This window comes from Vanellus vanellus (assembly GCF_965231255.1).
Source record: "Vanellus vanellus genome assembly, chromosome: 12".
Classification (NCBI taxonomy): Eukaryota; Metazoa; Chordata; class Aves; order Charadriiformes; family Charadriidae; genus Vanellus; species Vanellus vanellus.
The window spans coordinates 3,259,955-3,404,133 of NC_138917.1; positions in this window are offsets into that span (position 1 = coordinate 3,259,955).

A 144,179-nucleotide genomic window follows, 5' to 3' on the forward strand; every position below is an offset into this window, starting at 1 on the left:
TATTAGTACTTTACATTAAGGGTGAAAAAGCTGGAAGACTAGGAGAGAAAAATCATGAATTCAAGCTGGCAAGTGATGCTGATTCTTCGCTGTATTGTCAGCAGTGAGACGCATAGAAAGCTACCAGCTATTTACATAGCAATTTAGCTAAGCAGAACATGTTGCATGACCGTGATCTGGTCTGAATATAATTGTCTCATTAACCAAAACCATTTCAACTTGTTCACATTATCAAAGTCAAGACCAAGCACAAATATGAGCTTTGATGAATACATACATATTTATTTTTTACAAGGAGGGTTGATTCAACCAACCACTCTTATTGTTACTGTTATTGTTATACTGAGTTATTTTAAAGGAAACTTTTTTATGTCTTGAACAAAAGAGATGCTTTATCAAACTGACTGGCATTCCCTGCCCCTCTTTACCTAGCCTCCTAGCAAGTCAGAGGGACTGTATTGTACCTCGCTAACTCAATCTGTGCTTTTGTTTGTCATCTGGCTTTCAAAAGACTGTCTGCTGACACACTGGTCTCACCCACTGTGTTTTCTGTGAAAATCAATTTATTACTTGGCATGTTTGTCTGACAATCAGGTAATAAAGTAATATTTGGAGCAAAGTCTGTAGTGGGATAAGAATATCTCTCTTCTAGCTGAGAGCTGCATAATTGATTAGGAGGAGTGAATGAAACACAGAGATGCCCTTCTATTCAGCTCTGGCATTTGAGTTACAGTTTGTCACCTGGGCATCAGCAGGGGAAATTGATTCCATATTCAGTAATCTATACTTTTATTTGCTAGGAATGGATGCAGCAATCTGTCTTCCCTTCCTCCGCCCTCCCCTGGCAAATCAGGCACACATACCTACAGGTGTTAACTACAATGACTGCAGTTGGTGTATTTCCAAAACATGGCAGATTATGTATATGTGATGCCCAAAGCAGCCACAAGAGACTGAAAATTAGGTTAGGATGCAAACTCCCTAAATGGGATTTTAGGCAGATAGAATTGACCAAAGTCACAGTCTCTGATCCAGTTAGCCTTGTTTATAGCACCACTGAAGCTTGATAGGGGCCTAAATTTGCTAGTACTTCCATAATGAGCTTTAAATTTACCTCAGCTTCTCAGACATCTAACTGCAGATGCACCTATTCCCCTTCTAAACTCCAGAGTAATCAATGTTTCCCTAAGAAAGACACCTAAACATTGCTTAAAATCTGCCCGAATGGCCCAAAAGACAGTGCTCTCGCACTTCTAAGACTGGTGAGTGACAAATCGAGGAAGAAAGACTGAAAATACCAGTGGCAGAGGGGTGGATGGGCAGCAGGTAAGAACTTAACTGTGATGCACAGAGTCTAGAGCAAGTGGATGATACAATGCTTGCATCAGATAGAAGAGCTGGTGGAATGTGTGGGTGTAGGAAAATTATGAGAGAGTAGAAACAACGGAAGAAATTGGGCTACAGCAGGGCTACATGTACCAGACCTGAAGCAGATACAAAGTCAAGTGGAAAAAGCTGTGGTCAGAGCCTCAGTGTTAACTACTCCTTAGCAAAATTTCACTGCATCTGTAACTGTGAAGGTACCCACAAAAACTGCTCATAACTAATAGAATAGACAATCGTTGCATTTTGTTTGCATCAAAAGCACTAGTTGTGTTGGCACCGCAGTTCTGAACAGGGGAGGCAGAACTGATCACTGTGGTATCCAACACACATGCAAGCATTTTGTTATTACTGAAGGGAAACACACTTCTACTGCTTGTGTTTGATCTTTCATTTTGTTGTTAATTCTAGGGCTTGTGTTTGGGTTAACACGTTATTGTTTCTGTTTGGCCCAATACACGCTGGCCTTGAGGCTTGCTTACAATTTGGTAGCAAAACAGTGTCTGTTCTGCAAGAACCACTGCTCTGCCAGACGCCCCAGCCTGTCTAGACGACCGGTTCCCTCGCTTAGCAGTGTAGCCCCTCTGCAAAGTTTCAACAGCATCCTCACAGATTTATTCTGCTTGCCGATGAAGCCCCAGAAGTCATGGATCAAACACAGAACGCAGCCCAAAAGCAAATTGTTTGAAGGGATACCTACAGCCACTGCAGAGCAGACAGCCTGGCTCCAAGCACATACTATGTCAGCTACAGTAAATATGCTTGGGATATACTGGCGAGATGAGAATGATCTCTCAACTAAATTGGTACATAAATGAAGAAACAGGATTTAAAGCGAGGTAGGTCAATGGCTTCAGTTAGCATTTCCAAAGATGAGCTTATGTCTATACTTAATCATAAAAAAGCACAATAAAATGCTCTTTCCTATCCTAGTATTTGGGAAGAGTGAACTCATGTCTGCAACTGAGTGGTACGTTTTCCGGGCATGGAAGACCACCTGAATATGTCACTCACCATGACTGGCCGGCGCTCTGACTGGCTGGCTACCTGGAGCCTGCTCCTGCGAACCCCTCACTGTCACGTCTGAACGCCTCTGGGATCATTTTCACCACATCAGAACGTTATTTAAATCACTTTCACAGTAAACATAAAAACACAGTTACAGATACAATACAGATAATAACCCCTCTTTCTGTCCCGGAGGGCCAACATTTCAGTAAAGCACTGCTTAAACTAGGCTATGTGCCAGACTGGAACCCAGAATGGTAGGGTATATGTGTATATTTTTCAACAGAATTGAAAAAAAAAAAAAAGAAAGAAAGACGTTTTTGAGTCCTTTGATACAAATCTACAATACTTGTACATAGACCTTAAGGTCAACACTTCAAAAAAAGCCTCTGCAGTCTAGAGGTAAATCCCAAACTCAGTTAACTGGCTTTCAGAGATAACTAGCCCCCACTGAATTCAGTCAGGATGTTGATGGGAAAACTCACCCAATTAAGCACTTGAATACAAAGCCAGAGTTCCAGCTTTAGGCTCCTATTAACGCTTTTTTTTAAACCTTAGCCTAAAATATGTTGCATGTAGTTCTGCTCTTGTGGGGTTGCGTATTCTACATGACATTTTCTCCAGTCTTTTGAAGTTGTTTTTCACTGCCTGTTTTCCCATACAAGACAGCTGTTCTGATAAGCAAATGCAGCATTATTACATTTGTATTTTTAATTCCAGAAATCAGTTAATAAAACAATTATTTGAAAGTGGTATTAAGCACACCACCTTTTCCCCAGTGAATTGTTTTCAATCAGCTGTAGTAAGGCATCGCTTATCCACTGACTTACCTACTTCCAGTATTTGGCAGCAGTGGCTTCAGCTTCTCACAGTACAAGCTGCCGTGTGGTATTCATACAATGCATTTGAATGCAGAACTGTCTCTCCTTTCCTGTTTGGAGTTGGAATTGGTGCCCATCTGTACCAGAGGTATCTGAAGTGAAAGTCTTCTCTCAGAGTCGTTTAAATATAGACAATGTCTGCTAGTGCTCTCCCCTTCCCCCACAGATACAAAGGAAAAAAAAAAAAAAAAACACAAACAAAACAAACAACCCAGAAAATTTTCAGAAAACTATTATAAGAAAACTATTACACAAGACTACAGAGAGAGCCTGGGCCTCGTCTTCACCAAACTTTGTGCAGCTCTGATCTGCTCCTTCTACCACAAAGGAAAGGAAAACCTGACTTATTCTGAGAAGCCAGAAGGACATTAGAGTAACTCAGTGTGAAATATTGCTACAGAAAACTAAGAAATCATATTTCAGACAAACAAATATCAAACATTCAGGAAAAAATTCTGCACTGACTTCTGTGGAAAACTTTTTGCACTGGCAGTGTTTGAAAACTAATTTATTTTGATTCCTACTACAGATAAGCTGTCCTGGGAATATGTACCAACTCTCAAAATAAACAGAGTAGTACAGTATGTTTTAAATCCCACCCCAGTCACGATGTACATCCTGTATATCTATTCTAACTGCTGTCCAAAAAATACCCCACAAAATCCTCCCATTGAAACTACACAGCATTATTAAAATGCAAAATTTGCCTCCCCACAGATAAATAGAAGGAGCAGAGATGATCTCCTAATATGACAATTAGCGTACATATGCAGCAGCTTTCACTGGTTTTCTCAATGTTGTTCCATTGAAGCTTTATTTATAAAGCAACTCTTCATTTGTTTTTCATGAAATAATGAGTTACAAGAAAGAAATGCTCAAGTCTCCCTCAATCTTTTTACACAAACCCTCTCAAAAAGAGATTTTTAAAGTCTTCCCTTCTTTATAAACCCTCTATGAAGTATTAGAATGTGTTACTCAACCTGTTCTGAGCAGGGTGTCAGATCAAATCACCTTCAGAGGTCCCTTTCAACCTAAACTATAATTATACTAGCAGGTGATTCATTTCACCCTGGTAGGGCAGCACAATGGAATGAGGCTCCTTCTGCCCTGTTTACACAAAGCTTTGATCAACTACGGTAGCATACCTGGACTCTGTGCTATTTAAATTTGACTATTGCTATTGATCCTATAGCTAGGGCAAAACGAAATAGGAGAAATAACACAGAACTGGATATTGGATATAGGATGTCAATTATCCATAAATGTCAAACTGCCTCACACAGAACCAAGAAGCTTCAATTTAATGCTTGCGTCTCTGTACAAGAGTATAAATTTTCCTCCCTTGATATAAGGGCATAGAACAGAGATTATGAGAATGCTCATTCATCTATTTATAATTTTCACTTTGATGTTTGTTTGGTTGGTTTTTTAACACACACATAGCAGGCCATAGGAGGTGGGGTGCAAATGCCCTTGGGACTCTGGGAAAAAAGTTAGCATTTTTATATATGACTACTCCACTATTAAAGTAACAGCACTGCTCATAAACGGCTAAGTCATTATTTTCAGATTTTTCTTGTATTTACCACTAGTGAAAACCAGCAGGGATTATAGTCAATGTGTTAGATTAGAAAATTATTCCAGTAACAGCTTCAGTAATTACAGGAACTGCACCCCACCTCCATATTAAAGAATATGTGAAAAAAATTAATTCTCAAAGGAATTCAGTTTAAAGCCACATATTATTGAATTCACTTCTTTTATTCCTTTCAAGTCAATATGAAAGCTTAGTGAGCTTATCTGATTTTAATATATAATCATTAGATAGAGAGGAGGTGAATCAGGCTTTCAGATGTTAGCAGTAGGGAAGAGAAGGAAAAAAGGAACACCTTTCTTTAATCTATGCACACATATGCTATTAATATCAAGGGCACTAAGAGTTAAAAGGTAGTCCATAACCATAAATACAGGACAAAAATAGCTGTTTTGAAAACTCAGATATATTTGGATGGCCATTCAGAATGATACTCAATACCCAGGAGAAATGTGCACCAGTTAAAGAACTTGTACAGGCCATTCTTCTGATTGTAAAGGTTAGGGACACTCATCAGAAATGCCAACAACTGATACAGGTCTACAAGGTGAAATCATATGCCGAGCTTCCTGCATTTCTAGATTACTACTGTCCATTTTTACCTCCCCTGTACATTTTTCATGATCCCTATTCATGACTGCTAATCTATCTGAATGTGGGTGGTGGTGACACTGTGGGAATCAAATTACATCTCTCTGCTGAAAAAAGAAAATGGTGTGAGGGCACGAGAAGAGCAGAAAACTGGGTTTATACCTGCATCAGCAGTCATCGCTGTATCAGGTAAAACAGCTCTCCTGGCAAGAAATATGCAAATCTTCAGTAGTATTTAGATGATGGCACTTAAGATACTTTCAAAATCTAGGGCCTGTAGACAAGTCTAAAAATGATGGTCTTTGACAGCAATGCAGCCTCATTCTCTGATTTAGCAATGCTTGCTCCTACCTGGACTGGTATTCTGATATTAAAAATGGAACTTTATAAGAAAGGCCGTAATAAAAGCTTCCATGCGTCGATTGTTATAGAACATAGTATTTGAGCAATTACCCATACAAACTTTCCTGTCCAATCTGTCTGCACAACTTTTCAGAGATTGTCAGTCCTTGCACTGACTGTTTAGGATTAAAAGAAGTTGTTAGTCTTCCCCATTTGCATGCGCAAAACAAAATTTCTTCCATGTCTTTCTTTGCCTCCTAGCATTAATTCATTCAAATACACGGTCTCCCACAGCATCCTCATGGCTAAACTGAGGAAGTGTGGACTGGATGACCGGATAATTAGGTGGACTGCGAACTGGCTGAAGGAGAGAAGCCAGAGAGTCGTAGTCAATGGGGCAGAGTCCAGTTGGAGGCCGGTAACCAGTGGAGTGCCTCAAGGGTCGGTACTGGGGCCCATATTATTCAATATATTCATCAATGATTTAGATGAGGGAATTGAGTGTACTATCAGCAAGTTTGCTGATGACACTAAGCTAGGAGGAGTGGCTGACACGCCAGAGGGCTGTGCTGCCATCCAGAGAGACTTGGACAGGCTGGAGATTTGGGCAGGGAATAACTTAATGAAATACAACAAGGGAAAGTGTAGGGTCCTACATCTGGGCAGAAACAACCCCAGGTTCCAGTATAGGATGGGGAGCTACCTGTTAGAGAGCAGTGTAGAGGAAAGGGACCTGGGGGTCCTGGTGGACAGCAGGATGACCATGAGCCAGCACTGTGCCCTTGTGGCCAAGAAGGCCAATGGCATCCTGGGCTGTATTAGAAGGGGGGTGGTTAGCAGATCGAGAGAGGTCCTCCTTCCCCTCTACTCTGCCCTGGTGAGACCGCATCTGGAATATTGTGTCCAGTTCTGGGCCCCTCAGTTCAAGAAGGACAGAGAGCTGCTGGAGAGAGTCCAGCGTAGGGCAACTAAGATGATTAAGGGAGTGGAGCATCTCCCTTATGAGGAAAGACTGAGGGAGCTGGGTCTCTTTAGTTTGGAGAAGAGGAGACTGAGGGGTGATCTTATTAGCGTTTATAAATATATAAAGGGGGAATGTCATGAGGATGGAGCCAGGCTCTTCTCAGTAGCAACCAATGATAGGACAAGGGGTAATGGATTCAAGCTGGAACACAAGAGGTTCCACTTAAATTTGAGAAGAAACTTCTTCTCAGTGAGGGTGACAGAGCACTGGCACAGGCTGCCCAGGGAGGTTGTGGAGTCTCCTTCTCTGGAGACATTCAAAACTCGCCTGGACGCCTTCCTGTGCAACCTCATCTAGGTGTTCCTGCTCCGACAGGGGGATTGGACTAGATGATCTTTTGAGGTCCCTTCCAAGCCCTAGCATACTGCGATACTGTGATACTTATGAGCAGAAAGAATCTGAAGAGGGATCATTTACCTTTGACATCCACACATCTGCTAAAATCTACATAGAGACAATCAATCAGTTTAAGATAAAATTTAAACTGTCTGTAGACACCACCATTCTATGACTATGCTTCAAAACATTTTCCTAGAAGTCATCCTGAATGCTGAAAATTTGCAATAGCAATATATACAAGTATTCTAGATGATAAACTTTATGTATTTAACAATAATGAATGTTGACAAACTTTACCTACAAGCTTCTACTGGTTTTAAATTCAACGGAAGTTTTCTAGATAAAGACAACGTTCAGACTTAGAAACTCTCATCGATTCCAACAAGTTGAGTTCAAAAGTTAAGCCTTTTCAGGGGTGTCTGTTTACATTTCAGAATAAGTCCCAAACTAATGTCTTCTAAATTCAGATTGATTACTACCCAGCTGCTAAAGCTGTTCTAAAAGTGAAGGTTTTATGACACTGCAAAACTTACGACATCTTCTGTTTTTTACTGTCTCTGCTGACTATGTAGTTCTTTCTAAATTTTATGGAAACTCTTACCCTGTTTCAGTGTAGGTGAAAAGTAAAACAGACATGGAAACAGGTTCAAAGGTTTCCTCACACTACTTGAGAACAGTGACTTTAAAAAACGATGCCTTTTTTAGGGTACAAGAATAAAACGCATACATAATCTGCAACATATATTACTAATATGTATTGCATATATCTAACTATATACTATACTCATGCATCTTCTAAGAAAAGAAGATATTAATTTAAAAACAGTGCAGCTGAAAAAAATTCATAGAATTGCTTTGAAACATGCAAAATCAAATTTCAGTGGGCAAGAACAATGCCTCACTCTTTTCCCTTTTCATCCTCCAGAGAACCCAGAGATTTCATTTCCTTCTCTCTCTTCAGGATCTTTTAACTGACAAGCAAAAGCATTCAGCATCTTTGCAGAAGAAAACCAGTCTTTTTAACACAATGGTGTTTAATTGGAGCAAGAGACCTGTGACTGTGTTTGCATGTACGTCACATACTCTCTAACACCCAGTAAATCCAAAAGAAGCATTTTCTGAAGTGAGTGGTGTTAGTGAGTTCCTTAAATTGTGAACATCAACTGTGACCAACAATGTACCCAGTTTCAGAAGTACTTATAATCTCTAACAGCACCAAAAGTCCTGAATTAGTTTCTTGGGTTATCTATCTGTAAACATGAAAGTAATTATGCTTAATTACGTTGTAAAGGAAGTTCTTGGGGAACCTCATATCTCACTTGAGTAAACTGAGTTCAAAACATAGCATACTTCTAAAGAGATGGGTACATGGAAATACAATGTTCCATATTGTGTGACAATAACATATGAAGTAGAGGCGCTTTTAAATTCTAAGCCAAATGAAAAGTTACCAGCATCACAGGCTCTTTAAAGCTGTTGTTTGTATTAGTATTAGGCCATAGCGAAACTTTTCCATTAACCTGTGCTCCTTAGACTCTAATCCTGCTGCTGAATCAGTTGCAGATCTAACGTTACAAGAAGTGATGATTTCATGCTAGGTCTTTACAGGAACAAACAAGCAGTACATGCTCAAGGCCAAATTAAATATTTATTAATGAATTATAACAAAGTAATTAGTGTCAAATTAGAATATACTGGAGATTTGATTAATAGTTAATTGTCTTTACTCACCTGGGAGTCTGTTGTTTCTATATTCTCTGCCAAGTTAAAAAAACAAGAGGAAAAAAAATTGTACATTGCACTGCAACGATACATAATTTTTGAAGGTTTCCATCAATTAAAGATGACAGCAGATCTAAGAATAAATACTCATATATAAATGAAAATATAAGCATTTTACTAGCAATCCTGAAAGTTGCATCCTGATTTAAAGACTCAGTCTTTTAAATCATAATGTACATTATTGGTTCTTTAGTAAATGTGATAGCAGGATCATACCTAGGATTTATCTCATCCAGCTTTTAGATTGCTAAAGCTAAATATCTACACTAGTTCAATGGGAATGGGAATTGAAATAACTAGTTTAGACTAGGTTTCTGAACTGACATGAGGTTAAATAAAAACCTAAAACCCAAAACGATTCATGTCAACAGCTTATGGGGAAAGGTAGTATGAATTTAGAAGATAGGGGTAAGATAACACAAAGTCAGAAGATGAGAAATCACACAAACTCAGTAAATGTGAGCCACAAATTGTAAAACTCAGCAAGGATAACAACGAAAATATGAGTCTGGCTTTAACAAACATCTGTAATCAAAAGGTCTAATTCTCTGACAATGTCCTAGACTTGAATTGAGCTCTTAATTATAGAAAACCAGAATTTGAGACTTAGTCTGATAAGATCACATTTTAACTCCTGCTCCCTCCTCTTTGAATTCACCTAATGAAAATCAAGAGAAAGAAAACAGTTAACCAGTGCTAATGAGCTATAGAAAACCAGTAAGAAGAAAGCAAGCAAAGCAGGCTAATCACTGTCACTCATTCTATTTTTTTCAGGCAAAATGATGGATCATTTCTACTGTCACGTGGCACCAAAAAGCATTATAGATTCAAAACATCTGCACAGTCAATGGACATGGCTTGTCTTGCTCTTGAGACGAAATAGTAAAAAAATACAATATGTAAGTGGTGCCTATGTTCCCACATCATCTCCTATTATGAACAAGAAGTCCAACGGAAGAGTGGACTGAACAGGAAGTGGCAAGACAGTGCACATGATTTGGAAATTACTACTTTCAAAAACTTCACAAAAGACTGAAGATTTAAATAGAGGAAGTTATGGGTAACCCGTTTTTAGTTCTTTCCTTTGGCCTCTCTCAGTCTCAGGGAAAAGTCCATGAAAATACATACAAATACAAATTTTGTTAAATGGAGACTGTGCAGGGATTGCTGAGCGTTAAGATGCAGAAATCCATTGCTTGGTCTAAAGAACACACAGGGTGATTTAGCTCCACATTAGGCATGATGGGCACCTAAACCTTGGGAACATGAATCTACCAGCCCCATCCATGTCAAGAAAGGAAGGACTACCATCGATTCATTTACTTAGTTACTAAATTTGACAAAGAATTTTAACTAGAGAGCATTTCTAAGAAAACAAATGTGAAAAGAAAGTTTGGTTTCCCCTCTTCTTGTTTTGTTTTGTTTTGTTTCATTTGGTTTTGTTTTGCTTTTGAGACAATTGAAATGCCTCACAACGTAGCAGCATATAGGAATAAGCTCTCACAAACATATTTTACAGGTGAGAGGTATTAAACACCTTTTCAAATTCAGAACTTAAATCTTTGGAGAAACTCGTATTTGCAGTCAGATCTCATTGAAGTGTACAGGTACTGGGAGATGTTTAGCATCACTGAAAACCAGGACGTATATCCAAGTGCTTAATTCCAAACATTCTTTTAGACCTTTGACAAATACAAATGCTCAAAATATTTGAGTTTGGTCCCTTCATGGACAGTAGAATTGAGAGACAAAATAAATGTTAACTACAGCACTTTGTGCAGCAGAAATCCTGCTGTATCAATGACCAGCTTATAAAAAAAAAAAAGTTTTAAATGAGGTCAGTGAGGTTTGAATGCAAATTTATGCTCTAAATTTTATAATCGTATTATATTTCTGGGAACAAGAAGACAACAAAGCAACCAAATTCTGTCTCAGCTTCTCTCTGATCCAAATTAAATTTCCAAGTAGGTATCAGAAGTAAAGAGGACAGTTTCATAAAGGCTTGAACTTTTAAGAAATTATCCTGCTATTGCCATCTTGTGGATGACCCGCAGCACGATACTGCTTATTTTGCATCTCTCTTTCCTCCTGCCTTCTGGAGAAATGTTTTCTGAGACTCCAGATTGCCGTGGCAATCCATTACCTGAAAGTTATAAAAGAAAGTTCTTTTAAGTCAAAAGGATTGTATTTATTAATTTCAATAAATCAATTAAAGAAAAATAAACTTGTGAGGTACCTTTTCCAAGTAAGATCCTGAACACTATCAGTATGTGAACTGAATTGTAAAAAATAGCAACTGTGCCATAAAAGTGGCTTTAATTACATTTGTATAGTTCCCTTTTTTATTAGAGGATTGAATTTTTCTGAAGAAGAATGGTCTATTGTTTAAGGCATAAGGCTTATGTAAATCACATAACTATTCAATGTCACAAAGCCTTGAAGATAATAGTTTTAAATATAAATGTATAACAGATTGTGTAAAACTCAGATACCATGGCATCTGATCATAGGAGCATAGGAGCCACATAATACAGAAAAAATCTTTTCAGCAATATCATGTACTTATTATTTTTTGTTCTCACATATAATATTCCTATGAAAATGAAATATAGCTAGACCTCCCCCCCCCCCCCCCCAAATAAGAGTCCCAAAGGCAAGGGAATACATGAAAAAATTACGGCATTCCCAAGTTTAAAAAGATTTGTATGCCTAAGATGTCAAAGACTTTGCTTTCAGGTTTCATTTCTCAAGTCTAGAACTAAAAAGAAGAATTTAGAACACAGCATTTCACTCTCCCACTGTGACAAGAACTGCAATCGAAATATCACAGATACCATTGCAGTGTCTTTTATGAGCAGATACCAATGCATTCTGCCTGCTTCATTCCAACTGCTTTGCAAGTTACTTCAAACTCACAGCGGAAGCTGTGACTACTTTGGCACCGTGTTCAGTTATTTAGGTATGCTTAAACATACTGTAACGCTGTTGCAGCTACATGTTTTTCAGATAAGAATGATTATAGGTCTACCAGTGAAAACCTCACATCCACATCCCAATGGCCGCTTCATACATATATGGCATCTATATAGAGTGTATTAAAAATATTTTTTTTTCCTTAAAATGTATTTTCAGTATCCCTTCAATGTGTGTAAAGATTTTTGAAGAGAGTTTCTAGCTGGATTCAGTATATTTTGCCTGCTTGTTTAGAAAGAAAGTCCCAGGTTTTATAACTGGAAAAAAAAAAATCACAGTCCATTGAAAAAATATTCCTTCAGTCAGTTTTCCCTAGGTTTTGGGTTTCTCATAAACAATATAGTTGCACAAAATGATAGTTACGATAACAAGACTTTCATTTTCACACCACAGCAGAATTTTGACTTCAGAGCAAAACGTGTCCTTTGTCAAGATGGACCCAACTGGTACAAAATGAAAGATGACATTACAATAGAGCAGCTTTTATAAATGCTTAACCCGCAGCCTGGCAGAAATAAGCCAATGAAAAGATTCAATGGACAAAAAATATGACTTTAGAAAAACTTCAAGGAAAAAAAATCAACCAACCAACCTCTTTTTAAGAAGTCAGATTATATACTTTGTCAACCCTTTTCTGATTATACTGAAAAGTTTCCATCATTAAAAAGAAATGACAAATGTCATTTTTTCCATACGGTTTTCCCTACACAACCATTTCTAAATTTCAAACTGTGAGTACCTGGTTGGTCAGTGCCAATCTACACAAACTCTGTAAGCTTACAAAACACTGTTCATGGAAAGAAGGGCTGATATAAAATCCTTTTGGAATCCCTTTGGAAAGCATACCACAGCACTGCTGTCAGAATGAGAGTATTTGAAATTTTGCTAAGTGTTCGGAGCCTCTCAAACGTGCTTCCACATTTGGACAGAGGGAGATACAAAGAAGGTGGGCAAGTGATGTGGCAACTAACTGGATCACTTCTGTAATTGTCACATAAAGCTCTCCAGTAATTATTCACACTATACGGAATAGTTCATACTTCTGTCCTAGTCTAGCTTTATTCCTTGCACTCATGGGTTTGAAAGTTTCCTGATAGGGAGGGTACCTGAAAATGCACAACAGATACAAAGCTGGACACTGAGTTAAAAAAAGAAAAAAGGTATGAAAATTTACAAAGAAAATGCAAAATGCATAAAGAAATCATGCTCACAAACTTCTGGTCTCCTAAAGCTCACATAATAAAGTTCCTGAAGCTCAAGGTTTAGGAATACACTTGTAAACCATGCTGTAAACTGCCAGATTCAATGGTCAATTAATGTGGCCATCTATAAGGTCACCACATTTTGTCACCTGGCTCTATATAACATTATCCCTGGGGGTCTGGAGCTCTTGCTAGCCCATTGACATTGTAATTAATATTCACAAAGCTTCACTTGCCCTTCAGACCTGCTGCTACATTTCACTGACTCAGGGTGTAAGCAACATGCACAGACACAAGTTAGTGAATGTAAAACAGCCCTGTGATAGGAGTTTAATTTTTTAACTGATACTCTTGGTTAAAATAAATATTTAAATTTTGTCTGAAAATGCTAATACAATTGGACTTTGCATAAAGATATTTAGAGACTTCTGAGATAACATGCAAGCTGTCTGATGCTTAAAAGTGATATGAAAGTTCAAGTTCACAATATTTTGCATGATGTGTTTTATTTCATGTCAAAATTATTTTATCTTCTGAAAAGAAATTATGAAAGGGGGAGCTGGTAGCAACTTTTAAAGTTGTTTTACACTTCCTTCTATAAAAAGTTATCACAATTCATTAGGATTAAGACTTACTAGATGAAAGCAACAAAAATCTCTCTTCACAATAGATCTTTGAAATATGGCAAGCAGCAGCATTTTGCTTCAGAAAGGTGCCCTTCTGTTGTCTTTTGTAATTACACTCTGGTTAAACTGAGTTTTATGCTCTTTGTTGGTTTCTCTCTTTGGGGTAACAGCTTTTCTGTTTGGTGCCACATAACACAATAAAACCTGTGTAGCAAAATGGGCAGAGGCAACTGACAGAAGACAAACCGGCTGTACTTACGGGAACTGGCTAACTCCCATGGGGGTCAAGAGAAAAAAATTCTTAGGATATATATGTACATAAATTGTACATATGTACAATTTATATTGCCAAGCCAAACACTCCACAGTTGTGAAGTAAGAAATATAAATGCATATTTATTATCTTTACTGTATTTCCTTGTCTGCATGCTTTATTGCCTAGACATTAATTACTTGATTGAATCCTATTCCTGACCCCCTACCCCATGCCCCCCAGTATCTCTACCACACTATTTTTTTATTCCTCTGAGGGTTTAAATCCCATCACAGAATCACAGAATCACGGAGTTTCAGAGTTGGAAGGGACCTCTAGAGATCATCTAGTCCCACTCCCCTGCCAAAGCAGGATTGCCCAGAGCACATTACTCAGGACTGCATCCAGGCGGGGCTTGAAAATCTCCAGGGAAGGGGACTCCACAACCTCCCTGGGCAGCCTGGGCCAGTGCTCTGTCACCTGAACCGTAAAGAAGTTTTTCCGTGTATTTGAACGGAACTTCCTATGTTCCAGCTTGTGCCCACTGCCCCTCGTCCTGTCACTGGGAACCACTGAAAAGAGCCTGGCTCCTTCCTCCTTCAACCCACCCTTGAGATACTTGTAAGCATTAATAAGGTCTCCCCTCAGCCTTCTCTTCCCCAGGCTAAAGAGTCCCAGCTCTTTCAGCGTCAGTAGAGGGGGAGAATGACCTCCTTTGACCTACTGGCCACCCTACTGGCCACCCTCTTCCCTGTGCAGCCCAGGATTCCACTGGCCTTTTTGGCAACAAGGGCACATTGCTGGCTCATGGATAATTTACTATCTACCAGGACCCCCAGATCCTTCTCCTCACAACTACTTCCCAGCAGGTCCGCCCCTAACCTATACTGGTGCTTTACGTTCTTCCTCCCCAGGTGCAGGACTTTGCACTTGCTCTTGTTGAACCTCCTTAGGTTCTTCTCTGCCCAGCTCTCCAGCCTGTCCAGGTCACGCTGGTTGGCAGCCCGGCCCTCTGGGGTGTCAGCCACCCCACCCAGTTTGGTATCATCAGCAAACTTGCTGAGGATACACTCTGTCCCCTCATCCAGGTCATTAATGAATATATTAAACAAAATTGGACCAAGTATTGACCCCTGGGGGACACCACTGGTTACAGGCCTCCAACTAGACTCTGTGCCGCTGATCACAACCCTCTGAGTTCTGTCCCGCAGCCAACTCTCAAATGATCATCTCAAATTGCTATCATCAAATGATAACAACATGTATTTAACATGAACACTGATGATTTCAGTTGCAGGACTCTTCTGGCATGAACGAACTACAAAACTGAGTTTTAGAACCCTGAACAAGATATCTAAAGTAATTTAAAATAACTCCCACTTACATTGTTTAAAAGATCTGAGGAGCTGTTTATTTTCTGAGGGGATTAAGTTCTGATATTTCAAGAATTTAGAATACAACCAGTTTTCATGGAAATACCAAATTTCATTAGAGATCATTAGAACAGTTGAAAGGTCTTCCAATACAGAAGTAACTGACCTGTTCTATTCAAATGAAGAACACTTGTGTACAGTTTAATAAAAAGCATCTCTCATAAAGATTATGTCCTACATATTGTGGGAATTCTGTCACCGTAGACAACCCAGATTAATTGTAATAAACAGAAATTGTCACTAAAGCTCTCAGCTTATGCCATCTAATATTGTGTGAATAAATTTAATTTTCTAATATTATGAAACAGCCAAGAGTATAATAAATCATCTACCTAAGTCCTTTGAGAATTTTTGCATAATTTACCCAAACAAATTGATTTTAGCAGAAAAGCTACTAATTTACATGGGGAGGAATGGTTTTCTTAGTGTGATGAATTTAATTTCAGTTTCCCTGTTTGCATGTATTCACTCCAGCAATTCATCACTGCTAGAATTAAACTACAACCATGTTTTAGTTGAGCAGGCACATAACTTACACCTGAATGACAATAAACCGCCTTTAAAAGGTAAGATAGGAAATTTGCAGAAGATATCTAGGGAAAATCATTGGAAAGGCCACATTACCTATCAAAAATATAAACAATAAGATGCTGCATAACAATATTAAACATTTAGAGAATTTTATCCATAGACTGGTTGTCAACTTTACATTTCTGAAGTCTAATCTTTCTAATAATTCTTAAGTTTTTCTTCTATAACAGGATACTTCCCCATGAAAGAACAGGGGTGTAAAAAAGAATTCATGAAATGTGTAGGTTTAAATTAGAACAGAATGAACTCTCTTCAGATTTTTAAAATGAGTCATACATCCAAATGCTTAGAAGATAGATGGTATGGGAATAAATTATCTTTTGCAGTCAGTTCAAGCTGGTTCAACTTGGACTGAAAAGTAAAATGTTATTACTGGCAACCCAAATGTACAGGGAATGAATTTGTAGGCTTATGTCTATAGTCCAGAATAAGATAAACCAGCGGCTACTGGGAATCCAACGTGAGTGAAATTAAAGATCTGGAAATCGGTGCAAGAATGTATTTTCTCTAACTGTTCTCTTTAGGGACTGCTGCTATCAAGTAGGTGGCTCAGCCCCTGAGGTTACTTTGGAGTTAGGCTTCAGTCAGCATTGTTCAAAGATGCTATCCTTCCAACAGGACAGAACAGGAGAAAAACTATTCAAAGCTGGGTTTTGGTTGGTTCATTCCATTTTTCAATCATATATTAGATCTGTGTTCTCTGCCTCAAGCCACAGCTCACACATTATAATAATTTTTAAATGTGATTTTCTAAGATACTGAGGTTTTCATGATCTGTGAATATGCCTTTCTCCAAAGTTCTTGAAGCTTTACTCAATTTCAGAAAAATCTGACTGAAGAAACAGACAACTTGAACTTTTCGCGATAAAACTTGTGAAAATAGGAAAGAAGAAAGAGTACCATCAGTGCTCTTACTGATGAAAAAAGTCAATGCAAGTACATGACACAAAATGTAGTTAAGCACTTAAATGTTTGGTCAAAAAAACCTTGAGAGACTCACTTGCCTTTTCAGATATCAAAATGAAATTAAAATTTTCAGAATATGTAGGAATCCAGGGTAGAAAGCACAGTAGCTAAAAACGGACTGTTCTTTCCTACCGCTCGGACGAATGATAGTATCAGATCCATTGTTCTCTAGCAAAAACATCTGTAGGAAACTAAACAGTAAAGGAAGCTGCCTTATTTTCCCGCTGAGCTGAAGACGGTTATATTTTAAGCCACATGATTTCTTGGGACTTGTGTCCATGGATATTCCAGGAATATCATTCTGCAAAAGAGGAAGACAGATCCAAAAATTCACAGGAATGGAAGCTGGGTCAACCCTACAGACTGGCTACTTTTCAGGTTCTCACCTCCCTTGATTCTATGTTGTCCATTAGGATAAGAAGCAGAATGCATCATTATCATGATCAAGAACTGATATATCAGGAGGCCACTGACCTCACTATTTAGAAATTTATACCCATGTTAAATTACAATAATGCAAAACTGTTAGCTAGATGACAACAAGGTTTACAATGCAAGTATCTCTCCATCATACACCACGTATTTGAAAGAACTGTCACTCACTCTGTTTAGCACAGACAATATGGAAATGAATTTCACAGAAAGTAACTTGCTTCTCAGAGGGAAAAGGACACTGAAGATATTTATAGATTATTTGATTAGTTCCTTGCAGCAGCATCAAATAGGATGACGCTGTAGCAGTCTGTATTTACTAAATACTGAACTGGTAAAGAATCCATCATTTGCATATTCTTCTCAAAAGCACCAGATGCACATTCTTAAATAAAGTTATAAATGGCGCTGACAAGACTTCATTCTTTTAATGAAAAAAGAAACACATTATATGGTACAGACCGTGCCTGTACTTCACTTTCCGGACTTTTATATGTTTTATATGCTCAAAACTCTATAAATGTTCTCAATTAGAGTAAGAAGGGAAGTTGACACCTCACTTGAAAATGTGCATGTTTGCTTGTGGAGTCTATGTACATTCAACAACATTTGATTTACGTATGTTATCTGTAATTACCCTAAAAAAAGCGTTCTAAGTAGAAGTAAATACTAAAGACAGAAGAGTAGTTTTTACCTCCAATCACCTGCTCTACCTCACCCTTGCACGATTCATATCCGTGCAGTGCATGCATTGCTTGAAATCCACTACTTCACAGGAAATCTTCCTTTTTATAGGTTGTAATAGCGCCAACAGCAAACTTGAGTGGTTCCTTTCATTTTGTTGAACCAGTTCAGGGGAAGTTTTCTGGCCATCTAACTAGATGGCGAGCTCTACTGGGGTCAGACTTTTGTTCTTTGCTTACGGCATGTAGTACAAGAGAGTCCTGGAACACCTAGATGCTTCTATAATAGATCAAAATAAATCTTAATTAGAGACACACTGTTAAGTCTCCTGAGAATATGCACCAAACTTCCCGAAGAAATCATTCTGACTCCTTTCTTTCTATTTTTATTTCTCTTGGTATTCCTAACAACTTGTTAAGGAACTTTTACTATTTTATTGTATCACTATCAGCTTTCTTGCTCCGCCCCCCCCCCCCCCTTTTTTTTTCATTCTCTTAAGATCACATCTTGCTTCCTATACAGAAGCTTCTAAAATACATGAGGTTTCTGTTGCACTTTCAAATATCATAAGCCCTAGTATAATTGTCATGGTTTGGGTCAGACTGGCCACTGAGGTGAACAACAGATGCTCTCCCTCACCTCTCTCTTCAAGGAAAGGAGGCAGAGAGAGGAAGAGACTTATGAGTTTAGAAGCAACTAAACTACTTTAATTAAATATTAATAATAAAATAATAAAAAGAAAATAATGAAATTATACAGAACCATATCAAGCTCCCAGGATGACGATCACATCACCGGCTGGCACTGGGGAAGTCCCAGACTGGACTCAGTGACGGACGGGAACTGGATGCCGGATCTGGATTCAGGATGGGGATCAGAGGCAGACGAACAGACAGAGTCCTCCTTGGATGTCGGCCATTGAAGAAAGAGAGAGCTGACCCTGTGATCCCTCAGCTTTTATACTGAGCATGAGGCAGATGGGACGGAATACCCTGCTGGCCAGGTTTGGGTCACCTGTCCTGTCCGCTCCTCCCCGCAGGTGGGACCCCTCTACGCTTTTCTGCTTCCGACCCTCCAATGGGGCAAATAACAGAGTGAGCTGCCCTTGGGGGTTAGAGCAGTAAGTGTAAGCAAGAGCCTCTCTGCATACCGTGCCTGGGCATAAATTACAGCTAATCAGGTCTTATCATTCTGAGAACGAACAGTGTCTCCACAACACGCTGTTAATTTCAAAGAGTTTTAGTTAGTTAGAAGAGGCTTAGCTGCAAAGTAAAATTACTGAACAGAAAATTGGTTCTGTTTTACCTCAAACCAGGACAATACTAGAAGGCATGAATGTCATGAACCTAGTGTAATGCTTTCACTGAACATTAGACTATTTCCTGTATTTTCTTCCAAGAATAAATATTTCAAAAATGAGAGGCAGAGAGAAGAGAAAGGACGGAGAAATTATTTTGTTAAGGAAGCTCAACACAGCCTCAAGATCCTTCTAGAAAGCAGCTGCAGGCTGCATCTTCCCTTTGCTACTTTGCTCCCACAGAGTGATTTGGAACTATATGGTCTGTGGCATGGAAATATCAAGGAAGCATGACAGCCAAAAGTAGTACTCCCTTATCAAGAAGTCGAGCTTTCCTTTAATTAGAAAAGCAACTCTCTAAGCATTAGAGGTGCTTCATACCTCAAGTCTTAGCAAGCAGAGGCAAAACTCAGTACAACAGGGCCAAATGGCAACAAACTATGAACTTTATGTACGCTGTCTCATTTTGACAATTCCATAAACTTCTAACAAAGTTAGAGAAATACCACAATGGAGATTTTTTTCATTCATGCAGAAAAAAGATGGACCTGTGAGAACATATGATTTCCTCCCTTCTGCATAGTAGTTTACACCCCTTCATGATATATTACGCACACATCAATAAAGACTGCTTGCAGTTTCAACAGCAACATACACAAAACATCACTTGAAATCTGTTTGGTTTATGGGAAAATGCTTAAGACAAGTAAAATTTTCTAAATCATGAACTGTTAACTTTAACAGTCATGTTCTTTGCTACATCTTGAATGCCTGCTAAATGGATGTATTATTGCTACAGCTTTCATCACCAGCTCCTGCAGTAATCCTTCTGTTTAATGATCCTGATTTAAAAATCGTTACAGTTAACAACTACTGATATTTTACTTTCAGCATTTTGGCATTCAGAACAGCTTAAATGAAACAGTTCAATCTTCTAAGTGACAATAATAGTTCTCATTATACCAACCTGCAGGACTTCCATTCTCCTACATTTTGATATATTATAGCCTACTCTGCTATAATCATTAGCATAGTATTAAAAAAATACTTAATCTCTGTCAGAAAGCTCATCAAATATTGAATTTTTTGTTTGGAAATGTAACTGTTTCTTCCTGGGAATCGCTCTTCATCTTCCCATGCTGGACACGGGCTACAGTCTAGCTTACAGTCTAACGGTCTGACTTGATCATGTCGTTTGCAAGTACGTACAACATCATATTAAAACTGCCAATTGCTAGACTAATTCTTGAATATTACAGTCCACCCTGTCTTTTTGGAAGCTCTAGGCAGCCTTTCTAATTAGTTCTTTAAATAATGCTGATAGCACTGTAACATTCAAAAGTCTCAGCCTAAGTGATTTCTACATTTCTCAGAAGTGACTAATTTTACTTCTGTTTCCTGCATATTGATACAAAAGGTGATGCCCCTATCATTACTAAGAGACTAAAAACTATCGGGGGGGGGGAAGGAATAGTAGGCATTTCTGCTTATATTTTCATTACAGTAACAGATCTGCTTTCTAGAAGAGAACTGTCAAAACAGTAATAATATGGGAAAATATTCAGAATTTTCATTCCTATGTACTTATATAAGATAGTTTAATATTGCTAAGGAGGCAGAACATTTCCAGTAGACACCGCTTTTGCATATCTGCACTGGGTGAAAGAATTCACAGTCACGAACATTAAACCGGCAATCATCCTAGGAGTTGGGAGGAGAAGTCACTTCTTTTCACCCTTACAGGTAAATATTGTAATAGTTCTCTACCTATATAACAAAAGTCTGGAAGCAGCTCTTCAATTGCTCTCTTACACCTTAAGACCTTAAGGTCAGATCATAACTCTTGCTTTCCAAAATGTACTTTACCTTTTGCATAGATGTCAATACCAGATGTCAATATATGCTCATTTCTAGCCACTGAAGCTTTAGCGTGCTTTCTGACTGATGGTTCAAATCATCTAGAAGACAGCTCACATCCTCCTGCGGGCATGAACCTTGTTTTCATATGCAATCACTGCTTTTGCACTGTTTCAATCCTAATATCAATGATCAGAATGGGATTTTAAAAGTCTGTAGCACTGCTCAAAAGCCCCTTATAAGAAAAACCTAAAAGCAATTTTTGACACAAGCAGGCTGGTATCAGATACACGTGTAAAGCTACACAACTAATTGTGCCATGGTCTTTCTCCACTGGTGCTATCAACAGCGGCTGATGACCTTACAACACCCATCGTAAGAGAATAAAAAGATTGATTAGCATCTGATGTAGCAAAATACCGGAAATCACAAGCTTCACCTTAGCTGTCAGCAACTGTTTACAGAAAATAGTGTTACACATATGAGAAACCATCGAGTGGTTCAGCACACTTCATGAAGCATAGATGGCTTGTAAGTATCGGTCAGTTTGTGCAAAGCCTGTCATTCCTTTCTGGAGTAATTCTGGAGTAATTCACAGTTGAAGCACTGAAGGATCAGTCAAATACAGGACCTGTGATTGAGTGAAGAAAGATAAGGGACATCTTTCCTTTTCAACATGTCTGTGAGGCATAGTGCCAACTTGACCAAAAATTAACACAGAGAAAATAGAAATAACAGAAAACAGATTTGCACTTAGAGATCTCGTAAGCATACCAACAAGTTTAGTACTTGTACTTTAGTACAGAGTAGAAAGCATAAAAGAAGCTGTTAAAGCTTTGCAATTTCAAACTTCTGTCTTGAGAATCAGATAGGATCCAGAGAGCAAGAGTAGGAAACAGGATTTAGGCTATCTTGGCTTAAAAGATCAGCAAGGTAATGGGAGGAAAATCAAGCTTAAACCTTTAACTGAAAAAAATAAAATCTCGTAAACATAATCCTTTAACAAAGTCAGCAGAGTTGTGAAAGAGAACTGGCTGTGTTGCAGTAATTGCAACAACACAGATTCCTGGCTGTTGAATTTCGGACTGTGTCTATTTATTTGTGACTTTCTGAAGCTTAGTTCACTGAGCACTTCAATAGCCCATTTCTTGGGTTTAATTAAAATCGTAACATTCAAAAGAGCAATGCCATAGAAAGGGGTGATATCAAACAGCCTTCAGTAACACAAGGGAAATATGCAACAAAATGCTGTCTGCTAAATAATCCTGTCACGGAACTGAGATAACTATCTTGACAAGGAAGCTCACAGTTTTAAAAGCTCATCAAACTCAAAAGTCAAATGAAACTTCTATTAATATTATTAGAGAAAAACATAATTAAAATAGCAAGGAGTTGGGGAAAGTGGTATTCTTGAAACCTGCCAAAGGATCTACACTTTTCTCCTTTTCTGATTTTATAGTGAAAAGAGGTAGATCGCAAAAAAAGTCAACACAATTTGCTACACAGCCACTAGCAAAGGGGGAGATCACATCCTGTTTTCTATGTAATTGCATCATCTATTTGTCCATCCAGCAGTTCAGCTGAATTTGAGGAAGGGGCAACTGTCTCTCAGAAAATAAATTACTAGGAATGTTATGAAAACTGGGAGCTACACAGCTCCAAACAGATACAGCTCCATTTATTCTGTTCTGCTTCTTTCTGGATAATAGTTACGGAACACAAATGAACTGAGAGTACTAAGAAACAGGGGTTATGTGTGGCACAGAGGAAAAGAATAAGAATCTTGCAGAGGATGAAAATTACAAGGGGGCCCAAATATGCAGGAAGAAAGAATTAGCAGCTTTGACTTTTTCTTTTAATTGCAAAGTATTAAAATCAAATCTTGGTAAGGCAATTTTCCAAGCAGAAGAACAGAACAACTAATAACAAAACAGAGGTTCAGAATGTCTTTAATGTAAAATGTTTCTTTTTACAGTGAAGGCTACAGTGACCATGCAAAACTGAAAAGACCATGGAAATTCCATGTCCTTCTGAGGCTAGGCCACTCTACTTTCAAACCTACTGGATAGACACCATGCTAGGAAGGTAAGGAGACAACAGTGGACCTCCAACTTAATTTAGATGCCTAGCTCTTTTGTCAATTTAAAGCATGGGCCTTATTTAGAAGGTGGCTCCAATATCCAGATGCCATACACAGAAGGTCTCACGCAGGAAGCCCAGTCGCCCCACAGCTGGTGTAGATGTAGAAAGGACTCTCTGGGCACACGATAGATTTTCTGCGTGTGCAATCTACAGTCCTCTGCACTGTGGTAAACAGGATGTCTCAGGCTCTTATGGTCTCTCCTAATTTTCACGTATCTCATTTATGTGCTTAAAAGGATCTCAGCAAAGGACCATCAACTTTTGTGTTGGCAATTAACCTCAACTGGCTGCACAGACAAGAATATACTGAAGCCCTTACAGCATAATTTTTCTCAAGAGCTCTGTACCCACTTCTTAGAACTCTGTCTAGACAATACTATGTTTAGAAGCTGTGTGTGAAATCCTACTACACATTAGTATTTTATGCGATATAATATAGGAATTAGATTAGAGGCAAGTTACTTTTGCTGACACCTTACTCTTGGAGGTATTCCAAGGAATAAAGCTCACTCATGGTAAGGCTATCAGAAAGTGCCAACTGTTTCATAACCACCAGCTAGAAGCAATTTCAGTCTCATCCAAAAGATGGAACTCACACTGATAAAAAATAATAACAGTTGTCAATTCCAATTATTCATCTCAAAGTGAATCTTGGCTTCATATTAATTTTCTTTTCATCAATGAATCACTCCAACTAAATCCTCCTAATTATCATTTACTTCCAAAAATAAAATGTTCTTTATGTAACAGATCTTTTCATGCTGAAGTAACAGTTTATATATATATTAATTTAAATTTTAGTATATGAACCTGTATGTATATATCTATCTCACTAGGATTGTGTTTTAGGGCATACCATCCATTTTTATGTTACGGAAATTGATTTGCATTTTAATAAAGAAATTAACTCATTACAGAGACTGTATCATTGGAGGTTGGCTGCAAGGTTAAAACTCCTGCTGAAAGCCTGAAGGAAGACAAAATGGCTTTCAATGGATTCTCCTTTAGATTCTTCATATTACATATCATGTGCCTATAATCCACCAAATAACATTGGAACAATCTCAGCTAATTTGGTGGCTGAAATCCAGCTTCTTGTGGATAAATCATGAAACCAAATTATCAGTGTGCCCCAGTCAGTCCAAAGCCAATATTTGAATGTCACAGGATTTTAAACTGACCTCATAAATTGAAGCAGTACTGAAGGACACTTTCACGTCAGTAAGGAAAACATGGTACTTCCATAATACTGCATTGAATGCAGTATCAACTAATTGGCTAAAACCAACACTAAAATAGACAGGCAGAAGGACAATGAAAGACTGAGATGTTGCTTTGGGTTGCTTGTCTTCAACCTGCCTGACAAAGACATGTCACAATGCAAGAGGGATCAACCAGAGGAGAACAGACCCAGATTAAATTTTTATCTCATCTTCCTACTTAGATAATGTGAATAATGAGGTTTATGTGATCCTTGATCTCCAGACCTGCAAGGGGTGACCTTGTCTGGTCTGGAAAAAGTTCTGAAGCAGTACTGGTCAGAAATAACTTGGGGAAACTCAGAAAACGAGTTCAGAGATCAGCAAGATTCTTTCATGTTAAGTTCTTAAATCACTTCTATCAATTTCTTTCACAAGCCAAACTGCAGCAACTGCATTGCGAACTAAAATGACCAACCTTGTCTGCTTCTCCTAAATAAAGAATATTATTTTGATCCACTATATAGAGAATCAAAACCGATTCCCACTTCTGAAGACTTGATTGTTCAGGATAGAGTTCATTCTCTATAGCTTTGAAGGTGATTTTTTCTTCTCTCCTGTAGCTAAAAAGGGCTCTTCCTACAGTGATAGCAGCTTTGCCGTTTCACCTTTCTATAGCCACAAAACACACACTTGACCAGCAGATACACCTGCTGCAGCAAAGGCTGGAAAGCTTATTAGTAGGCTTATGTAGTCAGCCGATCAATAACTAAGTGTATCTTTAGGGAAGGAGAATGGATGAGGCTGAAACAGCTACAGAGTATTGATGGAGAAATCCCACCTGACCAAAGATTTCCTCAGATTTCAGTACTTGTTGCACTTCTTGGTTCATAACTCACCTATAAAGGTTGTACCCTAGGGACAGGACTTGCCCTACAGAGGTTTAATCAGCAAAGGATTCTCAAATTAAAACTGCTGAGTATTATAGTTTGAACGGGTTAAGAAGAAAACCCCCACAACTCCCCAGTTTTGCATTATTTACAATATTTGCATATCAGAGAATGAATTGCCCGAGGCAAAAATACGAGATCCTGTATAGAGGTTTCTCAGTAAGAGAAAAATGCAACATTACAGATAAGAGTACAACAGGAAATATTTATGTGTATTTCACAGAGAAAGACTGATAGGAATGCCTTGAGAAAACTGGTCTTATGAAGAAGTTACAGGAAGAAACATTGCTTCAGCAGAACTAAAAGCAATGACTCAAGATAAAATTATCTATCTTTGGCAGAAGATCTTGCAATCAGATTAACAACTTCTTAGTGTTTTCTGAATGTTTTTTGAGAGCCTGCCTGAGAAGGTATGCCCTGAATCAACATTTTACTAGTTTTTTGAAGCTAATCTTAGCCTCTACTACTTCTCATCCTCCATTGTGCTTTGCAGATCTAGGAGTAGGAGGAATACTGCTTCTTCCATAAAATATCCTATTGCCTTCTGTTTCTGCAGGCATTACTTCATTCAATCTCCTTGCTAAGAGAAGCGGTTAAGAGGTGGGCTACCTTTGTAATTGTTACGACCATCTGGAAACATATATATAAGCCACCACTAACAGAAATAGTAAGCTACACAAAGAGCAGCGGAGTGGTGAATAACTATGACAGTTTTTTTTACAGGTTAATCCCAATGTCTGACAAAATGGGCCAATTAATGCAAGATGTATTTTAATACAGCTAAGCGTCCATGGCAGTAAATACCTGCCATACAAACAGAACAGGAAACTATCCTGGAAAAGACAGGCTCTGAATAGGATGTTCATGTCACACTGATTAGGCAATTTACAGTGAAAACCCAAAGGAAATGAATGGCAGTAAATAATTTTACTCCTCTACCTAGGAATACTTCATGCAAATTCCTATGTTTAAAATCACGCTTTAAGAGTGGAGTAGGCTTAAAGACATAATAATATACAAATGCTGCAGAAAAATACTTGTAGTGAAAGAATTAAAGAGTTCAGTCTATTTAGCTTATCAAAAAGAAGAGTGAAAGCAATTAAAAATTAAAAATTATGAATTCTGTATTAGCACGTTCATAAGGAGAAAATATCAGTTACAAAAGGGCTCTATAACTGAGTAAAGAACAGCATAACATGAAAGTGAAGGCAGGCAAATAAAAATTGTTAAAAACAACTATTTACAACAGTAACTGTGATAGAATCGCTGGTGCAAACTATTGAGGGAAACAGATAATTTCCCACCTCTTCAGGAATAAAGAGTATGCCATATAGAAATTCAGCCTTACAGAAATGTATACGATTCAGACAGAGTCATTAGGATAAGCATACGATAAATTAAAAAAGGTAATTTCAGGGAAGAAAGGTCTGCTAATCCATAAAATATACATCTGAACAGTCTGTCCATGTCTGAATGTGAGTAGTTGCTTTAATGAGTCAATGAACGCAAAATATAAATCCAACAGTTACCAGATAATTAAGACTTGTGAGTAGCCAAAGGGTAGAAATGATTTTGATATCCAGAACCAAAATAGCGTATTTCCAGTAAAATAACTGAAAAATTCCCACTAATTAAACATGAAAATGCTATTATGCTCTATTTTGGGAAATCCATCTTTTTTGTGTTTTGTTGTGGGTTTTGTTTTTTTTTTTACCAATAAACACCAACTTTAAAACAACTGGTTACTATATTCACATTTACAGTTACATACATCACCTATTCCAAAGGCAGACTAGCACATGTTGGTTTGGGATTTCAGTCAAAAAGCGAAGATTTACTTAATGCTTCCTATTCATATACTTGTTTGGTTGTTGTATTGTGGGATATAATTATATAAGTAAGTAAGTATTATAAGTAAGTATTATAAGTAAGTATTTGGGGATATCATTATATGATATGATGGCACATGCCATTTTTAAAAACAGAATTCTATTAGGTCACACACAGGTTGTCTATGCAGACTACGTTACACTTGCTAATGAAGACATAAAGCATGCAAATGCACAGGGTAATTGCATAAGCGAGCATCATAAGGCTTTACACTCAATCCCAAAGCGTACTGAATGCCTCAGTAAATAAAAAAACATTTCTTTTTCTACTAACAGGACTTTTCTGAACTACTCCTCATGTTTCACATTCATTCACTGAATAAGTACATACACTGGTATTTGGCAAATCAGTTTCTAAGAATACTGTTAGTCTCCTTTTCTGACCTCTCAGGACCATAGTCCAACTTGGACACAAAGGCTTCACAGCTCAGACTGGTTCCAGAAAGATAAAGGAAATTTCTCAGAGTACCTTGACCTGCATAGTCACAAAGTCATCCTCTGGTGCCTTTATGTGCTAAAATTTTGCTATACCTTTAGCAAACAGAAGAAAGCTTATGGTGTATATGCTTTTCCTACAAATAGCACAGGAAAAAATTAACATCTGAAAACAGTTAAATATGCATATTTGTCCTTCATTCACAGAGCAAATAACAGACTGCTTAGCTTTAAACATATACCCATAAATTCTACTAACTTCAGGGGAATGTAAGCCTTAAATCCGATTCGCATTGATGACAGTATCTGAATACAGAGATGAATACAAGATCAACATTATGCATTGCAGCCACACTTCCCAGAGTATGTCTTATGCATTTGTTGACCAAATAAGAGATTAATTATTTCATTTGTAGGAATTTTTCTAATGCCTGAATTTCAGAAAGGCAAATATTTAAGAAAGAAAAAAAATCACTGGCAATAAAAACTGGATAGTTATAGAAGCCACTAATAGAACCTGCATCTATATTCAGAAAAAAATATTATAGTACTTTCTTAAAAAACAAACAAATCCCCCATATATCAGTCACATTTTGACAAGGAAAAGCAGTTCTTAATTCAGAAATTGCCTTAATCTGAAATGGAAATGTTTCCAAAAATAAAGAAAATTAGAAAATGGAGCAAGAAATCCCTACCGATTGGGCATGACAGAAAAATACTGATAGGCAATATATCACGTTTGACCTCTACAAACTGGGATTGAAATTTAAATTGTCCTCTGTAGAAATCATTTTATTGTAATTATTTTCTCAAAAGGTTCATGATTATTAAAATGGCATAGGATTCATCACTAAGTGATATTCCCAGAATGACAATGATTGCATCAGAATAATAATAATAATCTTGCTAGAAACATCAGTACAAGAGACTTTGTACCAAATCTCCAAAAATTTAAAATGTCTGTTGGCTCCTGAAAAGTTTTACCTGCATAGCATGGAAGAACGCTGAGCTACGTAAATTGCTACATCTAAGAATTTTAATGAGAAAAAATGTCTCTCATTAGTATTCCTCACTTTAATATGATCAAGAACATCTTGACGACTCTTTTTTTTTTCGGACACAGCTTCTTTTAGCTACAAGCCGAAGAGCAGAATTTGGCCACTTTCATCATTTGGCTTAATGGAGAACAGGTGAATAACCTTTCTGCAACAGGCATCAGCAAAAAAACCCCTTATAATCGAAGAGCTATTAACAGTCCCAATAAATAACTGCACATTATCAACATAGATTCAATGAAAGACAAACATGCACTTCAGATTCTGAACAAATGTGTCTTCCATTTTTTGACACACTTGAAAACTTAACAGGAAATTCTTGTTGATATTAGCTGGGTAGTTTGATTTTATGGACTTGGTCTGTTTTACTATTTTTGTGACTACACTTCACTCACTAAGAAGACAACAATTTTTTACTATCACAAAGATTTCATGTGCAGAAGTATATAGTTGTAGAAATGAAAACAAAACAATTTAAGAAAAACATAGGACAACAGTAAGAAAAAAAAAAGCTAAGTAATTTTAATCAGTCCTTGTACAAACTGAAGCATGTATGTCATGCCTTCAATCACATAAGAAGTTTTTAGAAACAGTGTAAATTTCAACGATCACTCAAGAAATTCTAAGTATACAATCTGAAACTTCTGCCTTACTGTATCGCATCCTGGGGCTGCAGCTATACTTTCTTTTTGCTGTCTGCTTTTACCCCAGTTCTTTTTTGACCACGTATTCTACTGCTTAACCTGCTTTTATATCTCTTTATTTCTTCTTCTCTCCCCCCGACCCTCTTATCTCCTGTAAGCAGAGTATGAATCCAACAATATTCTAGTCAGAAGTCAAATATTTCCAGTTTGTAACTTTTGAATGCAGAGAAGGAGGGGCAAATATATTTTGCTGTTCTTGCATTCATTGGTCCTGCTTTTGATGGTCATAAAAAAAGTAACTGAAGATGAAATTATTTTTTTTTTTTTAGTTAAGTATTGAGCATGGCACCCAGTACCTAAGAAAAATACCAAATCCCAAAGATTGAGTGGGAGGAGGTGACATCCATGTAAGACAAAGATACGTTGCTACGAAGATGTGCAAGACTAAGAGTGCAACATGTTTTACAAGATGGTTTAACCACTCCAAATGAGAGCTACATGTTGTGTTTTGGAGTTTGAACACCTGCTTCAGCCTCAAAAACCTTGCATAGACATGAGAACATTCCACACTGAAGGAAACTTTCCTTTTTAGAACATCATTGCTTTATTCTGCCCGTGTGTAGTTATAATTGCCTAGGTTTGAAAATAGGTACCAATTATGAATTTTTATTAATGTGAATGTTTTTGCTACTTGGAAGCCTGTGCAATGAAACTGCTCAGAATACAGACATCAATCACAGAATATAAGCATGAATCATACTGAGTGTTGATTTGTTCTTTGCCTTACAAGCAAGTTGGATTCTGCAGTAAATTCATTCACTCCCTCACCTCTTCAAGGTCCCCCTACACAGCTGTCATCACTACAACATCTGGAATGGCAGATAAGGAGCTCTATATGGAACAGTGCAGTCAGCAACTTTCTCCAGGAAACTGAATTTGTCACTACTGCCAAGCATCCATCTTCTTGCCAGTTCCTGACTTAATATCCCCAGGCAATGCTCAAAACAGGGGTTTGGAACCTGTCGGTGTGCCACAGGCTAGCTTAGCTAAAAACTGAGTATCTCAAGGAAATGACCAACCATGATCCTGATGACCTCAAGGTAACAAGCAGGGTATACACACACAAACAAATTTAGTATTTGTTCATTGTGCATTATAGAAAATATTATTTTGAAATGTGCCAAATGATATGATGCAACTTGAGGAAGACGCAGATATCAGCCATTGCTGCTAAAAGGTAATATTCCCTGAGGACAAGGAATGCTGCTGAGGACCTTTCTGCACCATTTTAAGAGCACCTGATACTGGCTATCATCAGAACCTGGTCTAGACAGAGCACAACACTAGTTCAAATTTGCCACATCTGTGAGCGGTGCTTAACTGAATGATGCCTGCCAGTCCCAAAATACCAGGAATCTTCCTGATTTAAAGGCTTGTTAGAGAAAAGCTTCCTGAGAAAACTCTTCATATTTCCTGTGCCTTTGAAGACATGGAGAAATGTATCGAGAACTTCATCCAGAAAGATTTTTTTTTTCCTTATTGAGGCTACTGGCTAATTGATATTTTAAAGTTTCTATCCATATAACGCAAGATGAAGGGGTTTAACCTTTTTTTGGGGAAATTATTATAATTTCAGGTCAATTTCAGAAGCATGCTTGAGGAATACAGAATGAAAATTTTCAACATGTAATATTTCAGATCCAACTTGCATGGGTATCCTAGTACTTTGTAGACCTAAATTTTTAATCTTTTCAAGACTGTTCAAAAAAGGACCTCTTGGATAACCCACAGTTACAGAAATGGCAAGGGCTTTTGGAAATCTATATGTGGCATTCAAAGGAATAAATGACTAGGTTCATTTGTCCAAGTACTGGTCCTGTTATTAGAATAAAAAACTCACAAAGCTAGGACAGCTCTGGACGTGGTTTTACATATCTAATGAAGAAAGTCAACTGGAAGCTTGCAGAACATTTAGATGAGATGTCCAAGCAAATTTCTGGAAATGAAAATAATCAATGTTTATTCACTAAGCTACAGATTTTCCAAGGAGCAAACTAATACCTCAGTTTAAATAAAGGGGCCAACAAGAGTTGTTTGTCACGCTGTTGTCAAGAGAGATTATTTCTGAACTAGATATGGGAGGGACTGCTATTTGTAGTCATTAAAGTACACACAGCATTTTTCATGTAAAGGTATTGACCCTGGTACACTGGTAAAATCACACCACACACAGTCTATGTTACCTTGACGCTTCTTCCCCTGGTTGTCTCAAATTTAAAAGATTCTTTAGAAAGGCATTTTTCTCACTGTTCCGAATACTAAAACTGAAGCACATACAGGAAGTGTCTTGTGCCTTGCCTTGCGGGATCTCTTGGCTCTCAATCCGATTGAGATATCTGCTCTTAAGTGCCATTTCACACCTACAATTTTTTAATGATACTCTTAACATTCCTATCAACAATCATTTTGTAGCTTTGCTGATCTCGGTTCTTGCGACTGCATTTCACCTTTGAGGTGCCTCAATTTCTGTAATGCTGAAAACAGTCTTCCCTTGGTGCACTCACAAAATATAAAAAAACCCTCAAAGTCTCAGAAGGAAAACAGACATAAAATTGGAAGGCAGTTTTTCATCTCTGTAAAATACATACTTAGAGTATTTTCATTCTTGCCATTCTATGAAGGACAAATCCAGCATAATTACAACTGTTTAATGTACAGCAGACCCGGAATAAAGTCTGCTTCAGGAATTTCTTGTGATTCACCTAATTGGGATTTGGAGTGCTTAATCCCATTACTACAACTACGGTATTCCTATCAGCTGTGTTCTCTATTTTAGTTGCTTCAAAGGAATGCAAAGTGTTCTTAGTAGCCACTATATAAAAACTCTTGCTGCTTTACTTCCTCAGAACAAAAAGCATCTCAGCTCTCAGCAAAACTCTGCTGTGTACAAGAAAAGCATTTAACCCCGAATGATCAAACCCACAGGATGACAGTGGGTATTCTCTTTAGTACAGTTGCCTTCCTCTGTTCCAGTCTTTCTGTGTGGTGTTATTTTTGATAATATTCTTAGGTTCAGGCCACACGAACGTATGTACTTTGGCTCATTTCTTAACACATAACAAAAATTGCATGCTAGTGGGCGTGAATTTAAGGGAGTACTATAGGGATCCTTACCCATTCTGATGTGAATGACCATTTGACCTCTGATTTATGCTGTGAGTAGCACGAATATTAATGCCCTTTTCAGATAATACATTAGTCTTATTTTCATATTATGCTTTCATAAATCTTTGGAATAGCTTTTCTAAAGATGAACGACTATGCAGCTTCTGTTGAGAAATTAATAGGAGGTTTGCAAACCATAGCCAATGGAAACATCACCAACCCACATATCAGCTCAGCAATGTTTTTACTAAAATTGTCTGCAGCTGGGTGATTTAAGTGCAATTTATTTTCAAAGGCCATCATTTCAGGCAGTTACAGATGGCTTTTTACGGACATTAGTGGCATTGCCCTACATTAATAGTAGGTATTACATTTACTTCTTTTATTTCTGTGCTGCTATTCATGGGTAGGAAAGTACCTACTGGAAGTGTCAACACAGAATAACAGACTCAATAAGGCCAGAAGGGACCTCTGGAGACAGTCTAATCCACGGCACTCCCCAGCCCAAAGCAGGGTCCACTACAGCAGGTTGCTCACAGCTACATCCAAGTCAGGTTTTCAGTAACTCCAAGGACGGAAAACCCACAATGTCTTTGGACAACCTGTTCCAGGGTTTGACTATCCTCACAGTGAAAAGCTTTTTTATTATGTTTAAACGGAACTTCCTGCATTGCAATTTGTTGAAATTACCTCTTCTCCTTTCACTACATACCATGGAGAAGAGTTTGGCTCCATCTTCTTTACTACCCTCCATCAGGTATTTACATACTCCTGTAATGTTAACAATTACCATCAGCAATGTATAAACTGGAAGGGAAAAAAGTAGCAGGCATTTCAGTTGCCTTAGCCTCTTACTGCTACATTGATTTTTTCTACTTCTTATTCAACAATTTTACATAGTAATACTTTCTGCAGACCTAAAACAGACTGGAGGCTCATCCGGGCTAGCGGTGAATAACAATTCCTCCTCCTCTTTTGGGTGGAATAAACTGAATTGTAGCACGGATTAAATGAACCACTGAGAAGAGAGGCAGAGTTGCTTCCTTGATGTCTGTAAACAGGAATCGTGAGTTCCTATGCTACTTCTCACCAGGCTGACAGTATACACAAGTAGAATGAGGCAGAGGCCTCAATTTCCCCTCTACACAAGGAAGCCTTTAACAACAAAATAATGCCTTGTTTCATAATTTTTAAAATTTTCAATAAGGATAATGTATTTAATTTAGATTGAAAAGAGTGAAAATATCAAAAAGGCTAAAATAGATTTGGTGCCAGTAAAAGAACGGAGAAGGAACTTCGGTCAGCAAGGTATTTTAGCCGCTTGCTCACTGCCCTCCACTGCCGCAGTGGGATGAGGGAGATAAAAGGAAAAACAAGAGCGAGAAAACTCATGGCTCAAAATAAAGACAAGGAAATAGCTTACCAAGTTCTGTTGTGAGCAAACCAAACTCAACTTGAGGAATTTAAATTACCTTATTGCCAATTAGAATAAATAATTACTGATTACAGTATTCGGAAACAAAAAAGACAAACATTTAAAACACCTATTCTCCCCTTTTCCCAGGCCCAACTTAACTCCAGGCACCGCTCCACCCCCCTTGTTCCTGCCCAGGTTACCCTCAGTCCCTTCAGTGAGGAAACGTACGGCACAGTGGGTTGGGGTCAAGTAGCTGTTTCTCTGTGCTGCTCCTTGCTTCTCCATGGTTATGAAGAATATAAAATACTAGTTTCTAAATTCTCAGAGCTGGTGTGAATTACTACAGAACACATCATGGCTGACGGCAATTAAAGCATCTGACCTGGGTCTTGTAAAGCACTTAAGGCACTATAAAACCAAACTGTAGCCAGCATTCTTCTCTAGCAGTAGTAATAATACGATGACAGCTGAGAGAGATACTGGGATTTTAGGTGTTGGAACAGGGGATGGTACCACCAGGTTGAAAATGTTTATCCTTTGGGATTTAAAAATTAAGAAAGTGCATTAGTTTTGTCCTTTCCTCCTTCTCGTTCCAGGAGGCTGACTAACATTGCTAATACCTTAGTTTTTGGAGAAGCAAGGGAGTATTCCAACTCTCTCTTAATGCTTTTTTTTTTCCAAGTTGACACCAAAAGGAGAATCACTTATGTGTTTTAGCTTCATTTTCCATTTTCAGCCTCCCTTCATAAACCCCTTCCTCCTCTTATGCAAGACTAGGTAGGATCTTGTTGGATAATGAAAGGAATACACAGTCCATATTACATAAGCAGCCTGGAAAAGTTGTGTGATTGACAGAATCCAGAGCTACTTAAGAAAATTATTTTCCTTCAATCTTCTGATAGGTCTCTACTTATCATAAGTTTGCTCTGCAGAAGTGCAACAGCATAGGGTTATTAGAAGAACAAGGGCAAGAGCAACAATTACTATCCAGCTATAGTATACAGTCTGCAAAGAAAGTAGAATGTTTGTATCTGAAACCCTGAAAATTTCACATAAGGGATGAAAGTTCAAATGCAAGTAGGAGTTTTAAAAGACTGAAAAAAAATCACTACTCTGGCACATGACACTAAAACTTCGAATTTCAGCATTTCTTCAAAGGCATTCACACATACAACAGGAAATACTTCTGTGCATATTTAGGGAGCATTTATAGCAAGCGTCATCACTTCTGTTCTCTGTATCATCATAATATTCATCACAACGAATTTTAGTCTAGACAATTTCTTCTCATGATAAGAATGTATATTCATAAAATAATTTAGTTTCACATTTGGGAACTTTGAATTTGCATTTTCTTTCACTTGCATTAAATGACACTTTCAGTGACTTTAAAAGGTAAACAACACTACCTATTTTCTGTATACACATCTCTTATAAAAGGACTTGAATATTTAGGTAGCTATCATTTATATCTGCTGCCACATTGGATTTCAGTGTAATTTATCAGGATTTACAAAAGTATCTCTGTAATATCTTGATTAAACAAACATTAAATTGCTAGATTAATCAGAGCTTTCATAATATTTGCACAGAATATTTGTTTGAATTAGGACTGGTTTTAAGTAAGATACCTTCATGTTCAAGAACTGTAGTATTTGAGTGCTTTTTCTCTCTGTTTAGACACTATTGCAACTCCTGCTGACTACATTAGAAGCAGTGTTAAGGAACATTTAGATTAATGTGAAGACATGTAAAGTCATGGGAAAATATATTAATATAAAACCCATGCAGTTATCACACAATCGGTTCTTCTACTTATGCATTAACACAGATTTATTGTGTTTTTACACAAACGAGTGCAAGTGAGATTGATGCTAAAGGCTTGTACCAAAGACTCTTGACATCAACAGAAAACTCAGTGACTTCAAAGAGCTTTGCACCAGACGTTATATCATCTGTAAGACAAACCTACCATAAAGAAGATATTTAGCATCAGATCTGCTAATTTAAACTCCAACTATTATCCTTCAAACCAGCATTTATGATGGAAGCAGATCTGATAATTAAAGTGAATTCTACAACTGACTCTTTACAGAAGTGCTAATGATCTCTATCTATTCCGAACACTAAGGCAAGGCTGAAGTCCGGGAGCGCCAGGGACAGCTGTGAAACACTGAAGGCAGTTAGGCAGCCCATGAATCAAGTTACTGCTTGTTCCCATGTGGAAGAAACACACCTTGATGAACGAGTAAACACTCTCCAGAATTAGGATACTTTTGGTAATTTTAAATGTACAGTGGCAAAGAAAAATCCCTGTTTTGTATCAGTCCATACCTTAATTCTTTGCGCTAGTTTCCATCTAAGAAGGCTTAATGCCCAAATTAAGCTTTTTTATTACACCAAACCCAGTCCTTTTGTAAATCCTATGGTAAAGGGACATATTTATAGCCCTGTTTAAACCAGAATACCACTTAGAGTTGTAATTTTTCTGCTCCTGTCTTACTGATCCCGGGCAATATGAAATGTTGCTGGCAAATAAATTGTGACAGCCACTGCTGTACAGCTATTCTGACTGTCATCCACATATTTCCCACAAGCTTTGAAGCACAGTCAGCACTGGGCACTCACTTCTACTGACCTAAAGCAAAGGACAGGCTTTTCTTACTCTTCCTAATATTTATACAGGTTCAGATTACAGTACAGCCCTAGAAGTGTACAGCTCTGCTGCATTCCTATGCACATTTGGAAATATTTTTTTAGAGAAAACTGCCCTGCCCTCCTCTCCATCTAACTGCACTGCTGCAGTGTGACCGAAGAACTGCATTTGGGCTATGAGAAGAATATAGTCATCTTTAATATTTTACCAGAAAAAAAATCTGTATTAAAATAAACCTGCAATTTCATCCATTACCTATCCTCTTTACAGAAGAGGGGAAATGCAATCAAAACAGAACCCCCCAAATTAGTATTGGCTTCAAGGCATCTTTGTTTTATTTTAACTATGGCATCATCTAAAAACAGTAGACTGTCATCAACATCCTAAGAAAAATTATGGTGTTACTTACCTTAAGTGGTAAGTAACACCATATATTTGGGTCTGAATCTTGCTTCATAATTTTGCTCTGAAGAGCATATTTTCAGCCATTGCATTTCACCTTTGAGTGTCTTAGGTAAAGTGTTTTGAATGTGAAAACATTTACCATTGGCAAGATGGAAATATTCTCTGTCAATTTTCGCTAATCTTAAAGACCACTGGAATTTTTCTTTGCTTTAGTTATTCATCATTTAATATACAAAATTACCTTGCAAAGGACTCACAGTCTTCATGTGGTCACTATATACACCATATTGTTTCCTGAACCTTAATCATGGAACTCTTCTACTTTATTGGTACATTTATTATGAAGACAAAAGATTTCACACATTGCTATAGGCCAGTTTTAGTTTTGGTTCTGGCTGTTAACCTGCTTGCACGGCATCATCACTATAGTATTGAAATGACAGATGATAACTCCATAGTCTTCAATTCACACAGTTCTGGGAGAGAATTTATTTTTGTTTTCAGGAAAAATAGCTAATATTTTGTTCAGGATATGTAATTTAAAAAGTGGTTTTAGCTAAAGAAGCAAGCTACTTTTGTAATGGAAATGCATGGCCAAGGAAGGGGTTATATGTATTTCATCTGGGCAAGACACTGGCTGTCATACCTGCGTGTCACACACAGAAATACCATGTGGTAAGTACTTTCTGAGACAGAAGGCAGTGAACTCTTGCTGATGCGTGCACTCAGTTTCCCACAGAAACACCTCTATGCATTCCTCCAAGCATGGCTTTGCATGGAACACACTCCCAGCGCTGCCTTCTCTATACAAACTCTCCTATCCACTTCCCTTTGGCTTTCTTAGTTAACTTTATCAAGGCTTTTGCTTAGCCTATTTTTTTTTAATTCATAATACATGAAGAATACAGTGGCCTTTCCCAAAAATAAATAGTGCTGGAAATTACTGTGCACTTGATTTTTTTCAGTATACTCATTGTAAATCTACAACTCATTGATCACTTTCCTACATAGCTGCAAATTGTGATATATTTTTCTATTACCTTCAGTCACTTTTACTTCAACATAAATTTCTAAAGAGCTTGAAATTGCTGGTCCTAAAAAATGGATGGGGAACTTTCTGCTTGCGGCAGGGTATTTTGCTCTCACAAACGAATGAGACGTCCGCATTTTGGCAAAAAGCCATCATCTACCCACTAGCTGTGGTCAGTGTTGGCTGATCCTTAAACGTCTGCTCTACTGCCACTTACTCCATCTGACAGCTGCCACTGCCTTTTTCTCTATTCCAGCAGCATAGTAAATGGCACAACCTATACATATTGCTGCCCAGCCAAATACCAGGGGAGCCTAGAACTCAAACTTCATCAGACATGTCTTCCTTTATACAGAAAGTAGTACGAGATACACTTTTTAGCACATATCAGAAACATGAATATTAAAGCATATTCAAGCTGCTTATGCACATTTATATAAAAATCCGGTATTCTGGACACGATTGGCGCAGGTTAGCCAGATTCATTCTGAGTTTGAAGTGAATTTTGAATTAGAGTGAATGTAAACAGATGAAAGTCTCTGAAAGTCCAGCCGAGATCGAATGAAACTACATACTCCTTGTTTTCGCTATCTATCTACAGCATTTAGGTCAGTCAAAGACCTTGGCAATAGCCGACAGTTTCCTCGCCAGTTGTCATATGTAATTCGTATGATCATTTATTTAGGCACAGGTCTACACTCAGGACTGAACTGATGGCAAATGATCTATCCACAATAGTCTGGTGAGAGCTAGCGTATTTGCATCAAATTCCTATTGAAGGAGAAGTCATGCTAGCAAGGAAGAGCAGATTAGCAGGCTGCCAAACTTCAGCAAATGCGGAAGGATTGCACAGACAACAAGCTTTCCCCTCTGCCTCGCTGAAGGTCAAATATAAAGCTTGGTAAGCAAATAGAAGCAGAATCTGCCCTCAGCAAGCCTGAGCACAGGCATCTTAAAACTTTGAAGGAGCACTCCCAACCTGCCTGCATGGAGCTGCTTCAGAACATGGGCATTCTCAGGTGCACAGGAAAAATCAGTCAGGATTTCAGGAAACAACCTGCTTTGCAGTGGACAGTTTGAAAGGTTGGCAAATATTTTTACAAAGACATTTTCATATTGATGCTACAGTTTCTCTCTCACATAATAATTCACATACCACTAGCTTGAGAAATGAGACCTATAGACATACAACTCTAGCTTGGATCATCTTGCCTGGGCTTCCACATGGATAAGAAGTGCTGTGATAGTTCTGTATACTGACTTAATTTCAAAATCACTGAACCCTGAAAACCTCAAATGAGTTTTCTGAAACGGAAAATAAAACTTCAAGATCCAACTGTTGAAAAGCTTACCTAAATCTCCTGGGAATCACAGTGCAGATTTATACAGCTCTAACACCCATCATACCCATAATTCTTCATTAAAATACAGCCTTAGCCATATAAGACAGAAGACGTTTTATGTGCAAACTTGCTTACATTTACTGTACTCTTCAAAAAATTATATTTAAAAATTACCGTATTCCATGCTAATATATACAAGCAAAGTATTAAATGTCCTAAAGCATACAATACATTGATACTAGATGTTGAATTTGAGGGGTGGAGGACAAAAGTTCAAAGACACATTGTAAGTACAAGTTGGAAGGTACCATGCATTATCCAACAGCAAAAAAAGTGATGGGCAAGGTCAGAGTATTTCTCGAAGCAGCATCTAAACCCTGTTTATATGGAAACTGGAAAAAATTGCAAAGTCAAGGGACAACACAGTATTAAGAAAGAAAGAAACAAAAAACAACTTAAGTGTAAAAAGACTTTCCCCACAGGGAGCAGAAAAACAAAAGTTGAAATCGATTTAGGTAAGTAATGAAGTATAACCAATAAAATCCAATATAAGAAAAAAACCCACCCAAAACTAAAAACAGGAGGAAAAAGTCCTAGATGTGCAGTTACTGGAAATAAAAAAAAAAAAACTTCTTTAAAAAACTTAGTGCACTGTAAGAGTGCCGAGCTCCAACAATATATAGCAGAGCCAACCACTATGATGTACTGTGTGGCAAATGAATCTGGTGCAGACATGCACAGGTGCCAAGGAGGGCAGAGCCAGGCTAAGGAGACACCGAGATCCAGCAACTGAAGTTCACAGAACAGAAGTACAGGAAGCAGACAACAATCAATAGCACGGCTTGAAGCACGGGAGCCTGTACTGACAACCATCATTGAAAGCATGTGGCTGTGACATTTAGCTATGGATGGCATTATCTTGGAATGACTTTTCATTTTACGCTAGGGAAAAAAGTACAATATCTGAATGTAATCACTCTAATGCCAGTTCCTTCACTGTGATTCTTTTCTGTTAATTCTGCAATGTTGATTCTGCAATTGACCTGAAATATTTGAATCGACAGAATTAAACCTACTGTGTTCTCAGGAAAATTACGTAGCATAGTTTTCCAATCCCACATGGAGGAACAAACCTACTAATATTTTGTCCAATTATTCTTCTAATAATGCATAAATCACCATATTATCAAAGTGCTTTCCAAAAATCTGGTTACCAACAACACCCCCACATAAATAAAACCACCTGTGCTGGCTCAGGTAAAAGGCCTATTTACTTTAAGTGTTCAACTATCATAGCTCCACATTGTTGTTCAGGAAAGAGTATACAAAAAGTCAAGTACTCCAAAGTTCTCTCTCAGCAATTTACACTGAGGAGTTATCTTGGCTAGATGTGGTCTTTTACTTCACAGTTCTTAATGGATTTCCTCTACACAATTTTGAGTCACATCAAAATCCAAATAAATGATGAGCTTCTGTACGTTCTGTAGCAAGGAGTTTCAGCGATTAACAAGGTAAACATTAAATCCAGTATGATATTTTAAGTTAAAACACGAGCACCGACTACAAATTTTCAGCGCTGTCCCCTAGGTCTGTCTGCATTTAGTCTGTACTTGAAAATTAATCCACTTTTTTCTGAATAGTAAAGCTATGCAACTGTGCATGTATTAGAAAAGCTACTGTTATTGTGCAAGCATTTGTAGGTTCAGTAGTAGGCAGAATAAAGAATCTTTAAAACTGTAACATAGCATGACGACAAAACAAGGTGAAATGAATGCTATTCAGACTCATTTACGATCTGGCCTTTTGTTTAAATAGAAATTCAGCTGTTATACTCTGACTTGCCGCAAGATGGTAGCGGTATCCCACAAACCTTTCTCCCAGTTAAAATACGCAACTGCAGTGTCTGAAGTCAGTCATTTTGTCATCCTCAATACAGAACTGAAACCATTTCCGGCAGCTATTCTGAAATATTTTAATCTTGTTTCTTTTCTAATTTACAGTAATGTAGATATAAAATACTAAGTTGTTCACGGTGCATTATTCTGAAAATAACATTTAATTAACTTATTTTTCTACAGCTCTAACTTAGCTTTCCAGAGTGAACATTACTACAGGTGGGAAAATAATGGATGTTTCAGTTCTGTACCCAAACCCTCAAAAGAGAGTCGTTTGGTTGACTTCTAACAGAACGCGAGGATGGAAAACAGAAAGAGAAAACAGTGGTGAGGAAAAAAACACACCACCTTGGGGAAGCCTGAAATGCATCACTTACCCCCAAATTAAATATTTAATGCAAAAACACTGCACAGAAACACTGAAAAATGCTGTTTCAGGAAGTAGTGAAGAAATACTTGAATGTAAACATTTACTTTTCATGTATTGTTTCACTTTGACGTTCACAATAATGAAACACTAACCACATCCTTATTTCTGGAGACATTTACTAATATTGATATAAAGGCACTGAACATTTGAGTTGTCCTTCCAGTGGGGTCAGACAGACCGTTCTTCTTTAGGAGTAGGAAGAATTGGGAAGAGTGAGGAGGAGTGAGGACTATCACTGGAGTTAGTTTTATATATACATATATTTACATACGTATATTTTACATATATGTAATATACATGTTATATATATGTTATTTACAAAGGTTTTATATAAAAGAGATCATTTACAGTCAGCTGATGTCACTGAGCTAAATGGCTTTGAATTTACATTTTTCAGCTATTTGATCTGTTTTATTTGATTTTTTCTTTCTTTACATAATAGATTGATGTGCCAACAGAATATGAGCTTGTTTTATGGCAGAAGAAATCCACAAAAAAATCTTGAATGTCCTAATCTTCCAATAATAAAATGTAAAAGATTTGAGTATAAGCTGAAAAAAAAAAATCCCATTAGAGCTCTTCATTGAAAAAGCTTTTAATTGCCAGGCACCATCCTGGAGTCTAATGGGAAATCTCTTTTTAAAGCTGCTGGAGATAAATGATACAACGCCTAGAAGAGCAGAGTATGTTCACCATGTGTTGAAAACTGGTAGTATGAGAGAATGTTCTAATATCTACTCAAAAAAGTGGACAGAGTTGTTTGGATCAAGACACTTGTGTGCTGTCCATCTCAAGTAAAAAGACTCATTTTTTTGTATCAAAGATGATTGAATTCATAAACCCATGAAGCTGAATCAAAACAAACAAACAAAACTTTTTGCCATGCCAAGCCATTCAGAAGAAAACTGCTATAAGAGATCAGAAAAAACAGCCAGAAGACAGACCTTGCTCTTTCACCTAAAACAGCTCTCTGCATTAATTTCCATTTCAGCTCTGTTTCCATATCTATTAAAGAAAAGAACTGGATGGTAACTGCATCTGCCTGCCAAACTTGGAGCCAACACAAGTGTGGCTTATTCTCTGAGATTACCCCTTAGCTATTGTATAAACCTTATCATTAATGACTTTCATGAATATAAAAGTACTTCTTTGTATCACATCAAATATCTGAAAGATTTCATGCTTCTATGGTGATATATTTCTGCATTTTTCTCCATGTTCAATAGTCTACATAGATCATGGCTGCTAGGGTTTTCAGGGAGTTCAGTGTTGCTGAAGCAAGCAGGTCTTTTCCATTTGAAGGAAGGAGCGAGAGAACATCACGGCAACCTCACAGTTTCACTTGCAGTTATATTTGTAGAAGTTCTGAGTACCCAAGTAGGATACTGAATGCTAAGGGTTTTTTGAATAAAGTTGTTTTAGATCTATTATTGGTTGCTCTGATTTACACACTTCTTAATGATCTGTTATATGCTATTAGAAGGATCATTTTACCACCAGAATCCTCCATCTTTCCTTCATTGTATGTCGCCTGACATCTGTTGTTTAGCAAAGAACACATTATCTCTATTCCATGACTATTTTCTAATTTTCTATTTTTCTAATTTGTGAACTTACGTCTTTTGGTGAAGTTTTTGTCTGCTTGCATCTCCTTTTGAATTTGAATTCTTACTCACTGAGACTGTTATGCAAGGAGCTTCAGCTCAGCTGCACTTCATTTTTTTCTGAAGGGCAGATAACGGAATATAATGGTCCAGTGAGAAGCACAAAGGTTATTTTCTGTTCTTTGTAACATGTGCCCAAAAATATTCTTAAAATACTTCTTTGTTTAAAAGATGATTTGAGAGTTTTTGTTATTGCTGCACACATTTCCCATAATAGAGATTTCATCTTTTCAGACCATGTATGCTTTAAATGGATTCATTCAGAAAGCATTTTCTGACTTATAGATGTCTCTAAACTAACACTATAATAAGTAGAAATAACTCTGACCTCCCATGCTTTTGTTATTTGTCTGGAAGGCTGTCCACAGAGGATGGCGTGGCCAGGACAGCTATACTCTTCCTTTTGTTACATCACAAGGGTGCACGTTCCTTCCATTTCTTTTCATAATGCAAAAATGGCTGGAGCCAAGCAAAGCACTTCTTTTATTGGGACTCCTTTTGGTGCTACATTGGGAGCTACTCCCTTTGTACCTGTTACACACCACCACCCCACCCCTCCCTGTCCTATTTAGGATTTCTGTGCCGGAATGATATCACAATTTTGTAGGGGAAGAAGATGATGCAAGACTCAGGTGGATGGATAAAGCAGGACACTTGTCATATACTTAATTCTATTACTGAATCAGAGCACTTACGGAGGCGGAGAGCCTGAACAACGTGATTGTTGTTCTAAGGCCTGCTACCAATGAACTACCAGAGAAGAAAAGAAGATTGCAATTATTCTTCCTTACTGATCATATTCAAGGCACCTGATGCTATGACTAAGCTCAGGCTATTACCTTCTCCATGCTTCTCCCCTGAAAGAAGGGGATAAATACCTTTAGCAAGCCACTTGAGACTACAGATTCTGAGCAAGACACTATAGCCTTGTATGAAGCCTCTCACAACTAAGAATGTAAATTTTCCTAGCTTTCTAATTTCTCTAATGGTTAAATCTGTCAGCTTTGTCTTGACTGATTTGAATCCTATTCTGTAACATTAATTTCTAATCAGTGCAATTGAATAGTTGCTTATACAATGCTTCCTAGTTTCTAGTTGCATTCTGGGAATCATGGGATTAAAAGTTTTGTGCGTAGCAGATATATTTTTTGCTGTACTGTAAGGCTAGCACAATTTGCACCTGCTTATACAGTTGACTGAGCTAAGAAATCTACTCTCTGTTCTCTTACCTGGAAACCAAAGCCAACCACTCAGACGTGCAAAATAAAGTGTCCTCTGCAAGACGAACATAAAAAAAAAAAACTGAGTGGAGCTCTGCTTGTGTATGTCCCTAGAAATCCATCCTAGAAATTATTTTGCCCACCGGAAGCCCTAGAGTAAACTTCTTATGGCTGTGTCGTGGTTTAGGCTGAACTGTCTACTGGGGACATGGGGCATCCCAGATGGGACCGACAGATGCTCCCCCCCACCTCTCTTCAAAGAGAGAAGCAGCGGAGGGAAAAAGAGACTTATGAGTTTAGAAGCAACTAAATTACTTTAATTAAATATTAATAATAAAATAATAAAAAGAAAAATAATGAAATATATACAGAACCATATCAAGCTCCCAGGATGACGATCACATCACCGGCTGGCACTGGGGAAGTCCCAGACTGGACTCAGTGACGGACGGGAACTGGATGCCGGATCTGGATTCAGGATGGGGATCAGAGGCAGACGAACAGACAGAGTCCTCCTTGGATGTCGGCCATTGAAGAAAGAGAGAGCTGACCCTGTGATCCCTCAGCTTTTATACTGAGCATGAGGCAGATGGGACGGAATACCCTGCTGGCCAGGTTTGGGTCACCTGTCCTGTCCGCTCCTCCCCGCAGGTGGGACCCCTCTACGCTTTTCTGCTTCCGACCCTCCAATGGGGCAAATAACAGAGTGAGCTGCCCTTGGGGGTTAGAGCAGTAAGTGTAAGCAAGAGCCTCTCTGCATACCGTGCCTGGGCATCAGCTATAAACATTGGTCTTATCGCTGCGAGAGAGAACACTGCACAATATACAGTTAATTTCAGTAGTTAGAAGTGGCCCAGCTAAGAAGTAAAGTTACTGAAGAAAATTAATCCTGTTTTACCTCAAAACAGGACAGGCTGTAATTCCTTATTTCAGCCAAGTTAATAACAGCGTTTCTCAGTAATTTTTACTTTAAACAAGGTGTGTATTTTCTAATGGTCAGTTAATTAGGAGATGGGTTTGTATTTTAGTATATACTGATATATTTAAATTGCTCAAGATTATGGAATTTCTGTGTATGTTTTCTTAAGGCAAGGCAGTTAGCTTTTGTTTATGTATATGTTTTAAATAATGCTGCTGCATCTGGGAATGCATTCTAAAAATTCTTGTGCGATTAAAAAAAATTATTTAAATGAAAGTTATAGCCAAAATGTCTTTTCCCTTATTAATGAAAACTGCAGTATTATTTGCACTTACACAGTGCAGTGTTTTTGCAACTTTAATGTTTAAACTAATCCAGCTCTCACTCTTTACCTTTGTATGTGTTGCATATTAATCATATTATTCTTGGCTCCGTTTATAGCTTCATGAAAACTATACAACCTACTTTAGTATTCTTTAGTCTTTAACAAGTGAGACTGGGAATTGAGGAGTAATCAGTAATGGTTATCTGCCTTTCCTATTTAAAAACAATAATGATGTTCACTCATCCTGAACAAGGCCTTTAATTAATCATTGTAATAATGCAGACTGAAGTCCCAGTGTTACTATCACTGACGCGTAACAGTAATATAAACTCCTGCTTAAATGTTTTTGTTCTGTGAAATAAATTTTTACATCTATTCCCAATAATTTAGTAAAATTAAAATATAGCCTCATTATTCTATTCATTACAAAATTTTCAAGCAGGTGTACTTGTTTTTATCACATGATAGCTGACAACTATACTTTATTTAGAGGACTTTTTTCAGGCAGTGCATAAATAAATATATTTTTATATATTCAAACAAATATTTTTTTCTTCTATACATATATTGAATTCTTATCTTTACAGGCCAGTTCCCCCTCTGTAAAGTTCTTCATTCAATTTTACAACATATGGCTGAATTCCACAAAGCACAGCTTAATCTCAGGGTTTGGTTAGTTTCTTCTTTTGAGGATTACTCTGTTTTAATGGGTATGGGGAGCACTACGAAACCATGGGCATTACCACAAAGACTAGTACCCCTATTGACTGAAATATAACGTTCACCTTCTATTTGGAGATATTAATCTTCTGCTACTAGCTAATAGCCTAATCAGATTAAAACCTACTCAGTGCACTGTCTTTTTCCAAGTGAATAATTCAAGTGAAATGACTAATTAAATTCTTAAGGGAACCACATAGCTATTTATGATGATAACTTGGAGTTCCCATCAAAGTGGCCGTGCACACATCTCTTTCTACTGTCAGATTTAAGTATATCCCCCTAGGTTGGAAACACTGTCGGAGTCAGGACTATGCAGATGAATTCTCCAGAGAGCAAGAATCAGCCGTGCAGAGACTTACCAAACTACAGTTTCTAATGGAGAAAGAAAACAAAAGCAAAAGAAAATATATTTCTCCAGCAGCCTGAAATGTAAAGGGCTACATTTCGTCTTTATATACTACACTATATACAGTGTCATACTCTGAAGGCAAGGAATTACACATAGCCATTGGGGTTTTTTTAACACCTATTTAACTGGACTCCACATAGATTGTCAGGATTTGGTACTTTTTTTCTCAGCCTTACCATGGCTTTATCTGCCACATCTACTGAAAAAGAAGGTTTGGCTAGTATCAACTTTGCTTTCCATCCAAAATTTTATACAGTTTTTACATAACATTCTGGTCCTGCCGATAGCAGGTGAGTCAGCAAGGCACAGAGACTACAGTGTTCAAATTAAAATCTACCAAAAAAAAAAAAAAAAAGCTGAAGGGAAGAATGAAAGAATGTTGGTTCCATGTTTAATGGGCAACATGGAATTCCAGAGACAGGGACTATGCCTTGCATTCCAGGCAACTGTGGACAAATCGCTTCACCTCTGAGCTTTCATTACCAATTTCACAGTTGTGGATGCTGACTTTTCCTTACCAAGATCACCAGGTCACAAACACATGTATCTATCAGTGGTTGTTAGGCACTTTGGTAATACAGAAATCAAAGTATTTGTCTAGATGGGTAGGAACCTGGTATCCAGCTCTCTGCACGAAAATTGAATCTGACTTTTAATGAGGAGATTTGGATAGGTGGTCTGGTTTTGAACTTAAAAACACTGAGAAACACTTTCCAAGTGTATTTTTGTCCTTTTAATTAGAGGCTTTTTTTATTTTTCAATCCCTTTCAACAATCCTCTAATATTTTTACAGCCTTGCCTTTTGAGGGGCAGGCACAAAGTGAGGCAGATACACTGAACAAGGGAATATCAAAGAATGAATTTCCCCTGTCGCTTTAACCACATGAAAGCTCTCCAAATGTATTCCCTTGCTCCTCTTAGTGGTTTGTATAATGAGATCAGTAGAAGTGAACACTAACATCTCCCTGTTCCATTTGCAGCTGCCGAAGGATAACTGTGCTATGGTAATGATTCTATTTGAAAAGGGAATATTTGCTACTGCATTCTTTCTTCTTAGTTTTTTAAAGTTCTGACAGCGTTCTCTGTTTTGGGGAGGAAAGGGAAGGGAAGAGCAGAGCACTAGAGAAAGGGATGATCCCTGCCTCAAGAATTTAAAATCTGAGGAGAGAAAAAGAGGGCAGAACTAACTGGTGGTCTCAGGGGACAGAGAGAATTTTACGATGGGGCAGGGAAGAAGGAAGGCCTTTTTGTTTCTTATCAGTCGAGCTTCATCTGGAGCTGCAATGTCCAAAGTAACTCATGTCAGCCTTCAGAACTGGAAACAGTAAAGCTCTGCAAAAATGCAGTTTTATAGAATACATGGTGGTTTGGTTGGGGTACACTGTAAAATTGCTACCTTTCTTGGATCCTCAGTTACTGCCCACAGTAGTGCCCTGTGCTGAGTGTAGCGCTACGAATTTTCTAAAGCTTTTTTGACTGTGAAAAGTTGCTCAATGTTGTCTAACATAAAGGTCTACAGGAGAAAATTAAAATGGAAAGACTGCATGCTTACACACTGAGAAAGCAAATGATCATCAGTGAGGGAAGCTGAAATCCAAATGTGAGCACATCTACACAGCACTCAAAGGTAGAACCACAGCAACAGGTAAGTATACATTGCTGGCTTAAAAAAAAAATATAGAAATCTATATGGCCTCAAGAACATGGCTTTTGGTACTTACCACATTTACTCAATACAGATAAACTCCGAACCCCAGTATGTAAAAGAGGAGGCAGGTGTACTGGTCTATTTTTAGGAAGACTGATCCTTGAATTGGGACTCTGCATTCATGCTATTGTACGATACCTCTCCTCTCTCTCCAATTAACAAGCCAATTCCACGCTCCCCTACTATTCCATCAACCCCCTATAGCAGTCCTCTTCCTACTAGCCTGCTCTTCCTTAGCCTACTCTTGCATTCTCAGACTGTACAGTCTGGTAATGGTTGAGTACCTACAGGACCAGGAAGATAGTACTTGTCCTTTTCTAAGGCAGTGCTTTTTGTGACAGCAAGAGATGGAAGCTTCTTTGTGTGGAGATCAACAGTATCTTGCTGTTATCCAGGGTAATAGTCACTGCTTTCGCTCAGTTTGGAATACCAGCTTATCTGCAACATTCCCTTACGCTTCAACACTGAAATGTGCTGAGATGAAGTATGAACACACAATACCTTTCACAGTTTTCTCAGGGAAAGGGGTTGGGAACTGCTATATTTGACCACACTTCCCACAATCCACATATTTGTATTTCACTGCTATACTTTAGGCTAGAGTCAGTACAGAGGCCCGGTTATCTCCCATATCTCTGAGAGCATCTGCCTCTCTCTCCCTTTCCTGGAATAGACTGTCTTGTGCTTACAGTCCTGTTCTTCTCACAAATATTCCTGACATGCCTAATACTCCCCCTACAACAATCTATATCAGAACAGCCCTTCACATCATAGTCTTCCATACATATAAAGTGATTTATCTGTTTCAGATATGTTTCAGAGATAAAGCTATCATAACATATCAATAAAATGGTGTAGAAAAAAGGCTCCCAAAACCTGACATAAAATTGGATTTATTTGCTATATTCTGCACACATACTACTATGATGCCACTCCAAGCTATAGCAGCTTCTGCTTATTCACAGGTATGGAATGCTCAAGCAAGAACGAACCAGCCCTCCTAGACAAGATGGAAACAGTTCTTCTGAGAAGAGGTGTTTTATGATACATGAATTTTTATGGAAAAGACTAAATACATAGGCTTTCGCTTGTCCAGGTTCTGCTGGATAAGCAATACAAATACTTTTCTTTTCACACAGATTTTCTTCTTCTCCAGACAAACTAGCCAGGGCGGTGAGTCCCTTTAATGTATTATTTTCTCTAATAACATACACTATATGCCTAATTTTTGCTTATTTGCTGACAGGCTTACGCCCATTCCAGGTCAGTGCAGTTATTAGTACCTCTTCAGGAACAGTATGGCTTAATCTTTGTTCTGAAGGAGAGTGTTATTAGAGCTGTTTGAATAATTTATTTTTTGATTCAGCTACTGAACCAGGCAATAAAAACTAAGAAAAATTATGCAGATCAAATTAAAACTAAAACTTGCCATTTTTTCCTCATCAATTCTCGAACTTAGCAAGTTTCATTTATTTTGATTTGCAACCTGAAAAGAGACATTTTTGTTTCAGGGACCTCTTTGAAAAGCAAAAGAAAAAAACAGAGGCTAAATTCTTGAACTATTGGTGGAAGAAATACTGGTTGCATATTACTGTTGGTTCAACAGTTAGTCACAGGCAGAGTAAGAGAAAAGATTGAATCCAAACCACCTTCTTCGGGGAACTGTCAGTCTTGTTGATTTTGTCTCTGCTTTACCAATTAATTATTTTAACTCTGATTTTGCTGAAGTCTGCATGTTGCTGGGACTGACTGACTTCAGAAAAAATCTAACATAAAACTAAGAAAGGCCTTGTAGGCAAACTGTAAAGAAGATTTACACTTACTTCAGACAAATGCATGAACGTGTAACAGTTACTAAAAACTGAGCTTTGGGAGCTTTACTAATTCTTCTCTAATTACAGCATGAGCTAAGTGACATAGGAGTGCTGTAACATATGAGAACTGCCCAATGGCAAGGAGCTTGAGATGGGGTCTTTGAAGAAATACATTGCTTTGTAGGCTGCCTTTGTTAATAAACCCAAGACCAAGCAACAGAGTTAGAAAACACATACACCTCTCACCCTTGGTCAGGGAAAAATACCAGATCCTGGCAAGAGGGGGTATTCTAGTTCTTTTTAATGTTGTTTGTTGATTAGCTGTTGTTAAATGTGAATGTGTCAGCAGTTGTTAGCTCATTTGAACATAGAATAGAAAAAAAAACTTTTCCCGTTATTTTTTGTAAATGTTTGATGCAGTATGTCATTTTACACAGTCACAATAAAAAATGGATCAAACACTGAAATAGTTGCTTTGTTTGCTAGTCAGAGAACAATGCCAACTGTCAGCATTTGAATTATTATAGACCCATTTGACATGTGTACAAAAAAGACTATGTATTCTTGACTTGCCTTGTATTTCATCAACAAATAGAATTACTTAATAGGATTACTATTGAGCTATATTGTACACTTCTATTTCAGTTACAGCCTTTGTACATTGGCTCTCTTTGTACTTTACACATGTAACTATATTATTAAAAAGAAAAATGAACCATTGCAGAGCAAGCTACTTCGTTAAAGAATTTTATATGGTGTATTTCAGAAATATTGTTAAACTTAACCAATGATGGTAAAACAAAACTCCACTGAATCACACACTAAAAGTTATTTTTAATTACTCGATGATTAACATTATATAAGCTCTAAATGTGGGTCCTGTTATTTATGCTGTCTGGCTGTTAAAAAGGACGGATCAACCAAATTCACGGGAAAGAACATTATCTTGATTGGCCTGACCCAGAGGTAAACAGAGCAAAAGTATGATGTCCCTCACCGGCAGAAATGAAAACTAAAATTGCTCAATAGTAAATGGGCATAATCTGGGGGAGCCTACTCTTACGACATCTGAATATAGTTGTGTTTTTAAGCTGATGCATATCCCGCTCGGAGATGAATCATTCTGAACATGAAAGAATTGAAAGATAGTTCTGACAACTGCTAGAAACAAGTGTTATGCTAGCACCCTGTCATTCTTAAGAAAGCCCTTCTGGACTAGCTCTCCCAACCCAGAGTGAGCACACACGTGTGCTATTACACTTATTTTACAGAAGGCAACCCTTCTTTTTTTTAAACACAAATTGTGCATCTTTATCAACAGTATGGTTCCTCCACACTGCGTTTCCTTAAGATGAACACCACCCTACTCTGAAGGTATATTTCATGGGTTTTTCCCAGTGAGATCTGTAATCTTCTCTAAGCCATAGTCTGATTTTTCTCAAGGCATTCTTGGGATAGGCACTCTGCTATTATCCTTTGCTAGGGACATCCTTTAGGTGTAGAGGTGAAGAAAGAAGGAAAATGGATCAATCCAATAGGACCTGACACTGTCATTTCTAAAAAAGCCTCTTAAGCAGTAAATTACTTCACAACAGATGAATGATACTGACTTCCGCTGCTCGATGCTGCACACCAAGTCGTTCATTGTCGCATTATTCTGAGTTAATCTTCACAGCATCCCTTTCTCTCACACACCACTTCTACTCTAATCTTTACCCAGACACGGCCTTTCTATGGTAAAGTCTAAGTTGAACAGAGACTTGAGGTGACAGAGGCCACTATTTTTCTTATTTTTCCTGTTCTAGAAAGGTGTAATATAAGAAAATCAGTAATATAATATTGTTTGCTTCTTCAATTAGAAGAAGTGGATTGTTTTACCATCTCTTCTGATCTCCATAACATGAAATATTTACTGTATGGCAGTTATACATATATCTCTATTTTCTTGAGATCAATTCCTTCAGGTCAAGTGGAGCAAATTCTGGTCTCAGTTAAACCGATCTGTCCCACTATGTGCTCAGTGACCTGGGGGTCCTCGGATTTACAGACTCACACAATTTATTATGTGAGTATTAGCTGAGGACACTCCAGTGAAACTAACTTTTCAAGAAGGCAGTAAGAAATGAAAACATTTGTTTAGAGCAATTCTGAAATAAAAAATGGGAAAATTGAAGTTTTAGAGGCTGATACAATACATTTTTAGGATATCACAAGCCACTGAAAAGTGCATAGTATTTATGATACAAAATAAAATTTTGGAAAAGCTTGACTGAGTCCATGATGAATCTGACCATATTTACTTTTGCTACAACATGCTAAAGCTCTAAGTAATGGAAAATTAACGCATATTTGGATTCATTCTGTTTCAAAGTGAAACTCTGAAAAACATCTTTTAAAGTACACATTTGATCCCAGTAGGTGCATGTGTACGTGTGCCAAATCACTAAGTGTTTTTATGTATCCAAGTGTTTTTATAATTAATCACATAAATAGGTCAATTCTTTTAGATGACAGAAAAGTACTATACAGCCTATTTCCTTAAAAGAAAGTCAGTTCTGAAGCCTGCTCTTCGATGGTTTTCTGAGAGACAGTAATATACCAAGGAGTTACAACACAAAACGTGTAAACTGAATTGGGCATCACATGTGATGTGAAGTTAAATCTTCATGAAACTCATGTGCAGACATCACAGTGCTTCACAGTTCTTTAAAAAAATGTATTTCTTCAAACAAGTACAAAATAATATCATATTGACACATGAATGACCTCATTTTGTACCATTAATGTCTTATTACATATACAATCCAGCACTATTTGAGCAAAACTTAAAGATTTTTAAACACTTAACAAGGAAAGCCATTTATGCCAAATCTGTCTATTCCTTACACTGCTCGGGTTTGCTCACCAATTTTTTCCTTGATGCTTTATCAAGCTCAAATGTACAAAAATGTCTGAAAACAAAAGGGAGAGGAGCTGGGAGGGTTAGGGGCTGGTATAAAGAACCACCTGTATGCAGAAGCTAAATTACTGTTTTGTACATAAAAGCTTATTTGAACAATACGCTATCATTCTATGCTTCAGATTACTTACTACTTAGGCATAACACCCCAAAATGACAAAGGAGTAAGGGAAGATCCATTTTTTCCTTATAATTTTATTATTTTCTCTTCCTTAGTTCCAGATTCCTATCCTTCTTAAAGATGCAGTGATGATACCTTCAGGACACCCGCAGCATACCTAACACAAATACTTTATTTCCATTGGTTTCAGTGGAACCCAACTGTAAAGAAATACATTGGGTGATTACTGCAATGTATTTTAGCCATCAGACTGTCCAAATCAACACAGGAATCAGGAGTGCAAGGATGCAGAAGATAATTAAAGAGAGAGAGTGTGTGTGTGTGCGCGTGCACGTGCGTATGTGTGTGTGGTCGCCTGTACACGAGAGTAGCAAGGGAGTTCAATGAAAATTTTGGAGTTTGAGTATTAAAATAGTTATATATATTATATAGTACTATATATATTACTTTAACAATATCTATTAGTAAAAGGCCTGCAACTTCATGACGTAAGTGCCCATTCTAAAAATAATTATTGTTAAGAAGTTGTAGTTGGATACATAAAAAAACTTAGTGATTTGTCACACGTACACATGCACCCAGCTGGGATCAAATGTGTACTTTACGAGATGTTTTTCAGAGTTTCACTTTGAAACAGAATGATACAAAATATCATGTATCTCTTGATTTCTGAAAAGCATCTCTTCCTCACCTCTGCTGGACTTCAGCACTACAAAGGATTCCACAATTGCATCATTTGATGTATGGTTACAGTAACTAGGGTTCATGGAACTATCTGCATAGCACAGACTACTACACAGTACCCTTAACCAGTTATTCTTCACTTGCTGTTTGTTAGACTATGCAAAGAAGTCCCAGGACTCTTTCATTCTGTTCTCAAATTGTGTAATCTTGTGTGATTACACCCAAGATCGTAAGCCACTGAAACATCTCGCCTCACATGAAGTTGGGGATGTGTTCTTTGAATCTTCAGGGTAGCCCTAAACAGGTTTCTCAAAAATATATTTGGCCCAACAAGGGGCGCGTTGGAGAGCTTCACAACTTGTAAATGATTCAAAGATTAAGGTTGCACAAAGTTCAATTCTTTGTTTTCCATACTGCTAAATAGGATAGTTTTCTGTCAAAATTTCACTAAGTGTCATAAAGTTTCAAACTAACGCCTGCTGGAATGAGAGGGGGGAAGGTGACTGCTCCAGTAGCAGTGTACTTTTGCATTTAATTTGCACTTAAGTATAGTTTCCACTTGTGTGAATCAGTAACAAGTATAAAATTTGGGAAGGCAAAATGAAACAAGTAATTAATACTGAGAACTTGAAGAAAGCAAAGTGAAAATGTAATTTTTCTTTTTCATCAACAGGATTATGATTGTACTTCATCTGTTTTCTCCTTGGAAATGGAATATCTGTATTTCACTAAAGAGCTAGTTTGTAAACACCTTTGGAAAACTACAACAACAAACATGTCTAGGCATGAAGCAGCAGTCTTTGCAGAGGTCATTTTGGACAATGTTCCTGGTTGTGCTGAGAGAGCACATAGGAAGAGTCAGAGTGAAAACAATGGTGAGAATCTCAGTTCGTAATTCCACTGTTGCAACCAGTACCTTTACAACACGCAGAATTTCTGCCAGTTTTTGCTAGTTACAAAGACAAAGATAGGCTTAGAATCACAGAATCATAGAATCATTATGGCTGGAAAGACTTTTAAGATCATCAAGTCCAACCGTTATTTAACTTTACCAGGCCCACTTCTAAACCATGCCCCTGAGCACCATATCTAGACAGCTTTTAAATACATCCAAGGATGGCAGTTCAACCGCTTCCCTGGACAGCCTGTTCCAGTCTTTGATAACTCTTTCAGTGTAGAAGTTTTTCCTAATGACTAACCTAAACCTCCCCTGGCACAACTTGAAGCAGTTTCCTCTTGTCCTATCCCCTGTTACATGGGAGAAGAGACCAACGCCCACCTCGCTATACCATCCTTTCAGGGAGCTGTAAAGAGCAATAAGGTCCCCCCTCAGCTTCCTTTTCTTCAGACTAAACAACCCCAAGTCCCTCAGATGCTCCTCATAAGACTTATTCTCAAGACCCTTCACCAGCTTCATTTCCCTTCTCTGGACCCTCTCAAGCACCTCGATGTCATTCTTACAGTGTGGCGCAGCTTGTATGCCTTTGTTTTGTACTGCCTAACAGTGCTAAAGTGAACGGAACCCGATAGGTCATGGAAACCAGCGACTGAAATCCATTGTGATATGTTCTGTAGACTGAATTAAATCCACTGATTGCTTCTGAATGAATATTCAGAAAAGTAATCTCACCACTAATGTATTTTCACTTAATTTAGTGCAGTGTCAGTGTTTCTCAAAAACCCATAATAAGCTCCTTAAAAAAGAAGGCTCAGCTATTCTACTATAAAGACCATATGCACTGTATTTGGTGCATATGTTCATCCACAGTTTGATTAGAATTATTACTTATAGACTGAACAGTCTGTCTTTGTCTCTGTTTTCACTTTCATACATGTTGGCATATGAAAGATAAAACAAGTCTCCTACTGCCTCACCTCCATCTAAACCAATATGGTTCTTTCTCATCTTTAGTCTTTAGATTTTTCTCATAATTGAGTAACTGCATTTAATGTATGAAGCACAGAAAACATACAAAAAACGAATTTGTAACTTCATGAATGCAAAGTGTAAATGGAGTTATTTAGGTCAGACCAGGACTTACTGACCGTGAACAGATATCACTGTTCTTTGTTTACCATTCAGAAATACCCCATGCTGCACAAAAAATGAGAAAAAATCTAGACGACCCAGATTAATATCTAATGATATAAATAAACTACCAGCAATCACATGAAAGTATCTTTTCAGTAATATTTTCTTTTGTAGCTTTTGTGGAGAGAAGAATATTTCCAGAAGGCTGTCCTTTCAAAGTAAAAATGAATATGCTAAAGACAAGGTCTGTCATTTCCCTATCTAGGACAAATCCTGTTTGTTCAAATCCACCAGACTGAATAAGTGTACTGTTGGGAGTGTTCTCTAAGGAATGCTGTAGTACTTATCCTCTCCTTTTCCTGATACAAAGGGGAAGGTAAAATACAAGCTTAAGCTTGCCACACAAGACAGTAGTATAACTATTTTACCTTACATTTTTGTTGGAGCTTTTATTAAAAGTGTGGATTTTAGGATCCAAATTTACTTGGATTGCTTTCAAATTCAGATATTTCAACTTTTTACTGCTAAGCCCTTCATTCCAGGACATTATCCAGAAAGTTGGCAATAATAACTACTATTTAAATTTTTGGCAAATAATTTGTTGCAGCTGTAGTTGTTCACATGCATCATTAACTGCCTGGGCACATTTGGAAAATTTTCCTGTCTTTTTCAGGGTTTTTCACAGCTTTTCTGCTATAAGACTTATTAAGCTAAGCTATGAAAAATCTCCCAATTCCAGAGTATTTCCAACCCTGCAAGAAAACAAGAGTCCAAATGCACCTATTAGAATTCTTCACAGTGGTTAGAAGCAACCATCACTTCTGTTTACAGTATAGGATTATAAATTATATTGAAATATCATTCAGTTATAGTCATTCTCCAACACTGCAAAGAGATGGATGGTCTCCAGGGTAAGGTTGTCATAAAAAGGAAAATCAAACCAGCTGAATAATACAATAAGTCTGTGTATCAAGCCAGTTCAACCAAGCAGTGATAAGAACTGTGGCAGCCTTTGAGGAGCTGGCTGACAGATTTCATTTGTCTGAGTTCAGATCTTGCCCCAGTGTCATATGTCATATCTTCCCACCATCCCTTTGGTGTTCTACCGGCACCCCTCCAGGTGCTGTCAAGGGATTAGAAGGAGTCTGCCAGTTAAAATGCTTGAATGCATAAGTCAAGAGCACAAGTAAAGAGTCCATTTTATTTCCTTTACTTAGGCCACAAAATTGACACATCTTTTGCATTTGGTTCTGTAATTAGACATATATTAAACTGTAGAATATAAATGTATAGTACTATGTTGAAATAAGACATTTCACACATATATAAATAGCAATGAGAATAGAAAACAAAGATGATTAAGTCCTTTGACAACATCAAGAGTTATCTTTAAATCCTATGACTATTGATGCAACACCTGGAACCACATAATCGGCTATTAATAATGTCTCTACTATTTAAAACATAAAGCCTTGCCCACTTTAAAATGAGGCACGCCAACATAACACACTATCATTTTTTAGCTACAATGTTTCCAGAGGAAATAATTTTGAAATAAAAAAATTCCCCTGTAACTTCATTTCCTTATAGACTTTCCTAATACATCAATTACCATTGTTCTACCTTGATTTTAAGCAATTTTTGCATTTCACTCCATTGAGGTGACTAGTAAAAAGTTGTATTTTACAGACCTGTCTAATGGAGATTCTTGAGTTAGTTCTGAATGAGTTTTGGGGAATAATTCAGATGACAAGGCATCTAGTGACACCTTAGATTAATAAGCATCCTATCTGTTCTCTGGTTGTGTTCTAGAATAATATGATTCATCCACATCGTATCTGCCATGGCTACTATAGATGCCACGGTTACACTAGTGTGTCTGAAACAGCGATAGTTATCTATGCATAGGTATCTAAATCATGACGTACGCATACACAGCACTGGTCAAAAGCAACTGTGCTCAGGTTCAGGAAGCAGCTCTGGCATGTTAAAGCAACACTTCAAACAGCCTAATGTATGTAGAACAACATTGTACCAGTATGGCACTTCTGTTCCAGCTCAGCAGGAGCAAGGGCTGTATCGCTATGAATAACAGATGTCTACACAGGCACACAGGTACATTCCTGAAACTGACTATTTACCTATCTATGCCATTCCAGGGATGAGAAGCGCATGAAGAACAAATCCTCCACTCAGGAATCTGAGAGCTTCAAGATTCGAGCTTCAAAACTTCAAGCTCTGGCAGACAGCAACTTCCATCTCATTTTACACAAGTCTCTCCCTCACATTTGCCTGTACACAAGATGTGTAAAACTATAAAAAAAAATCAACAGCACTTTTCATATGTAAAATCCAACATCACACTTATAATGTGTAATGCTGCTCTAATTTGAAAACCTAATATAAAGCATATAAACCAAACAGCAACTTTTTCAGAAAGTATTCTCTGTGAACATTTGATGAAAAGCAAAGGTTAAAGTTTTAGTCAGTTTAAAGTTTTTTGTTTACAGGAGGAATCCTTGGACCTTATCAAGACACTGAATAGCACTGAGAAAGGCTAAAGCACAGCTTAAAATTCAATTGACATTTCTATTTCAGATCAAAATTGAAGGTTTTGCATAGCATTTTTGGTTAAGTGCACCAGGTTTCTAAAATCAAGGGAATAAGACTGAAGCACCACATAATCTACATAAAATGATATTTTTTTTAATTCAGCAAATGCCACTTTATATCTGTTGAAATTACAAGAATAATTATTCCCATAGCAATTCTATCTTTTCCATTATACATATCTTCTGAGGGAGATGGTCAAAGATACAGGGTAAATATCAAAAATTCCTATAACACTTGCAGAGTATACGTGAGTTGCAGATCACAAAAGAGAGGCAGCCTAACTGTAGAAGAAAAAAATCTCAGATTCCATTTCACATCTAGTCAAGATGTAGGCTTCTAGGTTTTCATTTTTATTAATTTTAAAATATTTAGCTTTCTATTTGTGAGTAAAAATAAAAGTGCACGTGAATGAAAATATCTGGAGGGAAAAAAAAATAACGCTAACTCAAGCTCCCCTTAATCAGTAGCATTCAAGAATAAAATAGCTGTCAAAAAGCTGTTTCACTGTATTGTAGTTATCAGTCCAGCCTGATGCCAGAATGCCTCTAGCAATGTTGTTTTGACACACTAGTAATGTCTGCAAGTTGTTAGCAAGAGTTGTATTAAATCATCTTGTCACCAATTCTAGATTTTATCAAGTTAAGTTAAACAAATTCACCACTTAAAATAGAAAATATTGTTTTCACTAAAGTAAGGCTAGATACAACATCTTTGAAATCCCATTTCCTTATCTATATCTAGCACTAGACTAGTGTGGAAGACAGGACTGAGGGTAAGCACTTTTTGTTTATTAAAGAAATAAAAAGAATGGTAAAATATAATTATTTTTCACTACCAAATTTTAAAAGCACTGCCTTTTAAATAATGTTGATTTTAGCCAAAAGGAGAAAGAAAAGCGCTAGATTTACTAAACATCAAAAAGAGCTCACTACAAGAAACAACATCTTTGAAGAGTTTAAACTTGGTACTGCCAGTCATAATTTGAAATTTGGCATCTTTAATACTTTAGGGCCCCCAAATCGAATCAATTAAAAAAATTGAATGTAATAGTGTAGTCAAAGGATGTATATTAAGTATGGCACAGAAAAAAATCATGTGATAGCAGCAGATGGACTGATGGCATTACACATAATGCCCACAACACAACTCAAACATTAGAAAAACTTAAATTGTCAGAGAAGAGGTGTCCTGAATTCCTAAGTGAGCATAAACTAAGAAGCACAGACTCTTGAATGAACACATACGCACACGTATGACATTTGTGAAGCAGGTTTACTTCCAATTCCACTGTGGAAATTTGTGGAACAGCAAATTCAAGAAATGGAAAAAACAGGCTCCAAGCATTAAACATTTTCAGACAGCTCACAATCAGAACAGCTAATTTCCCTATGTCAGTCCCCTGTGTCACAATCAGGGCCAGGGATAAAAACACAAATTGAGCACCTCTGCATCCCAGTCCTCTGTCTGTAGTAGTAGTCAGGAGATGATTACTACAAGTGAGTACACTACACACACCACGATTCTTTTCTGACTTCACATTAGAGTTGTAACTCTAATGGTATCTTGGAGAGTGGAGTATTAGTTTTGCTCTGCTTTTAAATTGACCTGATCTTAGTTTCTTAGAAATCAGTAGTAAAAATCCTACCAACAGCTCGATCTCACTCCCAATGCTTGCTTGGCTTTCTGAAGGCAAACAAAAAAGAGAAGATAGGAGTAGAAGGTAATAAAACAAGCAGCAAATCTAGACTCTCACTTAGAAGTTTAAATGAATTCTATACGAGAAAACAGTAGCTACTTTTCCCCAGTGAACTTCATGGCAAATCAGCTTTAAACTCAGTGAATGCTGGGAAAAGAGCAGACCACTGTATTTGATTCTATCTAAGCGCTTATATTACACAAAGGCGTAATAAAAATGCCTAGAAATATTTCAGCAGTTTCTAATTAAAATACCTGAAAAAATATCCTGAGACATGCCTCTGCATTCTCTTCACTAAAATAACCATTTTTTCAGTAATCATACTAGATTAAATCCTGTGTCTAAGATTTTTTTTAACTTTTTGAGCCTACACTTAGACTCCTAATTCTAGATTCAGGTTACTAACAAATATCCTGGTAAGAAATTAAACTAAATTAGTATATTTTTGACAAAGCTGGCAGAAACTGATTCAAGGCCAGGCTGGACGTGGCCTTGGGCAACCTGGTCTAGTGGGAGGTGTCCCTGCTTATGGCAGGGGGGTTGGAACTTGATGATCTTCAAGGTCCTTTCCAACCTAAATCATTCTATGACTCTATGATTCTGTGATTGTGGTACATCTCACAGGGATATCAATCTCTTAGACAGAAACACTCCAAACTGGGAAGGGAAGAGTGGGATGCATAGCCATTTTCCAGTAAACTTTATGGATAGAGAGAAATGCTGTGTCTCCTAGCTCTGAAACTCAAGGTATCTGGGTCATACGCAAGCTTCTAAAACTTTCAGAGAACAGGGAAAGTTAACATAACTCTCAGAGGAATGGGCCTTCGTATGTTCTTCTGGGTGAATAAACAGCGCAATTGTTTTGAATGAGCTGTTTTGAGTCACTTGAATTAGCAAGAGCTCCCAAAGGAAATTTTCCTACTCATGGCAAATTCAATTGGGAATGTCATGTAAGAGTGTAACCAGAGGATTTAGGCTAAGAATGATTAATACCAATGTTCTACCCTTGTGAGTAGGAAAGAAGGCTGTAAATGTTTCTATAGCAAAGCATTTGAAAAAAACTGCAAAATGACTCTTCAGTAATCACACTCTCCATCTATGAAGAGTATTGGCTAAAACTTTACAATTCAAGATGGGGTTTTACGCTGTCCCAACTGACCTGCTTTGCCAGCCAGACCCCTCTAATCAAAACCTTAATTATGAAGAAAATTACCTCCACTAGTCACACATAAAGACAAGCCAAATACCCAGCCAAACCAGTGTGAATTCTCCCTCTTATCTCTAGAAAAAAAAGGTAGTATCTTCACAGATGCATAGAAGGGCACTGCAAAATCCTCTGACCCCACAACCAAGCTGAGTAATTTCTGTCCTTTTAAGAGCTAAAAAAAATATCATCAGGGATTTTCTTCTTCAAAATCCATCAGCTACCACAGCACAGTATAAGTGGGCAAACTTTATGCCTCAGCTGGTAACTTCTCACGATAGTTCTGCAAGAATGACTTACAGGGTATCTTGATTACTGCAGAGTCAGTAGAACTCTTAAGAGTTTCATATCTCAGTAAAGTTACTAAACCTTTTGGATTTTTAGTAAATACACAATCCCACACTTTTGACCTCGTCTCTCCGCGATTTATAGCGAATGCCACGTTCCTCACCTTAAAAATTCCCTTGTTGCAAAGAGAAGTCAAAGCATGTATCAGGAGGTGATGTCAGCCTTGCCCATCAGTCAGGCATTTAGCAAGACTGTGGGGCTCTCAGCTGTGTTATCTCTGTACGACTTGCCTGTAATAACGCTTCTACAAAGGTGCTTGCTCGGAGACCAAGCAGGCTACCTGATTCCCAAGCGGATACGCACTAATGCGTTCGATTTAGTGTGCTGAATCACAAAACCCTTTTCCCACTAGATCTTCTCGTTATGCTAATTCTGGAGAAAGGTCAAGGAATCAGTTTGCTGCTTCCTCTCCACCAAAAACCATTAGGTAAATTATCGGTTGGTGGGTCTCTTCAACATTCAGCATTAATACAGTGGTATTCCTCACACTTCAGTAAGCTCTATCTTCAGTTAATTCCTTAGAGCTCTATGGTTCATACGCTGTCAGCTAACAGCACAGAATAGCTTTATCTGAGTGAGGTAGGAAAAATAAAGGGAAAACTGGCTTCACAATAACGAGCTGAAAGGTATTGGTTAAATAAGGAACTTAGTGAAGAATTCCACGTATGCAACCTACTCTATTGCCTATCTGTACTTTAATTATCTAAACTCCCTTTATTTAGGGATAAAAATGGGATTCTTAAGGGGCCTCAGCCCTACATCACGTAAATTACTGAACAAGTCTGAGTGTTAACTCACATAAATTACAAATTTAGAACCTTAAATAAATCTGTATCTATATATGGGAAATTATTTTTATTTACATAACTGTAAACAGCAGACAAGGAGAAAAACTTTGATTGAAGTCAAAAGGGGTTTTCCACAGGCTAAAGCAACATCTATTAAAAAGCATATAATTAAAATCAAGCCCAGAGTTTGCACAAACCCAATGAAATATTTAATTGGACAGACAAAATAATCTCACAGGCTGCACACACCCATGGGATACTCTGTGTGTCTCCTTTCACTGTGCAGAAAATCCTTATTTTTCCAGTTTTATTAAAAAAATGGACACAGCACATATCATTAACATGTTCTGGAATAAGGTTTTACAAAAACTAAGATTAGTATTTGTGTGACAATAAAAAGTCGCCAACCTGCCCCTGATAGCAGATGTTGAGAATAGGATCCTCTTTTTTTTTTCTAAACAAAATCTGTTTATGCAAGAAAAAACATTAAAAAATGAAACGGTTCATTTGAGTTATTAAATTTGAAGGAATGGCAAGTCTTTTAATACCAGCCTATGAAATATCAGATTGCATCTAGAAGGGTTTAAACAGTTTTTTAATCTACAACAAAGAATAAAAAACTCAGAACCACTCAGTGTGTCTTGGAATAAAAACTAAATACTTATGAGTCTGTACTCCTTAAAAATGGAAATGGGATTTTTCCCATGGACTTCGGTTGGCATTGGATCGATCGTCAGAATGACTGTTCTTTTGATAGTAAAGAAGCTGAAGAACATTAAGTGAGGTATATCACAATGTCTTATGCTAATTTCAAGTGTTTTACTTGTTAAGCAGTATTTATTCTGTCTGGCTAATTTTAAGATGTTTGGAACTAGAAATGTCTCTTCTGCCACCTTCCTCTCTGCAAATATGCTGAACAATTTCGAAAAGCAGTACACAGAGTTTTCATTAACAACGAGATTTCTCAGGTATGTCAGGAAAATTTCCAAGGGAAGTTTAGTAAACGCTTCTCCATATTTAATAATAAATATTGATTATTTAACAGCCGGGCTTCCAGATGCTGAAATAGCAAAAACACTGTTGGCAGCATATCAGTAGAGTTGGAACTGTCTATGCTGAGTATATATATAAAAAAATCTAAGTGCAGTAATCTTGGGAATCATTTTACTTCTCCAAGTACAACGCCTCAGCCCATATTGTTTCTCTTTTCATTATTTCCTGGTAACCAAATTCTCATTGTGCTAATGTTATGCTTCAGTTAGTGCTTGTTTCCAAATAAACCTTAAGTCAAAAAAAATTGTTACCTTTAACAAAGAGAGGAGATACCTGTGTGTATATATACACATTTGCATATGTATTTTTATCTCTTTCTCAAATGGCAAGAAAATAATTTTGGTGATTGCATAACCAGGGAATTTAACAGCCATTCTATTTCAGTTTCTCTCAGGTTATTCTTGTACATTATGAAAACCAGGATATGTTTCCCATTAACACTCAAAAATCTGCAATAAGCACTGGTTTTTACCTCTTCGTTGTTTTATGAGAATGAGTTTAAAGAAATACTTCAAAGTACTGCATTCTGAAAACCACTCTGTTGTTTGCGGTATGTGAGGAGAGCTGATTACTTAATTTCATAGAATCACAGAATCATTTTGGTTGGAAGAGATCTCCAGCAGTCCAACCTCCTGCTGAAATCAAGTCCAACTTCGAAGTCAGATAAGACAGATTTCATTGTTAAAAGCCTTGTATACTGTGCAATAATGTAAAAAGAAAATCTCAAAGCCAGAATACAAGAAATTTCTTTCAAAAGGGCTACGTCTAGATCTTGTTCTTTTTGGCCATACAGTGACAGTAAATCTACAATAATAGAACTAGAAAACTCTGCTTGCTAAAAATGTAGATCCTTTGATGTGTTTTACCATTTCACTATTTGAGTGGTAACACTGTTTTTAGCATATATATCAGTTTAGCATATATTTCGGTTAAAAGCTTAGGGCTTTATCCTAACAAACTTGTAGCCTTATACAAATGGTGAAGTAAAACAACCGTAAAATGAAATGGCTCTTAGTGCAATACCAATTGTGTGAGCAAGAAGAAATTGTTATTGAAATGCTTCTTGTAGATATTTGTTTTAAAAAGAAAGGGGTATAGAGAAAAATTGTTATATCAGGTTGGTTCTTGTTTTGTATTTATTGATGAAAAACCCATTTAAACTTAACTTGTTCAGTGCCTCATTACGCACAAGGAATGTGACCTAACTAGTGCTGAACAACTTCTGAGAAGGAGCCTGATTGATTTCAAATCCCAGTCACTTAACTACAAGCCAAAAAGAGCATTGGTCTGCAGTAAAGAAATGAATATGCTTAAAATCACAACTGTTGATATGGATTTAGCTAAATGGGGGAAAGCTACCTAAGGGCACAAAAAGAATAAAGAATATGTGAGCAGATGGGACTTGTTCATTATGTTTATACAGTAATTGAAATAAAGAATATCAATAGAAGTCAAAATGCCTTAAGAATAAAATAATGTTATGGAAACTGAATTCAAATATGCTATGTGCATAATCACCTGTTCTACGAATTTTAAAAACACCACAAAGTGTTTGTGGTCTGTCCAAAGGCTGAGAAAGTTCTTGAACCTGACATTTCAAAGACTGGCAAACCCGCAGAATAGGTTCGATCAAGCTTTCACACATATAACCAGAGTACCTTTCAAATGAAAATCATACCTCTAATCTCTTCTTAACATTCATTCAGAACTGGAACTACCTGTAACTCTGGAAATAACATTATCCAATGGTCAGGCAAGTTGAAGCAATTATCCATTCAGTCTCAGGTACTGCACACATCATTGCTGTGGTTTCTGATGAGGTGGGAATGGTCTTTCACCTGAAAAGAAGACAGACTATTGAGAAAATCTGTAGACTTAATTTTTTTAATCCTTGAGAAACTCATAATATTCAAAATAAGCACTGTAATATTCTTTTACCATATGTATGGCATATACTGTGAAGAATACTTTAGCACATAAAAATACTTGGCCTAGCATCCCTGAAGAGAGACAAAAATTAATCATTCACAAACAAATGTTAAAACTTATTAAGCATCAGACTTAGGCTATCATATTTTAGACAGAAACACAGGGTGAGAAATCCAACAAAGCACAGCATGCATTATGGTAACAATAGGCTAGAGATACTCAGAATAGACATCTCTGTACATAACTTACATAAGTATTACACATAATAATGCCAATTAATAATGCTAATAATAATGTACTCTCAGCTGGTAAATAATAGCTCCTTCTGTGACCAGCAAACCTTATTTCTGAAAACAATCCTGCTAAAGTCGAGTACTTCCGTAAAAAAAAATTTCTAAGCTTCTGTTGTAAGGATCTGAGTCCTACCCAGTAAACCAGATATGTTTTTTGATTTTGAGAAAGACTGCTTTCTTTTGATCTTTTTTTAGAGTCTAACACTAATTATGAAAATTTTATTTCCTATGTTTATAATAAAGCTGGTATTAGCTTTGTGTTCTTAATTAAAGCTTTAAGATGTATTAGACAAGAGTACGAATAGATTTAAATGTACGTAGTATTCTTTTAAAAAGTTTCATCATTTTGCACAGTCCTTCTAGTATATGAATGCAGAGATTTCACAGACAATGGAACCAGTGCTGAAGACCTGTTAAATAGGAGCAGCATTCCAAAAGCCCACAGAATGGGAGGTATGGATCACTTTTTGCTAACTGATGTGTAGCAAAGAATGCAGTTCAGTTTCAAAACCTCCTACAGGAATTTTCTCCACTTTCTCCATTCTATGTGGGTTTTCACTCCCTCATTTGATCTTTGCGTTCAGTAGCAAGTGTGAATACTAGAGTGGTGAGAACTCTTTTTCTGGGAACGCTTTCTTAGAACTGACTCTTATGCTGCGGACTTTAGGAAGACAGACAGCCTCACATACAAAATATGAAAAAGCTGTTGGCGAAACCAATGTAAAATAAATGCTAACATTAGACCAGAGCATATTTTTTGTCAAAATGAGTTAAAAAATTAAACTTCAAATAAGACTGACAATTTCTACTTCATTTTAAATTAACATGTAGTTTTTTTCTTAGGAAAATTAGGTTTGTGTGTCTCCACTCTTTTTGTACACCGCTTTAATTTTTATTGGTCAATTTGAACTAAATTTAACAAAGGAGGAGAAGTCACAAAGAGGATTCAGTCTGCACAGTTAAAAACTGAATGGGTGGTTTCGTGAAAGAAAGATGCCTTGTAACTGTTCTCATTGATGAAAAGGCTTCTGTAACAATGCAAGGCTCAAACACATAAAAAAAGTTCCAGTTAACATTAATGCTTTCTTAAACACAAAGCTGACCAGAAAGATGAAAATCCATAGGAAAGTAGGCATCAGAGCTGGGGGCTCACAGATTTAGTTGATTTCCGTCTATAAATTAATCTTTTTTTAAAACCCCTGTTTTAGAGACAACTGAACCAGAAAGCCCAAGTCCATGTTTCTGGCTGATTATAAGTAATTTTCCTGTGGACTTTTGTTTCATTTATACTTAGCTACTGAACCAAATGCACCGTTATTTCACCTTTCCACCTCAAGTCAACTCGTTCATGAAACGTATAGGATCATCTGGCCTTGGTTGATACTGGACACTGAGGTAGTTGTTCATTTGTCTGTTATCCTTGACTAAAGCTGTGAAAATATTGTGTACATACAAAGGATTTTAAACAAGCAAACAAACCTAAATGTTCACTCATGTACTGTTATGAGTTTATTTCCTTTTTGAAATTATTTATCATGTACTTGCCTTCAGCAGTGGTGTTCCAACTTTGATTAAGCTGCCCATAAAAATTGACATGGGGTGGAGATAAGGAAAGAAATCAGTACTCCTCTAGATAAATTAACAAATTATTATGGCTCTTTTTGCATTTCTTCATCATCTCTCCAAAACTAGCAGAAAATACTTTAGCTCAGTGTTCTATGGACTAAACTACTTCCCTTGCCCTAAAATTTGACAGTATCTTCTGTGACAGAAGACAGCAAGAAAGAGGTAATAAATATATTGGCATAAATGAAAGTTTAACCCATATCTGGGAAGACCAGTTATGAGCATTAGAGTTATGATCATGAAGAGAAATTCGGGAAATCCTAATCCCTTTGGTTGTATGCACTTCCATTTGTCTTTTGCCTAACTTGTCCGATTCCCACATTCATTATTTGCATTTCATTACTGTGAATACCATAACACGTTTTCCAAGGAAAAGCAGTAATAACGTACCGCATACCTTTCTTTAAATCAATGTTGGTGTACATAACATATTGCTTTAAGCTATTAGGAACCAAAACATAATTACTAAGTTTTTCGTAACCTCTGAGAAGAGCCCCCGTGGTTCCTATTACATACACAATGAGGTATTTATGAGTAATTAGGGATTTATGAGTCCTACTGCATAGAATCTGCACCCACCATGTGCTCCTTTCAAATCTCTAAACTACTGTAGGTTGCCATGGTATTTTTTTTTCTTCACATCATCACATTTTCCAGAAAAAACAGACATGGCTAATGCCACCAAATTTCAGATTTCACACGTGAAGTAAGGCAACCTCTGTAAGGCAGCCTGTTATCCCTCTCTTCAGTTTTGCTAGGCAAGGGCTACGACTGGCTTGTGACTATAACTACACACAGAGGTGCAGAGTCTAGCTGGAGGCCTGTAATTAGCAGAGTTCCCCAGGGGTCAGTATTGGGTCCGGTCTTGTTCAACATATTCATCACTGACCTGGATGAAGGGACAGAGTGTACCCTCAGCAATTTTGCTGATGACATGAAACTGGGAGGAGTGGCTGACACACCAGAAAGCTGTGGGCCATTCAGTGAGACCTGGACAGGCTAGAGAGTTGGGTGGAGTGGAACCTAACAAAGTTCAACAAGGGCAAGTGTAGTGTCCTGCACCTAGGGAGGAATAACCCCATGCACCGGTACGGGTTAGGGGTTGACCTGCTGGAAAGCAGTTCTGCAGAAAGGGACCTTGGAGTCCTGGCGGACAAGTTTTCCAGGAGCCAGCAATGCACTCTTGTGGCCAAGAAGGCCAATGACATCCTGGGGTGCTTCAAGAAGAGTATGGCCAGCAGGCTGACAGAGGTCATCCTTCCCCCTCTACTCTGCCCTGGTGAGGCCACATCTGGAGTACTATGTCCAGTTCTGAGCCCCCAGCCCAAGAAAGACAAGGAACTACTGGAGAGACTCCAGCAGAGGGCTACAAAGATGAGCAAGGGAATGGAGCATCTCTCTTATGAGGAAAGGCTGAGAGACCTGGGTCTGTTTAGCCTGGAGAAGACTGAGAGGGGATTTCATCAAGGCTTATAAATATCTAAAGGGCGAGTGTCAAGAGGATGGGGCCAGACTCTCTTCAGTGGTGCCCAGAGACAGGACAAGAGGCAATGGGCACAAACTAGAACATGGGAAATTCTGTCTGAACATAAGGAAAAACTTGTTTACTTTGAGGGTGCCAGAGCACTGGAACAGGCTGCGCAGAGAGGTTGTGGAGTCTCCTTCTCTGGAGATAACCTGCTTCGATGTGTTCCTGTCCAACCTGCTGTAGGTGACCCTGCTTTGGCAGGGAGGTTGGACTAGATGATCTCCGAAGGTCCCTTCCAATCCCTACTATTCTGTGATTTGCTTCACTTCCTGTGTTCTGCTCAGTAACAAAATAATTGGCTGCTAAAGGTATAAATAGTAAATATTACTTTTGAATTAATGACTATGCTAGCTCCCCTTCTTTGGTGTTTATATTTGTGCCAATTGCTGTAAATACTTTACCTCTTCATGGGGTAAATTAGGGAGCAGAAGTGATTTTGTGGAAGTGATGAGATCACCAAAAGGGTAAGTTGAGAAAAATGTAACACCCTATGCTTGGGTGGAGTGAACTTTATGAGAATATATTCACAGAACATATTTTTAATATATTTTTTAATAGCCCATAAACATAAAGATAGATGGGGTTTTGCTTTTCAAATTTCCATGCAAGAGGTTTCAAATGAATTTAATTTTGTAAAAAGAGGTGTCCAAAGAGTAGACTGCAATTTAGTTGAAATATCTGCTACCAACTGGAATCCACCTGAATGTCCACATACATGGAAATGCATGTTCTTATGATTTTACTGACTTCTAAAGATAGGAAAACCTGGTTTGTCCTTAATAACTGTGTATCCGCACAGTTCCACAGAGTCATTACAGCTTTCCATCAGCACAATGCGGCTCAGAGACTTTGTAAGGTCTGATACAATCAATTGCATACTGGCTCCGCCCACTAACCAGGCAGTCAGTAGGGAAATGGGTCATTTTAAATTCATTTCGACATGCAAGCACTCAGTCAGACTTGCTGGTTTAGGCATAGCCTTGGTTTCCTCAGACTATCCATGTTCTGATGAGACAAATAAGAAGAATAGTTATTTTATGCATACCTAAAGGAAAGGCATACAGTAAAATAAGACACTGCTTTCCAGGAAATATATTTATTGATTCAATACATGAATTTTTTCTTCTCTTTAATCTGTGTTAAAACCTAGAACTAATCACAAAAATTTGACTTAACTTGTTAGAAATAGTAACATATATATCCAATTGCAAAGAAACACAAGTTTCTTCATAGCTAGTCCTTAGCAATAACCCCACTTTTTCTTAAAAAACTGCTTTATACAAGGACAATGAAAAATTAAGCCAGCACGATCTCTAAAGACTTCTGATTTCATATATTTGGATTCACCTTAATGAATCTTTTTCAAGCTCTTGGAATCTTTTTGTTGTATTTGTTTTTGGTCTCTTAGACACAGGAAAACTGAAACTTCAGAGTAAATTGTCTATTAGTCGTCTAAATATAACAGATTAAGTGAGATCTGAATTGCAAAATAGTTCTGCATAACTTCTAAACAATGCTAGACAACAGAGTTCAGAGTATAGCATCATTAAAGAATTTACTTTTGTTTTTATGGCAATCTAGAATTGTCGTATTAGGCATCGTTAAGGGTAAAAACAATTTGCATTAGAATTACCTATTTGTAACTGAGTATTCTCTGTGTGCAAGTTCTGAATCAAAACAAAGAAAGCCCTGTTTTCATCTTTCTACGTGCTTGGTGACCTTTGCTGACATAGCAGCTGGGACTGAATGTGCAGAACAGTATCATGGCAGGAGGTGAACACCTCTATCACGTTGGTGATTTGATTTAAGTAAAATCACACTTTTCCCATTGGATTTCTATATGAGGGGATTTGACAGACCGGAGAAGCCATCCAACACAAAATGAATTCTATAGCTGCTTAAAACCTGCAAAATTTAAACTCTGAAGCTGGACAAGAAAAATAGAAAAAAAACGCCATTTTTCCCCCTTTTCATTTTTTCTTTTTTTAAAAATCAAGGACCACTGGCAATGCAAGTTACTGTCATATATAAAGGTCTGATCCCTCTCAGTCCTAATTCTATACTCCACTGAATTCAACAGCAATAAGTTCAAATAAACTTATATGCCCCTGCTCAGTTTGGCTTGGATGTGCTGCACCAAAAAAATAACTTCTGTGAAGTTTGGATCTCAGGGCTCATATTAGCCCATAGAGTCCATGCTTCCTGAAGTGCCAAAGAATTTTAAATAATGCAAAAACCCTAAGCATTTGGGAATGGTAGGGAAAGTTCAGCTTGGCTTGGGTTTGCAAGGTACTGAATATAATGAAAAAAGCTTGAACAGTCCCACTTGGTATGCCCTGCACAAAATACTCCTTTTTGTAGTTATGTATAATTAGGAACTTTGAATTGTAAATAGGAATGTGTTAATACCTGAAACAAAGCATAATAACAAAGTGAGGGCAAATAATGCAGTGTTTTTTCCTTGAAAGAACATCCCTTTTCCATGTTACCATTACTGTAATGTAATAAGTATTTTAATATCTATACTTCTACCTTTTTTTTTCAATAATATCGATCAAAACACTGGCTATTACAGCAGTCAGGGAGAAACAAAGCACAGAGGTATGGGGAGAAGAAAGCTAGTAACTCCAGGATGCCCCTTTGCTATGAAACTTATCCATCTCACCTTCACAGCAATAGGAAAAAAATGTGATTTCTAAATGCATCGATAACCTAAGTCCCATTTTTTGGTCCTTTGTTGCTCCTGAATCCCTTATCTTTATGGCAGGCTGTGACATTATCTGTCTCACTGCAAGACAGAAAATAAGAGGGCTGTCAGGATGACATGCACCTAAAAGCACTAGCTTAATATTAAATGAAAAATCTTCCTATAAGAATTGAAAATATTTTCCCTTTTTGTTGTGTTGTTTCATACTGTTTTACCGGATACATACCAATGGATGGTGAAAAGGGGAAAAAACCATTTTTAACTGTGTATCAAATCCTCATTAGAATAATTAAGTCAAGTAGCTCACTTGTGCCTTTTCTAGTCCTTAATGTTAGTATATATTGAGTATATTGGTAGGTAAGATATGATACTTCTCAGCATTGTTACACCAAAGCTTCATTGCTCCTCATGCTCTGTGTTGATCAGCCTACCACATGGCAAGAAGTATGACTGAGGAGTTTCTGCAGACATGTTCAGCCAGTTTGTGGTGATTTTGATGACAAAATCCTTTCGGAAGTGCAGGGAAATGACAGTGCTCCTATGGTCTAGAAAAAAATCTTCATGTGACCTTGCCTACTTATTAACAATTGCCATGTTTCTGTTGTGTTCTTAACTATGTTTCTTGGACAATATTGAATTAAAAAGTGTTTCCAACAGAGTGGATTTCATGCAGGATCTCAAAACTGAATTATGCATAGAAGAAGAAATGTATTTCCAATTAGTGAAGAAACAGGCAAGATTTTATGTTCTGTCACAAATGCTCTCTTGTTCCCATTGAACTGAGATGTAAAATTTCTCTTATATGGAAAGGATGATCCTGCAATAAGTTACTGGCATAAGAAAGAAAAGAGTATCTGAATAAAAAATTAGAATGAAAATCAGATACAGAAGAGCATCCATGCAGCATTTAGCATTTGAATGTAATTTGGTCATTCTACCAAGCAGATCTCTAACCAGGACAACGTCTGCACTCCTAAAGTCTAGGGCCACGACCCTGCTTTTTGCCTTGCCTCTCAGTATCCTGAACTCCACAATCTCATGGTCACTGCAGCCAATGCTGCCCCAAACTTTTATGTCCCCAACTTGTCCTTCCTTGTCTATAAACATGAGGTCCAGCAGAACATGTCCTTTCATTGGATCCACAATCGCCTTTCAAAGGAAGTTGTCACTGATATACTCCAGAAACCTCCTGGATTGCCTGTGCTATTTGTGTTGTGCCTCCAGCAGACACTGGGTGGTTAAAGTCACCCATAAGGACATTAGCCTGTGAAAGGAAGGCTTCTTTCATTCGTCTCAAAAAGGCCTCATCTACTTCTTCCAGATCAGGCCTCTATAGCAGATACCCGTCACATCCTCCTCCTCATCGATCTGTACGATAATTCTCACCCACAACCTCTCAGCTGGCCCATCACCAATCCCAAGTCAGAGCTCTATACATTCCCGCTACTCTCGCATATAAAGAGCATGCTGCTGTCCCAGCCTGGCCTTTCTACTGAGCCTGTATCCAACCACCGCCACACTCCGGTTGTGTGAACTATCCCACTACATCTCAGGAGTGGGAGAGAGAGATTGCAGCCCTGCAACTGCATGCAGTCCTCTGTTCATCCTGCTTGTTTCCCATGCTACATACAGGTACTTGAGAAAAGCATGCAGTTGTGCCACTTCCCTGGAAAAGGAATGGAAAAGAGGTTTCCTCATAATACTTTCCTGTAGACACCTTCTTATTCTGTGCATAGTCGGTTAGCTAACACACTGCTGTGCAAAAAAGAAAAAAACCCACACATCATTACTTTCTAAAACAAATAAGATTTTTCAACAAAGACCTTGATAACTGGATGCTGTCCTACTAGTTTCTATGTAAAACTATGATGAAAGTGAAGAGAGCAAAAAAAGACTATTTTACAGATAGCAAGAACCTAACTTTGCAATTAAAGACGTATAATGAATTGAGTGCATGCAGATACATATCTGTATAATGTATTTTCTTTGGACGATTGGACAAAAAGTCGTATCAGAAAGGAACCTCTAAACATTTAAACCCCATGGAAATAGTAACAACATCCAAATATATTTTGCATTATATATAACTCAGCATAATAGAATCAAGCTGCAGAATAAACACAAACTGTACTTCCATAGTACAAAATATTTGCAGTAGTAAACTGAATACTGATACATCCCTTAGTAATCCCTTAGGTTTCAGCACATGTTAAAGATTAAGTACTGAGCAACATATTTATCTGATTATTAAATATTTATCTTGTCCCCTTCTTTAAAGGAAAAATAATCTATTTTCCCTGAAGCAAAAATATTTTACTTTGAAAGTATTTTCATTAATGTGATTTTAATACTTAATTAAAAACGAGGGTTTTATTTGAATGAATTACATGTCAGAACTGTAGAAATAAAAATTAGTGTCACCAAACAAAAAGGAATTTTAGTTGCAATATTAACTGGATCTGAATGACGTGATCCTTCAGTGACACTACTGAGTTAACTCAGAATTAATCCAATGGCAGAATTTTGCTGTAGACATCTACCATACACATCTACCATACCAAAATAATTAGATAGGAGTTTGAGGTTTCGAAAAACATTCAGTCTTGGTCTAACTCTTAATCCTTAAGAAGTCAATGATAAACCAGCCATAAGCTTTACTGGAATTAGAATTAAGCTGCTGACTCACTTAAACTTACCATGTATAGAATACAATTACTTGTTCTCCCTCTCTCTGTCCACCCAAAATCTGTTATCATCGGAGACATACATTTTGGGAACTGTATTTGTCATAGCAGAATATCAAAATTCTGTTCCAGGTATATGTATCAATATGAACAGAAAGACAGGTCAAAGTGCTAGGCCATGTTAGACTACTGGAGAAATTAATGCAGTACGTGATTATTTCCCAAGAATTTGTCATAATGTAAACTCTGAAAAAGTCATATCAATCTCTCTTCCAAACACTAACAAAAATTTGGCCCTTTTCTTAAAATGCTTTACATACAATGAGTACTTAATTTCTGCCACAAATATACTCCACTAATGTATATCTGAATGACGTAAGACAGGACATGTAAATTGCTGGTGGAATTTTGGTAACTACAGGAAAACACGATAGATAATCATAGGAAAACAAGAAGAGTTTATATAATGGAGGCCATAGAAGAGTGAGCAGCGAGTATCATTCTATGGGGCTTTTTTCTTTCACTTCAGGTTTTTGCTTTTGGTTTTTTTTTTTTTTTTTTCAATGCCTCTGATGGCAGAGCAGTAATATTCCATACCGGCAGTAACTAATTATATTTCCTGATATTGAGCAAATTACTCACTCTTCCAGACACCTATAACATACAGGTCTGGTTTTCTGAAAACAAGAATGGTTTACAATATTACATCGTTAACCATTTAAGTAAAAATGCTAATACTGTCAAAATCCCCTATTATCTCTGCAAGATGAACTTGGTAATCACCACAGCGTGTGCTAAACCTTTTCAGAGTGGTTTGATAGTAAATTATAGAGACATCTGTATCTTTAATTTTCTTTAGAAAGTAAATTTACATTTGCTATTAATGTAAATCATTCTTAGATTTGACTAGCTTTCTTCCAGTATGGTACAGAGTACCTAACTCTCCAGTAAAGCTTTACTCGACTTTTGTCACTCGGAGGTGGTTGGCAGGCATTACCTGGCGCGGTCATAGCCATGTGAAAAAAAAAAAAAAAAAAAGAAAAGAGGAAGTAACAAAGGCTAGAACACCAAATATTTAGTACACTGTCCTTCACTGGCGCAGTTACCCCTCAAATAGAGACATTCCCAAAAAACAGCATCCACATTTGTGTATTATCTAAATACACTGCTTGGATGTAGATGCAGCCAATATGTACGGGCAAACTGGCAGTCTGCAAAATATGTACTGTGTAGTCTGGTATTGCAGATGTGTAGGAGGTACGTGAAAACTTTTGGGAATGTGAATCCAACTCTTCTTCCAAGTGACGTTCAGTATTGAAAACTTGTTAGGTATTACAAAACTAGACTATGAAAGCCCTTGTTGACAAAAGATAGCACAGGAAGATGGACGCCAGTGGAATGTAGGGAATGGCCCAGGACTGAGACTGGGAAGTCACCAGTGTTTGATCAGGTCACCTGGCAGTATCTTGCCTTGAGAGGTTCAGTGTCACATACAGGTGATAGTGTCTGCACAGTATTGCAAGGTACTGCAAGCACAGCAGTACCACTAAGACAGGAATGACACTATTTTCACCTCCCTTCAGGCTGGCTGGTGAAGAACTCAGCAATCTAAAGTTTATTTAAAGTATCTTTTTTCATTTACCGGTATTTTCATCTCAAATACACAAGTCTTGATATCCCAGAGATATGCGATACTGATTGGTGTAACTCATTCTAGACGTTTACTCAGGTTATGGCTTCCAGAAGGCTGCTGTTTTATTGTCTGTTTAGGTTTTCTGTGAAAATATGTAACTAGTACAGTTAAAAAAAGTTAATCTCAATACAGTCTTCTCAAAATATATTCCTTTGGTGCTTGCAATTTACTCTGTAATCTGCTTTTCCTTAAGGGCCCTGCTATTTCTTTTATTTAGTCTGTTGTGTACTATGCCATTACTTTACAGAACATAAAAATATCACCAAGAAAAAAATTGGGCCAGTGTAAATAACAATCTTAGAAATGTGTCTTGTTATTTATAAGAGTGCACCTTTTGAATTTTCACCTGGGCTACATATCTATCTCACTTCAGCAGATGTTGCTGATCCTCCTACGGGTATTCTAACTTGCACTGCTTTATTTTCTCACTGAGTAACCAGATGCCAAACCACACAAATATCAAATTCTGGTAAAATGTATGTCTACTTCAGTCATCAGAATACAAATTAGGTAACTAATCTACACCAGCAGGGCATAATTAAAGATTGAAGACTGCAGGCAAAACCCTAATGGATGCTTACTTTGCAGTTCTTCCAAATATATAATCCATTTAGAAAGAATGGTTTCGAGATCTACACTCTGCTTGGCTCTGTCACTGAATTGCCGAGCGACTTTCCCTTTATTTTCATTAGCTGTCAAATGGGTTTAATAGAGAGTGGGAGTAAGTATGGACAAATGCAACTAGTATGACCAGAAGCATGGAAGATGATCAATATGAGAGGAAATTAAACGGGCTACAAAACTTTCCTTTCATAAAGAAAAGACTGGGAAAGGAATATGATAGACATCTGAAAGTTGCAGATAGCAAATGGATGTGTATTCTTTCTCAAAACACAGGAACCTGGCTTCACTCACTGCAACCATCAGGCATTAGGTTTAAACCAAACAGTGCTCATACTCTCTCATGCAACCAATGAATTTGCCACATAAAGGTATGAAAATAAAAGGTCATACGGGTTCAAAGAGGGATTAGAAAAATTCAAGGAACATAGGTTTAGTAGTGGCTATCAAACGCAAAGATCTGTGAGCAAGTTTGTGTTCCAGATACTCACATCTTCTGAAAGTTGGGAAAACATGACCCTAGGAATGATCTATTCTTCCCCCCAAAATCCAGTAGTCCCTCTGGTGGAATGAGATGCCAAAATAAGCTAACTATAGATCCACTCTTGCGTGGCAGCTACATATTCAGCAAAACTTCACAGAATCACAGAATTTTCAGAGTTGGAAGGGACCTCTAGAGATCATCTAGTCCAACTCCCCTGCTAGAGCAGGATTGCCCAGAGCACATTACTCAGGACTGCATCCAGGCGGGGCTTGAAAAATCTCCAGGGAAGGGGACTCCACAACCTCCCTGGGCAGCCTGTGCCAGTGCTCTGTCACCCTCACTGTAAAGAAGTTTATCCGTGTATCTTTTTTTTTGTAACTTTTGTAATTTTTATCGCATCACCTCATGAAATTTTACATTTTCATGAAGGAGGGGAACTTCTGGTGGTAGTTTAAAAAAGACTACAGAAATGTAAGGGGAAGTAGTGACTCGGAGTTAAAATCATCTTTAGTTTCTGGACTGTTTTAATTCTTTTTGTTTGTGCAAAATTAGCAAGTATAATATTTGATCAGATTCTTTTTTGATCTGGATAAGCACTGTTGATCATAACTTGTTATAGGAAAAGATCTTAATTTTTTTTTTTCTTCCCAAGTATATACATATAATCTGGATAGTAGGAGCATGCGCACTGTACTTTGCACTTAGGGATGTCAACAGAAGGCAGAATATATGCTTAAATAATGCAGAGGTTTTGCCACGAAGACTGCAGTCACAGATATCCACTCTGGGAATGACTGAACACTGTGTGAAATACCTACATGACAAAAAAATTCTGCAATCAAGAGAGGAACAACATGCTTAAGTTTCAAACTTAAACTATACACAGTCAGAAATGAAAAACTAAAAATACATACACCAGAGCAATTACTCATTTGTGTCAACACACTTGATCAAAATAGGGCAAGAATAAAATCTTATGAAATATCAATGAAGTTGAATATTTTTTTAAATTTTTTTTCCAAGTTGTTTTAACATTTGTTAATTCGTTTGAGTTTTTACAAGCGTGTTAAAAAGGAAAACAGTGACTGGAAGAACCTAGTCCATTATGAGTAACTGCAAATATAAACTCCTGGCAGGCTTTCTAATAACTAAGGCTTGTACCTTTTTTGTAATCTGTTTTTTAAAATGTCTCATTCATTTTTAATCAAATGAACTGCTCAAACTTCTGTATTACAGTTTCATTGTTAGAGTTACTTCAGCTACTTCTTAAAAATTTAACGGTTTATAATACTTTGCAATCAGCTTGGCAAAGAAAGCTACCTTTTAGCTCCTGGCGATACCGATACCCATAAAGTGCAGATAGATACAAAGTGAAGTTTTACTTGAACTTGCTCACATTCACACCTACATATGTAAAGATCTTCAGCACCGGCAGAGCTTCTACATGCTCCATTTTTCTGATGGGAGCATTTTTAACTCCTGGTACCTTGTGTTACTCAGTAATCACTCTGGGTCTGCTTGCCGAACAGAATTCTAAATCACTTGGTAAAAAATCCAACTCCCCAGCAATGAGAGCTTCTGCAACAGCAACTGCTGAGGACAAGATGCTACAGAAAGTAATCATGGTCACTCTTAGCATTGGGTGCCCCAAGCAGCATGTTACTTGCCCCTATTACTGAGCCCCTATTCACAAGTTTTTGTGAATATAAGACATTTTTCTTAAAAAGAAAGTGGACACAGTGAAATCTGAATACTGACAAATAGTTTGGCGTGCCAGAATTTAAGCAGTTTCTTTTGATGTAAAATTATACAATCTAAATGAAAATATAAAAGATGTTTTCCATCAAATTGTGTGTTAGGAAAAAAGAGCTATAAAACCAAAACACCAGCAAAGACAAAGAACATACAGAGCCTCTGATCTATATTTAGCACTCTTAAATTATAAAATACTACAAATGGGTTACCCTGGCTAACATTTAATTGAATGGAAACAACAATTCCCATGTTATTTGCAACTTAAAAGCAGAACCGCAGGGAATAATGGGACACACAAGGGCATAGGAAAAGCCAACCAAATCCAAAATCCTTGGTAACATGTCCAGAAAATTAGAACAATTTGAATGATAGCATTCTTAGGTATATGCTGAATATATTTGTATCTTTAAGTAAGATAAAATGGTCACAATCAGTATATTACAGTACATAGCCTGGCAGTTAAAGGACATTGCCAGTATTACAAAGAAAATTATAGTATGGAAAAGATATTACCAGTTAAACTTCAGCCAACAAATTAAGCAGATCTCTGAGAGATTCTTTGCCTTTGGACAAAATAGTCTTCCATCCATTTAGTGAAGATAAAGGCAATAAAACATGTCTTCAAACCCACTAAATTATGTTCATTAGTAAGATACTACTAAAGTTTATACTATCAGTAGGAAGCTTGTGTTGTCTCTAATATGGCATACATTTAAAATAATCTGGTTTTTAATTCCAGTAGAACTCTAGAAAAATTTGAAATGAAATGTCTTTCACGTACAAACACTCAGCTGAGATTTTAGTAACTATATTTAACCTCAAAAAGCTTTAAAAACTATTATGTGATTAACTTCTGGTGCTATACCCCCAAATCACGCAAGTGTGCTCCTGTGCACCCAATACAGTGATGGGGGAAAGAAGAGTTCATCGGTTTAAAAGAAATGCTTCAAGCATTCGCTTTAGTAATCTGAAGGGAAAGTTGGATCTTTCCACAGAAAGATTAAAGAGCAGTAAAGGCACTGTAGGAAGATCTTTCCTCCTCTTAGACGTGACAGATGATAGACCATGTGCCAGTATAATAAATAATTTCTAGTATGGGGAATACACTTAACAGCTGAGCAACAGAGATGTAACTTACACTGTCAGACCATTGAAGTAAGACAATGGATTAAGAGTACCTAAATAGTAACAGAGAATAGACAGTAGTTAAGGATTCTATCATGTGATGCCAGTGCTAGACCTTTTGAAGCCAAATGTGGTATCTCAGATGAAAGTATTATTGTTATGAATTTAATTGCCTAATAAAGGCTACAGGGATGGCAATTTATACATTATTTAGCTGTCTCGCATTTTTAACAACTTCGGTTTTTTCTTATGATATCTTTATCTTCTCAATCAATGCTGAGGCCGTGATTTAAAATGCATATTGCTCCCCAACAAAATCTAATACCATCTTCATAGCATAAGCTCTATTCCACCAGTGAAGATGCAGTGTCTGACTGACCTTAACAAGGTCAGAAAAGTGCCTTAACAGACACCTTTTGATGCAGGCCTTTTGGTGTTTTGTTGGTATAAATCAGCCTCTGACACTCACTCCAATGACCTTAGATGCTTAACGTTAGTTCGAAAGTGCTGGTCCTTAACGAATGAAAATTGTCATTATCAAATATTTCAGATGACACTGGAATTTTTAGGTATTCTAATTTATTAATCACAAAATATGCAGGAAAACTTTTATTAATTATAGTTCAAATTGTCAGAGAATTATTTTTTTTTTACTTCAAATTCCCCTCTGCCCTCGAGGCTACTTTTTCTGAGTGTGAGCACGTCAAATTTCTCCTCTGAACAAAAAATATTATTTCTACTCCTTCTTCTATTCCTCATCATCACAAATATAATTATTTTCGGTAAGACAGCTTCTTAGCCTTGACATCTGGTATATCCTCAAAATTATTATAATGTTAATTTAGAAGTTTCTTGGCTTTTGAAACTAGGTGTTAAAAATAAATTATATTTATCGGCTTTTTAAAAACATCTCTTTTCTTAGTTCTAGATACTGTATAGATAAGATTTTCTCAACAGAAAACATTAAAAAAATGCACAAAAGCACTTTTATCTTTACCTTGTTAAGTCATACATAGGAATATAAATGGCTACTACCACAGAAGACCATTGTGAGGTATAGATTTTGATACCTAGTGAATACAAGTTTAAGAGCATACATACTTGTCCCAAAGAGAGATGGGAAATCAATCACCATCAATTAAATCTATAAATGAGGTTCAGATAAGAGAACAAGTAATAGTACACTTACCTTTGTGGTTATTCCATTCCCAACCTAGCTCAGGTCTTTTCAGCCATACAGGTCAATTTTGCTATACCAAGGATCAGGGAAAAGCAATTTACTCTGTCCTGATTGTTGGTGACACCAATTTTTCAGTTTTAATTGTTGGACTATTCCTTCTTCTTTCTCCAAACGCTTTCAGCTCTCAGAGCTGAGAAGAAGCAGACCTGGAGCAGGCATGCAGGCATAGGACCATGGCCAAATCAGGGAACACAGCATAACCTGCTCTGTACTTACGTTACGCTCACTAGTCCATTTACAACTAAAACATTCCCCAAATTTTATTTTGGTGCAACCTAGCAGTACTATGTGTGTTTTACAACAATAACAGTGACACACAACTGTTAAAAATACCACAAAACTGTATTAACACAAACAGTAATGTTTTGTTATAGCTGTAGAACCAAAATGAGGAGTATGAGCTTAGTTATCACTCAAAATGATGCTTGAGTGAAAGTGATCTGGTTAATAACTCGTGATTTACATGATACTAACTCACAATTGAGAAAAGCGATTGCAGTTTAAAATGTAAGCTGAATACTAACATCAGAAATTTTTCATTCCCCAACTATGAGCACTCACATACTTGGATGTTTCCCAATGAAATGAAAAAGGAATACATTTGAAGCAAAGAATCCACCTACGTCAAACAGCTTTGACTCTAACAGCAATACCAAATGGATTTACTTTCCCAAATATTCACCTATTGAGGATTTAGTTTTCTTTCAGGCATCTTCACTCACAGATCTCATAGAAGTGACAAAAGTCCCACTGTATTCTTGGCCAGAAAATCATCTGTTAGATAACTTGATAGTGCTATAAAGTGTATTTGAAAACCTTCTGGCATTAGCAATCCCCTGTTGGCAGTCAAGGTGAAATACTTTATGTCGATAATAGTGTCACTTAGCAATTGTTCGCAGGAGACATCTATTATAACCTCTTTTGGAAAAACTAGATATTCTATTAAGAACCACAGGAAGAGCTAATGAAAAATCTTGTTGTGTTACCAGAATTCCCTGTGCCCAATTTACTCTGCTACTTCAAGGACGCATCCACATAGAAGACGGAATCCAAAATTTGCACAGCAAGGAAAAGGTTAACTAATCGTTTTCCCCCCCTCCTGTACAGTTGCTCTAATTCAGCCAGATAGGCAGGAAACTTGAACCTCAGGTTGCTGTGGCACAAATAGTCTCCTTATGTGCACTGCTTAGTACGGTTTTTCGTAAATCTACTTCTGAATTATCTTAATAAACTTGCATCTCAGTCTTTTATTTGAGGCCGGGCGTGGTTACTGATGCAATCCACAGATAACCTGCTTAAGAGAAGCTGTTTTCAATATGTGTGTGTCCTGTATGCACACGTACCTTTTTGTGAGAAAGAACTACTTGCTTTTTGAGAATGGCAACCATGACTTCAATGGGAATTTTGGTTCAATATGTGATTCTGTATCTAAGCCAAACGTGAAAATAGCAAACTGAAGACATTTAAAATGAAATTCATATTACCACAAAAGCATTCAATGGTACAAAGTTGAGAAGAGAATGAACTTGTGTCTCAAGAGATCCCATGGCAATATGTATTAGCATTTTCTTTAGAGATTATACAGATATGAGAGTATATGTTAAGAAATTCATGCCTCCATCTTAAATAGATCAGTCATAATGTAACTGTAGTTACAATACCAAAAGTGGTATTTGGGTTAATCTCTGAAGTATTTTTTAACTAAGTTAAAACACACAAAGATAGATAGCGTTTTTGAGGACAGATAAAACACCTTGTTTCCAAAAATATCTAGGGAATTTATCAAATGAAAGTACAAAAAACCAACACCATTACAGAGGATAGATATTTGTGTAATTATTATATTGGTTCAACTCTAGATAACATCAATTATTTTATTCTCTCAGTTTTGGAAACTGTTCCGTAAGGCTCAGTTTTCCTAAGTTGGTCTAATGAATACAGCAATACCTTCATAACAGAAATTTTTATATCCAGTAGAGGCACTTATGGCAGATGGTTAATGTAAAATTACTGCAAAATTACCGCAAAACTTCATTGCCAACTATTAGGAAACAGACAACAAATTTGCTGTGCCCTTTCAAAATAACGCACTTCATACCTTTCGTCTTTTCAGGAAAATGATAATATTGCCCTACAGATTCCTTCCCTCAAAATATTTTTTTCTTTACTGATTCCTTCTCAAGGCTCCCTAAGCAAACAATTATGTCTTTTTTCAAAGAAATTTATTCCTTTTATTTTCTAAAGCCTAAGCAATTTGAAAATGCATACAGAAAAGTGTTTGGAGTACACAGTGCGCTATATGTTACTTACTGTTGCTTTTAGTAACTACTTTACCAGTGCATGTCCTGTCATTGATCTGCATGTGCTGAAGTTCCTACTGAAATCAATGGAAACTTCTACAGGAAAAAGAAAATAATCAAAGGCAGGAAACTGTCTTCTAATGAACAGACCTAAAGTCTATCACAACTCCCATTAGCAAAATAGACTACACTTTTAGAGAGTTACCGATGTTAAGTTTAGTGCCATTCAGTAGAAGTTTGTGAATATGTTCATTTAAATAGTTGTCACAAACCCAGATTCTGCTCTTCCCCACAATATTCCTCCCAGAACAGGAAATGTAGCTTTGTTATTTTGCCCTCCTTTCCCAAACATACTGTTAGACTTCCTAAGCACTAGATGATTTCCTTAGTCTTGTTCATCCTTAGCATTTCTGACTGATCTGAGGAAGAAAACATGCTTGGAATAGCGATCAGGTATGGAAGAGAATTATCACTAACAAGAAGGGCCATCTAGGCAATCTGTTCATGAACAAAACATAATGGAAAAGAAACTCTAAACTGTACTTTTATATTTAAGTATCCACTACTTCTGACCCGTCATAATGCTCGGAGGAAGCTTAGACTGTTAACAGAAAGTTTATTCAAGGTTTTAGAAAATTCTGTTCGATTTCTGCAACTACATTACATGAATCAAAGGCACAGGTAGCCAAAAGGCAGTTTCCAGGTTCCCAGGGAGGGAGAATAAACCCACTCATTTTTTCACTACTTCACTTTACTTCACACGCTGCCTTGCCCACAATTAATTTAAAAATAATTGAAACTGTATTTAGTGACCTAAACAGTTTTACTGGTTACCTACCTCTGTGTCACTAATAGGAAATCTGCCAGTACCATAAGGTAAAAATAGACACAGAAAATAGATCTAAATAGCTTTAAAACAATGCTTTGTTTCTCTTAATATAGTCAAAATTACTTCAAAAATAAGAATTCCAAATATATTCAGAATCTTTAAAATGCTACTTTGCAATTTTTAACATATTCTTTATTTTAAATTCTTCAATGAAAACATAAACCCATACTCTAAAATATGCCAGATTAGGCCAACAATACCATTTGTGAATACATGAATGCATTGTGAGATTTAATGAGAGTAGTGATTCCTAGGGGAATAGAGTAAAATTCTGTTTGAACAAAGATAACCTGTATTTATAGCAGAGTAATAAAATCAGAACAGATATTTGTAGATACATACAAAGGAGGAACATTTATAATACAATGAACCAAGAAAAGCATGGCAACTTCCTAATTCCACAAGATGCAAAGTGTTAAGAGTATGTGAGAAATATTATTCATGCATTTTTACAATGTTTTCATCAGTGCACATCCCTTAAATGAAATCTTGGAAAAACTGAAGGCAACTGGGATTTACTATCGACTTGAAAAAAACAGGAATCCATTCTATGTATTAAAAAAAAAAAAAAAAAAAAGAATTATTTGTGTTTCTACTTCTATGTTTATTTTTATTACATTTATTGAACTTTTCTGAAAAAGAAATGTTACAATAGTCTCATAATTATGAACTTTGTAAAGGGCACTAGAGAATTCGGAGAGCGTCTCAACTGACACTAGCTTGCCATCTGCTACCAAAAGGGCACATATGCTTTGGATTTACTAACCCATTTATCATGCCAGAGGTTACATTGGCATGAATAGCCACTTCTGTAAATAATAGATAATGTTAGGGAATTCAGCATGATAATGATTCTTCTGAAGCATATTGTTCAAAAGAATTAAATATTCAGAATAATTAGACACTAAATTTTAACTGTGATTCTTAGCAGTTTCTTATACTAATTTTGTAATTCTTTGGGTTTGACGTGTACAAGGTTAAATTTAAAAAAAGCACATATAAAATACAAAGGTTTTCTAGAAATAAAGTATCATGCATATGACAGTTTCAGCTTCGCTCTGTATTTTCATATTCTGTGTAACTGTAGAAATGGATAGTTGGTATCAAAGGATGGAAAAAGTCTTAAGGAAATCGGTATATCCTTTATGCAATGAAGCATGAAGTAATTGCATTGAAAATATAGTCTCTGATCTCGCAGACATTCCATTTCCCGAGCATAACTTCCAAATAATTGGCTTTCATATAAGTGAAAACCAGAGGAGCTTGGAAATGAAAGTTCACCCAGCCAGTTAGGGAACTGGATTTCATGAGAACTATTCACCACAGATTATCCAGTTTCATTTCTGTTTTGTAGGTGAAAGTAAGAAATTGGTATTAATCAAATACCATAACTTTATAAACTGTATAAAAATGTTTCAGGTATAACTTGTTTCTAGAAGTGTGTGGGATCACGGGATATCAAAATACTTTGATCCAAATAGATATGTGGTAAGTGTAAAGAAACTTTGTCTCCATCTACCTGATTCCTAGTATCTGCCATTTTAGCTGGTCCATCAGACCCTTCCATAAGTATTTTAGTTTTAATTATAGATCTTGGCTATGTAATTGCTCCCAGAATTTCCAATGGACGTGCCATGTAATACTACATAACCTAAACTACAACCGGTTGCTAAAGATAATTACCCCATTTTACCACTTCTGTATTACTAATTACATAAAGAAGACAAAACAATCTGAAGGTAGGGGTGGGTGAGATGTCGTTAAAAAAAACCCAACCACCAATATGGTTCTTTACTGCTCCGCAGCGTCTCCTCTGGATACAGACTATTAATGGTCTACCATTCACATGGGAGAGAAGTCAAACGTTGCTTGTTTATTACCTGGTGCTAATACTGCCTGGAACAGCAGGCACAGCTATTCTACTTCATCGAATAACAATTAAATACACCTTTTCTGATCATGCCAAAGGCAACAGCTGAGTTAGGAAGCCCAAAATGCTAATAATTTTGTTTCCAAACAGCAGACACATGATCATCCTCTAGCTGTGCAGTTTCTTGCTTTCCTCCTAAGCTTTGCTTTCTGTCAGGCTGAAGTAAGTACAACTACACAGCGGTAACAGCAATCTAGCAGTCACTTAGCAATCTAACTGTACCCACTTGGGAGAGGAGTGTTTCGAGTGGAAAGATGCTTATTGATCCAAGAGAACTTATTGTGACTAGGCTGTGCATGCAGATAAGGTAGAGCTTTGGCAATGTGATTTATTTAGATGATTGGATATATAAGCCTGGAATGGATGTGAATGTGTCATTTAACCATCCAAAAATAGAGTAATTCAAACTGAAAACCAAAACATTTTTGACACTTCTCCAGCATTTAAAGAAATTCATAAGAGCTAAAGTACCCAAGGGACATGAAATTCTGAAAGATAGCACATGTATTATAGTAAGTGTTTTCTTGTTTATTGTACATGGTTTTATACTGAAGCAAAATACAGGTGGAATTATTAAACTCTATTATTTACTGAGTAAAACAAACATTCTGAAAGATTCTTTTCTAATGCTGTACACAATACAGACAGTACATTTTTCAAGGCAATGCTCAATCCTGCAAGACCTTGGAACATTCAAGGTACTGCATTAGAATACATGCCGTGCATAAAGTACTCCTAAGACAGTTATTCCATTCCACTTGAGCCTTCACTGAGTTCTACTTCTGACAATTTTATTTATGTATCCTCAAACAGAGTCTTTAAGTACTTTGCAATAGACTATATGAAAGATGTCCTACAAGAACTAGAAATATATACTATTTATTAGATTTTATTTGTAAGGTATACTTCCAGAAAGTATCTCCGATAAGAGTGCAGCTTCTGTATAGTACAGGATGATACAGGGTAAAAAAAAATTGGCCGATCCTTTTAACTATCACTCATATACTGTGAAGAATCTAATAAAAGTATCTTTTTTTACCAGTACTAATTCAAGTTATTGCTCTTAAAGGCCACTAAAGGTTGTATGTTTTATTTTGACTCATCTAGGTGCGTTTTACCTTAAAATTAATATCTTTCCATTTAAAATATTTTAAAACTTTTTAAAAAATAATCTTAATGCTTGAAACCATGGAAAACTCCTTGCAGAATATAGTACCTGAATGCTTAAAGAGAAAGAAATTCCTAAAAAACATATTTGAAATAAAGTAAGACAGTATTGCATTGGCTATTACCTTTTACATTCTTGGTATGCTGCCTAATAAGAAGAAAGGTAACAGAGTAATACAGAAGGTCCCAGGCATGATGTAAAGGTGCACCACAGCCTCTTGAATGTAGTGACTACTTTGGCTATTACTTGTGTAAGATGGCTAAGGAAGGTGATGAGGGAGGACTCCTACTTTGCCTCCCCTTTCTCTTCATCTTAAGACCAGACTCAAAATACAGTTTTCACAGTGGGACTAAGAATGTGAAATCACTGAACTACACTTTCTTTTCACGGTGTCTTCAGTAGATCCTGAACCAGTTGTGTTCAGAGTAAGACAGATGAATTTCACAAGTAAAAAACACTGCTATTTTTGGAACTGAGAATTTTTCCAATAATCTTCTGTCTCAATAAACACATCATAGAGCTCTTCTAGTGCAGAGAACAGGACCACACATTACTTTACCACAGTTACCCTCTCACATATGAGAAACCTGTCTAGCACTATTTCACCCAACACTGTGGATATCCACATTCTACAAGAGAAAGATTGCACATACCATATTCCTACTCTCCTATTGATGCCTGTGGACGTGCAAAACCCTGGCTCTTCATGTCAGGCTGCATGTGTATGCAATGCTAATAACTAATCACATTTTTTTGGTAATCACTTCTGCATATATACTGACAAATCAATATAAGCTTCATTGCAATTTTGTATCCCATTGGTCACTAACAAGAATCTGATTGCTCTTTCACGGTGGTTACAGGTGGGAGTTTTTTTCTATGCACGCACTGGAAACTCCTTTCTTGCCAAATGGAGATTTTCAGTATGACTTACTGTTGGTTTCCATACGTAATGTAATATAAGCCTTTGTAAAATTATAGAGCACTTGAGTTTCTCTGTAACTTGTACTCTTGCTATCCAAAACACTCATTGTGATTTCAAAAACCTTTGTAATTGTTAGTTAAAGTTTATATGCATTAGCTTTTTTTTTTCCCCCCTTTCCAGTGTGGACTTGAAGTCCCACTCAGTTATACTGTGTCTCGTCTGAGAGAACTAAGAGTGACTGGGGTGTCTGTGCACTGTCACTTTACTTAGATGAAAGCAGTTTTCCTAAGTCATATACAAAATTGGATGACATCCAAGGTGAAAAATATTATGCGTAAAGATCCCTGCACAGGCCTTTTAGAAACAACCACAAAAAAAAATTAACTATTTACTTTAAATGAAATTTATAAAGGTTTTATAAAGGACTTTTTTTTAAGTAAAAAAAAAAACTTCAAGCTGCATCTAACTACTCATCCAGTTAAAAACATAATCAAAACAGATGAGTATTTTTATTTTCAGATTCCCAAATGCTTTCAGAAAGAAGTCCTGATCTTTTATCCTTAAAACATAAGCAAAACCGATGCATCTGTCTATGGAAGAGTCTGTATCTCCATATATAGATACACATCCAAAAATCCTACCCCAACCTGTCTTATTAGTTGTAATAGATGGTAGAAACAGTATATGCTACAGTGCAAATGCTGCATATTTTGTAAAAAAGGATCTTACAGAGTATCAGAAGGCAAGGCTGCCTGTGAGCCACCTCATTGCTGTACTGTGGATCACGTGGAACAAGACTGGTATCTAAATAAAGTACAGTGACTTGACCGTAATTTCAGATGATTTTTTTTTTTGGTGAGGGGAGTCCCCAAATGAAGACTTACAATCCTGAATACTACCTTTCAAATAACATCTACCCTTTAAGAAGTTGGAGGGTTGGGGTTTTTTTTTTGTTTGGGTTTTGGGTTTGTTTGTTCATTTTAAACAGAGATACTATTTGGGGTTGGGTTGTTATTTTTAACAGAAGGGAGCAAAAACTAGATCTTAGATTTTCCAACCACAAGCAAATAATAAGCACACAGTGGAGAATGTAACATATGGCTATTTAGGCCAGTGACTATACTCGTGCCAAACAGAACATACATCTTGAAAGACCTTAGTGTCATACGGCTGTGACAGGCAACCAAGTCATACTACCTCTTTCAGAAATAGCAAGTTCTGCTACAGAGCTGAGGGACCACTATCACCGAATGTTTTGCAGCTCTCAGTTTCAGGCATGCTCTTTGTAGACAAACATTTCCTGAAACAGGAGGGTGAAAAAAAAAAACCCACCCCAAAACAAACAAAAAACTTGATTTTTGATTTCTTACATTCTGGGTGAGTTGAACACTACAGAACTAAGATATTTAGTTCCTGGTATCAATTTTTGATCTCTAGAAGAAACAGAGTTGGTATGAACCCTTAACTGCTTAAGACTGTAGAGTATCAGGAAACCTTGCCCATGCTATGACTTTTACTTCCACCAAGGGGAAAGTACCCACATCCTGCTCCCCATTCATATTACTTTTCTTTCACAAACATTTGATTTGACTGATTATGAAGGTGACTAACCTTCCCAAACATTGTGCATGTACTAGAACTCAAAATGTTACAAAAAATGTTAATGCAGCCTTTGCTTTTGGGATGAAATCCCAGAAATTATCAAATATTTCCATCATTTTGCAAAGTACAGTAGAACATGCTGGACAATGAGTTTTGGATGCCACTTGCTTTTTTTCATTTCTCAAATATTCTGTTTCCTTTCCATGATCTCTGTCCTCTTATACTTTTGTAGGATTTACTAGTGTACTTAAGAACCTGACACATTAATCTGATTACCCTAAAATGTAAATTATTAGCATAATCCCTATTAGTGGCAGATACTAACATAAATGCATACATCCTGACAGAAATTCAGCCAATTCTAATTCAGCTACTACTTGATTAAAAAGAACCAGGTTACAGATATTTTTTTTTAAGTTACTCTAGAACTGAAGGACACTCAATTAAATGACCAGAAAGTGAATGGCGCTTGGTTAAGATTTGCAGTCCCAATGAAGCAAGAGACAGAAAAGCAGAAACTGCCTCCCACTCCCTTTCCTAAACAGCATTTGAAAACGGTCCTGCTCATCTGGATGTTGGTTTGTTTCTCTACTTGGACAGACAGAAAGGATATCAGGACCATTAAAAATATTTAAAAGCACTGCAACATTTATCACTGATGGTATACATCTAATTATTGAAATGATGCTGTTAAAAAAAAAGTCTATTACTTTATTAGCAGTTTGAGAATCAGACAGGAAGTAACGATTTATAAAAGAGATTTAGAACTTTCCTTTTATTTTAGTAAAAATAATGCTAGCTCTAATTAAATTACATGTTAGGATCTAATTAAATTACATGTTAAGAGCATCCTTATATCCCTTAATGCCATACAAGTTCACACATTGCCATCTGTCTCTCACATACATTAATTAGTCACACAGGAATGAAAATCTGTTTGCAATCATATACTCTGAATTCCAGCGTCTTGAAAGATAAGTTTGCTTTCTTTACGTGCATAGGGCTTAAGAGTTGACTAGGTTTTTTTGAGAGGGCGAGTGTCTGTGGGAATCAGCACTGTTTACATATATATTCCACTTCATTTTGGTGTTTAAGTTCTGACTTCACATTACGTCCTACCTCATGAAGCATCTCTAAGGGAGTAAAACCTGTCTTCACAAATAAGGCTGCCTGAAAAAAAATTGAATAGCCTAAAGAGTAAAGAAACTTGCTTTGAAGAATAATAAAATACTTGGCACATTATCTTAGCTGATTTATTTAAATTCTTCCCACGGTCAAAAAGATTCTCTAAAAAAAACAAACCCAAGTGGGCAATGAGCACATGGTGTGTACACATCTGCCTCTGAACCTCTGAACATTATTTTACACTTAAAATTTTTTCTTTGTGATTACGTCTATTAAGAAAGATGCAAAACTTCATTATTCAAACACAACAAGCTAATATTCCTTGCACATTTATGCTACTTCATCTATTATGAATATGGAATCAGGCCTCCAAAATTCAAAATCCCAGGTCACTTAAGTTTATTTGCAAGGTACCATAACAAGTTCAAGGGTGTATTATTAGTTTCTTTAACAAAGCAGAGCTGTTTTCTACTGAAATACAATAAGCAGAGCTTCGCACCCGAAATCCTGGAATCTTTGCGGTTTCTTGAGGGTCAGCATGACTGCCTTTAAAATACAGAAATCATGTTGTCAACTTCAGAAAATCCAGTTAGCGATTTTGGAGTCAAAATCATTTGGTTGGTAATTGCGAACAATGGCAATACCTGTTCGTTAATCACAGTGTAGTAAAAAGTCTATTTATCTTTTAGGAGTCTACTGTCCCACCAGATTAAAAATATGGCTTCAGGTCTTAGACTGAGATTGTTATTGTTCATATACACTAGCTGGGGGTGGGGTCCTCCTCACACCTTACATATACAACGTTATTCGAATAAGTTGAGGATCAAAACTAAATGCATTTTGAATTACACAGATTAACTCAAATCAGTTAAATTAAGACACACCTTCAGATAACTGGCTTTTCTACCTACAGTGTATAGGGGAACGCAAAACAGAAATCCCCAAAGTGGAGCTGAGAAAAGGTATGTTCGAGTCTTTTCTGACAATTGGGCTGCCCCTGGGGAAACTGAACAAAACAATCTGATACGCTGCCTACCTTCCTTATATAAGCTTTGGTAGAATTTCAGTCACAGTAGTTCAATAACAAAATTTATAATACCTTCAACTTTCCTACCTTTGAATATGCTTTAGATATATCTGGATGTCAGGGACAGAAGAGTCATGTAAGAAAAAACAAAAAGAAATATCTATGTCCATGCTGTGTTTATTTTGCTTCCCTCATTTAGCTACAGGGATTATAAACACACCTTTGCTTGTACGCACGTACATTTAGATATATGTACACCTCTATGAGGATATATTATATAAAAACAAGCAACCATGACTGAAATATCTGATACACGCAGCAGTGACTGCTTTAACAGCACCATGCTTTTGTACCCTGGAGTATTTCTATTTGCATATTAATGAAGTTGAAGGTCAGATGGCACTAATTACAACCTACCCACTCTGTCCAACAAACAACTACCAAATACTCATGAGTGGACCTCTTAATGCCATTATGCAAATGATACTTAAGCACAGAAATAAATTCAAAATAGTGGCATCTAAAGCAGCACATTAGCAGGAGGTAAATTAATAAATATATTCAAGAAATTGAAATTAAAAATTATTATTCAACACTAGATTAATCATTGCTGAATAATATGTTAAAAAAACTTTTTATCCCCCCCCCCCCCTTCTGTTGTAACAGAATAAAAATTCCAGTATCTTGCTAAAACGTATTAACTTGTATTTCTGGTTCTGGAAGGATTCCAGCATAGGTCTGATTGAGGCTATACTGAAGCATCCTGATTGGCAGAAAAGGAAAGAATTGATTCACAATGTGACTGGCCACCAACTGGATTTAACTCCACTCATCACCACTCTCTGGGCCCGGCCCTCTAGCTGTTTTTTTTCACCCAGAGAAGAGTACACCCATCCAAGCCATGAGCAGTCAGTTTCTCCAAGAGAATGCTGTGGGAAACAGTGTTGAAGGCTTTACTACAGTCCAGGTAGACATTATCCACAGCCTTTCCCTAATCCACTAAGCAGGACACCTTATCATAGAAGGAGATCCGGTTATTCATGCACAACCTGCCTTTCATAAGCCTGTGCTGACTGGGCCTGATTACTTGGTTGACTGCGTGTGCCACATGATGGCACTCAAGATGATCTGCTCCATAAAGCTTCCCAGGCACCGAGGTCAGACTGACAGGTCTGTCATTCCCTGGATCCTCCTTCTGGCCCTTCATGTGGATGGGCATCACATTCGTTAACCTCCAGTCAATGGGGACCTCCCTGGGTAGCCAGGGCTGCTGATAAATTAGGACTGATAATTTGGAGTATTTAAATTAATGAGCAAAAATAAAAGCACAAAGTCATAAAAGATGAGAATGAGCAGTATGTTTTTAATAAAGAAGACTATAATAATCTTACAGTTTTCATCTAATTTCATCTGGTTTCAATCTTAGAGGGTTTTCACTGTAGTAATACATTAGATTGTATTTCATGGTTATAAAAATCTGTCAAAGAAAAGATTTCCCCTCATGGTGTAAGATAACTGACTTGACTAATAAAGCACTAGAAATATTACATCTGCAAATATTAAAATCAGTCCTAATTAATAATTTTAACATCTGTTCCCCTATTATAAATTGGCATCTGTCATTTAATAAGCATTAAAGGCAAAACTTTTAAGGAGCTGAGTGAAAGACTTTCATTTCCAAAATCATTTAGTAGTGATTACACCTTCATGCACTCCTTTTTAGGTATTTGGTTTGGTTTACCAAAGACCATAATGCTAGCCAAGCTAGTTTGAAATCTTCCATGCTGCATACACACATTTAATTGTTCTAAGATTAAGAAATCTAAAATGTTAATAAGGTTTATCTTTTCTAGAAGAACAGATTAACATAAACAAAAGTCACCTTTGCTACATAAGGCCAGAGTCTCTTAAACCTTTCATATGGACAACATAATGATGTGTTGAATTACTTCCGCTGTTTTTCCCACATTTTTATACAATCTGTCCACCTCTTAGTCCTATAACCACAGCACAATCATAAGGCTGCTTTTACCCTGAAAGCCTTCACAAAGGAAAATCTTGCCAGTATTTGTAGTTATTCTTGTAGCATACAGTGGATGGTCACATTCAATTACTTAAAGATTTTCTTTTTTGTAACCTCTGGAGTTCTACTCTAGAACCATCAGTGTGCCTGAACATATTCAAAACATTTTTTGATTCTCATGATGGGACAGAAATCCTTTGATGACATACTGTGTCTTGAAGTACTTCTTAGTGTTTACAATTCTGCATGAAACTGTCTTAATGTAGTACTTGTCTAATTTTAAAAGATTAATTCAAGCTTCTTTTAAAGTGCTCATAAAATATTCTCACCTTCCAAATTTACAATATTTGACTGAAACAATTTTCTCACAAGTAGCTTTATTATGTTTTAATTTGTTCATTGTTTAGAGAGTATCGACATGTTTTTAGGAAACACTGATGCTATGTAGAAAAAATTCAAATAGAGAAGAAGCTATTTTAGTATGAATTCCTTTAATATAGTTTTATACAGTTTTCATTTGTTTTACCTTTTTACGGTTTGGGTTTTTTTACTCCATCTTTATATGCCATGTAAAGGTCAAGTTTGCACATATGGTATTAAAGGCTTTAGGAAGGCTCCAATTATGCTATTCAGTGACATTTAAATGCTACAAAGTACTTTTCAAATAGTAAACCACCCTCACCTGAGTTAAAATTTTTGTCTTTACCAAAGCGAATTATAGCCACCACACAAGATGTTCTAGTCTCTAGAAAATTTAAAAAATGGATTTGACCTAAACTGCTAAAGTTTTACCTAGGTTACAACTAGAAAGAGCATCTCTGCTATACCACCTTCATCCCTTTCAAAAAAAATTTAAAAAATCATACTTTCTTGTTCATGCCACAAACCAGTGCAGGCTACCTGCACACATACTTCACCAGTTCCTTAGTAACTTCGCTCATAAGCGAGTGGGTAGCAGTACAGCTTTTTTTTGTTTGTTTAGTAATTCCTTTCCACTGTATACAAAATAGAAAAATAAAAAGGTCTAGTACGAAACAGAAGTAGCAGAAACCTTGAAGTGTAAGCATGCCAGTGTCAGACAGCAAAGTTGCTGTACTGATGCATAATGAATACCCAAGGCAATAAATAGCTTAATACGCAACAAGAAAGTACTAGAATATTCACTTTATAGAACTAATCCACTGACATGGAATTCATTAATTATCTCCATTTGATCTTTTCAAACACTATAATTGACTGCAGATGGAATGTTGCAGAAAGGCACACAGAAAAGTAAGAAGTTATACTTGAGACCTGGTTAACTATCTGCTAACACTAACAACATTATTTATAAGAGCATACAGGTATAAACACAATCTGTTTATCTCAGTAATTTTGAGAACTCACACTATTATTCCAAAGCATGGTTGAAGTAATTCAAAATACATTTCTACATATCAGATGGAGGCAGTCTGAACAAATGATTTCAGAAACCTTAGTAAGTACTTTTATTTTGTGGTAATAAGCAGAAGCGTAGGCCTTGGCGGCTTAGTATTAAAAAATGAAGAAAAAAATTTCCTTGTTTGTAACAGGAACTTTTTAAGTGATCATAGTGATGGCCTAAAGTGAGTAACACTTTGCAAAGGTCTCATTATATAACAGTATCAAAGATATTGATTACATGAGCTGCAAAAGCACTAAAGGACCAAGTTCCCTTGAGGAAGGTACAAAGGATACTATAATTATCTCTCACTGAATCAGTTTTGTTACTATTTTCTTTCCATTTGAAACTGAAGTTATTTACATAACGTTTAAGACTGTTGCTCTTTATAACAGGGCTAAAAAGCTGCACTCACAGTGCTAAACATCTTTCAACATTATGTAACAATGCCAACTGCAATTTGGCACTAGAGGCTAAAAACACAGCTAAAAAGTAACCTTTTTATTCAACTTGTAAAGTTAAAAGTGTATTTAACTTTACACTTTCTGATTGAAGACAATCTGTCTATTCTATAAGGTGGATCCTATGCAATACAAAATGATTGAAAAAAGGTGAAGATATGGACTAAATATAAGTAGGTACGCTAGTATGGAATAAGGGGTGGAATGTCTTGGCTCGAGGTAAAACAGAACCAATTTTGTTCAGTAACTTCGCTCCTTAGCTGGGCCTCTTCTAACAACTGAAATTAACTACATATTGTGCAGACAATGTTCACTCTCTCAGAGTGATAAGGCCAATTGTTTATAGCTGATGCCCAGGCATGGTACGCAGAGAGGCTCTTGCTTATACTTATTGCTATAACACTCAAGGCCAACCAACTTTGTTATTTGCCACGTTGGAGGGTCGGAAGCGGAAAAGCATAGTGGGGTCCCACCTGCAGGGAGGAGGGGACAGGACAGGTGACCCAAAACTGACCAACAGAGTATTCCATCCCAGCTGTGTCATGCTCAGTATAAAAGCTGAGGGATCAAAGGGTCACGGGCTCTTCCTTCAATGGCCGACGTCTGAGGAGGACTCTGTCTGCCTGTGATCCCGATCCTGAATCCAGTTCCCATCCGTCACTGAGTCCAGCCTGGGACTGCCCCAGTGCCAGCCCGTGACGTGATTGCCATCTCGGGAGCTTGATATGGTTTTGTATATATTTTTCATTATTTCTTTTTATTTTATTATTAATATTTCATTAAAGTAGTTTAGTTTCTTCCAAACTCGTAAGTCTCTTTTTCCTCCTCTGCCTCTCTCTTTGTAGAGGGGTAGAGGGGAGCATCTGTCGGTCCCGTCTGGGGTCCCTCGGGTCCCCAGTGGTGGATTTGGCCTAAACCACGACAGCTGGAATAAAAGAGGCAGGACTACTAGAAATTCCAACAAACAGCTTTTAAAAGTAACCTCCATTAGGGTGTTTCTCTATTATGGTATGGTTATGTGGTATTTAGTACTAATGTAGAAGTTGCTTATTGCTGTTCTTAAATAGAAAATAAGCAGCTGTTACAGTAGATCAGAGTGAGTTGCGTATCACATTATATAAATGCTTCCCTGTATTAAATTGCCACATTAAGGTGTGAGGTACCATGTTACCTCATTATCAAAAACAGGACTGTCTTATAAAGGATAATGAACTATGGCAATTAGACAATGTTCTTCATTAATTCTATTGTATATTTGATATATATATGAAATTGCTGAAACAATAAATAGTATTCACAGTTGTTACAGCCTATAATTCTATCTTTCATCCACAATGCCAAAGATCACACTAAAAATTTTGCAGTTTAAGACCATAAACATTCTTGACATCCCAATTAATGACCAGGATTACACTCTTCCTTTTTAGTTATCAATTAATAAAAGATAGAAATCTTTTTCCTCACTCTGATGAGCAACTTACAGCAAGTGAACAGATCAACGTTTCTTAACATAGTTTGGCTTAATTATAATGAGTGTTATGAGATGTTGCTCAAATACTCCGTTATATACCACAAACTTTTATCTCAGCCATCAGATCAAGTAGTTGTTTACAATATAGGTTCTTAATTAGATTTTATTGCAAAATTTAAATCACTGCCCTTCACATTTGAAATGGAGCAGATGAATAAAGGGATTTCCACACTCCAATTTTCTTTTAAAGTAATTGCAGAGGTTGGTCCTGTTTCTCAAAACTTAATTAACCAAACTGACTGAACACTGAAGTTCATAGAGGCTCCACACTTTCAACAGGCACTGAGGACAACGTGAGGATAGAGTTCTCAAAAACCTGAAAAGCCATGGCTGAAACAGATGTTCTTGATACTCATACTGAAAGTTATAAATTGAAGATAAGAGTAACGTTTCTTTTTTTTCTCAGCAAGCTGACAATACTCAAGTGCTAGTATATTGTGGGTCACCATGCAATGAACATAGATTTTGTTGGGTTTTTCTTTAATGTTAAGAAATTAGATGGCCCCATCATCTGAGTAAACGATAAATAAAATGTTATTATTTATGTGGGTGATTCACTACCAAAAGTTTTGTTTAAGCCCAGAAGATAGGAACTTTTTTTGTGCTCTGAAGGTGAAATGCTTTTGTGTTATGTAATAAGCCTTCATAGCACCAAAAAGAAAATGTATTTGAAACAAAAAAAACCCAACTTTATATTGCATGCTACTGTATAGGGGAGTAGGGGGAAATCCAATCTCAAGACAATTTTCTGAAACCAGAAAGAAAACAATGCAATTGCTAAAAAAGCAATCAGACACTTTTTTTTATGCTACCTGTCTTGATTTTTAATAGAGATAGCTCTATCTCTCAAGACACAGTTTGATACCAAATATTTTTTCTGAGTACAAAGAACTTTAAATAATTTCTTTTAGAATGTAAAAAACAACAACAAAATAGTCATTTACATTTAAAATATACAAGGAAGAAAACAACCACATTTATTGAAATTGTAAAATCTATTTTCTTGCACCTCTGCATACAAAATGGATGGTACTAATACATCTAAGGAATCTGTATTCATAATTATTCCTCGTGTTTTAGTAATCCTTTTGTCTACTAGGAAGTATAGAAATTTTTTTTTTTTTTTGCATTGTCCTTTGAAGATAATGTAAATGCAAATGTAAAGGTATTTTGTATTTTTTTCCTACCCCATTAACATGAAAGCTAAAATTACTTGGAATCATAGGTCATGTTGAAAAGCATCAGGAAGTCAAGAAAATGTGATTCTGCTATTGTTTCACACTGATGCCCATCTTACTTAATTGTATAAACTACTAGTGACTGGCATTTCTGGAGAAGAATATTCAATATACAGCAGCCTGAATTCTATTTGTATCTATGACCTTGAGAACAGAATGATCTGTGATCGTTTTTGTTTCTAAAGAATCATTAAAAAGACTGTTGAATTTTCCTTTCATTTCCACGAAATACATTGGTCTCTTGAGTCTTAATTGCTTTTGTAATACCATACATTATCTGAAATAGTAAACAATCTGAAAGTAATGTTAGGTGTTTATTGCTGAAAGGTATTTGCATCAGTAGACTGAATGTAATACATCTTTTCACTTCAGAAAGCTGACACACCCTAATGCTTTATCATGACACTCACAAAAATGCAGTAAGTAAAAAAAAAAATAATTTAAAATCATGCTTAAAAGGAATAAAACTTTACTTACTGGCACTCTAAATCTGGTTTATCTGAATAGATTATTAATATGTGTTTAATATGTGGTTTTCTACTCAAACATAATTTTACATTATGTATATTTTTCAAAATATTTTAATCACAAAATTACAATTTTAAATGCTTCAGTATCATGATCTTGCATGATGTCTCTGCATGAGGCCACCAGATTCCCAGGGTTTGATCCTAGCTCATGTGTGATATTCAAGAAGTTATTTATTCACTGAAAACTAAAGACTCACATCCGTTCCTCTCTTTTGCATGTACCATTCAGTCCCTCCTACTCCATTGTTCATGGACATAAAAGTATATCAGAAAAACAGAAACACATGTTGTAGCTCTGCTGCTAGAAGCAATACGATTATGGAGACATCTACCTACAGGGAAAGAAGAATTTAACTCTATTACAAAAATAAAGTAAAGCGTGTATTGACCCTTTTGTAAAGATCCATTATTCTTCAAGAGGGAAAAAAATAATTTAAAAAAGTAGTTATGTACTGAAAGGAAAAAGTGTTAATAGAACCAGCCTTTAACAGAACGAGGCACTGGTTACCTTCGTTACTTACGCTGGTAACTGATCCAAAACTAAGTAGTTGTGCCTTAAGTACTCAGCTAGAAATATTTTCTACTAGATCTCCTCAGCTTAAGTTTGAAAACTACTGGATTTCACCATAATTCTTCTAATTTAATGGTTTTCAAATGCAATATACCATTACTGTATCCCTCGATGGAAGACCACAAACAGTACTTTTTAGTTTTCCCTTACCTAAAGCAAAACGTAAATGATTTTCCCTTCCTTCTTGTGGATATTACTCAATGATTCAAGAGGGAAACTCTCAGTGCACCAGTTGAATATAACCAATACCACCCTAAAATTTGGTGAAACAATGTACTAGGTCCAGCACTATTTTGCTGGATGGCAAATAATATCTTTGGAAGCAGAATTTTTGTTGGTTTTGTTTCACTGTTTTTCCCTATCTCAAAGTAAATTCTGATTACATGTATCTTAAAAACAAGAATATAACACTACGCTAGATCTTATTTTTCCTATGTCTCCTGCTCCTACACAATGAAACAGAGAGCATAAGTCTTATGAGGAGTGGCTGAGATAACTGGTGTGGTTTAGACTGGAGAAAAAGAGGCTGAGGGTGACACCTCATCGCTCTCTACAACTACGTGAAAGGAGGGTAGGCTTTTCTCCCAAGTAACTAGTAATAGGACAAGAGGAAACAGCCTCAAATTGCGCCAGGGGAGGTTTAGGATGGATATCAGGAAAAATTTCTTCACTGAAAGGGCTGTAGAGCATTGGAACAGGCTGTCCAGGGAAGTGGTAGAATCACCATCCCTGGAGGTATTCAAAAGATGGTTACACGTGGTGGTTAGGGACATGGTTTAGTGGTGGACTTGGCAGTGCTAGGTTAATGGTTGGGCTCAATGACCTTAAGGGTCTCTTCCAACCCAAATGATCCTATGAAAAAAAAACAATTCAGTGGAATGTGCTAAGAGGTTACTTGCTTTAAATACATATCATTATGTATCTTGCAAGTACTTTGAAAGCCAGGTAAAATATTCATATATTTAAGTTGAGATCCCCAGGCATTTTATCTCTTTATCTTGACTAATTTTATTGCTTAGTCCATTAGCTATATATCTTGTCAACTCACAAAAATACATTAGTATTTACAGAAGTAAATAATGAATGTAAAATACTATTCGTGGATCAATATATTCTGTGAGAATTTAGTCAAATCTCTCAGCAAATTGAAACTGAACAAAAAATTCTGGCAAATAAATTTCATTCGTTTATGCTGTATTTCTAATTTAATATTGATGATATAAGCCATAGTTCTATCCATATGACTTTGAATTACCCCTTAGCAGCTGAAAACCTTTATAAAGAAAGGTTACTTTTTTGTGATAATGGTTGAGTTAATCTTGAGGTCCTGCACTTCTCTCAATATGTTGTTACAGAAAATATTGATGTTACAGAAAAATACTGATCCTTTCGCCAAAAGTTTTCATTTCCCCCTCCCACCTGCCCAGATGTTATTCTCTAAAAGGATAATGAACTTTTAGACACTAATTATGCATAAATTAGTGCTAGTATTTTGGCATTGAGTAGATAGGAGATAGTACAGCACCAGATATTTTCAAACTTGATTCATAAGGAAAATAAAAGTACTGTATGTGTCAAAAAGGAAAATGACCCATTTCATGGATCAGGGTGTACACCATACTCGCAGCATATTGTTCAAATACTTGTTTGAATACAGAATAAAGATTTTGTTCATGGTATGTAAACTTCTGAGCTTGTCACAGAACAAAACTGTAGCAAGCATAGTTTCATAAAATCATTAGAACACTGGGAATGTTTTAACATGTTTTCAATATTTCAATTCATACGATAGGTCACAATGCTCAGAGTTCTTACAGAACTATGTTAGTCATTCTTTTCAGAGGTATTAATGATGAAAAGGCACAAGTATACAACTAAAAGTAGGTAACAATGCCCAAAACCTACGTAACTTGTCTAAATGTGATGCATAATTTGTGTTTCACATTTGTATAGTCTACACTTCCTATTCATCCAAACTGCACCAGTGTCACCATTTCATTCTGCCTTTCTGTAGCAATTGGGGGGGAGGGAGTGGCTTGATTTGGGTATTTTGGTGGATTACTGCACAATATAGACTGCAGGCTATGATTTGTTTTCAAAGACAAGAGCAGGGGCCTAGTTGTGCTCCCCAAAATCCTATTCCAGAGGAAAAGGACTGAGCCCCCAACTTAGTAAAGTTATAACAAGAAACTAATATGAAAACATAAGCAGTCACAATTATTAAATTAGCATGCGTGAGGAGTATAATATCCCTGCTAAGTCATGGAGCCACTATATTTAATGACTATCAATTAAACAAACTGAGCCAAAAGCATAAACAGGTATTTGCTCTTTCAGTGATGGACCACATAGTGTGCACATACTGATGAGACTCATTTCATTTATACTAGACCGGCAATTTTAAACAGGGGTACATAGGTTAGCAAGGATGCAGTGAAAGTAGCAAATGACTTCCGAGGCAAACACAAGCAGCACTTAACTTCTGATCTCAAGGTAATGAAATTTTTTAGAAATGTGGACTTGAAGCCTTCTCAGGTCTACTGTAACCCAGTAAAGACTTTCCAATCAGTGCAAGTCAGGCATTCTCATGTCTTCAGATGTCTGGGTCAATGCTACTTTCAGTGTTTTCTCTTGCTGCTTATCATTTTATAAATAATACATGCAAGTCTAATTCTGCTCAAACTATGTCAGACAAAGCTATTTGACATTGCTTGCTTTCTAGAAAAGTGATTACTGCTTTTTGTCAGTAAAATAAAGTAAAATAAAGCTCTGTGGGAAATCTATTTTTCCTGGTCAAGAAAAGACTGTAGTGTATACTGAGTGAAGGAGAGCACTCTACATAAAAAACAAAAGTGGAAATTATGCAGACAGCATGACTGAAGAAAAATGAGGAAGAAGTGCAAAGCGAGCTTATAACCCATATGCCAAAAAAAGCTGACACATATCACTGGTGACACAAAAATCACCAGCCTCTACTACCACATGCTAAGGTTCACAAAGCTGGAATCTATTAGTTTCAACAATTATTGCCATGCTCACTGTCCATTCAACTACGGAGCTAGTGGATTCTCAGATCTAGAAGTGCAGGTCAAGTCTTTGTACAGGCAGGTATTTGATTTACTCTCCAAAAGAAGGCTTTGCTTGCAAGATTATTTTCTTTCCTTACACACTCCCTCTTCTAATACACTGTCATCTTCCAAGAACACAAATTACCTTCCCATTTTGTTTCTTTCTACTATGCAAAATATATTACACATTATAATTCACATTCTATGTGGCAGATTAGAAAATATTCTGTTAGTTATAGTTTGTTTAGATCATAGTTCAATAGGTGGAAGTATATTAACTACTCCCTACTATTAAAGCAAGCATAGTGAAAAATGTTGACTGGCACAATGTTGACTGGCAGTAGAAAGTCAGAGGTATTGCTCATAAGAACTAAATTGAAACAATTTTCGATATACTCATTCTATGGTGCCATAATTACACCACATAAAAATAATACATAAACTTTTACATGAGGAATACTAAAGCTTGAAAATATGGTAGCATATCTCTATTGAAACAACTTTGCTATGTTTGAACATTACAGTATTTTTCAAAGTTTCTAGAATTAATTTCAATCTGTATTTGAAGTGGCTACTTGATATGGGCTTTGAAATATTTTTTTTCTGTTTTATTGCTAAGCTATATACCTATTTTTAGTGCATTGATAATACAGGTAATCTGTCTTTACGTTTCTTTTATCTATAAAGGAGGTACAAAGACACTATTCCATAAAGACTTCCTTAATAGACCAATATATACACTAGACTCAAAATTAAGGACTTGAGAAAAAACATTTTTTATGAAGATAAATAATACAGTAATATGAGTAGTTGCACAGTACTCAAACTACCTATGTTCAGATGTTCCAGCATCTGGCTCTATAAATATCATTGAGTGATTAGTCTTGGAAGTAAACAGTGGAGAAAGTCACTTAAGTCATTATAATAGAAATGCAAGTAGGTGAGCAGCAGAAACAGTACTTTAATAAATGTTTTCTTATTCCATACGCAGCCCCAGTAATTTGCAACTTGATTGCTTTTATTCAGCATGAGAGGCCTTTGTGACCGTGCAAGTTGCTAAAATAAAGTACATAATACCTTAACATGGCACTGAATTGTACATTACATAAGCATTTTGTTGCAGTGGTAGTTGGTACATTTTGAAATGTCAATTATATGGTTGCACAGATTTCCCAAATGGCGTATCAACTCTTAACTCTTGCGTTCTTCATTCTGAATTCTATTACTGGCAACAGGACTTGTAAAGTGGTAATAATTACCTAATCATACATTTGTTGATTAATCTGTTTTAGAGTTAATTAAATGGTAATTATCTTCATTTCTTGTAGACTTAAGTACCCTCTAACAATTAGAATACGTATTTAACGTACTTTATTAAACATAAATGAAGTTGCTTGCATTAAGCAAAAAAAGCTTTTTTCTGTACACGCATTCACATACGTATAAAAATGCAGAAACACAAAGCCAAATATACAAAAGGATGCAAATATATGGAAGGTGTATAGTAGTGTCAAGTATTTCTAAAAAAATTTTAGAAAGGCCTGGTTAATCTTTTTTGAAAGCAGTTATTTCTGCAGATGTTGGGACACAAACACTTTCTATGAGATTAAATTCAAACAAGTAAATGACTATGCTTCTCTTTTTTTTAATGTTTCCACAAGTTTGGTTTATTTTCATAAATCCTATCTGCTCATTGTCCATTGACTGTAAAATTGCTAATTTTATTTTTTTCAAAAATTTGCAAACTAAATGCATTAAGGTACAATGACAAAGGGTTCAGGTGCTTAGAGTAACTCTCTGGCAGCAAATCAACTATGTTACACTGAGTAAGAATGACAGATAAGGTTCAATACTCTCACTTATCACCATGATTTGTAACTGCAAATTATGACAGGATACTGTGTTCTTAAAGTAGCAGAATTTAGGCAATGCGTCCCCTTTTCTGGATATGCAGTTGTGAGAAAAAGAACAGGTAGAAATTACTGATTACAGGCAGCATGAACCATAACAGGAAGCAAACTTGGACATCCTGATACTTCCCATCTTCCCCTCCTTCTCCTAAATGCAAAGTTTTAACCTGACTTTCCCTGCTGTAAACTAACTAGCCATTTACTTCAGTTTCTCTGCTTCCTCCATTTCTTTCTGCTCCTCTGATTATGCTCCAAAAATGTTTTTCCTTTTATGTCTGTTATGCCTTCACATCTCTCCATTCAGCAGTAAAGTTCATTGAGTGAAAGTAAAATAGCATACATCTTATAAGTGCTTTGTTTTCATTGCTCTAGGAACCACGCATTATTCTGTTAGTCGTGCCTAGCACAAGACTCCTACTCTATGATGGTCATAATAGAAAGAATTAGCACAGAACTAGGAACATAAGTAAGTTCTCCTTCAGTGGTAGACTTGAAATAAGGTATTATGCTCCTAGCAGCATGGATCTCACCTACTGATAACAGGTGCCTACAGCGCCTCCTATCAGGGGGTCCTTAGAAAAGATGCTCAGCAATCTCCTTACAAAAATTCACTAAAACATTCATTCACTGAAAACTGTATTTTCTAGTGGAAAAATGTATCAATTTCCAATGTTGCATTGAAATATAAATGAATCATCAGGTGCCAGAAAAGTTAACTCCCATGCAGAGTTAAGGATTTCCCTTTTTAATTCTCAACTGGACTGACAGTGATTACAATTGCTCACAGCCAATTGTGTCATTTCCTTGCTAAGGTTCATTATCATTTCGATCTGCTTTGAACGACTGATAAGAATAGACACCTTAAAGTAAATCAGCAAATAACTATAAACAGAGCTGAAAAATCCTTTTAATTTATTCACTATTAATGGGCACTTTATGACATTTTTAATTTTCCAATTAAACACCTGAAATTCCCCTAGTAAAGAAAATAGTTGACTAAACTGCTAACTGGGTTGTTAAGTTATTCTGTGATTCTGTGAAATGTTAACCCTATCAGTGTTAATGTAAAAATCTGAAGTACCAAGGTCATTTTCAGCAAGTAGGCAATAACAGACTTTAAAAGAGCAATAGTATCTGCATTTCAGGTATGTCTCAGTCTGCAGGACAGTACGGTGTTAACTGTTTTCCTTCATCTTTTTATACAATACACAAAACACAAATACTTCCAGTATTTTAAAACCTGAGTGTCTACTCAAGATTAAACCAAATTACACTGACTCAACAGATGAAACTTTTAAAAACGACTACTACAAAGTTTTTATCCAGGCTAACAAGCATGATCCAGTGAGGCTCTTAGACCTGCCTAAGAATTGAGTTATGCAGAATTTAGGCTCCCAAGTGTTAGTTGAAAAGCTGTTTACTGTCATGATTAGTGACATGAAAGAAGACATTAGTGTCGTGAAAGAAGTGCTTAAAGCTGCTATGTTCTTTAATATTCAAGTAGCTGAACTTGGAGCTATGCCTGTGCTCATATCGAGCTAGATCTGTGGTTCAAAAATCAGAACTTCATATGTTGAAACTCAAGATCTAAAAGAGGAGAGGCACTGAGCAAGTATCTAAATCTTGGTCTCCCTCCCCCTTTGTAAGTGAGCATTCTAACTGTGAAGACTACTTAATAAACATCAGGGTCTCTGGATCCCAATTGAGATTTGTACTCTACACATGCATAAAGGAACCCAGAAGCACAGACATTTCAGATTTTTGCATTTTACTCTGCAACCCAGGTAGCATAAAATTCAGACATTGCCATGATTTAAGTTCCAGGCACCTGAAACTGAATTAAGCCCCAGATTAAGGGGCATTCTAGGTTCCTTAGAACAACTCACTCTAACATGAATTTAAGCAACTTTTTTTTTTTTTAAGTGTATGAAATTCTTATGCGATGTTTTTAAATGAAAATGTATTTTCATTCTCAGAAAGCTTTCTGTGATTTTCAAATGAAGATTTAACACTCTACTTGCTTGCATAGCAGCATAAAGGGATTCTCTGATGTCCCTAGACTGCACTGGATGCTTTTTCCAAGCAGAACGGTCAAGAACATTTTAAACACTAATAAAATAGCCATTGGCAATATGATCAAGTTACTATGAATTCTTCCTATAAACTTTTAATAATAAAATAATCATACCATGATGATGTGATTACTACTGCCTAATGTAATCACCAAGAATAGTTTTTCCATTCTAGAGGCATATTAACCTGGTATTTTATAAACAGTGTGGAAGCTGAATTCATATGAATATTTAAGAATATACACTGGCATGCAAGAATAACACTTTATGGGTACATTTTTAAAATAAGCTATGTCAGATCCCTTAAGGATTATCTTCTCTGTTAGTAGGAAAAAGCAAGCACAAACCAACAAAAGTTTTTATTGAGACTATAAGATGAATATTCAGGTTCCTTGACATGGTTTCTTAGAAATTGTACCACCTGAAGCTATAGTCAGTTGCACAACTGGAAACTACATAGTACCTCTGTACAGCTCATGAATGTGAAGTAGGTAGCATATTCCATTCCTAGCTGAATGTCTTAACAGCAATTGACACTGAAAAGTCAGTATTTTTCTAGTAGTTTAGGACACTCAAGTACTTAATTCTGTCCCTAAACTACAAAAATATACAAGAATAGCAACAATGTATTGCAAACATGTAACAGAAACACCTATCTGTAAATTACATTGCTATGTAAAAACATCCAAATACTTCTTTCCTGTTTCTCCTAAAACTTCAAGGATGCCTTGGATAAGGTCTGCTGCCTCCTGTTTGATCCAAACTTCATTCTTTTAAGCAGTAATCATGCATATGATAGCAATACCTGATTTGGTTGCACTAAATTCAGTTCAATTCATCAGCCAGGTGAGTAAAAAAAATAAATAAATTACTTACTTTGATTAGGTTTACTTTGGCTTCTTTAATAGTATCATTTCACATCCTCAATTCAGGGACTCAATTTCACTGAGCTACCACACATTAAAGGATAAATAAAACAGAAGTTATTTGATTTTTGACTTTTTTTTCTTTTAGAAGTTAGTATCCAGCAACAGCTTCTTTTTCTACTCTAATACAAAAACTTCTCAGACTGAAATTTTTGACACCTCTGATATTAAAATTAACAAAGTATGCTTATGACAACTTGGAATTATATTATGATGACAAGGTGTGTTCATTGCACAATAGTATGGGGGCATTATAGTATTGCATTATTACTGTGGAAGGCTCTCTATTAGATTAGACCAATAACAGATCACACACATACTAGCAGATCTGCCGTACTTTAACAAAGGGGTGAGGGTGCTGGGGCGGGTAGAGGGAGATAATGGTAACATGCAGAAATAGGATAATAATAATGTAGAGGAGGGTATAAAATTGAAACTATTATTCAGTTGTCAGTGGGAAATAAGAATCTGACCCTTAAATTATTGCATATAGAATCCACTAGCTCAGTACATCATCATTATTATATTGTATTTGCCAATCTGCATCATACAAGAGTATCTTAGTAGAGGATGTAAATATGGCATCTGTAGGTTTCATAGTGATGAGTATTTACATATGCCTGAGGGTATCAGGGTCTGGCATTCAATCCTTTCATAATTTGTAATCTATCAGAGCCATTGCCATAAAAATCTGTCCTATTGTTGATTGCCTTGATCCTGTTAATGGCACAGTTTAACTTAACTTTTTTTTTTCTAACAAATTGGAAGATTAAGAACTCTAAAAGAATATAAGCTATTTTATTTCTAATGTGGTTTTATAGCTTCAGTTTGCATTCCTCACTCCCTGACATTTTGCACGTCATATGGTGTGTTTCCTCAGGGAAAGTAAATCAGCTTCTGTCCTAGAGTGTAATACACAAAAAAAGTCCTTTGTTTGGGAGCAAAAGTGCTGTACAGTTGTTACGGTAACTGGATTTTAAAAGTAAGTGCATAGTTTTGAGGGGCATCTGCTTAATTCCCAAACAAATTCTTCACCCCAACTCCCCTCAAAGGAATGATTTTATATCAGTCTCTTGCAAGATGCAGAGTGACTTTCAGCTGAGAAGCTTAGCACAGCTTCCACTGGCTCAATGAGAAGGATGATCCCTTTATTTCAGCTGGAAGAGTTGCTCTTTATGAGCCACAAGAGTCCTTGCTTATGTCTCAGTTCTGTTAACATAAAGGGTGAATGCATTGCAAGTCCAACTGAGGCATTACTCAGTGATTGCATGGTGCTAGAGAATTTAAGTGTACTTGGCAGAAACAGGGTACCCCTCTTTTCTTCCTGGACATACATACAAGAATAAGTTCCAATGCAGGTATAAGGTCCTGTACAAATAAGGAAAAAAAAGCATAAATAGAAATTCATCTGGCGTGTGTGTGTGTAGCAAGGGATGGAAATGGCCATGCTGATCATGATTTCTGTACTGTCAGAATCTGTCAAATAAGTTTTAATATGAAGCTGTGAACTACGAATTTAGGTTCATTCATATTTTTAAGAAGGCTGGTAAAACTTGAATCATCCATAACTGACAAACTCACAGTGGTCTTTGCTGTATGTAGGTTTATGTATTTTCACAGCAACATTACACAGATGCAGGTTTGGTTTTGTTTTTCTGAAACATGGAGCACTTGCATATGCAACATATATACAAATGAAGTTATACAGAGATAATATACATATATACAGATATAATTACAAATTAATAATACTCATACTGGTCAAAAATTATGTTGGGTCTAATGGCTTCGTGTGGAAAAATTGTGGTCAGTCAAGCAACAAAAAGGTAAGATTCCTGATGTTACAAGTGATACACAGACGTACTAAGTAGTTCTTACAAAGGAACATTTACCAACAAGCACAGACTGGAGTAAAGTAAAATACAGTAATATGCCAGGAGTCATGCATTATTTTAACTTCAATTATTATATTCAACAATAATTAGCTATCTTATCAAAGGTAAGTCTTTTACTGAATGAGATCCAAAAATAAAAGCCAAATATAAAAGGATCTCATTGAAATACAAGTGGCTCAAAAAGATTAAAATATAACAACAATAAATTTCAGCAAACAGAAGTAGAAAAACTAAATCTGGATTGAATAAACCAAGGAGTTCAAAATATGAGACCTTTAACAATTTATTACATTGTAGTTCCTAAATGGACACATGCTTCTCACCTGATACTTAAGTGCAACATTCTTGTTTTGCTTAAAAAAAAAGAATAATCTTGAAATCTTAATAAATGTACAAGTACTTAATTATAGCAAATCATCGGTATTAGTTGGTACTGACAAAAATAACAGAGAATCAACATGCATGAATAAGCCTAGTAGAAGCTGTTACCTATATGGCTGCCCCATGTCCTTTTCCTTTTTACTTGTTTTTAATAGTATCTTTGTTTTCAAGGCTGCTTTGAAAGATGAGCAGCAGACAGCTGTTTATACACACAAACAACATGCACCTTTTAAAACTCCAAATTATATCTAGTTTATGAATACTGCCAACTTTCTGCACCTGCACTGAATCAAGACAGACTTTATATAATAAGGAATTGTATGTTCACAGATGCATCTTAACATTAAAGTCCATTTCATTTACATGACCCTGGAGCCTTGTCCAAACAAGCTCACTTGAGCTTTACCCAGATGGTGGCCATTTGCTTGGGCTTCATTTATTACTATTCCCTTAAGTTAAGGCAGGCAGCCAGCTGGCAGAGAATCACAGACTTTTGCTGTAGAGATTACATGTCTTCATCACTGCGTGGTAAATAAAGGAATGACAGTTATAAACATACTAATGTTTGCATCATTTTCTTGCTTAACCTACTGTGCACAAGCTTGCTTTGTGCCTGAATGTTATATATACATACATTAATAGACACAGCCATGAAAGAATTGCAGCAAGAGCAGAATGGAGCTGCCCTAAATTAACAGGATGTGTTGCAGTCTAAGCCTAAAATAAAGCTCCAAACCCCAAAGGAAACTAGTGCAGAATAAAAATCAAACTATCAAAGACAAGAACGTTATGAAGAAATAAACAAGTTTTCCAGCAAATTCTTGTTTTAACTATTCAAGCAGATTAATATGAATCTTTTTCATTTTAAGCTATTTAACTGAGGTAGCATTAGTAAACGGATGCATGAAATACACAAGCAAGAGTTTTTATTTAAAATTTCAAAGCTTTATAGTCTGTATCTTTGCATATATGCAACAAAAACAGATGCTGCCCGCATGAAACTGATACACACCGATAAAAATTTCAAGCTTCACGTGTAATTGTGACTGTTTATTCCACCTTCTGCTAAAATAAAATACTACCTATACCCCTAAAAGATTTATATAAATAACATTCAGTAAACATTAACAGTATAATATGCTAAGTCCACTATCATCACACAGTTTTATTATTATCATGGTATTTTCCTTAAGATAGCACTTGTTATCACATGCAACGCGCTGAGCCATATCCATGTTTAAAATAAAAATAAAAAAACACCTTCAAAACCCATCTAAAGGCAGTGTGAATATTATACAAGGTATACACTAGCACACATAACATATGCCTGGAAGTTTGTAATACCATTACGTGAGGAGTGTCAAGTTAACTACGACCATGCTACTATGGAAACATTTTAAGTGACTAGCTTATGACACTAAACAATATAGAATAAATTTGTATTACACAGGCAGCAGCCAATACATATTCAAGTGTCTAGTATTAAAATAAATATAACATTCTATATTCCACCAATATTAATGATACCAGTACCTAAAACATTTATTATATTCCTGAATTATTAGTTTTCAACTAGCCAACGAATGGACAACCAAGGCATTCAATTACACTAGCTTTTTTCATAGAGCTAATAGAGAACAATTTACTCATTTTAAGATGGCTTCTGAGCTTTTAAAAGCCTATTCAACGCAAACAAGTTCACAACAGGCTTAGAATTTCATATGAACATCCCACTTTCTTAACTAAAAATTTAGGGTTCGAGATCTTTCTTTTTTTTTTTTTTCCTAGAAAGCCAATTCTGTATATTGTAAGCCTACACCCACACGAGACTTGACTGAATAAGGTTCACAATCACTTCAATGCCCAAATTACAATGCAAATTAGAGCCCTAACCTTAAACTTCAACAAGCGTAAGAGAAGTACTCACCTCGTATGAAACAGCACTCACAAGTGTGAGAAATGCACCGCGTTCCTACCAAACTGCACTGCAGACTGACTTGGAGCAACGAACAACAACTTTTCCTCAACAGACCTACAACTTGAAGCTATTTATTCCAGAAAAGTCAGGAACTCCCTTCAGCAAAGCGCCGCCAGCACTCCACCCCTTCAACTCCAGCCAGGCACCACAGGAGATGTTAAAGCCACCACACGCACAGCTGCTCTGCGTTAACACCCGCCTGATTTTTGCGAAGGTGTGAGGGAAAAGTCATTCCTTTCCCCGCCGCTGTTCCACCCAGCTGAGGAAACGGGGAGGGAAACCCGTAGGGCGGACGACACGCGCGCTGCCTCAAGGTTACCTCAGCGAGCTCTGCCTGGAAGCTTCTAGACCCTTCTAGAACGGGCGGGGCGGGGCAGGGCAGGGCGGGGCGGGGCGGGGTGGGGTGGGGTGGCGCCTCGCCTCGCCTCGCCTCGCCTCGCCTCGCGGCGCCTCAGCTCCCCTCAGGCCGGCCGCGTGCCGTTGGGCTGCGGAGGCACCGGGGGTGGCTTCGGTGTGGGGAGCCGCGGTAAATTGCAGGCTGAAGGAGGTGCCGCCTCGCCTCTCCTCTCCCTCGCTGACGGTACGGTGACTAGCCTTGGGTTTCCTTTGCCTGACCGACCGGCCGTGGCCGTGCGGCTGGAGGGCTCTCGGTGTGGGAGGGGCCGCGCTGAGAAGCGCACTTAGGCAGATGTGTAGGTGCATGAGAGGATACGGTTTTCAGAGGTCGTTCCTGCTGATTGTACGCTTTAAAGCTGACTTTATTTGCTGTTTCTACACTGAAACTATCCCTGTGTCCGTATGCTTTGGGCAAGTGTTAAAATTCAGCCTTGTCTGTGCTGAAATTTGTTGCAGATAAAGCTACTGGTGATAAAGCTACTGGCCTGTTCCCGTCAGGGAACTTGTTTTTAGCTTTTGTTATCTGCTGAAGTCATGTTGGTTTCTGTCAAGTTTAAGGACTGTTAAAGTCAAGCATATGTTTAAATTCTTTGCCGAACACCAGTGCTTGCTAATGGCTTTTCTGGATTGGTGATAGGTTTCTCAGCAGCTTTTCACTTGCTCCAGGTGTTGTCGGTATAAACACTTAATACCTCTCTTTAATCAGAAATAAAGGCTGCAGTGAAATCATTGTCATAAAGAGTTACTGAAAATATACAAATCGTGTGCTCTTTTTTTGGCCTCTGTCTATAACTGTGCATTAAGGGTACGTGAAATGGGGCAAGAGGAGGGCTGCAGCTGACCCATCAGTACCGCAGTTGTTGGGAAATGGTTTTTTCCTTACGTTTTTGTTTTACTTAAACTTGTTTAGAAACTTTGGATTCTTCTTTCCTTTTTAGCTATCATGATATTTATTCAAAATGTGGATTCTTGTACCTAATGAGTTTCAGAGCAGTAAACATGTTCGGTATCTCAAACAGTCCCTGTTTTCACAAACTACAAATTGATTTTCCTTCTCTGCTTTTTTCTGAGTTGTCTTGACCCCACCTGTACCACACGTGAAGCTTGTTGATAAGAGCAAGGACTTGATAGGCTTCTAATCTAATCTTTGCTGCTAATTCCTTTAGTACTAGTGGGCTTTTTTGTTGTTGTGGTGGTGGTGTTTTTTTAATTATTATTATTTTCTTTCCTTTCCTTTCCTGAGCTTCTGTTGCAGGGAAAAATCTAACTGTCTTGATGGGTATATTTCTGGGCTTTCTGCAGTCCCTACCCCACTCTCCCCCTAGCTTGGTACATGTTGGGGGGTTGATTTCTAAACAAAGCATTATACCAGGATTTCCCCTTTGAAGAATACCCTGGTCTTCAGCCTCTGGATAGTTACAAAGCGCATTCATATTTTCACGTTGGTTTGGAGCTTCTACTTCAAATAAAGCCAATGTTTTGCTTTGTATTACTGCTCAGATGTGTGTATGACAGTTTCATAGCCTTGTAAAAGGTCCAAAATACACATGTGTAAAGCTATAGCTTTTTGCCTTCTTTTCACAGGCATTCATTGCTTGCACATTTAGATGAAAATTTTGCTTAAGCTTATTTTAGGTGCCTACCGTATTTCCAGTGATTTTCCCCTTGAAATACATTTAATTCTGGGTTACTAAGGCTGTTTTTCTTCATGTTCTCTTACTGCTATTATAGTCTGGTGTGTGACACGTATTGTCTCTTCTCTTGAAGTTGTTGCGATTCAGTCACAGTATGGCAGTCATTTTTGTAGTTCAGTATGGGCTTCCATAGGTGTCTCTCCCGTGACTTGTCTCCAAGGCCAAACTATTTAATGTTATGGTTCACAAGACTGAGTTTTACAGTCCAACATCCTTGCATAACATTAAAAAAAGTAACTTAATTTTAGATTTCCAAGTGAACTCTAAGAAAAAAAAAAAAAAAACAAACAAAAAACCAACAAACTAAATAGAAAAAAGCAAGAAAGTTCAAAAGTAGGCAGCTTTGAATTGAAGCAAAATTGTAATAGCAAAATCTGAGTAGCGTCTGAGGTATTAATGCATTACCGCATAAGGGGCTGATTATAAATTCTTAATAAGTTACTTCTGACTAGTGTTAGTTTCTGAATAAAAATAAGTGTTCAACACACGGACGTTGGCAGTCTTGTATGATCTACAGAAGCACTCCTTGGAGAATCTATTGAAGGGGATTTTCTTAACAGAAAAATTGAGCCCATGAAGTGGGTACAAAGAGAAAATTGTGAAGTTTTTTTTTTTAAATTCAAACAAAAAGCCCCTCATTCATGATTTCTAATAGTAATTATAGTTCTCAGTTATTGTTAGTTATATATAGCTGGTGAAAGCTAATTGTATTTATTATTTTAGTTTAACAAATTGCACAAGGATTGATATTTAGTTTGTGGTCTCAGATAATAAATTCATTACATGAGCAATTTTCCCAGGAACGTTATTTTTTGAAGGATTAGGACTACTGAATGTACGTTTTTTTTTAACATGCACTTTTGAAACAGGTCCAGTAAATCATGACAAACACATAGAATGAAAATTACTTATTTGGACTCCTAACCATGCATTACTTTTCTTGAGAAGTTATGAAATAGTAATTAAATCATTTCTTGCTACAGAAGTAACAAATACGAAGTTGATTACAAGTACAATTCATAAAGGGCCAGTACCTTCACTATAGTTGGATGAGGAGCAGTTTCAGGCATTCTTGCTCTGTGCCTGCTGACTTCTTATCTGGGAGGAGGCAGGTGTTAATTTGGGTTCTTCTGGTAGCATTTGTACATACGAGCAACATACAAGTCTCCTGAAAATTTCTGTTCTCCTTGAGCACTTTAACCTTTTTTGTTTAGCTGATAATTTCGTTTTTATTGCCAGATTTCTGGGGTTTTACTTATGATACTGGTGTAAGCACTTTTTTTTAACATCAATGGAAGTGTCTCACGTATATTTCGACTGACATGGTAACAGCCCCAGAGGAGTCATTACCATCAGGTTCCAGGCACTGGAGCTGTTACAGTGTCAATGAAGTGTCTCTCATACTTCTTTCGATGGGGTAACAGCCCCAGAGGAGTCATTACAATGTCAGCGCAAGTGCCTGAGTGGTTACAACGTCAATGGAAGCGCTGTTTTAATCCCAGCGTAGAATGGTTTTGCAAAATTCCAGAACCATGATGAAATAAGGGAATTACTTTTAATACATTATTTTGGCTACTCAGTGTAAGGTTTGAATCGAAGCCTTGAAAGGAGAGAGATCCTCTGCAGCCTCTTAGATATGTGCTTTGGCATGCTGAGAAAGGCAAAAATTACCTAGGAGTTTGCAACTTCTACTACTATGCTACATAGTACCAACATACTATAAAGATGCAGCACAGTACAGTTGATGCAATAGAGCAGTAGCTATTGTCCTAACTGAACTAGACAAATGGTGAAAGTATCAGTCATGACATAAAGTGATGTTGGAAACGCAAAAAACTGCTTTATTCTTTGTCCTGTCTGGGGTAGAAATAGTGAGTTTTGTTCAGTTCATGTTCTAGTGATCTCATGTATGAGATGCTAGCATATGATCTTTGCACTGCGTTTAAAGTACTTATAGGACTGAATGTTTTGCTCAATGTTGTTAGGTAGTCAGGTGAACAAGGTGAATTAAACATTCATTGCTTTGCCAGATTTGTACCTCTAACCAGACATTTTGAAGTAATTACACTCTTAATGGATTTACATCACAAACCAAATGATAGGATTAGAAGGATTTTTAAAACTGGAAAATCAAAATACTTGTTTTCATCAAAGCAGAAGTCATAGAAGAAATGTAAGAGTAGCTCTGGGCTATTTCTGCGCTTAACTTCTAGTAATATTAACCATTTTGATTTGTTGTGCTAAAATGGATCATGATGAAGGTTATGTCAGTTGAAGGAATTCTGGGGAACCATTCGTCTGTATGTCCCCAGACTTTTTTATGATCTATTTTCTTTACAGGAATGCTGTGAATTATTTGATTAGGACAGCTACCTCCTCCCACCCCACCCCCTTTTCTTGTAACGTTGTTACTTTAACTTAACTTAGCAGGTGGTTATTGATTAAAAACCAGTCCCAGCAAGTGTTCTCAAATAAGCACGTAGGGCAGTAAAAAAATCTGTTTTTAAATTAATTTTTCTGAGGATTGAGGTTCATTATAAATAAAATGATTAAGGGAAATATAAACTGCACAACAAAAAAGTCAAGTTAAACATTTAATGTTTTATTAGTTAAAATAAATGTATTTACAATAAAATGTTTGTAGGCTGGTTGGTTCCCATACAATGAAAGGCAGATGCATAATTGATACAAGTTTTTTTTTTTTTCTTACAAGGGAAATACAATCTTCTTTAACTAGATTGTTAAATGCATGCTTTTATTCCCTGCACTAATATACATAGACAATTGTAAGATATACCTGTTGACTGTATTTTTTCTTTTTATTATACCTTTCCTAAATTTTAGTATCATATTAGTCATTGCTTAGAATTGGCCTTACAGGTACTATTGAAAAACATAGCACAACTTCACTGATGTTGAAACTTCTTTTTTACTTCGTTTAGATGTTTCAAATGCAATACTTTGTTAACGCACTACAAGGTTAAATTCCTTCTTATGTTCCGTTAACAGGAGTGAGATGTGTCTTTTTTAGAGAGCAATATACATTCTTCATTCTGTTATTCTCACTTTTATTAATATATGGTAAGGGAGTAAGATAACAATGATCCTAGGATTATAGATTAGCTACTTGTACATAACCACAGTTACCTTAATTCATTAAAATAACTTATTTCAGTTAGTCCTAGGTTCTTAATTTGCAAGTAAACCCACCCAAGGATGGTGCTTTTCAGTGGACCAATAATTCTGGATGGTGGAGGAAGATGATCTGTTGTTTTTTGTATGTGTTCCTACAACTATGCACAACATTGCATATGTAATTAAAAATTTATGCATTTTGATATATATTCTAAAATAATGGTGTCTCCCTTAGTGGCAATGTTTTGTTTGCATTTAAGACAAGATAATATTTTTTCCTGGCAAACAAACTTTGTATGTAATGCAAAGTACAGCTCCAGAGGAAAGAGTGTTCTGTCATGGTCGAAGAGGCTTTCTAGACTGGAAATATGCAATGTAAAAGTTTAAATAATGGTTAATACACATAATGGATGTTGTTTTCTTCATATGCCACACATTCCTCTTAGTGTTCTCTAGCTTTTGATGTTGGCATTTCCCCTTTTGAATCCTTATGCTGCTAACTCTGTTAACAATCTTACTTTTACATACCGTTTTTATTTTGCGTAGCATACGTACTTCCTCACAGTAGTCTCAACTGTGCAGTTTTCTCAGAAATGTGGGCCCAAGTTACATGAACTATGAAAATAGGTCTTAAATAGCAAAGAGCTTAAACCCCTAAGAGGAGAAGGAAAGGGTAGGAGTCATATAAGAGAAAAAAAAGTTAAACTCATCTCACCATTGTCTGATTCAAGTATTCAGAAGCCTTTTGGTTATCCTTTCCTGAGAATTAAATCCTCTGTCACAGTGGATCTGAACCCACATGCTGTTAATCACTGGAATCTGATACTTAACTAGGCATGACAGCAGATTACGGTCTTCCACAACTCTCAAAAGTGAAAAAGGAAATCTTTTCCCAAAAGTGTCACAAGGGAAGAAAGAGATTGGAAGTGAGCACAAACTGAGCACTGTGAGTGCCTAAAAATTAAGGAACCATTCTTGTAAGGGGTGGTATCTGGGAAAACAGTGTCAAAGTAATAGCAAGGCAAATGCTTTGATTGTTGCCTTCTATAATGACCTTGCTGTGCTACTAGTTAGAATGCAAACACGACCTCTGACTTTACTATTTTTCAGTTTTGTTAGATGGTGTTAATGTCTATCACAATTTTTTTCTCAAACGTGCACAGTAACATCATGACTGCAGACTTCCTCATTCTTTTATTGAGCATAAGAACATGTGTGGGAGTTGAGACAGTGGTTTCTATGCTGTTTCTTTTCCATGCTGTTCTGAGATGCATAAGCCTATTAATGAGATTCTGCATCCAGAGTATTACATGCTTCTCTCTTCATCTTGATGACTTCTTGTGTTTTGAACAAAATAGCTTAAAGTTCTTTTGTGGGACTTTATCTGTGCTTTATCTTTTTTTCCATGGCTGAGAAGTATTTTGAAATTTCTGCTGGTTTAGTTGTGTCATATTTCACTTTTACTATTTACTGAAAGCCCCGGGGGCAGCAAGTGCACGTGCTGTCAAACATTTGCTTAGTGCTGATTGAAAAGCAATTGGCTGCAGTTGTTATTTGTCTGGGATGTGTTTCGCTCTGGAAGACTTTGATATGCAGAAATAGGACTTAAGTGAAAAGAGCTGCAGTTCTTCTGAAAAGAAATAGACCTTAGCTTGTATATTTTTGAATTCTATGAGGATGTTCAGACCACTCTTATTAGACCACTAGCATAGAGCTTTGAAAGAATAGGTGTTGGTAGATAGACAGGTGACCAGCAAGTTTGCTATTTGCAATAAGTTTTTTAAGACCTTAAATGAAAATGTCATAGGATATAACCCAAATAACAACAATAAAAGAAAACAGAAGAAAGTCCTAGTCTTCCCCCCACCCCTAGCTGAGTTTACATCTACTTCTAAGAACATGTAGGATTCTGCTTTGGAGAGTATTAGTTCTTTCCTTCTTTCCTTGAATATTTGGGAGTGGGGAAACCTGCATTCGCTCTTAACAAGACATGAAACAATTGTCTAAAACGTACTTGTCTTAAATGTGCTGTCCTGGTAAAGTTCCACTGCTCATTCCTCACTGGAGCTATTTCAGTTATCCATTACTTTAACTGTCTTTTTCCTAATTGTCTGCTCACTGTGACTCTACTTCCATCTCCATCCCCCCTTTTCAAAAAGAAGTTGTTGCAGTAGTAAGCCTTTATGTACATTAGTCTTGGATCACTGACAGGCCTTGAACTCCCACAGTTTCTCATTCATGTGTACCTGCTGTTTAACTGTCAATCTGTAAACCTTTATTCTTAGGATTAGGTATTACTCATTTCAGGGAGGTGCGATTTTGAGTGATCTTTGCTGTAAGTGCCGTAAAACCAAAGAATAAAATAATGTTAAAGGTGATATTTTGATTTCTGGAGACAACAGAAGTGTTGTTTGTTTTTAAGTTTAGGGATTGCTGCACTTTGTGACTTGATGTTTAGTGGCTTCCATTATGCAACCTCAGAAGTCTGGACACACTGGACAGATAATTGCATTTGTGCTTAAAGGCAATAACAAACATAGATGTGAAACATAAAATGCCGCTGAATGACCTTGGAGAGGAATGCCTGAGGAACCGTGCTGTGTCAGCTGACATCATTAACTGTGACTGTTATGCTCGGGCCCTGGAATAATCAGACTTTAGAGAAATGTTTCACAGGGGGCACCTTATGGATGTCAGTCTTTCATGCACTCATTATGATGCTGTATGTGTTTGATTGTGTGAGAACAAGGAAGATCTACCTTGAGGCGTATCAAGCAGTCTAGCTGGAGGTATTAGAAATCTTGACAGAGTAAAGCAGTGTATTAAGAGCTTTCACACTGATGATCCTCTTAAAAATGAGACTTCAGAACATCTGTTGCATAGCATGATTCATCTAAGACATCAAATAACATATGTTCTTAGCCTTTGACTGCAGTCTTATTAATGTTATGCTTCAGCTGAAAAGTAAAATTAGTAGGAAGTTTTAAAATACCTAACTAATTTCTCCACAGTGTGTTTGTGTATACATCTTGTGAAGAGGTTGATTACTGTAATCAATCATTGAATCAGTGAATTGATGCCTGAGTGAAGTCACTTTTTGGGTAAAATATTTTGAAAAAATTATAAACTTATGCTTTCCACACTGAAAAGTAATTGAACATAAGAATCCTTTATAACATCTTTAGATTTGAGATCAGATATGTCCTGTCCATTTACAGAAGAAACATTTTCTTTCCCTTAGCACCATTTGTGAATCCCTAGCAGATTAAGTCCTTCTCATGACAATGTATGCTTGTGAATATTTTCCCTTAAGAGAAGGCAGACTTCCCAGATTCTCAATCTGCATTCTCTCTTGTCCTCAAGTATGGCTTTCCCTGTACTTTTTCCCTCATTTCATTGCATTTAAGACCCAGAGGATAGCTGTCGTGTTTGTGATTTTAAGGGAAAGTTAGCATATGATTGATGATGTTCTCAGAAGATGTCTAACTACCTCATCTCCTTTTTCTGTAATGCCATCTACCCATATGGTCTCAGAAACCAATAACTGACCACTTTCCATTCACATTTGCCAATATGTTGATAATATTGTGTGATCTTTTCAAGTTTGTGTAGCAAAAGTATCTTTAGTTTGATGATTATGTACTATTCCTGTCTGTCAGATGAGTTTGGATAAGGTACCAGGTGTTTTGTGAAAGTATATAGAATTAATTCCTTGCTTAGAATTTAAACACAGGTAATAGGAAACACGGCACTAAAAAATCACTTGATTCGATGGTGCTTTATGGTACACTTGTCCTTCAGATAATACAGGTTGTAATATATATACTTATGCGATTCAAGAAACATATTCTCTCTGTTTAACTAGTGGTGATCTCATAATTTCTGAATATTGGGTGGAGTTACGAAGGATGACAAGCTAAAGACTGCAATTGTTTCATAAAGTAACAGTGAGGAAAATACTGGAGGACTTGATCAGAAAGTAAAAAAGGAAATACCTGGTTCATGCATAGGGTTTTATTTGTAACTTAGTTATTAATGTAATATCTTACTTCTGTGCTCCAAACAATGGAGGATGTTGGCTTTTGTCCCCTTCCTTTTATTAGGACCTAATTCACTGGTGGTTTGACAGAGTTCACTAGTACTGATAATAAACAGTGCAGTCCTAACTTTCAAGTAACGACAGTAGAATCTGTGCCAGTTTCAAAACAGTGTTTCTTCAGCAAGCTTCTGTACAGTGTGGTTCACTCCTAGATATATTTTTCTTAGAACTAAAAGATGACTGATTTATTTAGAATTCATTTATGAATAGGAAGAGTTGTATTAGGAATCATCCATTGTTTTCAGTAAAACAGTCTGTGATAGGTATCTTATGTAAATTAATTATCACATTAATCTTACCTATTGTAATCTAGTAACATTATTAAAAGAATTCAAAATAGTAGACATAGATAAATAACTATTTACATTTGGTGTTTACGATCTTTTAGAGTTGGCTGCCAAAGATTCATTGCCCTTGGGTTGCTCCTGCCAAAGCAGCAGGAGTTGGTCAGTTTTCTGTTAGAAACAAGTGGCACTGCAAAGGAAAGGGCCTGTCAGGACTGAACAGGAAAATGTCTGAACATTTCAGAGAAACCATTACTACTCATTTAGCCAAATATCTAGATATCATTAAAGAGATGGACTAGATTCTTTAAAAAATGTGGTTTTTATCAAATGGTAGGTTAAGGAGGCTAAAAGCTTTTGAAGGGCACCTCATTATTAAACTTTGTATTGTGTATAATGTTGGTTTAGATGTATTTACATTAAAATCAGGATTTTCTTGGTACACTTTGACCAAATTTAGATACAGGTCAACATCAGTTACAGATATGATCTGTTGTTCACATTTGTTGCCTCAGTGTCGTTTGGGGTTTCTTGTTTTTTTTTTTTTTTTTTTAGAGCCCTTTTTTTACAGTCTTGTGAAATCTAGATATTTGACAGATTTGCTCTCAAAGTACTTCATGTATTTTATGCTTCCTGGGGGAATACTTTTTAAAAGATATTGACACTGTGGTTTCTGTCCCTGCATTAATGATGAGTTGACTATTTAGCTTTGAAGAGTTCTTTGTTTTGTTTTCACAAACAATTCATTCTCTATGGGAAAAACACAGTTTTAGTATTATGTTCTGAATCGACTATAGGCTTGAATGAGGCTGTTGGAGGTTATCTGGTGTTCTGTATCAGTAGCAAGATAACTGAAGGGGGAAACCCCCTAAACATTGTAAAGAAACGTGTTGGGTTTAAAGCACCTGGTTAAGAAGCCACCATGAGTGCTAAATGAGTGTTTGTCTTGCCCACTGTATGGGTTTGGATGCTGAAAGGCAAATAATGCAAAGATTCTATGATAATGATTGGTAAATGCTTTGAATGTGTAGAATCATAACAGCTGCACCAGACTGTGGGTTGGAAGCATTTCATAACTAAAGTTAAAAAAAACAAACGCCTTTCTTTAAAATAAACCATGGCATGCAGATGTCTGTAGTAGTTGTATTGTCTGACTTGAGCCAACAATACCCTGTAGTTTCTGGTCTTGATCCTTAGCTTTACACCTGTAACAGCAGTAGAAGAATGTCTGAGCATAAATGTATGTAATTAATCATGTGATAACCGAAGACAAGGGAAGCAAACCTGATTCTGTTGGATCGGGAGTTGTTTATTATTTAACCTAAAGCAGAATTTCCACTAGCTGTTTAATGATGCACCTGTGCAATTGGCCATTTCTCATCTTTAATGGCATATAACATACTAGCCAGTTAACATGTGTTTGATACCTCAGAATGTACAGTGACATGCCAAGATAGTATATTCTCTGTACTTAACCTTTATTAATTTAATGAAATTTATTTATGGCAGTACTCCTTGTAAAACTTGCCTCTTCATTAGAAATATTAAGTAGTTACGATATATTTGGTATATTCCATTGCTGTTCATGTGTTCTTGTTTTTTTTTAATGTGACAAAGCTTATAGGAATTTAGTTCAACACTCAACTCCCGTGTGTCTGTAGTTATTACTTGAGGTCACAGTGCTTGAATTCAGATGGCAATAGAGTTTACTCAAATTTTATTTCTGACTAGAATGTGCTTGATACAATGGGATATCTTAAGGACTGTGGAGTGTTAATTTATTTTTTTAAATTAATACATGTTCTCTTAGCTGTAATAAGAAGTAAATATAGGACAACCTTGCTACTATCACCCGCGCATGTGTGGAAATGTGCACACATGCACTCAGTTTTTATTTTTTTTCCATGGGCTAGTACCCTTTGAGCAAGCCTTCAAATTTACAGCCAAGCTGAGCTCTGTTAGGGTCGAGACGCTAACAAAAAGTGTAAAGAGAAATAAGCCTTTGCAATATTAATAAATGCTCTGCTTTTTTACTGTATTTCTTTGACCTATAATGCCAGAAATATAGATTTTACCATTAAATCATGCATTTCTGCATTCTTACGGTATTTGCTTCATTTTTTCCCTTGCAATGAATATGTCCAGATTTTTACAGCATCTGGCATATTTATAGCAATTACTTCTGGACAGGCTGTACTGCTGTCACTCTAAATTGCAAAGTCCAAATGCATACAGAAATTATGATTAGAAATGATTTAGTCAACGAGTAAGTAGTTTATCTTACTCACTTAAACCATAAAGCTATCAAACATGACAAGTCTGACTGTTTTGATGCTGTTTTCTTTGACTAAAATTAAGCTTTTTGTAAATTTTAAATCTTTTAGGTAGGTACAAATGCGAAATAATTGATATATATTGTTCAATAATACTGTTTTGCTTTGGACAGAATATCTTTATACTGATGAATGAATTTTTGATAAAGGAATTCTGACTAAAATACACACTTATAAAATAAGTGTCTGAAATAAATGAATCTATTATAATAACTAAGGTTACTCTTGTGAAAAAAGGGTGGTTGGTGGTTTTTTGCAAATTATCTTACGGTTATAAGGGTCACCGTCAACATCATTCTGTTGTTAACAGTCACTTGCAGCTTTTTAGTTTCAATTTTAATACTACTGCAGTGTACTTACAGAATTTACCTTTGTCCATTTCCTATACCATAAACAGAGTCACTAAGTACTTAGCATATTAATTACCTCAATTTAATTGCTTATTACTGGCATAGCTTTTTGACACCTAAGACCATGATCTGTGCAAAACCACTATAGTACCTCTGTACAGTAATCAGTAACTGCTCTAATACAGAATTTCTGCATTGTACAAAAAAAGTGCATTAACAGTGAAGATTCCATCATTGAAAATTCCTTCTTTGTAAGCTGCTGCAATTCTCTAGTATGGGAAGACTGTCATTTAGAGTTCAAGGTGTGATATATTGATGGTGGTAATACTACATTACACAAAAAAATCTATGATGTCCCACTGATGCTATGTGCGGTGTAGGAATCTATAAAATATTACTTGGCTTTTTGTTGACAACATGACTTATGAAGGGAATCCTAAGTGACAACTGTGTCATGCCTCTGTACTTACATAGGTAGACACACCCACCCTCTTCAATAGTGGAGAATGCAATCCATTAGAAGCTTAGAGTTGGCAGCCCTTTTCCTCTGGCTGATCAAGAAAATTTGCCCGTTCAAGGACAGAATAAAAGACAAGAAAAGGCATGCATTAAGGAAAAAAGTTACTACTAAGTTTCTTTTTGCTTGGAATGCAAACTGTTTTTTTTTAAAAAAAAAAGTTGTCTTAGTGAAATGTCCTCTCACTGTTGAAGTGATTAATTTCTGCATCTCTCATCAGCTGTATGCATATCTTAAGGTTGGGGTTTTTTTTGTGTGTGTGTGTTCAAGAAGGATGTTTAATTGGTGTCTCCACTAATCTGTGGCTTACATTTGGTTTGCAAAGAATTAATGTGCTCGGATCACATTGTTTGTTATCTCGAACAGTGAGGTTACATTGTTTGTATCTCGCTGCATACATTAAACCAGAGATTGGCTGTTGAGTTGTGGACATGAGAGTTACAGACCATACCTGTTCAAATCCAAATTATGAAATGCAGAAGAAATAAGATAGTCAGGAATCAAGTTAACAGTTTTGTTTGGTTGGTTGTTTTTTTTTTGAAGAGCTGTTTCTAGTTTGTCAATAATTAAAACAAATTGTAAAGAAAAGTGTAATTGAAAGTCTTTCTATGACAATCCCTAGACAAAGGCAGTGTTTACTATGTGACCCCTTCATGTCTGGTTTTCATAGTAAACCCACAGAGAGGCACAGAAATTTGATTGTAGTGTCCTAGCTGGAATGCCTAGAAGTGCTTCCCTCTGAATGGTGTAGTTTAGGTGATTTATCGTTTGAAATGTCACTTTCCACATGGGACCAAGGTGAACTCTGAACAGAGAAGGAATCAGTTGCGATGTGTAATAACAATGTATATTAACACTTGTATTCTCATCACTTCTCTGTCCTTTTTAATTTTTTTTAATAGGAGAACTTAAGAATTGTACATATCTTTCCTTGTTCAAATCAAAATAGCTGAACTGGATCCAGTGGAACTGTTTTCAGCTACAAAACATCTGTCCCAGCATTAGAAATAGGCTATATTTTTATGTAGAAGTTGACCATAAAATATTCATCTGTGGTCCTGAGTAACAAAGATGTTCAAGGAAAGTCTGTCTTTGATACCATAATAATTCTGAAATATGTAATAGCAAATTAACAGCAGAAGAAATGGGTAAAGATATGGTACGTGTGTATTTCTGCTGTTATTCCACACTAGTCTTTTCATTATTTGAGGTCACTGGAATAAGTCTTTACCAGCATGGTTTATACCAGAATACGTACTTGGCCTACAGGCTGAGGAATGGATCACTTTACGTTATGCGGTGTAAAATTATTACATTTAAAAAAAAAAAAAGTTTTACACATAATCTGTGAATAGTTTGGTTTGAGAGATTACGCTTTCAAGGTTTCTGTCTCAGATTGCTCTATATGGCCAAATTCTAATATTAGTCTAAACTATTTGATTCTGCTCGCTCTCAGCTGAATGACATTTGCAGCTAATAGAAATTGGCATTGTTTTGTTGTAGTCAACAGAGTTGATCCAGGTTAGCGGAGAATGTTGGCCTGCGTAACTTTTAGTTCGTGTCTAAGTCTTGAGAATTTTCTACCCTGAAAGGAATAAGCTTATACAGTAATTTCACCAAAAGATGCAAGATCTTTAAAATAGCAGTATATAAAAGATACTAAATAAATTTATACTTATTGATTTATTTTTTCTGTTTATACGTAATAGCCTTTTAACTACCACAACTTTTTATATACATGCTTTAAAATGTAAATTATTGTAAGCATTTGGGAGAATTTGTGCAGAGAACACTTTTTAAAAAAAAAAAAAAAGGCAGCTATACACCATACAGGGTCTCCTGTGAAAAACAGCTGCTGGGAAAGGATAATCCTTCCAAGTAAATCCCTAATGGAGTAGTATTTTGTCCATCTAAATGTTACCTCTCTCTATGTATGTACATACATGAAATTATTTTCATTACAGTTCCTAGGATATATAATGCAAGAACCTCATGCGTCTAAAATCCTTCTTTAATGCTCTAAGGTAGTCATTTATAGTTCTATTTGATGTTTTGGTAAGATGCTTGCTCTATCAAATATGCTGATTAGTCACTCTTGAATATAAGAGAGGGATTTCTGGCAGCAAAAATCTATTTGACTGTAAAACCTAGGAGGCTGGAAAGAAATCCTTCATACAAAAAAACATCTCTATATAGTTGCTCATACACCAGATTCTAAAAAGAACCTCTAAGCTGTCAAGAACTACAATATGATAAAAGCAGGAATGATGAAAAGGAAATGGCACCTTGCAGCTGACCGTATAAAAGCATAAATTCCTCCTGGGACTTCTGCATATAAAAGATAGGTTTCACTACTTTTCTAAGAACACTGGATCACATTAACTTATTCAAATAGGAGGTCAGATCACAGTGTTTAGGTTTAAAGCTGTCCCACACAGTCCTTGATAAGAAAAAATTGACAAATCACACTTTTGAATAAACTCATTTTAATCCTTTTCTTCCTTTTGAAGTAATAAAAATATCCCTGTCATGCAGTTGCCTTTGCATTTAATGGCTGTCATTTAGTGTAATGGAAAAATGATATCTGAACATAATGCCTTCAAATATGGCTAATAGCATTTTACATGAGGAAAAATACTTTTATTTTACATGAATATGGCTGTTACTCTATGATTATTATTGAAAATTTAGCTGCTTTGCCTGTTGCAGCAGAGTGATAAGAACAGATATGACTCTTTCCTGTCATCCGTGTAAAAGAATACTAATCTGTATTCTTAATGTTTTATATAATTCTTCAGAGCTCAAAACAATTTTGCCAATTATCACTTTCTATCATTTTTATTTGGTATAGTAAGTAAAAAAAATCGTAAGTTGTTATATTTTAAAATGATGCAGTGATTGTGTTCTTGGATCTTTTGTCATAAATATGGTTTTATCCTGGAATACATCACACTTGTTGAGATTTATGGCAATGCCATTGTATAAATGGCCATAAATTAAAGCTAAATTACAATGGGGTGTATGTGGAATTAGAGGTGACATCCAGAGCAGTACCAAATGAGTTCCTAGTGATTAAACTTACTAACGTTTCTAATTAACATTGAGTGCATTGGACATAAACTGCACAAATCCTCCGAATTGCATACATGATTTGCAGCTCCACTGAAAACAAGATGTACTGTTCAAGGAATGGCCATACAAAGTAGTTAACTCAGCATACAGGTGTTCTTTTGATATATGAAAGAGCCCAAGAGTATTAGACCTAATTCAGATCCACTCATAAGAAAAATCAAACGAACAACAGAGCCAATAAAAAGATGTCTTTGGAAGGCTAAGCATGCTTGGTTCTTAAATCTAGTGCTTACTCTGGGCAATACCTTTGCTAGAGTTTTCACAGAAATCTCACTAATGGGGCAATTAAAATGTATTACCTTCTTTGTGCCAGATATGTCTCTATCCTGAAGGGGGGAATCAGACTTCGAATTGTAGTGAAGATGCAGCAGACTGACTCCTAATTATTGGAGGATTCTGTGCCCCTTCCCCCCCAAAATGTGAGAGCCTTACTTATTGCAATTGATTTCAGGAGCACACTGAGAACACTAAGTCGTGGCAGATTTTAGCCAAGATTTTAAAAAAGGGAATAGTCCAGTCCATAGTTGGTTGTTCTTTAAACATGTGACTGAAACCTCCAGGTTTATTTTGTAAGTGGTGGTTAAAAATATAAAGACCAGAAAGAAGAAAATGCCACTTAATGAAACTAGGAATGGCTTATAGCATAAAGTAAATACTGATAGTATTTCCAAGTAATGCATACAGGTGTTTGCTTAGAATGGTAGGTTTTAGTCCCCGTTTACATATATATATTTATATATTTGTTTTCTTGACCACTTGAGGTGCACTGTTTATTCCATCTAACCTCAGTAAGGTGGTTGTTGTTATCTGATGTTTGCATGTATCCAGTTGGTGGCTTATGTGTATGAGAGCGGGCCACAATCATAAATATGGATAGTTTCATTGAGGTGAAACTGGTGGTTCTTCTCACGAGTCAGTGGAGATGCTGATTTCTAGAATATTTCTGATGCAATTTCGGTTCATAACAAAAGGGACTCAACTCCCTATTTTTATTCTTGTGGGTCTGTAAGTTCTTGCTTAGAGAAAAAAGAGATTAATGAAACATGCCCAATACGGAAGAATGTTGACCAAGGATAATGAACAATAACTACCGAGATCTGTAGTCAGTGGGTGTTATTTTTTAGTATCTTTCCAAATATGAGCCTGTTCACGTCACTGAATAGCTCTCATGCTTGCATACAATTTTATGCATCATTTTGATATCCTAGAACATTGAAACAAAGTTGGACAGATGACCATAAGTAAATGACTCTACTCTCCCTTGTTGTAGCGTTCTAGATGCTATGTAACTGGCTACCCTTATATGTGCGCTTTCTATTTTCAGTTTATTTGTCAATATGTAGATGCTGATGCAGAGATGGATTTTTTGGCAACTCTGAAAAATTTTGTCCTTTAAAATTTGGAAATTCAGAAGTTTTGCAGTATGGCTTGGCAAGGTGGTCTGCAGATTTTGATAAAATGTCAGTAGATTCACTTCTGACTAGTAGTTAATTAATACTTGGTTGGGTTATAGAGAACTTTTTTTATTACATGAATTAAAATTGTCTTCTGCATTTATCATTCATCCAATGTCTCCAGCATTGTTTTTTTGCCTTTAGTTGGTATTATAAGATGCCAGAGAATTTCAGATAGACAAGGTAGCCTTCACTTTAAACATTCTGCTTAAAATCTGAATAGTTTGTATGTTGAAATACTAGTGACATCAGATTTAGTTAATAGATAGGAAAGTTTAAGGATGAGGTATACGTGCGTAAACTTTCCTATCTATTAATTAATTTTTTTACGATGTCACAAATGTCAAATATGAAACCTTAAGCTACAGTGCTGCTTTCTAATGCAATATGTTCCTCTTGTGACTGCAACTATGGGATAAAAGGATTTGCTTTTCATCATAGGCCAAATTAAATTTTAATTGCCTGTGAAAACACAAATGTCAAAAGCAAATCTTCAAGCCAAGATTGTGATCTGCTGTCACAGGATGTTTTGTCCCCATTTAAAATTACAATAAGTGTTTTCTTCACTTCAAGTATGTTTTCCACAGAATAATCTAAAGTTTTATTTCAAAACACTGTGCTGTGATACATATGTACTGAACAGCACACTTGGTAGTCGAAGATTGTCTCAATTTACATACAATATCAGAAATTGCTATGCTTAGTATGTCAGGTTTTTGATGTCTGATCATCTTGCAAGTACATCAAATTGAGCATAATGTATAATTTGTTAAAAAGTATATTGTGGCGTGTGCAATTTGCGTACAGAACTCATAATCAACTTAGGGGCAAAAAGGAGCTTTCTTAGTGGATATAAATCAATAAATCTTCACTGTCCTTGATGCTGAATGCTCTGGAATGGACCCTAAGATTCTCTTTGATTAATTATAATTCTTACATATTTCCTGTTATTCCAGCTGTCTCTAACATAAATCCTGGTTCAAAATCACTGTTAGGCGTATTGATCTGTTAAATATAGCTTGGTAGCTGTTTCATACCAGAAGGTGCTGGTTCATTATGGTCCCAGTAAGAGAGGCACTTCAACTGGAACATACTATTTAAAATGCTATTTATTGAAGCTAAAACTATAAAGAAAGAGAGGATAGTATAGATTACTTTACATCCTTTCAGGTACAGGGAACCCTGGTTTGTGCAGCACTGAACAGGTCTTTGGATTGGACACAGCATGCTGTGAAGAATCTGTCTGTGAAGGGACCTTCATTTTGGTCTTCAGGGTTTTTATAGGACTTTCTTGAAAGAAAAGAAGTCTATTCATTATTTGTTCTTTCAAATAAAAATGATGATCATATAGGAACTTGTTGCTGCAATTTTAGATAAAGGCAAAAGACACAAATTGCATTACAGCTGGTAACAAGTGGGAGCTGTGTATAGGGGCTCCTGTGTTACAGTTGGCCCACCAATTTTATGCTGCAGCCAGGGGATATGCACAGTGCAACACAGGCCTTACGAGCATGCTGTACATGCAGCATAGGCCTGCTCTTACTCAGGTACATGGATTAGGAATTCCTTGATGTACAGTGCTCTTTGGGTTGGGATCACTGTAGCACCTATGACTTTTATGAATGGAAGAAAATAGGGAATATTATTTTAAAGTCTGTAGCAAAGCAGACATGAACATAATGATTTCGTTTCATTCAATTATCATTCAAATATGGCATGTAATTGTAAAACTTACGGAACTATGAAAGTGGAAATTTATAATGATGCAGTCTTAATTTTATTAATTTAATCCATAAAGCAGATATTACACCAAGACAGACATCAAATTAAAACTCTCAGACTCTAATTAGCTTTAGAAGTCTCTTATGTCTAATTTATACGGCTGTCATAATTAATTTAAATACTGATTTCAACCTGGTCATGATGCAGAAAGCTCCATTCAGTAGCAACCATTAAAGACATATTAAGTGGGATCTCATTTTGTAACCATGCTTTAATTTACAGTAAGATGTCCGATTGACTGACATGATTTGGACACTATTAAGGTACTTTATAGGAAAGTGAGAGAACTTGAAAAGTTAACCGCACCACGTAGGATTGCTTGGCCTGTCCTGCAGAAGCAATGTGTTGAAGTACAGGTTTCAGTGTCGTTTGTAGTAGATAATACTACTTTCCAAGTATCCTTAGGATGACACTATAAAGTCATGATTTTTTTAAGTTTTGACTTTCAAAAGGTACCTACATGCTTTTTTGCCTCTTTTAATTACAAGAACTAATGCCAAAATGGTGTAAACGATCTAAAGTGAGGCAGGAGCAGAATTTCAGTGTCTGTGGACCAGATTCACTGAAGGATCACAGAAATTTGTGTAGAAATATCAGTATCAGGTGCTGTCTAGCATTTAAAGCTTTTGTATTTAAAGCTCTCTTGACACGTAGAGTTCTTTGTCTGTGTATGCCCTAAATGTATCAGGCTTTGAGCAGTTCAGTATCAATCTTGCAAAACTTAATCCAAGTTCTAGAATCCGTTAATTATTCCATCTAACCTCTCGGTACAGCTCAATTCACAAGATATTCTCTGGCAAAGCCCTGTTGATTAGCCTTCTTAAAATTTAGTTATGAGTTCTTTCTATTAATGGCTCATGGAGGAATGAGTAGTAGTGTCCAACAAGCTTTCCAGTTAGGTAAATGTATAGCTCCATAGGTAGAATGATCAAGGAAGTTGGAAATGTATGTTTTGTTTTATTACTTAGGTACAGAACGTTGAAATAAACATCAGAAAACTTTTCAGGAGGCTGTTGAAATCCTCTAGGCAAAAGCCCTCCTCCTGAGATGGTGAAGTGTGATTGTACAGACCTATTGGTCTGTACAAGTGAGAACATAACACTGCAGCTGCCTTGTTGGGACTTTTACTAGAGCATGCAAATTTTTGTGTCTCTTGCAGCTGACTTGGTTGTTGGTGGAATTGTTGATCTGCACCAGTTTATGGAGACTCCAGGATCTGACTTCAGATGAGGTAGGTGTTCTTAATGCCGTCTGGGAATTTGGGTAACATGCTAAAAACTATTGTCTCTAACAATTACTGTGAATAAAAACTGACACCTTAAAAAAAGTCTAAACAGTTGAGTAGTTTTGACAGTTTGTTATAGTGCGGTGATTTTTAAGATATTTACAAATACTGACAAATTTATTGGCAGTATACTGTCTTATTTTCTTTCACCAATATTAGAAAATACCTTGAGAGAAGGAATGGTTAAGGGGATTCTTCAAAATATGCTTATGGATATCTTCAGGATTTTTTTCATTACAGTTTTTAGGAGACTTCAACTGTGTCACTTCTAATGTTGATGTTGTGAGAGCCATCCAAAACTAAACCTATCCTCCATTGTGAGAAACACAAAAAAAAAAAAAAAAAAATCTGAGTTTAATAGACCTTCTGATACACAGAGGCCTTCTTTTGACAAAGCCTATATGACACATTTCCTTCTCACCTATTGCTGTCTTTCAGAATGGGCATAGAAATCTTGAAATACCTTGTCTTCTAGGAAAGAGCCGTGGTATTTTTCTCACCTCTCTGATTTAACATGCATGCTTCATGGCTGTCTTAAAATGCTTTTCAAGTCTGATTCGAATCATATTTTTTCCAACACTTTTTGATCTATTATTGCCAGTCAGTCTACTTATCACTCTGACCAGCTCAGCTCACTCTCCAAGTCCCACAACTCATTCCAAATGTCAAGAACCTTTCTCCAGAACAAGTCTGTTGTACCTAAAATGAAACAAAAACATTGCCAACCTCTAATTTTTGACAAGAGTTCCTCTGAGAAAGTAAAAATGTTTACTACAGAAGTGACCTGTTTGTGACTATTAGGCTAACCTGAATAGCATAGACCATAGAATGATGCATGAGTCTAGTATTTCCTCTTTAGTTATCCATGTGGAGTCGGAGATGTTTGCATTTGGAGGAAAAGCCCAGCAGAAAAAATTGCTACACAAATTCAGGATTCAGTTTCTTTACAGAATGTTAGTGACACAAATGCTAATTTGCTGATAAATAGTTCTTTGCCAAATATTGTAGATTAAGGTAAGATGCCAGTTCAAGCTGGTGGAGTACTGATGTAATATAATGTAACTGCACCAGCATATGCACAGTAAGGCTCAAGTTCCTAGAACACAGGAAGCAGTTAAATTCAGTAAATGCACAGGGAATATATTTTTACCATAGAAAATAGCAGAAGTGCCTGTGTTTCTTTGTAATTGCTAGAAACACGAGGGAGGATCTGAGTAACTTAACAGTGGGAGGGATATAGGAAACAAATTATGGCTGTTGCAGTTAGCAAAAGACTGGAATGGAAAATGCTGATGCTAAATAAATGAATAAATAGAGAATAATGGTCCGCGCTAATTTATTTTTACTGAATGATTTCATGCATTTTGTGTTTCAGTCCTAAATTATACAGAAGATTGCAGCTCATTCTTTTATCACTGACATGACCTCTCAAGACTATCAGTATTTCAGAGTTGGGTAACACTTCAGTCACATAGTAAAATACTGGAGGTAGCACATAAAAAATTCCTTTGGTGTACTCCTGCGACTTCTTGACTGCAGTGGAACTGGCAGTCTGCATTGTTACACTTGTCATGATATACATCAGAAGTGTTCTGTGCAGGATCATTGGGGGTCATGCGTTTGCAATCAAAAAAAGAGAAGGAAGAAAAGAATGAAACACCACATGTATAAACTGTTAGAGGAATGAAGTTTTGTAAGTCTCCATAAAGGGTTAGAACAAAAGTTTAAAATTAGCATTAAGGATAATATTGTGAATGCAAGTCTGCAATGTTTATTTGAAGAATTAAAAATGAATGTAGTAGTATTTTGCAGACATAGCCAAGCTGCTGCCATGCATACTCCGGGCTACTTTTGAATTTAGATTTTTTTTTTTTAAATTGCTTATTGGTATAAACAAACAGCTGTAAATACTGAAACATTCAGCCTGTATTTTTATAACAGTTAGGGATAGGTTAAAATAAGGGCACAGAAGCTACTTACAAAGGAAACTGGAGGAGGTGGGGAGAAGGATGGATTTCAGGGGGTGGGGCTAAACCTGCCATACAATGGCAGGTTTTAAATACAGATCAGGTGAAAAATTGAGAGAACATTATTTCTGAGTAAGTAGTTTAGTGACATGTCAGAAGGGCAGTGATTTTTCACAGGACTTCATATAAGATGCTAGTGTTAAAGAGAAGTAATCAGCCTGGATTACTCAGAGCATGTATGTGGGCTTTTTGGTGGTGTGGTGGTTTGCTGGGCTTTTTTTGGTGTGTGGTTTGGGGTTTTTTTTTGGGGGGGGGGGGGGGATGTTTTGGTTTTTTGGTGGGGGTTTTGTGTGTGTGTGTGTGTGTGTGTGTGTTGAGTGGTTGGTTTTTTGGGTTTGTTTGTTTGTTTTTTCCCAATTGTTTGTTTTGTTTTCTGAAGATTGTGTAGCCAGGGCTCATAAGAGATTTCCTCATGAAAAAGTTTTCTGTTGGGAAATACTGACCAGTTAAAAATGATCTGTGGAAACAATCACTTTCAATAGAACATTCAGTAAAGCTCTGTCTGTGACTCAGATTCTAGCTGTAGCCTCTGAGGAAGTCTGTGATCTAATCCCATGGGTGTGACAGAATTGGGGGGCTTCAGATGTTTCGTCAGCAACAATGTATATCCACCTAACAGTATAGAGTCCTCTGTGTCAAGGGGCCTTAGAGTTTACAGAGTCATTCACAGCTGCCTAATTGGAATATGCCAGCAAAACAGCTGCCAGAGAGTCAGGCAATCAAGGGAGCCTGGCCATGAGACCACATGACTGGACCTGAAAAGCAAAGGGGAGAGTTGGTAGAAAGTAGTGTATTTCTGCATTTCAGTCATCAACACAAAAAGCAGTAAATTGAGGAAAATTCTATCAGTTCTACTCAATGGCAGTTGAGATTCCAAGGAAGCACAGCTTATTTCCACAATGCAATTAAATCTCTTATTTTCTAGATTTGTGATCTCTGAAACATTTGGAGATGAATTTGCCTTGCTTCAGTACAAAGAGAATCTTCAAAATTGCTGTAGAAGATGCATGCTTTTCTCCAGCCAAATCTGTCTACTTGTAGCACTCCAGAAAAGCATTAGCAATGTTGAGAATCCATTAAAGTAGTGCTCAGGAATAGGAAATAATTTCATGTTGCTTCAGGTTGAAACATCTGGTTAAAGTGCAAATCACATTTGAATTGTCTTACAGCTTCCAATAGCAGTACATGGGGAAGGGAAAACAGTCTGGTACACTTTTCCTAAAATTATTTTAGATTCCACGTCTTCACAGAGAAGTTCTGAGTTCGTAGCTTCCCTCTACAGTCTAATGCACTGCCTGCAAGCTTTTGTTTTGAAAGCTTTGTTTGCAGTTGTCTTTAGCTGTGTGCATGACCTGTAATGCTGCTCTCGTCTGGTTTGTCAAGATCTGGATATGTCTTGCTTGCCGTAGAGTTGTCTTCTGTCGCTCACTGATCTCATGCCTTGTCAGTTCATCTCATTGACAAGACATTGGTACTTTGATAATTTCATCAGAAGCCTATGTGAATGTTGTTGTAGATCCATGAAGTTCCTCCTTTAAAAGAAAATCAAATCCAAACAAACAACAAGGAAAAAAAACCAAACAACAGTATTTTTTGGAATACGATACATCTTGAGTCTGCTGATTAAACTGAGCTGTGTTTTTCATGGGTCACTACTGCATGTCTATCTCCTACATAGAAGTAGATAATTTTTGCTGTGTACCCTTTGAAAGAGTTCTAGCTGGAAAAAAAAGTCATAGCAAACAATTTCATGTACTGTTTCCTTTTTCTTCATAACTCCATTGTAAATAAACTACAACTATTTGACTCTTTTTTAGAAAAAAAAAAAAAAAGAAAAAACACCACCCTATTATTAATGAAAACCTGTAGTTTTGGCTTTAGGCCACAGTTTGGCAATTGTTTTTAGGAGGGAGTTTTAAAAAGAACGAAATTGTGCTTAGAGGCATGTTTTGCAGTATTTTCAGCTTCTATCTGAATACTTAACGCTTCCAACTTAATGTTGGAATCTAGTTTTTTGGTTAAACTGTATGGCTTCAAAATGTAGTATTTGCTTTATATTGTAAGTTTTTCATGGTAACTTGGTATTCCTCAACTGTGCTTTGTTTGATTTTTATTTTTTAAACAAAGAGACTTTTTGCTAGAATTGGATCAAAATATGAATGCATAAGGGATTCAAACACTACTAAGAAAGACCTGAATCTTTATTCATGTAAATAAACCCCTATGAATGTGACGAATGGGTAAACAGGATCAACAGGCATTTCTCTTGCAGAAGTTGCAGTGTCCCATTGCTGCTTTTTTCTTGTAAAGTATTCCCCAAGCCATGACCTATTACTATTAAATTTCTCTTACTGCTTACTGTAGGTTTCAATTCTATCAAATGTTACTTTTCACCCAATCTATAGCATATGCATTTGCTATATATATATGCTGTTGCTATTTTGCCTGGTGTTACAGCTGCTGTTAGGGTGTGAATACCATTAGGGCTTTTGTTGGCATAGACTGTTTTATTAGGAACAAGTATAATTTATTTTTGTTCACCTACAAGAAACGTGACCAAAAAAATACTAGTAAAAGGCAATACCACAAATTCACTAAATAGGTTTATTCTGTATGCGTATACCATATTTAAAATCCCAACAGCAAGAGATAGGGAACTCCAGATGTGTCTCGTATTTTGACTTGATGCTTTCAGGCTAAAATGATGACTACTTTCAATATTACTGTCAAATTATTTTTTTGGTTTGAATTGTCTCCTTAGGATTACCAGACTTAGAATATCAAGAAAGAGATTTTTAGAGTCCAAGAATATAGTGCTCTATTCCCTTTGAAATGCTTAAGAAATTAAAGAAATTAAGGACCAATATCAGAATAAAATAGAGGTGGAAGGGTACAAACACAGGAAACAGAATGGTTAACAATACAAAATTAGCTAGAAAATATTTCAGATATACTTATCTCCTGCTGTTCTACCTTGCGGGGGGGGTGGGGGTGGGGTGGGGGTGTGTCATCTTGGGGGCATTTTGATTTTTTTATTTATGTATTTTAGGATATTTTTTTTTGAGATGGGGTTTTTTAAGTTCTTTTCCTTTTTTTTACGTTACTTTTAATCTTACATGCTGTATTTCCTTTACAGATCTCTGTCTGGACTCTAATAGTATTCAGGCTGATGCTTTAATAACTGCTGCTTCTACATTGGTTCTCGCTATTTTGAATTCTTTGATCCTCTGGTTTTATTTTAATGAATAGCTTGTGGGATGTATGAATACTGTGTACTCCCAAGCAAAAACATTGTTGCCATCTGGGAGGTTTATGCTCAGATTGTGAAAACAGGTTCAATATTACTACAAATTTGTTTTCTGCTAGCAGTATTCTTGTTGCCTTCAAATGGGAAAACAGCATTGTAGTTTAAGCAAAAATAAAGAATTAAATCAGTAGATGGTGCTATAATCTTAGTTTTAGCTTGTTGGTGCAACAAGTCTTGAAAAAAGACTCGCTGTGTGGGGTTTTGTACCTTTGAAAAGGAAACTGTTATATAAAAACGTAATCAACATGATGCTATAATTATTATATATGTTTGACATTTAAAATAGTTTAATACAGTATTTACTTTGAAGACTTTGCTATATTTAGGTATAGTTCTTGATGAGCATTTACTGGACAAGCTACAAGAGTGTGATGTGATTCTGAAGAAAATAAAGATTTGATTGTGCCCACTGTGGCTTTTTTCACAGCTGTGCATTGTGTTTGCTTTGCTTTAAAACAGCACAGCTCCCAAAGGTTCCCTGTGGTGCTGAGAGAAAGAAATCTCTTATTTCTTTTGAGACTGCTCATCTCATTGGAACGTAAGAGACTCTGCGTGCTTGATTCCTCTTATTTTCCTCACTAGGTCTTTTTCTCTGGAAGGGAGGGGAAAGGGAGATTTCCTAGAAGTTTCAGCTAAGTAATTTTAGTCTTCAGAGCAAAGGAGTTGCAAATGTTAAGCTGGCCATCTGTGTGTGATCTGACATTATTGGCTCAAAAATAGATTTAAATGTATGAAGCTGGAAGCAGTGGCAGTGATAAGGATTCAGTCATCATTTGAAGATGGATTCAAAATTTAGGAAAGCATGTAAAATCTAGTACTTGCAGTAACAAGCAGTTGCTGCTTCTGGTAGAGAGCTACACTGTGCTAGAAGACTTATCCTGAACAATCTACAGTTGAGCATAGTTTACAGCATGAGAGCTATAAAAGATAGCATAGGTTTGAAAAATAAAAACCGAATATTCCTGGAATCTTTCTAAAGATATAAAAATTAAAGCATCTCCCTCCCCTTCTCCCAGCCTTTGGACACTAAATGGGAGATCTGGGCCTGAGCAGATGATGTAGGTGTGAAGTCATTGTAAAGTGTTATTGAACAGTAAAAACTGGTCACTTGGTTTTGAGGTCAGGAAAATTTCTAGGGAGAAGAGTGTCGTGGTTTAGACAAAGAGTTTCTGCCATTTGCAGTGTAAGCTCTGCACAACTTGCATACATTTCTCTACTTTCCTTCTATATTACCTTTGCATGAATCCTGCACTGCTATAGCCCCTGTGCACAGTAATACATATGAATTGGAGAAGACAATACGTTTTCTGCAGGTGTTAAGAGTTACGGGAGTGTACAAGACTTGCATAAGAGTGGGTTACTCTTGTACTGATAGTAGATGGCATTAGAGATGAAGAGAGTTTACTCCCACATTGTTTTGCATTTCTTTTCTAAACCTCTGGCTCTTTTGCAATTGCAGACTAGGTAACTTCAGGGAGGTGTAACAATGATAATTTGTATAAGCCTCTTTAAAGTAAGAGTTGTTGCATGAAAACTTTCATATTAATAGCAGTTATGCATTCAGTTAAGTTTCACGTGTCCTGGACAATGAGACATAAAGGTGGAAGTAGTTTATAGAGGCATAGGGAGGGGACTTGAAAAGCAATCGTTACAGTAGAGTTACTGTTATTTTGAATATAACGTCTTTGTTTTAGAATGACTAAACCCTCATGTTTTTATCAGGGTAGGTTAATGGTTGGACTTGATGATCTTAAAGGTCCCTTCCAACCTCACTGATTCTATGATTCTATGTTTCTGTGTGAACAAAACCAGTAAAGGCTAATAGTTCTGGAATGCATGTTTCCTTCTGGGAGCTTTTGGTAAAGCAGCAGATAAACTAGTTTTTGCTGGTGTACATCAAAAGTATTTTCACTTCTTTTCAAAGAATATGTAGGAATATTGAACTATTTAAATGAAAGGGTCATATTTTGCAGTCTTTACCTTAGCAGAGTACCTCTGTGCTTGAACATGGAGTGTAGTTTAGAGGCCCTTATTTGTGACAGTACTACTTGTGACAGTAGTCACAGAGACATTGTTACAGTTCCTAGTACGTTAGATTATTAAAATACTCAAATTTTTATGCTAAGACATAAATACTCACACTAGTTAGATGCAGAACCATTTTAACTGTAGGGGACCCTTAACACAGCTCTGAATGGCCAATGAAGATCTTATGAAGCTGTTGTGAAGTCTCATCTGTACCACTTAATTGGTCAAAAGACTTCTGAGGTCCCAAAAGCAAGCATGCATTATAAAGTACAAGATTTTTTTTCCTCAAGAAGCTCTTCACTTGTGGGAAGATTCTGAAGTGGGATGTTTTATGAACAAGCATGTAACTTAGACTAATTTTTGCTGAGGAAACAGAGGCTATATATGCAATAAATATAATAGAAATCATAATCTGTAAAGGTTAGCAGTATAAAACTTTATTTTATTTTATGTTGGTGATAGTTGTTTCTTTTATGAGAGTTCCAAATTGCTCCCAAGCAAAGATACATAGCAATAACACACAAGTACATTGTATTGTTAGGAAGTGGCTCGTTATAACCTCATCTTATCATATAAACCACCAGCTCAGGGATGCATTAATGCACTTAGAATGTGCCTTATGGGCCTGCACGAGAAACAGATTAATGCTTGTGAAATCATATTTTAATTTTTAAATATTCTTTCAAGATGAAAGGAATCCTCTTAGTGCCATGGGTAAGCAATATTTTAAGTCTGTATGATTGTAATGTGGTTATTAGTTTAATGTATTATTCTCATGCAAAAACACATATTATCATGGGTCTGTTTTAAAGTGACAGTATTGGAGAAGGTAAGCATTCTTCTTTTGAGCAAATATAGTAACACAGTCAATCAAAGCCAAGCAATTAGTTTATTTTACTTTTATGTAGAAGTATACATTCCTGGTGCACTGGAAAACACTTAATTCTTGTTAACTGTGTTGGGTTGACCCTGGCTGGATGCCAGGTGCCCACCAAAGCCACTCTATCACTCCCCTCCTCAGCTGGGCATGGGAGAGAAGATATAATAGAAGGCACCTGGGTTGAGATAAGGACAGGGAGAGATCACTTGCCAATTACTGTCACGGGTGAAACAGACTCGACTTGGGGAAAATTAATTTAATTTATTACCAATCAAGTCAGAGTAGGGTAATGAGAAATAAAAGATAAATCCTAAAACACGTTCCTCCCACCCCTCCCTTCTTCCCAGGCTCAACTTCACTCCCAATTTCTCTACCTCCACCCCTCAAGCGGTGCTGGGGGACGGGGAGTGGGGGTTGTGGTCAGTTCATCACAGGTTGTCTCGCTGCTCCTTCCTCCTCAGGGCAGGACTCCTCACACAGTTTCCCTGCTCCAGCATGGGGTTACTCACACGGGAGACAGTCCTCTATGAAATTCTCCAATGTGAGTCCTTCCCATAGATTCTGATCAGGATCCTGTTGATCCTGATTTGTCTCCTGTAGAACTTCAGCAAGGAATTGTATTCAAACTGCATGATCATTACTGATTTAAACCAATATTCTAAAAGTGGCTTTGAAATTGAAATAGATATGCATTACGTAAACGTAATAAAAATTCTTCTATTACTTCTTCATGTTGTCAGATGGCACTCATGAGAAAAATGTTTACTGTATATACAGAAACTTGTTTACCAATATTTTATAGTTCAACCACTTCTGCTAGGAAAGGACAAAAATAAATACTTGTACTCTGAGGAAGCTCTTTAGTCAAGTTTCTGTGTATAGTAGTAGTGTCCTTCAAATGCTGAAAAAGCTCACAGTTCTGAATAAGTACAAGTTTTTCTTTTTTTTTTTTTTTTTTCTGAAAGACTACAAGAATCGAATTTGGATTTAGACTTGATATCTTAATCTTCAAAGAATGATTTAGACTACTAAATTTATTTCGGTCCTATTTTCTGATCTCTGTGTTAGCAAGCAGAACTCTTCATTCTCTGGTAGCATTTGTTCTGGCAAGAAACTTGGAAGCAGCACGTACTGGTGTAAAATACAGTACTATCACTGTTGTGCACTGCTTAGGGAATCAGTTTTCTGTGCAATTTGAATGTTGCCAACATGCGACTTATGACAAGAAAATTAAATTCACTGTATTTGTAGATAGGTTGTTAGATGTAATTAATGAGTTTGGCAGGTCTTCTGGTCTCAGCATTATGATTTTGGAAGTTCTGGATTTTTCCCAATTAAAGTTTAAGAGCAGTTGATTCTATTAGGCAGCAACTTGGACAAAAATGCCGGGAGGCCTGCATGGATGAACAAGGAGCTCCTGTCAAAACTCAAACATAAAGAGGGAATATTCAGAAGGTGGAAGCAGGATCAGGTATTAAAAAGCTAGTTTCTCCCTACCCGTAATACCGTTTTCACTGCAGAGCTTGTAGGTTGATGCTTCAATCCTAAATCAATTGTTAATTCATATTTGAGTGTTAATTGTTATTGAAAATTATTTAAATTGACTGACACTTTCACCTTGAAACTGTATTTCTATTAGCAGGTCAATGACTGTGTTAGACAGGTGCCCAGTGACTATTCTGGCCTTCCAAACACACAATATAACGGTAAGCTGCTATAAAGTCAGGAAGAAAAAAATCAAGCAGGGGAAATCAGCAATTGGCTTGGTCTATGAAGGAAAAAAAAATTGGACCGTCTTGCCTGATTGTCTTTAGCTCCCTCTAATTCTCTGGATAACAATTTTATGCAAGGTGACAGATTTGTTTAAGAAGATGAAGGAAGAAATTATTGGTATGCCACACCTTTTAAAAATTACAGAAATATTAACAGATCAGTGTAAAGAGCGAGAAATTCAGGTAATTAGAATAAACAGAGCCTAAATTCCATCTTTTCTCATTCTCATAATACAGCATTATGTACAGCACTGTAATACTCCTGGGAAAAATATTTTCTCTGCTTGCATCTGCTTATCTGTTTTAGACGTAATTTTTTTATAGGAGAAGCTCAACATTAGCTATGAAAATATGAACATTATGTGAAAGGAATGAGAGAATGGATTTTCTGTTCTTTTTGTTTTGAAAAAATGAAAGCTTTTTATTTTAATGATCACTGAATTTCTTTAGAAGTATGACAAACTTCAGCAATTTACATCTCTTTTCCTAAATTACTGTGTCATTTAAAGCTGTTCACATTCTTATTTGTTACACACACAAAAAAGACCTCTTTTTACAGATACATTCTCTGTCATGGGTTAAAGACATAACCATAGTAATTACACATTTTAGGATTGTAAGAGTATCCGTATATATGGATATATATATATATAACATGCAACACCATCAGTTGTTAGTTCCTGTGGATGTTCAAAATTGAATGTAAGTGCTGTGTATTGTAAAACAATCAAGGTACACCCTAAGCAGAAAGGGAGAATTTATGTGTCCTTAATAAAAAAAGAGAAGATACAGTAACGATAAAAATATGGCAGGTATGTGATGACTTGAATAAAAAGCAAGTAAAAACTTTGTTTGA